Genomic DNA, 144,179 nt, shown 5'->3' with positions numbered 1-144,179 from the left:
AATACAATGTCATCATCTAAAAGTTTGAAATTGAATGTTGGACCAGAGGTTGAATTAATAAAGGCGAAGTAAGGTTTCAAAGACACCTTAGTCAGCTGAAATACCATGTGATACATATACCTCAGAGTTATATTTAGCACACATTTACGGCAAAGGAATTAAATTGTAGACGCGTTTGAGGATTTGAACAAGGGTTCGTTTCTTACCACTCTTTCATTTTTATTTCAAAGGAAACGCTTTCAGTCTCAAAAACACAAACTGTCAGGTGCTTCACATTGAATTGTCTCCCCTTCTGACAGGTCGAATACTACATGTGTGCAGGATGTCAAGAATGACATAACTCCATTTCTATCTCTTAATTTTTCAATGTAACGTTTCCACAAACCGAAGATAATACAATGTCATCATCTAAAAGTTTGAAATTGAATGTTGGACCAGAGGTTGAATTAATAAAGGCGAAGTAAGGTTTGGAAGACACCTTAGTCAGCTGAAATACCATGTGATACATATACCTCAGAGTTATATTTAGCACACATTTACGGCAAAGGAATTAAATTGTGACGCGTTTGAGGATTTGAACAAGGGTTCGTTTCTTACCACTCTTTCATTTTTATTTCAAAGGAAACGCTTTTAGTCTCAAAAACACAAACTGTCAGACTCTTCACATTGAATTGTCTCCCCTTCTGACAGGTCGAATACTACATGTGTGCAGGATGTCAAGAATGACATAACTCCATTTCTATCTCTTAATTTTTCAATGTAACGATTCCACAAACCGAAGATAATACAATGTCATCATCTAAAAGTTTGAAATTGAATGTTGGACCAGAGGTTGAATTAATAAAGGCGAAGTAAGGTTTGAAAGACACCTTAGTCAGCTGAAATACCATGTGATACATATACCTCAGAGTTATATTTATATATAGACGCGTTTGAGGATTTGAACAAGGGTTCGTTTCTTACCACTCTTTCATTTTTATTTCAAAGGAAACGCTTTCAGTCTGAAAAACACAAACTGTCAGGTGCTTCACATTGAATTGTCTCCCCTTCTGACAGGTCGAATACTACATGTGTGCAGGATGTCAAGAATGACATAACTCCATTTCTATCTCTTAATTTTTCAATGTAACGACTCCACAAACCGAAGATAATACAATGTCATCATCTAAAAGTTTGAAATTGAATGTTGGACCAGAGGTTGAATTAATAAAGGCGAAGTAAGGTTTGGAAGACACCAAAGTCAGCTGAAATACCATGTGATACATATACCTCAGAGTTATATTTGGCACACATTTACGGCAAAGGAATTCCAATGTAGACGCGTTTGAGGATTTGAACAAGGGTTCGTTTCTTACCACTCTTTCATTTTTATTTCAAAGGAAACGCTTTCAGTCTGAAAAACACAAACTGTCAGACTCTTCACATTGATTTGTCTCCCCTTCTGACAGGTCGAATACTACATGTGTGCAGGATGTCAAGAATGACATAACTCCATTTCTATCTCTTAATTTTTCAATGTAACGACTCCACAAACCGAAGATAATACAATGTCATCATCTAAAAGTTTGAAATTGAATGTTGGACCAGAGGTTGAATTAATAAAGGCGAAGTAAGGTTTGGAAGACACCAAAGTCAGCTGAAATACCATGTGATACATATACCTCAGAGTTATATTTATATATAGACGCGTTTGAGGATTTGAACAAGGGTTCGTTTCTTACCACTCTTTCATTTTTATTTCAAAGGAAACGCTTTCAGTCTGAAAAACACAAACTGTCAGGTGCTTCACATTGAATTGTCTCCCCTTCTGACAGGTCGAATACTACATGTGCACGATGTCAAGAATGACATAACTCCATTTCTATCTCTTAATTTTTCAATGTAACGTTTCCACAAACCGAAGATAATACAATGTCATCATCTAAAAGTTTGAAATTGAATGTTGGACCAGAGGTTGAATTAATAAAGGCGAAGAAAGGTTTCAAAGACACCTTAGTCAGCTGAAATACCATGTGATACATATACCTCAGAGTTATATTTAGCACACATTTACGGCAAAGGAATTCCAATGTTGATGCGTTTGAGGATTTGAACAAGGGTTCGTTTCTTACCACTCTTTCATTTTTATTTCAAAGGAAACGCTTTCAGTCTGAAAAACACAAACTGTCAGACTCTTCACATTGAATTGTCTCCCCTTCTGACAGGTCGAATACTACATGTGCACGATGTCAAGAATGACATAACTCCATTTCTATCTCTTAATTTTTCAATGTAACGTTTCCACAAACCGAAGATAATACAATGTCATCATCTAAAAGTTTGAAATTGAATGTTGGACCAGAGGTTGAATTAATAAAGGCGAAGAAAGGTTTCAAAGACACCTTAGTCAGCTGAAATACCATGTGATACATATACCTCAGAGTTATATTTAGCACACATTTACGGCAAAGGAATTAAATTGTAGACGCGTTTGAGGATTTGAACAAGGGTTCGTTTCTTACCACTCTTTCATTTTTATTTCAAAGGAAACGCTTTCAGTCTCAAAAACACAAACTATCAGGTGCTTCACATTGAATTGTCTCCCCTTCTGACAGGTCGAATACTACATGTGTGCAGGATGTCAAGAATGACATAACTCCATTTCTATCTCTTAATTTTTCAATGTAACGTTTCCACAAACCGAAGATAATACAATGTCATCATCTAAAAGTTTGAAATTGAATGTTGGACCAGAGGTTGAATTAATAAAGGCGAAGTAAGGTTTCAAAGACACCTTAGTCAGCTGAAATACCATGTGATACATATACCTCAGAGTTATATTTAGCACACATTTACGGCAAAGGAATTAAATTGTAGACGCGTTTGAGGATTTGAACAAGGGTTCGTTTCTTACCACTCTTTCACTTTTATTTCAAAGGAAACGCTTTTAGTCTGAAAAACATAAACTGTCAGGTGCTTCACATTGAATTGTCTCCCCTTCTGACAGGTCGAATACTACATGTGTGCAGGATGTCAAGAATGACATAACTCCATTTCTATCTCTTAATTTTTCAATGTAACGTTTCCACAAACCGAAGATAATACAATGTCATCATCTAAAAGTTTGAAATTGAATGTTGGACCAGAGGTTGAATTAATAAAGGCGAAGTATGGTTTGGAAGACACCTTAGTCAGCTGAAATACCATGTGATACATATACCTCAGAGTTATATTTAGCACACATTTACGGCAAAGGAATTAAATTGTAGACGCGTTTGAGGATTTGAACAAGGGTTCGTTTCTTACCACTCTTTCATTTTTATTTCAAAGGAAACGCTTTTAGTCTGAAAAACACAAACTGTCAGGTGCTTCACATTGAATTGTCTCCCCTTCTGACAGGTCGAATACTACATGTGTGCAGGATGTCAAGAATGACATAACTCCATTTCTATCTCTTAATTTTTCAATGTAACGTTTCCACAAACCGAAGATAATACAATGTCATCATCTAAAAGTTTGAAATTGAATGTTGGACCAGAGGTTGAATTAATAAAGGCGAAGTAAGGTTTCAAAGACACCTTAGTCATCTGAAATACCATGTGATACATATACCTCAGAGTTATATTTGGCACACATTTACGGCAAAGGAATTCCAATGTAGACGCGTTTGAGGATTTGAACAAGGGTTCGTTTCTTACCACTCTTTCATTTTTATTTCAAAGGAAACGCTTTCAGTCTGAAAAACACAAACTGTCAGACTCTTCACATTGAATTGTCTCCCCTTCTGACAGGTCGAATACTACATGTGTGCAGGATGTCAAGAATGACATAACTCCATTTCTATCTCTTAATTTTTCAATGTAACGTTTCCACAAACCGAAGATAATACAATGTCATCATCTAAAAGTTTGAAATTGAATGTTGGACCAGAGGTTGAATTAATAAAGGCGAAGGAAGGTTTCAAAGACACCTTAGTCAGCTGAAATACCATGTGATACATATACCTCAGAGTTATATTTAGCACACATTTACGGCAAAGGAATTAAATTGTAGACGCGTTTGAGGATTTGAACAAGGGTTCGTTTCTTACCACTCTTTCATTTTTATTTCAAAGGAAACGCTTTCAGTCTCAAAAACACAAACTGTCAGGTGCTTCACATTGAATTGTCTCCCCTTCTGACAGGTCGAACACTACATGTGTGCAGGATGTCAAGAATGACATAACTCCATTTCTATCTCTTAATTTTTCAATGTAACGTTTCCACAAACCGAAGATAATACAATGTCATCATCTAAAAGTTTGAAATTGAATGTTGGACCAGAGGTTGAATTAATAAAGGCGAAGTAAGGTTTCAAAGACACCTTAGTCAGCTGAAATACCATGTGATACATATACCTCAGAGTTATCTTTAGCACACATTTACGGCAAAGGAATTAAATTGTAGACGCGTTTGAGGATTTGAACAAGGGTTCGTTTCTTACCACTCTTTCATTTTTATTTCAAAGGAAACGCTTTCAGTCTCAAAAACACAAACTGTCAGGTGCTTCACATTGAATTGTCTCCCCTTCTGACAGGTCGAATACTACATGTGTGCAGGATGTCAAGAATGACATAACTCCATTTCTATCTCTTAATTTTTCAATGTAACGTTTCCACAAACCGAAGATAATACAATGTCATCATCTAAAAGTTTGAAATTGAATGTTGGACCAGAGGTTGAATTAATAAAGGCGAAGTAAGGTTTCAAAGACACCTTAGTCAGCTGAAATACCATGTGATACATATACCTCAGAGTTATATTTAGCACACATTTACGGCAAAGGAATTAAATTGTAGACGCGTTTGAGGATTTGAACAAGGGTTCGTTTCTTACCACTCTTTCATTTTTATTTCAAAGGAAACGCTTTCAGTCTCAAAAACACAAACTGTCAGACTCTTCACATTGAATTGTCTCCCCTTATGACAGGTCGAATACTACATGTGTGCAGGATGTCAAGAATGACATAACTCCATTTCTATCTCTTAATTTTTCAATGTAACGTTTCCACAAACCGAAGATAATACAATGTCATCATCTAAAAGTTTGAAATTGAATGTTGGACCAGAGGTTGAATTAATAAAGGCAAAGTAAGGTTTCAAAGACACCTTAGTCAGCTGAAATACCATGTGATACATATACCTCAGAGTTATATTTAGCACACATTTACGGCAAAGGAATTAAATTGTAGACGCGTTTGAGGATTTGAACAAGGGTTCGTTTCTTACCACTCTTTCATTTTTATTTCAAAGGAAACGCTTTCAGTCTCAAAAACACAAACTGTCAGGTGCTTCACATTGAATTGTCTCCCCTTCTGACAGGTCGAATACTACATGTGTGCAGGATGTCAAGAATGACATAACTCCATTTCTATCTCTTAATTTTTCAATGTAACGTTTCCACAAACCGAAGATAATACAATGTCATCATCTAAAAGTTTGAAATTGAATGTTGGACCAGAGGTTGAATTAATAAAGGCGAAGTAAGGTTTCAAAGACACCTTAGTCAGCTGAAATACCATGTGATACATATACCTCAGAGTTATATTTAGCACACATTTACGGCAAAGGAATTAAATTGTAGACGCGTTTGAGGATTTGAACAAGGGTTCGTTTCTTACCACTCTTTCATTTTTATTTCAAAGGAAACGCTTTTAGTCTGAAAAACACAAACTGTCAGACTCTTCACATTGAATTGTCTCCCCTTCTGACAGGTCGAATACTACATGTGTGCAGGATGTCAAGAATGACATAACTCCATTTCTATCTCTTAATTTTTCAATGTAACGTTTCCACAAACCGAAGATAATACAATGTCATCATCTAAAAGTTTGAAATTGAATGTTGGACCAGAGGTTGAATTAATAAAGGCGAAGTATGGTTTGGAAGACACCTTAGTCATCTGAAATACCATGTGATACATATACCTCAGAGTTATATTTGGCACACATTTACGGCAAAGGAATTAAATTGTAGACGCGTTTGAGGATTTGAACAAGGGTTCGTTTCTTACCACTCTTTCATTTTTATTTCAAAGGAAACGCTTTCAGTCTAAAAACACAAACTGTCAGACTCTTCACATTGAATTGTCTCCCCTTCTGACAGGTCGAATACTACATGTGTGCAGGATGTCAAGAATGACATAACTCCATTTCTATCTCTTAATTTTTCAATGTAACGTTTCCACAAACCGAAGATAATACAATGTCATCATCTAAAAGTTTGAAATTGAATGTTGGACCAGAGGTTGAATTAATAAAGGCGAAGTAAGGTTTCAAAGACACCTTAGTCAGCTGAAATACCATGTGATACATATACCTCAGAGTTATATTTAGCACACATTTACGGCAAAGGAATTAAATTGTAGACGCGTTTGAGGATTTGAACAAGGGTTCGTTTCTTACCACTCTTTCATTTTTATTTCAAAGGAAACGCTTTCAGTCTCAAAAACACAAACTGTCAGGTGCTTCACATTGAATTGTCTCCCCTTCTGACAGGTCGAACACTACATGTGTGCAGGATGTCAAGAATGACATAACTCCATTTCTATCTCTTAATTTTTCAATGTAACGTTTCCACAAACCGAAGATAATACAATGTCATCATCTAAAAGTTTGAAATTGAATGTTGGACCAGAGGTTGAATTAATAAAGGCGAAGTAAGGTTTCAAAGACACCTTAGTCAGCTGAAATACCATGTGATACATATACCTCAGAGTTATATTTAGCACACATTTACGGCAAAGGAATTAAATTGTAGACGCGTTTGAGGATTTGAACAAGGGTTCGTTTCTTACCACTCTTTCATTTTTATTTCAAAGGAAACGCTTTCAGTCTCAAAAACACAAACTGTCAGACTCTTCACATTGAATTGTCTCCCCTTATGACAGGTCGAATACTACATGTGTGCAGGATGTCAAGAATGACATAACTCCATTTCTATCTCTTAATTTTTCAATGTAACGTTTCCACAAACCGAAGATAATACAATGTCATCATCTAAAAGTTTGAAATTGAATGTTGGACCAGAGGTTGAATTAATAAAGGCAAAGTAAGGTTTCAAAGACACCTTAGTCAGCTGAAATACCATGTGATACATATACCTCAGAGTTATATTTAGCACACATTTACGGCAAAGGAATTAAATTGTAGACGCGTTTGAGGATTTGAACAAGGGTTCGTTTCTTACCACTCTTTCATTTTTATTTCAAAGGAAACGCTTTCAGTCTCAAAAACACAAACTGTCAGGTGCTTCACATTGAATTGTCTCCCCTTCTGACAGGTCGAATACTACATGTGTGCAGGATGTCAAGAATGACATAACTCCATTTCTATCTCTTAATTTTTCAATGTAACGTTTCCACAAACCGAAGATAATACAATGTCATCATCTAAAAGTTTGAAATTGAATGTTGGACCAGAGGTTGAATTAATAAAGGCGAAGTAAGGTTTCAAAGACACCTTAGTCAGCTGAAATACCATGTGATACATATACCTCAGAGTTATATTTAGCACACATTTACGGCAAAGGAATTAAATTGTAGACGCGTTTGAGGATTTGAACAAGGGTTCGTTTCTTACCACTCTTTCATTTTTATTTCAAAGGAAACGCTTTTAGTCTGAAAAACACAAACTGTCAGACTCTTCACATTGAATTGTCTCCCCTTCTGACAGGTCGAATACTACATGTGTGCAGGATGTCAAGAATGACATAACTCCATTTCTATCTCTTAATTTTTCAATGTAACGTTTTCACAAACCGAAGATAATACAATGTCATCATCTAAAAGTTTGAAATTGAATGTTGGACCAGAGGTTGAATTAATAAAGGCGAAGTATGGTTTGGAAGACACCTTAGTCATCTGAAATACCATGTGATACATATACCTCAGAGTTATATTTGGCACACATTTACGGCAAAGGAATTAAATTGTAGACGCGTTTGAGGATTTGAACAAGGGTTCGTTTCTTACCACTCTTTCATTTTTATTTCAAAGGAAACGCTTTCAGTCTAAAAACACAAACTGTCAGACTCTTCACATTGAATTGTCTCCCCTTCTGACAGGTCGAATACTACATGTGTGCAGGATGTCAAGAATGACATAACTCCATTTCTATCTCTTAATTTTTCAATGTAACGTTTCCACAAACCGAAGATAATACAATGTCATCATCTAAAAGTTTGAAATTGAATGTTGGACCAGAGGTTGAATTAATAAAGGCGAAGTAAGGTTTCAAAGACACCTTAGTCAGCTGAAATACCATGTGATACATATACCTCAGAGTTATATTTAGCACACATTTACGGCAAAGGAATTAAATTGTAGACGCGTTTGAGGATTTGAACAAGGGTTCGTTTCTTACCACTCTTTCATTTTTATTTCAAAGGAAACGCTTTCAGTCTGAAAAACACAAACTGTCAGACTCTTCACATTGAATTGTCTCCCCTTCTGACAGGTCGAATACTACATGTGTGCAGGATGTCAAGAATGACATAACTCCATTTCTATCTCTTAATTTTTCAATGTAACGTTTCCACAAACCGAAGATAATACAATGTCATCATCTAAAAGTTTGAAATTGAATGTTGGACCAGAGGTTGAATTAATAAAGGCAAAGTAAGGTTTCAAAGACACCTTAGTCAGCTGAAATACCATGTGATACATATACCTCAGAGTTATATTTAGCACACATTTACGGCAAAGGAATTAAATTGTAGACGCGTTTGAGGATTTGAACAAGGGTTCGTTTCTTACCACTCTTTCATTTTTATTTCAAAGGAAACGCTTTTAGTCTCAAAAACACAAACTGTCAGGTGCTTCACATTGAATTGTCTCCCCTTCTGACAGGTCGAATACTACATGTGTGCAGGATGTCAAGAATGACATAACTCCATTTCTATCTCTTAATTTTTCAATGTAACGTTTCCACAAACCGAAGATAATACAATGTCATCATCTAAAAGTTTGAAATTGAATGTTGGACCAGAGGTTGAATTAATAAAGGCGAAGTAAGGTTTCAAAGACACCTTAGTCAGCTGAAATACCATGTGATACATATACCTCAGAGTTATATTTAGCACACATTTACGGCAAAGGAATTAAATTGTAGACGCGTTTGAGGATTTGAACAAGGGTTCGTTTCTTACCACTCTTTCATTTTTATTTCAAAGGAAACGCTTTCAGTCTGAAAAACACAAACTGTCAGACTCTTCACATTGAATTGTCTCCCCTTCTGACAGGTCGAATACTACATGTGTGCAGGATGTCAAGAATGACATAACTCCATTTCTATCTCTTAATTTTTCAATGTAACGTTTCCACAAACCGAAGATAATACAATGTCATCATCTAAAAGTTTGAAATTGAATGTTGGACCAGAGGTTGAATTAATAAAGGCAAAGTAAGGTTTCAAAGACACCTTAGTCAGCTGAAATACCATGTGATACATATACCTCAGAGTTATATTTAGCACACATTTACGGCAAAGGAATTAAATTGTAGACGCGTTTGAGGATTTGAACAAGGGTTCGTTTCTTACCACTCTTTCATTTTTATTTCAAAGGAAACGCTTTCAGTCTCAAAAACACAAACTGTCAGGTGCTTCACATTGAATTGTCTCCCCTTCTGACAGGTCGAATACTACATGTGTGCAGGATGTCAAGAATGACATAACTCCATTTCTATCTCTTAATTTTTCAATGTAACGTTTCCACAAACCGAAGATAATACAATGTCATCATCTAAAAGTTTGAAATTGAATGTTGGACCAGAGGTTGAATTAATAAAGGCGAAGTAAGGTTTCAAAGACACCTTAGTCAGCTGAAATACCATGTGATACATATACCTCAGAGTTATATTTAGCACACATTTACGGCAAAGGAATTAAATTGTAGACGCGTTTGAGGATTTGAACAAGGGTTCGTTTCTTACCACTCTTTCATTTTTATTTCAAAGGAAACGCTTTTAGTCTGAAAAACACAAACTGTCAGACTCTTCACATTGAATTGTCTCCCCTTCTGACAGGTCGAATACTACATGTGTGCAGGATGTCAAGAATGACATAACTCCATTTCTATCTCTTAATTTTTCAATGTAACGTTTCCACAAACCGAAGATAATACAATGTCATCATCTAAAAGTTTGAAATTGAATGTTGGACCAGAGGTTGAATTAATAAAGGCGAAGTAAGGTTTGGAAGACACCTTAGTCATCTGAAATACCATGTGATACATATACCTCAGAGTTATATTTGGCACACATTTACGGCAAAGGAATTAAATTGTAGACGCGTTTGAGGATTTGAACAAGGGTTCGTTTCTTACCACTCTTTCATTTTTATTTCAAAGGAAACGCTTTCAGTCTAAAAACACAAACTGTCAGACTCTTCACATTGAATTGTCTCCCCTTCTGACAGGTCGAATACTACATGTGTGCAGGATGTCAAGAATGACATAACTCCATTTCTATCTCTTAATTTTTCAATGTAACGTTTCCACAAACCGAAGATAATACAATGTCATCATCTAAAAGTTTGAAATTGAATGTTGGACCAGAGGTTGAATTAATAAAGGCAAAGTAAGGTTTCAAAGACACCTTAGTCAGCTGAAATACCATGTGATACATATACCTCAGAGTTATATTTAGCACACATTTACGGCAAAGGAATTAAATTGTAGACGCGTTTGAGGATTTGAACAAGGGTTCGTTTCTTACCACTCTTTCATTTTTATTTCAAAGGAAACGCTTTTAGTCTCAAAAACACAAACTGTCAGGTGCTTCACATTGAATTGTCTCCCCTTCTGACAGGTCGAATACTACATGTGTGCAGGATGTCAAGAATGACATAACTCCATTTCTATCTCTTAATTTTTCAATGTAACGTTTCCACAAACCGAAGATAATACAATGTCATCATCTAAAAGTTTGAAATTGAATGTTGGACCAGAGGTTGAATTAATAAAGGCGAAGTAAGGTTTCAAAGACACCTTAGTCAGCTGAAATACCATGTGATACATATACCTCAGAGTTATATTTAGCACACATTTACGGCAAAGGAATTAAATTGTAGACGCGTTTGAGGATTTGAACAAGGGTTCGTTTCTTACCACTCTTTCATTTTTATTTCAAAGGAAACGCTTTCAGTCTGAAAAACACAAACTGTCAGACTCTTCACATTGAATTGTCTCCCCTTCTGACAGGTCGAATACTACATGTGTGCAGGATGTCAAGAATGACATAACTCCATTTCTATCTCTTAATTTTTCAATGTAACGTTTCCACAAACCGAAGATAATACAATGTCATCATCTAAAAGTTTGAAATTGAATGTTGGACCAGAGGTTGAATTAATAAAGGCGAAGTATGGTTTGGAAGACACCTTAGTCATCTGAAATACCATGTGATACATATACCTCAGAGTTATATTTAGCACACATTTACGGCAAAGGAATTAAATTGTAGACGCGTTTGAGGATTTGAACAAGGGTTCGTTTCTTACCACTCTTTCATTTTTATTTCAAAGGAAACGCTTTCAGTCTGAAAAACACAAACTGTCAGACTCTTCACATTGAATTGTCTCCCCTTCTGACAGGTCGAATACTACATGTGTGCAGGATGTCAAGAATGACATAACTCCATTTCTATCTCTTAATTTTTCAATGTAACGTTTCCACAAACCGAAGATAATACAATGTCATCATCTAAAAGTTTGAAATTGAATGTTGGACCAGAGGTTGAATTAATAAAGGCGAAGTAAGGTTTGGAAGACACCTTAGTCAGCTGAAATACCATGTGATACATATACCTCAGAGTTATATTTAGCACACATTTACGGCAAAGGAATTAAATTGTAGACGCGTTTGAGGATTTGAACAAGGGTTCGTTTCTTACCACTCTTTCATTTTTATTTCAAAGGAAACGCTTTCAGTCTGAAAAACACAAACTGTCAGACTCTTCACATTGAATTGTCTCCCCTTCTGACAGGTCGAATACTACATGTGTGCAGGATGTCAAGAATGACATAACTCCATTTCTATCTCTTAATTTTTCAATGTAACGTTTCCACAAACCGAAGATAATACAATGTCATCATCTAAAAGTTTGAAATTGAATGTTGGACCAGAGGTTGAATTAATAAAGGCGAAGTAAGATTTGGAAGACACCTTAGTCAGCTGAAATACCATGTGATACATATACCTCAAAGTTATATTTAGCACACATTTACGGCAAAGGAATTCCAATGTAGACGCGTTTGAGGATTTGAACAAGGGTTCGTTTCTTACCACTCTTTCATTTTTATTTCAAAGGAAACGCTTTCAGTCTGAAAAACACAAACTGTCAGACTCTTCACATTGAATTGTCTCCCCTTCTGACAGGTCGAATACTACATGTGTGCAGGATGTCAAGAATGACATAACTCCATTTCTATCTCTTAATTTTTCAATGTAACGTTTCCACAAACCGAAGATAATACAATGTCATCATCTAAAAGTTTGAAATTGAATGTTGGACCAGAGGTTGAATTAATAAAGGCGAAGTAAGGTTTCAAAGACACCTTAGTCAGCTGAAATACCATGTGATACATATACCTCAGAGTTATATTTGGCACACATTTACGGCAAAGGAATTAAATTGTAGACGCGTTTGAGGATTTGAACAAGGGTTCGTTTCTTACCACTCTTTCATTTTTATTTCAAAGGAAACGCTTTCAGTCTCAAAAACACAAACTGTCAGACTCTTCACATTGAATTGTCTCCCCTTCTGACAGCTCGAATACTACATGTGTGCAGGATGTCAAGAATGACATAACTCCATTTCTATCTCTTAATTTTTCAATGTAACGTTTCCACAAACCGAAGATAATACAATGTCATCATCTAAAAGTTTGAAATTGAATGTTGGACCAGAGGTTGAATTAATAAAGGCGAAGTAAGGTTTGGAAGACACCTTAGTCAGCTGAAATACCATGTGATACATATACCTCAGAGTTATATTTAGCACACATTTACGGCAAAGGAATTAAATTGTAGACGCGTTTGAGGATTTGAACAAGGGTTCGTTTCTTACCACTCTTTCATTTTTATTTCAAAGGAAACGCTTTCAGTCTGAAAAACACAAACTGTCAGACTCTTCACATTGAATTGTCTCCCCTTCTGACAGGTCAAATACTACATGTGTGCAGGATGTCAAGAATGACATAACTCCATTTCTATCTCTTAATTTTTCAATGTAACGTTTCCACAAACCGAAGATAATACAATGTCATCATCTAAAAGTTTGAAATTGAATGTTGGACCAGAGGTTGAATTAATAAAGGCGAAATAAGGTTTGGAAGACACCTTAGTCAGTTGAAATACCATGTGATACATATACCTCAGAGTTATATTTAGCACACATTTACGGCAAAGGAATTAAATTGTAGACGCGTTTGAGGATTTGAACAAGGGTTCGTTTCTTACCACTCTTTCATTTTTATTTCAAAGGAAACGCTTTCAGTCTGAAAAACACAAACTGTCAGACTCTTCACATTGAATTGTCTCCCCTTCTGACAGGTCGAATACTACATGTGTGCAGGATGTCAAGAATGACATAACTCCATTTCTATCTCTTAATTTTTCAATGTAACGTTTCCACAAACCGAAGATAATACAATGTCATCATCTAAAAGTTTGAAATTGAATGTTGGACCAGAGGTTGAATTAATAAAGGCGAAGTAAGGTTTGGAAGACACCTTAGTCAGCTGAAATACCATGTGATACATATACCTCAGAGTTATATTGATATATAGACGCGTTTGAGGATTTGAACAAGGGTTCGTTTCTTACCACTCTTTCATTTTTATTTCAAAGGAAACGCTTTTAGTCTCTAAAACACAAACTGTCAGGTGCTTCACATTGAATTGTCTCCCCTTCTGACAGGTTGAATACTACATGTGTGCAGGATGTCAAGAATGACATAACTCCATTTCTATCTCTTAATTTTTCAATGTAACGTTTCCACAAACCGAAGATAATACAATGTCATCATCTAAAAGTTTGAAATTGAATGTTGGACCAGAGGTTGAATTAATAAAGGCGAAGTAAGGTTTGGAAGACACCTTAGTCAGCTGAAATACCATGTGATACACATACCTCAGAGTTATATTTAGCACACATTTACGGCAAAGGAATTCCAATGTAGACGCGTTTGAGGATTTGAACAAGGGTTCGTTTCTTACCACTCTTTCATTTTTATTTCAAAGGAAACGCTTTCAGTCTCAAAAACACAAACTGTCAGGTGCTTCACATTGAATTGTCTCCCCTTCTGACAGGTCGAATACTACATGTGTGCAGGATGTCAAGAATGACATAACTCCATTTCTATCTCTTAATTTTTCAATGTAACGTTTCCACAAACCGAAGATAATACAATGTCATCATCTAAAAGTTTGAAATTGAATGTTGGACCAGAGGTTGAATTAATAAAGGCGAAGTAAGCTTTCAAAGACACCTTAGTCAGCTGAAATACCATGTGATACATATACCTCAGAGTTATATTTGGCACACATTTAAGGCAAAGGAATTCCAAAGTAGACGCGTTTGAGGATTTGAACAAGGGTTCGTTTCTTACCACTCTTTCATTTTTATTTCAAAGGAAACGCTTTCAGTCTGAAAAACACAAACTGTCAGACTCTTCACATTGAATTGTCTCCCCTTCTGACAGGTCGAATACTACATGTGTGCAGGATGTCAAGAATGACATAACTCCATTTCTATCTCTTAATTTTTCAATGTAACGTTTCCACAAACCGAAGATAATACAATGTCATCATCTAAAAGTTTGAAATTGAATGTTGGACCAGAGGTTGAATTAATAAAGGCGAAGTAAGGTTTCAAAGACACCTTAGTCAGCTGAAATACCATGTGATACATATACCTCAGAGTTATATTTGGCACACATTTACGGCAAAGGAATTCCAATGTAGACGCGTTTGAGGATTTGAACAAGGGTTCGTTTCTTACCACTCTTTCATTTTTATTTCAAAGGAAACGCTTTTAGTCTCTAAAACACAAACTGTCAGGTGCTTCACATTGAATTGTCTCCCCTTCTGACAGGTCGAATACTACATGTGTGCAGGATGTCAAGAATGACATAACTCCATTTCTATCTCTTAATTTTTCAATGTAACGTTTCCACAAACCGAAGATAATACAATGTCATCATCTAAAAGTTTGAAATTGAATGTTGGACCAGAGGTTGAATTAATAAAGGCGAAGTAAGGTTTGGAAGACACCTTAGTCAGCTGAAATACCATGTGATACATATACCTCAGAGTTATATTTAGCACACATTTACGGCAAAGGAATTAAATTGTGACGCGTTTGAGGATTTGAACAAGGGTTCGTTTCTTACCACTCTTTCATTTTTATTTCAAAGGAAACGCTTTTAGTCTCAAAAACACAAACTGTCAGACTCTTCACATTGAATTGTCTCCCCTTCTGACAGGTCGAATACTACATGTGTGCAGGATGTCAAGAATGACATAACTCCATTTCTATCTCTTAATTTTTCAATGTAACGTTTCCACAAACCGAAGATAATACAATGTCATCATCTAAAAGTTTGAAATTGAATGTTGGACCAGAGGTTGAATTAATAAAGGCGAAGTAAGATTTGGAAGACACCTTAGTCAGCTGAAATACCATGTGATACATATACCTCAAAGTTATATTTAGCACACATTTACGGCAAAGGAATTCCAATGTAGACGCGTTTGAGGATTTGAACAAGGGTTCGTTTCTTACCACTCTTTCATTTTTATTTCAAAGGAAACGCTTTCAGTCTGAAAAACACAAACTGTCAGACTCTTCACATTGAATTGTCTCCCCTTCTGACAGGTCGAATACTACATGTGTGCAGGATGTCAAGAATGACATAACTCCATTTCTATCTCTTAATTTTTCAATGTAACGTTTCCACAAACCGAAGATAATACAATGTCATCATCTAAAAGTTTGAAATTGAATGTTGGACCAGAGGTTGAATTAATAAAGGCGAAGTAAGGTTTCAAAGACACCTTAGTCAGCTGAAATACCATGTGATACATATACCTCAGAGTTATATTTGGCACACATTTACGGCAAAGGAATTAAATTGTAGACGCGTTTGAGGATTTGAACAAGGGTTCGTTTCTTACCACTCTTTCATTTTTATTTCAAAGGAAACGCTTTCAGTCTCAAAAACACAAACTGTCAGACTCTTCACATTGAATTGTCTCCCCTTCTGACAGCTCGAATACTACATGTGTGCAGGATGTCAAGAATGACATAACTCCATTTCTATCTCTTAATTTTTCAATGTAACGTTTCCACAAACCGAAGATAATACAATGTCATCATCTAAAAGTTTGAAATTGAATGTTGGACCAGAGGTTGAATTAATAAAGGCGAAGTAAGGTTTGGAAGACACCTTAGTCAGCTGAAATACCATGTGATACATATACCTCAGAGTTATATTTAGCACACATTTACGGCAAAGGAATTAAATTGTAGACGCGTTTGAGGATTTGAACAAGGGTTCGTTTCTTACCACTCTTTCATTTTTATTTCAAAGGAAACGCTTTCAGTCTGAAAAACACAAACTGTCAGACTCTTCACATTGAATTGTCTCCCCTTCTGACAGGTCAAATACTACATGTGTGCAGGATGTCAAGAATGACATAACTCCATTTCTATCTCTTAATTTTTCAATGTAACGTTTCCACAAACCGAAGATAATACAATGTCATCATCTAAAAGTTTGAAATTGAATGTTGGACCAGAGGTTGAATTAATAAAGGCGAAATAAGGTTTGGAAGACACCTTAGTCAGTTGAAATACCATGTGATACATATACCTCAGAGTTATATTTAGCACACATTTACGGCAAAGGAATTAAATTGTAGACGCGTTTGAGGATTTGAACAAGGGTTCGTTTCTTACCACTCTTTCATTTTTATTTCAAAGGAAACGCTTTCAGTCTGAAAAACACAAACTGTCAGACTCTTCACATTGAATTGTCTCCCCTTCTGACAGGTCGAATACTACATGTGTGCAGGATGTCAAGAATGACATAACTCCATTTCTATCTCTTAATTTTTCAATGTAACGTTTCCACAAACCGAAGATAATACAATGTCATCATCTAAAAGTTTGAAATTGAATGTTGGACCAGAGGTTGAATTAATAAAGGCGAAGTAAGGTTTGGAAGACACCTTAGTCAGCTGAAATACCATGTGATACATATACCTCAGAGTTATATTGATATATAGACGCGTTTGAGGATTTGAACAAGGGTTCGTTTCTTACCACTCTTTCATTTTTATTTCAAAGGAAACGCTTTTAGTCTCTAAAACACAAACTGTCAGGTGCTTCACATTGAATTGTCTCCCCTTCTGACAGGTCGAATACTACATGTGTGCAGGATGTCAAGAATGACATAACTCCATTTCTATCTCTTAATTTTTCAATGTAACGTTTCCACAAACCGAAGATAATACAATGTCATCATCTAAAAGTTTGAAATTGAATGTTGGACCAGAGGTTGAATTAATAAAGGCGAAGTAAGGTTTCAAAGACACCTTAGTCAGCTGAAATACCATGTGATACACATACCTCAGAGTTATATTTAGCACACATTTACGGCAAAGGAATTCCAATGTAGACGCGTTTGAGGATTTGAACAAGGGTTCGTTTCTTACCACTCTTTCATTTTTATTTCAAAGGAAACGCTTTCAGTCTCAAAAACACAAACTGTCAGGTGCTTCACATTGAATTGTCTCCCCTTCTGACAGGTCGAATACTACATGTGTGCAGGATGTCAAGAATGACATAACTCCATTTCTATCTCTTAATTTTTCAATGTAACGTTTCCACAAACCGAAGATAATACAATGTCATCATCTAAAAGTTTGAAATTGAATGTTGGACCAGAGGTTGAATTAATAAAGGCGAAGTAAGCTTTCAAAGACACCTTAGTCAGCTGAAATACCATGTGATACATATACCTCAGAGTTATATTTGGCACACATTTAAGGCAAAGGAATTCCAATGTAGACGCGTTTGAGGATTTGAACAAGGGTTCGTTTCTTACCACTCTTTCATTTTTATTTCAAAGGAAACGCTTTCAGTCTGAAAAACACAAACTGTCAGACTCTTCACATTGAATTGTCTCCCCTTCTGACAGGTCGAATACTACATGTGTGCAGGATGTCAAGAATGACATAACTCCATTTCTATCTCTTAATTTTTCAATGTAACGTTTCCACAAACCGAAGATAATACAATGTCATCATCTAAAAGTTTGAAATTGAATGTTGGACCAGAGGTTGAATTAATAAAGGCGAAGTAAGGTTTCAAAGACACCTTAGTCAGCTGAAATACCATGTGATACATATACCTCAGAGTTATATTTGGCACACATTTACGGCAAAGGAATTCCAATGTAGACGCGTTTGAGGATTTGAACAAGGGTTCGTTTCTTACCACTCTTTCATTTTTATTTCAAAGGAAACGCTTTTAGTCTCAAAAACACAAACTGTCAGACTCTTCACATTGAATTGTCTCCCCTTCTGACAGGTCGAATACTACATGTGTGCAGGATGTCAAGAATGACATAACTCCATTTCTATCTCTTAATTTTTCAATGTAACGTTTCCACAAACCGAAGATAATACAATGTCATCATCTAAAAGTTTGAAATTGAATGTTGGACCAGAGGTTGAATTAATAAAGGCGAAATAAGGTTTGGAAGACACCTTAGTCAGCTGAAATACCATGTGATACATATACCTCAGAGTTATATTTAGCACACATTTGCGGCAAAGGAATTAAATTGTAGACGCGTTTGAGGATTTGAACAAGGGTTCGTTTCTTACCACTCTTTCATTTTTATTTCAAAGGAAACGCTTTCAGTCTGAAAAACACAAACTGTCAGACTCTTCACATTGAATTGTCTCCCCTTCTGACAGGTCGAATACTACATGTGTGCAGGATGTCAAGAATGACATAACTCCATTTCTATCTCTTAATTTTTCAATGTAACGTTTCCACAAACCGAAGATAATACAATGTCATCATCTAAAAGTTTGAAATTGAATGTTGGACCAGAGGTTGAATTAATAAAGGCGAAATAAGGTTTGGAAGACACCTTAGTCAGCTGAAATACCATGTGATACATATACCTCAGAGTTATATTTAGCACACATTTACGGCAAAGGAATTAAATTGTAGACGCGTTTGAGGATTTGAACAAGGGTTCGTTTCTTACCACTCTTTCATTTTTATTTCAAAGGAAACGCTTTCAGTCTGAAAAACACAAACTGTCAGACTCTTCACATTGAATTGTCTCCCCTTCTGACAGGTCGAATACTACATGTGTGCAGGATGTCAAGAATGACATAACTCCATTTCTATCTCTTAATTTTTCAATGTAACGTTTCCACAAACCGAAGATAATACAATGTCATCATCTAAAAGTTTGAAATTGAATGTTGGACCAGAGGTTGAATTAATAAAGGCGAAGTAAGGTTTGGAAGACACCTTAGTCAGCTGAAATACCATGTGATACATATACCTCAGAGTTATATTGATATATAGACGCGTTTGAGGATTTGAACAAGGGTTCGTTTCTTACCACTCTTTCATTTTTATTTCAAAGGAAACGCTTTTAGTCTCTAAAACACAAACTGTCAGGTGCTTCACATTGAATTGTCTCCCCTTCTGACAGGTCGAATACTACATGTGTGCAGGATGTCAAGAATGACATAACTCCATTTCTATCTCTTAATTTTTCAATGTAACGTTTCCACAAACCGAAGATAATACAATGTCATCATCTAAAAGTTTGAAATTGAATGTTGGACCAGAGGTTGAATTAATAAAGGCGAAGTAAGGTTTCAAAGACACCTTAGTCAGCTGAAATACCATGTGATACATATACCTCAGAGTTATATTTAGCACACATTTACGGCAAAGGAATTCCAATGTAGACGCGTTTGAGGATTTGAACAAGGGTTCGTTTCTTACCACTCTTTCATTTTTATTTCAAAGGAAACGCTTTCAGTCTCAAAAACACAAACTGTCAGGTGCTTCACATTGAATTGTCTCCCCTTCTGACAGGTCGAATACTACATGTGTGCAGGATGTCAAGAATGACATAACTCCATTTCTATCTCTTAATTTTTCAATGTAACGTTTCCACAAACCGAAGATAATACAATGTCATCATCTAAAAGTTTGAAATTGAATGTTGGACCAGAGGTTGAATTAATAAAGGCGAAGTAAGGTTTGGAAGACACCTTAGTCAGCTGAAATACCATGTGATACATATACCTCAGAGTTATATTTAGCACACATTTACGGCAAAGGAATTAAATTGTGACGCGTTTGAGGATTTGAACAAGGGTTCGTTTCTTACCACTCTTTCATTTTTATTTCAAAGGAAACGCTTTTAGTCTCAAAAACACAAACTGTCAGACTCTTCACATTGAATTGTCTCCCCTTCTGACAGGTCGAATACTACATGTGTGCAGGATGTCAAGAATGACATAACTCCATTTCTATCTCTTAATTTTTCAATGTAACGTTTCCACAAACCGAAGATAATACAATGTCATCATCTAAAAGTTTGAAATTGAATGTTGGACCAGAGGTTGAATTAATAAAGGCGAAGTAAGGTTTCAAAGACACCTTAGTCAGCTGAAATACCATGTGATACATATACCTCAGAGTTATATTTATATATAGACGCGTTTGAGGATTTGAACAAGGGTTCGTTTCTTACCACTCTTTCATTTTTATTTCAAAGGAAACGCTTTCAGTCTGAAAAACATAAACTGTCAGGTGCTTCACATTGAATTGTCTCCCCTTCTGACAGGTCGAATACTACATGTGTGCAGGATGTCAAGAATGACATAACTCCATTTCTATCTCTTAATTTTTCAATGTAACGTTTCCACAAACCGAAGATAATACAATGTCATCATCTAAAAGTTTGAAATTGAATGTTGGACCAGAGGTTGAATTAATAAAGGCGAAGTAAGGTTTCAAAGACACCTTAGTCAGCTGAAATACCATGTGATACATATACCTCAGAGTTATATTTAGCACACATTTACGGCAAAGGAATTAAATTGTAGACGCGTTTGAGGATTTGAACAAGGGTTCGTTTCTTACCACTCTTTCATTTTTATTTCAAAGGAAACGCTTTTAGTCTGAAAAACACAAACTGTCAGACTCTTCACATTGAATTGTCTCCCCTTCTGACAGGTCGAATACTACATGTGTGCAGGATGTCAAGAATGACATAACTCCATTTCTATCTCTTAATTTTTCAATGTAACGTTTCCACAAACCGAAGATAATACAATGTCATCATCTAAAAGTTTGAAATTGAATGTTGGACCAGAGGTTGAATTAATAAAGGCGAAGTAAGGTTTCAAAGACACCTTAGTCAGCTGAAATACCATGTGATACATATACCTCAGAGTTATATTTAGCACACATTTACGGCAAAGGAATTAAATTGTAGACGCGTTTGAGGATTTGAACAAGGGTTCGTTTCTTACCACTCTTTCATTTTTATTTCAAAGGAAGCGCTTTCAGTCTGAAAAACACAAACTGTCAGGTGCTTCACATTGAATTGTCTCCCCTTCTGACAGGTCGAATACTACATGTGTGCAGGATGTCAAGAATGACATAGCTCCATTTCTATCTCTTAATTTTTCAATGTAACGTTTCCACAAACCGAAGATAATACAATGTCATCATGTAAAAGTTTGAAATTGAATGTTGGACCAGAGGTTGAATTAATAAAGGCGAAGTAAGATTTGGAAGACACCTTAGTCATCTGAAATACCATGTGATACATATACCTCAGAGTTATATTTGGCACACATTTAAGGCAAAGGAATTCCAAAGTAGACGCGTTTGAGGATTTGAACAAGGGTTCGTTTCTTACCACTCTTTCATTTTTGTTTCAAAGGAAACGCTTTCAGTCTGAAAAACACAAACTGTCAGACTCTTCACATTGAATTGTCTCCCCTTCTGACAGGTCGAATACTACATGTGTGCAGGATGTCAAGAATGACATAACTCCATCTCTATCTCTTAATTTTTCAATGTAACGTTTCCACAAACCGAAGATAATACAATGTCATCATCTAAAAGTTTGAAATTGAATGTTGGACCAGAGGTTGAATTAATAAAGGCGAAGTAAGGTTTGGAAGACACCTTAGTCAGCTGAAATACCATGTGATACATATACCTCAGAGTTATATTTGGCACACATTTACGGCAAAGGAATTCCAATGTAGACGCGTTTGAGGATTTGAACAAGGGTTCGTTTCTTACCACTCTTTCATTTTTATTTCAAAGGAAACGCTTTTAGTCTCAAAAACACAAACTGTCAGACTCTTCACATTGAATTGTCTCCCCTTCTGACAGGTCGAATACTACATGTGTGCAGGATGTCAAGAATGACATAACTCCATTTCTATCTCTTAATTTTTCAATGTAACGTTTCCACAAACCGAAGATAATACAATGTCATCATCTAAAAGTTTGAAATTGAATGTTGGACCAGAGGTTGAATTAATAAAGGCGAAATAAGGTTTGGAAGACACCTTAGTCAGCTGAAATACCATGTGATACATATACCTCAGAGTTATATTTAGCACACATTTACGGCAAAGGAATTCCAATGTAGACGCGTTTGAGGATTTGAACAAGGGTTCGTTTCTTACCACTCTTTCATTTTTATTTCAAAGGAAACGCTTTCAGTCTCAAAAACACAAACTGTCAGACTCTTCACATTGAATTGTCTCCCCTTCTGACAGGTCGAATACTACATGTGTGCAGGATGTCAAGAATGACATAACTCCATTTCTATCTCTTAATTTTTCAATGTAACGTTTCCACAAACCGAAGATAATACAATGTCATCATCTAAAAGTTTGAAATTGAATGTTGGACCAGAGGTTGAATTAATAAAGGCGAAGTAAGGTTTGGAAGACACCTTAGTCAGCTGAAATACCATGTGATACATATACCTCAGAGTTATATTTAGCACACATTTACGGCAAAGGAATTAAATTGTAGACGCGTTTGAGGATTTGAACAAGGGTTCGTTTCTTACCACTCTTTCATTTTTATTTCAAAGGAAACGCTTTCAGTCTCAAAAACACAAACTGTCAGACTCTTCACATTGAATTGTCTCCCCTTCTGACAGGTCGAATACTACATGTGTGCAGGATGTCAAGAATGACATAACTCCATTTCTATCTCTTAATTTTTCAATGTAACGTTTCCACAAACCGAAGATAATACAATGTCATCATCTAAAAGTTTGAAATTGAATGTTGGACCAGAGGTTGAATTAATAAAGGCGAAGTAAGGTTTGGAAGACACCTTAGTCAGCTGAAATACCATGTGATACATATACCTCAGAGTTATATTGATATATAGACGCGTTTGAGGATTTGAACAAGGGTTCGTTTCTTACCACTCTTTCATTTTTATTTCAAAGGAAACGCTTTTAGTCTCTAAAACACAAACTGTCAGGTGCTTCACATTGAATTGTCTCCCCTTCTGACAGGTCGAATACTACATGTGTGCAGGATGTCAAGAATGACATAACTCCATTTCTATCTCTTAATTTTTCAATGTAACGTTTCCACAAACCGAAGATAATACAATGTCATCATCTAAAAGTTTGAAATTGAATGTTGGACCAGAGGTTGAATTAATAAAGGCGAAGTAAGGTTTCAAAGACACCTTAGTCAGCTGAAATACCATGTGATACATATACCTCAGAGTTATATTTAGCACACATTTACGGCAAAGGAATTAAATTGTAGACGCGTTTGAGGATTTGAACAAGGGTTCGTTTCTTACCACTCTTTCATTTTTATTTCAAAGGAAACGCTTTCAGTCTCAAAAACACAAACTGTCAGACTCTTCACATTGAATTGTCTCCCCTTCTGACAGGTCGAATACTACATGTGTGCAGGATGTCAAGAATGACATAACTCCATTTCTATCTCTTAATTTTTCAATGTAACGTTTCCACAAACCGAAGATAATACAATGTCATCATCTAAAAGTTTGAAATTGAATGTTGGACCAGAGGTTGAATTAATAAAGTCGAAGTAAGATTTGGAAGACACCTTAGTCAGCTGAAATACAATTTGATGCATTTACCTCAGAGTTATATTTGGCACACATTTACGGCAAAGGAATTCCAATGTAGACGCGTTTGAGGATTAGAACAAGGGTTCGTTTCTTACCACTCTTTCATTTCTAATTCTAAGGAAACCCTTTCAGTCTGAAAAACACAAACTGTCAGGTGCTTCACATTGAATTGTCTCCCGTTCTGACAGGTCGAATACTACATGTGTGCAGGATGTCAAGAATGACATAGCTCCATTTGTATCTCTTAGTTTCTCAATGTAATGTTTCCACAAACCGAAGATAATACATTGTCATCATCTAAACATATAAAAGTTTGAAATTGAATGTTGGACCAGAGGTTGAATTAATAAAGGCGAAGTAAGATTTGGAAGACACCTTAGTCAGCTGAAATACCATGTGATACATATACCTCAGAGTTATATTTAGCACACATTTACGGCAAAGGAATTCCAATGTAGACGCGTTTGAGGATTTGAAGAAGGGTTCGATTCTTACCACTCTTTCATTTCTATTTCAAAGGAAACGCTTTCAGTCTGAAAAACACAAACTGTCAGGTGCTTCACATTGAATTGTCTCCCCTTCTGACAGGTCGAATACTACATGTGTGCAGGATGTCAAGAATGACATAACTCCATTTCTATCTCTTAATTTTTCAATGCAATGTTTCCACAAACCGAAGATAATACAATGTCATCATGTAAAAGTTTGAAATTGAATGTTGGACCAGAGGTTGAATTAATAAAGGCGAAGTAAGATTTGGAAGACACCTTAGTCAGCTGAAATACCATGTGATACATATACCTCAGAGTTATATTTGGCACACATTTACGGCAAAGGAATTAAATTGTAGACGCGTTTGAGGATTTGAACAAGGGTTCGTTTCTTACCACTCTTTCATTTTTATTTCAAAGGAAACGCTTTCAGTCTGAAAAACACAAACTGACAGACTCTTCACATTGAATTGTCTCCCCTCCTGACAGGTCGAATGCTACATGTGTGCAGGATGTCAAGAATGACATAGCTCCATTTGTATCTCTTAGTTTTTGAATGTAATGTTTCCACAAACCGAAGATAATACAATGTCATCATGTAAAAGTTTGAAATTGAATGTTGGACCAGAGGTTGAATTAATAAAGGCGAAGTAAGATTTGGAAGACACCTTAGTCAGCTGAAATACCATGTGATACATATACCTCAGAGTTATATTTAGAACACATTTAAGGCAAAGGAATTAAATTGTAGACGCGTTTGAGGATTTGAACAAGGGTTCGTTTCTTACCACTCTTTCATTTTTATTTCAAAGGAAACGCTTTCAGTCTGAAAAACACAAACTGTCAGACTCTTCACATTGAATTGTCTCCCCTTCTGACAGGTCGAATACTACATGTGTGCAGGATGTCAAGAATGACATAACTCCATTTCTATCTCTTAATTTTTCAATGTAACGTTTCCACAAACCGAAGATAATACAATGTCATCATCTAAAAGTTTGAAATTGAATGTTGGACCAGAGGTTGAATTAATAAAGGCGAAGTAAGGTTTCAAAGACACCTTAGTCAGCTGAAATACCATGTGATACATATACCTCAGAGTTATATTTGGCACACATTTACGGCAAAGGAATTCCAATGTAGACGCGTTTGAGGATTTGAACAAGGGTTCGTTTCTTACCACTCTTTCATTTTTATTTCAAAGGAAACGCTTTTAGTCTCAAAAACACAAACTGTCAGACTCTTCACATTGAATTGTCTCCCCTTCTGACAGGTCGAATACTACATGTGTGCAGGATGTCAAGAATGACATAACTCCATTTCTATCTCTTAATTTTTCAATGTAACGTTTCCACAAACCGAAGATAATACAATGTCATCATCTAAAAGTTTGAAATTGAATGTTGGACCAGAGGTTGAATTAATAAAGGCGAAATAAGGTTTGGAAGACACCTTAGTCAGCTGAAATACCATGTGATACATATACCTCAGAGTTATATTTAGCACACATTTACGGCAAAGGAATTAAATTGTAGACGCGTTTGAGGATTTGAACAAGGGTTCGTTTCTTACCACTCTTTCATTTTTATTTCAAAGGAAACGCTTTCAGTCTGAAAAACACAAACTGTCAGACTCTTCACATTGAATTGTCTCCCCTTCTGACAGGTCGAATACTACATGTGTGCAGGATGTCAAGAATGACATAACTCCATTTCTATCTCTTAATTTTTCAATGTAACGTTTCCACAAACCGAAGATAATACAATGTCATCATCTAAAAGTTTGAAATTGAATGTTGGACCAGAGGTTGAATTAATAAAGGCGAAGTAAGGTTTGGAAGACACCTTAGTCAGCTGAAATACCATGTGATACATATACCTCAGAGTTATATTTATATATAGACGCGTTTGAGGATTTGAACAAGGGTTCGTTTCTTACCACTCTTTCATTTTTATTTCAAAGGAAACGCTTTTAGTCTCTAAAACACAAACTGTCAGGTGCTTCACATTGAATTGTCTCCCCTTCTGACAGGTCGAATACTACATGTGTGCAGGATGTCAAGAATGACATAACTCCATTTCTATCTCTTAATTTTTCAATGTAACGTTTCCACAAACCGAAGATAATACAATGTCATCATCTAAAAGTTTGAAATTGAATGTTGGACCAGAGGTTGAATTAATAAAGGCGAAGTAAGGTTTGGAAGACACCTTAGTCAGCTGAAATACCATGTGATACATATACCTCAGAGTTATATTGATATATAGACGCGTTTGAGGATTTGAACAAGGGTTCGTTTCTTACCACTCTTTCATTTTTATTTCAAAGGAAACGCTTTCAGTCTGAAAAACACAAACTGTCAGACTCTTCACATTGAATTGTCTCCCCTTCTGACAGGTCGAATACTACATGTGTGCAGGATGTCAAGAATGACATAACTCCATTTCTATCTCTTAATTTTTCAATGTAACGTTTCCACAAACCGAAGATAATACAATGTCATCATCTAAAAGTTTGAAATTGAATGTTGGACCAGAGGTTGAATTAATAAAGGCGAAATAAGGTTTGGAAGACACCTTAGTCAGCTGAAATACCATGTGATACATATACCTCAGAGTTATATTTAGCACACATTTACGGCAAAGGAATTAAATTGTAGACGCGTTTGAGGATTTGAACAAGGGTTCGTTTCTTACCACTCTTTCATTTTTATTTCAAAGGAAACGCTTTCAGTCTGAAAAACACAAACTGTCAGACTCTTCACATTGAATTGTCTCCCCTTCTGACAGGTCGAATACTACATGTGTGCAGGATGTCAAGAATGACATAACTCCATTTCTATCTCTTAATTTTTCAATGTAACGTTTCCACAAACCGAAGATAATACAATGTCATCATCTAAAAGTTTGAAATTGAATGTTGGACCAGAGGTTGAATTAATAAAGGCGAAGTAAGGTTTGGAAGACACCTTAGTCAGCTGAAATACCATGTGATACATATACCTCAGAGTTATATTTATATATAGACGCGTTTGAGGATTTGAACAAGGGTTCGTTTCTTACCACTCTTTCATTTTTATTTCAAAGGAAACGCTTTTAGTCTCTAAAACACAAACTGTCAGGTGCTTCACATTGAATTGTCTCCCCTTCTGACAGGTCGAATACTACATGTGTGCAGGATGTCAAGAATGACATAACTCCATTTCTATCTCTTAATTTTTCAATGTAACGTTTCCACAAACCGAAGATAATACAATGTCATCATCTAAAAGTTTGAAATTGAATGTTGGACCAGAGGTTGAATTAATAAAGGCGAAGTAAGGTTTGGAAGACACCTTAGTCAGCTGAAATACCATGTGATACATATACCTCAGAGTTATTTTGATATATAGACGCGTTTGAGGATTTGAACAAGGGTTCGTTTCTTACCACTCTTTCATTTTTATTTCAAAGGAAACGCTTTTAGTCTCTAAAACACAAACTGTCAGGTGCTTCACATTGAATTGTCTCCCCTTCTGACAGGTCGAATACTACATGTGTGCAGGATGTCAAGAATGACATAACTCCATTTCTATCTCTTAATTTTTCAATGTAACGTTTCCACAAACCGAAGATAATACAATGTCATCATCTAAAAGTTTGAAATTGAATGTTGGACCAGAGGTTGAATTAATAAAGGCGAAGTAAGGTTTCAAAGACACCTTAGTCAGCTGAAATACCATGTGATACATATACCTCAGAGTTATATTTAGCACACATTTACGGCAAAGGAATTCCAATGTAGACGCGTTTGAGGATTTGAACAAGGGTTCGTTTCTTACCACTCTTTCATTTTTATTTCAAAGGAAACGCTTTCAGTCTCAAAAACACAAACTGTCAGGTGCTTCACATTGAATTGTCTCCCCTTCTGACAGGTCGAATACTACATGTGTGCAGGATGTCAAGAATGACATAACTCCATTTCTATCTCTTAATTTTTCAATGTAACGTTTCCACAAACCGAAGATAATACAATGTCATCATCTAAAAGTTTGAAATTGAATGTTGGACCAGAGGTTGAATTAATAAAGGCGAAATAAGGTTTGGAAGACACCTTAGTCAGCTGAAATACCATGTGATACATATACCTCAGAGTTATATTTAGCACACATTTACGGCAAAGGAATTAAATTGTAGACGCGTTTGAGGATTTGAACAAGGGTTCGTTTCTTACCACTCTTTCATTTTTATTTCAAAGGAAACGCTTTCAGTCTCAAAAACACAAACTGTCAGACTCTTCACATTGAATTGTCTCCCCTTCTGACAGGTCGAATACTACATGTGTGCAGGATGTCAAGAATGACATAACTCCATTTCTATCTCTTAATTTTTCAATGTAACGTTTCCACAAACCGAAGATAATACAATGTCATCATCTAAAAGTTTGAAATTGAATGTTGGACCAGAGGTTGAATTAATAAAGGCGAAGTAAGGTTTGGAAGACACCTTAGTCAGCTGAAATACCATGTGATACATATACCTCAGAGTTATATTGATATATAGACGCGTTTGAGGATTTGAACAAGGGTTCGTTTCTTACCACTCTTTCATTTTTATTTCAAAGGAAACGCTTTTAGTCTCTAAAACACAAACTGTCAGGTGCTTCACATTGAATTGTCTCCCCTTCTGACAGGTCGAATACTACATGTGTGCAGGATGTCAAGAATGACATAACTCCATTTCTATCTCTTAATTTTTCAATGTAACGTTTCCACAAACCGAAGATAATACAATGTCATCATCTAAAAGTTTGAAATTGAATGTTGGACCAGAGGTTGAATTAATAAAGGCGAAGTAAGGTTTGGAAGACACCTTAGTCAGCTGAAATACCATGTGATACATATACCTCAGAGTTATATTTAGCACACATTTACGGCAAAGGAATTCCAATGTAGACGCGTTTGAGGATTTGAACAAGGGTTCGTTTCTTACCACTCTTTCATTTTTATTTCAAAGGAAACGCTTTCAGTCTCAAAAACACAAACTGTCAGGTGCTTCACATTGAATTGTCTCCCCTTCTGACAGGTCGAATACTACATGTGTGCAGGATGTCAAGAATGACATAACTCCATTTCTATCTCTTAATTTTTCAATGTAACGTTTCCACAAACCGAAGATAATACAATGTCATCATCTAAAAGTTTGAAATTGAATGTTGGACCAGAGGTTGAATTAATAAAGGCGAAGTAAGGTTTCAAAGACACCTTAGTCAGCTGAAATACCATGTGATACATATACCTCAGAGTTATATTTAGCACACATTTACGGCAAAGGAATTAAATTGTAGACGCGTTTGAGGATTTGAACAAGGGTTCGTTTCTTACCACTCTTTCATTTTTATTTCAAAGGAAACGCTTTCAGTCTGAAAAACACAAACTGTCAGACTCTTCACATTGAATTGTCTCCCCTTCTGACAGGTCGAATACTACATGTGTGCAGGATGTCAAGAATGACATAACTCCATTTCTATCTCTTAATTTTTCAATGTAACGTTTCCACAAACCGAAGATAATACAATGTCATCATCTAAAAGTTTGAAATTGAATGTTGGACCAGAGGTTGAATTAATAAAGGCGAAGTAAGGTTTGGAAGACACCTTAGTCAGCTGAAATACCATGTGATACATATACCTCAGAGTTATATTGATATATAGACGCGTTTGAGGATTTGAACAAGGGTTCGTTTCTTACCACTCTTTCATTTTTATTTCAAAGGAAACGCTTTTAGTCTCTAAAACACAAACTGTCAGGTGCTTCACATTGAATTGTCTCCCCTTCTGACAGGTCGAATACTACATGTGTGCAGGATGTCAAGAATGACATAACTCCATTTCTATCTCTTAATTTTTCAATGTAACGTTTCCACAAACCGAAGATAATACAATGTCATCATCTAAAAGTTTGAAATTGAATGTTGGACCAGAGGTTGAATTAATAAAGGCGAAGTAAGGTTTGGAAGACACCTTAGTCAGCTGAAATACCATGTGATACATATACCTCAGAGTTATATTTAGCACACATTTACGGCAAAGGAATTCCAATGTAGACGCGTTTGAGGATTTGAACAAGGGTTCGTTTCTTACCACTCTTTCATTTTTATTTCAAAGGAAACGCTTTCAGTCTCAAAAACACAAACTGTCAGGTGCTTCACATTGAATTGTCTCCCCTTCTGACAGGTCGAATACTACATGTGTGCAGGATGTCAAGAATGACATAACTCCATTTCTATCTCTTAATTTTTCAATGTAACGTTTCCACAAACCGAAGATAATACAATGTCATCATCTAAAAGTTTGAAATTGAATGTTGGACCAGAGGTTGAATTAATAAAGGCGAAGTAAGGTTTCAAAGACACCTTAGTCAGCTGAAATACCATGTGATACATATACCTCAGAGTTATATTTAGCACACATTTACGGCAAAGGAATTAAATTGTAGACGCGTTTGAGGATTTGAACAAGGGTTCGTTTCTTACCACTCTTTCATTTTTATTTCAAAGGAAACGCTTTCAGTCTGAAAAACACAAACTGTCAGACTCTTCACATTGAATTGTCTCCCCTTCTGACAGGTCGAATACTACATGTGTGCAGGATGTCAAGAATGACATAACTCCATTTCTATCTCTTAATTTTTCAATGTAACGTTTCCACAAACCGAAGATAATACAATGTCATCATCTAAAAGTTTGAAATTGAATGTTGGACCAGAGGTTGAATTAATAAAGGCGAAGTAAGGTTTGGAAGACACCTTAGTCAGCTGAAATACCATGTGATACATATACCTCAGAGTTATATTTAGCACACATTTACGGCAAAGGAATTAAATTGTAGACGCGTTTGAGGATTTGAACAAGGGTTCGTTTCTTACCACTCTTTCATTTTTATTTCAAAGGAAACGCTTTCAGTCTGAAAAACACAAACTGTCAGACTCTTCACATTGAATTGTCTCCCCTTCTGACAGGTCGAATACTACATGTGTGCAGGATGTCAAGAATGACATAACTCCATTTCTATCTCTTAATTTTTCAATGTAACGTTTCCACAAACCGAAGATAATACAATGTCATCATCTAAAAGTTTGAAATTGAATGTTGGACCAGAGGTTGAATTAATAAAGGCGAAATAAGGTTTGGAAGACACCTTAGTCAGCTGAAATACCATGTGATACATATACCTCAGAGTTGTATTTAGCACACATTTACGGCAAAGGAATTTAATTGTAGACGCGTTTGAGCATTTGAACAAGGGTTCGTTTCTTACCACTCTTTCATTTTTATTTCAAAGGAAACGCTTTGAGTCTCAAAAACACAAACTGTCAGACTCTTCACATTGAATTGTCTCCCCTTCTGACAGGTCGAATACTACATGTGTGCAGGATGTCAAGAATGACATAACTCCATTTCTATCTCTTAATTTTTCAATGTAACGTTTCCACAAACCGAAGATAATACAATGTCATCATCTAAAAGTTTGAAATTGAATGTTGGACCAGAGGTTGAATTAATAAAGGCGAAGTAAGGTTTGGAAGACACCTTAGTCAGCTGAAATACCATGTGATACATATACCTCAGAGTTATATTGATATATAGACGCGTTTGAGGATTTGAACAAGGGTTCGTTTCTTACCACTCTTTCATTTTTATTTCAAAGGAAACGCTTTCAGTCTGAAAAACACAAACTGTCAGACTCTTCACATTGAATTGTCTCCCCTTCTGACAGGTCGAATACTACATGTGTGCAGGATGTCAAGAATGACATAACTCCATTTCTATCTCTTAATTTTTCAATGTAACGTTTCCACAAACCGAAGATAATACAATGTCATCATCTAAAAGTTTGAAATTGAATGTTGGACCAGAGGTTGAATTAATAAAGGCGAAGTAAGGTTTCAAAGACACCTTAGTCAGCTGAAATACCATGTGATACATATACCTCAGAGTTATATTTGGCACACATTTACGGCAAAGGAATTCCAATGTAGACGCGTTTGAGGATTTGAACAAGGGTTCGTTTCTTACCACTCTTTCATTTTTATTTCAAAGGAAACGCTTTTAGTCTCAAAAACACAAACTGTCAGACTCTTCACATTGAATTGTCTCCCCTTCTGACAGGTCGAATACTACATGTGTGCAGGATGTCAAGAATGACATAACTCCATTTCTATCTCTTAATTTTTCAATGTAACGTTTCCACAAACCGAAGATAATACAATGTCATCATCTAAAAGTTTGAAATTGAATGTTGGACCAGAGGTTGAATTAATAAAGGCGAAATAAGGTTTGGAAGACACCTTAGTCAGCTGAAATACCATGTGATACATATACCTCAGAGTTATATTTAGCACACATTTACGGCAAAGGAATTAAATTGTAGACGCGTTTGAGGATTTGAACAAGGGTTCGTTTCTTACCACTCTTTCATTTTTATTTCAAAGGAAACGCTTTCAGTCTGAAAAACACAAACTGTCAGACTCTTCACATTGAATTGTCTCCCCTTCTGACAGGTCGAATACTACATGTGTGCAGGATGTCAAGAATGACATAACTCCATTTCTATCTCTTAATTTTTCAATGTAACGTTTCCACAAACCGAAGATAATACAATGTCATCATCTAAAAGTTTGAAATTGAATGTTGGACCAGAGGTTGAATTAATAAAGGCGAAATAAGGTTTGGAAGACACCTTAGTCAGCTGAAATACCATGTGATACATATACCTCAGAGTTATATTGATATATAGACGCGTTTGAGGATTTGAACAAGGGTTCGTTTCTTACCACTCTTTCATTTTTATTTCAAAGGAAACGCTTTCAGTCTCAAAAACACAAACTGTCAGGTGCTTCACATTGAATTGTCTCCCCTTCTGACAGGTCGAATACTACATGTGTGCAGGATGTCAAGAATGACATAACTCCATTTCTATCTCTTAATTTTTCAATGTAACGTTTCCACAAACCGAAGATAATACAATGTCATCATCTAAAAGTTTGAAATTGAATGTTGGACCAGAGGTTGAATTAATAAAGGCGAAGTAAGGTTTGGAAGACACCTTAGTCAGCTGAAATACCATGTGATACATATACCTCAGAGTTATATTTAGCACACATTTACGGCAAAGGAATTAAATTGTAGACGCGTTTGAGGATTTGAACAAGGGTTCGTTTCTTACCACTCTTTCATTTTTATTTCAAAGGAAACGCTTTCAGTCTGAAAAACACAAACTGTCAGACTCTTCACATTGAATTGTCTCCCCTTCTGACAGGTCGAATACTACATGTGTGCAGGATGTCAAGAATGACATAACTCCATTTCTATCTCTTAATTTTTCAATGTAACGTTTCCACAAACCGAAGATAATACAATGTCATCATCTAAAAGTTTGAAATTGAATGTTGGACCAGAGGTTGAATTAATAAAGGCGAAGTAAGGTTTGGAAGACACCTTAGTCAGCTGAAATACCATGTGATACATATACCTCAGAGTTATATTTAGCACACATTTACGGCAAAGGAATTAAATTGTAGACGCGTTTGAGGATTTGAACAAGGGTTCGTTTCTTACCACTCTTTCATTTTTATTTCAAAGGAAACGCTTTCAGTCTGAAAAACACAAACTGTCAGACTCTTCACATTGAATTGTCTCCCCTTCTGACAGGTCGAATACTACATGTGTGCAGGATGTCAAGAATGACATAACTCCATTTCTATCTCTTAATTTTTCAATGTAACGTTTCCACAAACCGAAGATAATACAATGTCATCATCTAAAAGTTTGAAATTGAATGTTGGACCAGAGGTTGAATTAATAAAGGCGAAGTAAGGTTTGGAAGACACCTTAGTCAGCTGAAATACCATGTGATACATATACCTCAGAGTTATATTTAGCACACATTTACGGCAAAGGAATTAAATTGTAGACGCGTTTGAGGATTTGAACAAGGGTTCGTTTCTTACCACTCTTTCATTTTTATTTCAAAGGAAACGCTTTCAGTCTGAAAAACACAAACTGTCAGACTCTTCACATTGAATTGTCTCCCCTTCTGACAGGTCGAATACTACATGTGTGCAGGATGTCAAGAATGACATAACTCCATTTCTATCTCTTAATTTTTCAATGTAACGTTTCCACAAACCGAAGATAATACAATGTCATCATCTAAAAGTTTGAAATTGAATGTTGGACCAGAGGTTGAATTAATAAAGGCGAAGTAAGGTTTGGAAGACACCTTAGTCAGCTGAAATACCATGTGATACATATACCTCAGAGTTATATTTAGCACACATTTACGGCAAAGGAATTAAATTGTAGACGCGTTTGAGGATTTGAACAAGGGTTCGTTTCTTACCACTCTTTCATTTTTATTTCAAAGGAAACGCTTTCAGTCTGAAAAACACAAACTGTCAGACTCTTCACATTGAATTGTCTCCCCTTCTGACAGGTCGAATACTACATGTGTGCAGGATGTCAAGAATGACATAACTCCATTTCTATCTCTTAATTTTTCAATGTAACGTTTCCACAAACCGAAGATAATACAATGTCATCATCTAAAAGTTTGAAATTGAATGTTGGACCAGAGGTTGAATTAATAAAGGCGAAATAAGGTTTGGAAGACACCTTAGTCAGCTGAAATACCATGTGATACATATACCTCAGAGTTGTATTTAGCACACATTTACGGCAAAGGAATTTAATTGTAGACGCGTTTGAGCATTTGAACAAGGGTTCGTTTCTTACCACTCTTTCATTTTTATTTCAAAGGAAACGCTTTGAGTCTCAAAAACACAAACTGTCAGACTCTTCACATTGAATTGTCTCCCCTTCTGACAGGTCGAATACTACATGTGTGCAGGATGTCAAGAATGACATAACTCCATTTCTATCTCTTAATTTTTCAATGTAACGTTTCCACAAACCGAAGATAATACAATGTCATCATCTAAAAGTTTGAAATTGAATGTTGGACCAGAGGTTGAATTAATAAAGGCGAAGTAAGGTTTGGAAGACACCTTAGTCAGCTGAAATACCATGTGATACATATACCTCAGAGTTATATTGATATATAGACGCGTTTGAGGATTTGAACAAGGGTTCGTTTCTTACCACTCTTTCATTTTTATTTCAAAGGAAACGCTTTCAGTCTGAAAAACACAAACTGTCAGACTCTTCACATTGAATTGTCTCCCCTTCTGACAGGTCGAATACTACATGTGTGCAGGATGTCAAGAATGACATAACTCCATTTCTATCTCTTAATTTTTCAATGTAACGTTTCCACAAACCGAAGATAATACAATGTCATCATCTAAAAGTTTGAAATTGAATGTTGGACCAGAGGTTGAATTAATAAAGGCGAAGTAAGGTTTCAAAGACACCTTAGTCAGCTGAAATACCATGTGATACATATACCTCAGAGTTATATTTGGCACACATTTACGGCAAAGGAATTCCAATGTAGACGCGTTTGAGGATTTGAACAAGGGTTCGTTTCTTACCACTCTTTCATTTTTATTTCAAAGGAAACGCTTTTAGTCTCAAAAACACAAACTGTCAGACTCTTCACATTGAATTGTCTCCCCTTCTGACAGGTCGAATACTACATGTGTGCAGGATGTCAAGAATGACATAACTCCATTTCTATCTCTTAATTTTTCAATGTAACGTTTCCACAAACCGAAGATAATACAATGTCATCATCTAAAAGTTTGAAATTGAATGTTGGACCAGAGGTTGAATTAATAAAGGCGAAATAAGGTTTGGAAGACACCTTAGTCAGCTGAAATACCATGTGATACATATACCTCAGAGTTATATTTAGCACACATTTACGGCAAAGGAATTAAATTGTAGACGCGTTTGAGGATTTGAACAAGGGTTCGTTTCTTACCACTCTTTCATTTTTATTTCAAAGGAAACGCTTTCAGTCTGAAAAACACAAACTGTCAGACTCTTCACATTGAATTGTCTCCCCTTCTGACAGGTCGAATACTACATGTGTGCAGGATGTCAAGAATGACATAACTCCATTTCTATCTCTTAATTTTTCAATGTAACGTTTCCACAAACCGAAGATAATACAATGTCATCATCTAAAAGTTTGAAATTGAATGTTGGACCAGAGGTTGAATTAATAAAGGCGAAATAAGGTTTGGAAGACACCTTAGTCAGCTGAAATACCATGTGATACATATACCTCAGAGTTATATTGATATATAGACGCGTTTGAGGATTTGAACAAGGGTTCGTTTCTTACCACTCTTTCATTTTTATTTCAAAGGAAACGCTTTCAGTCTCAAAAACACAAACTGTCAGGTGCTTCACATTGAATTGTCTCCCCTTCTGACAGGTCGAATACTACATGTGTGCAGGATGTCAAGAATGACATAACTCCATTTCTATCTCTTAATTTTTCAATGTAACGTTTCCACAAACCGAAGATAATACAATGTCATCATCTAAAAGTTTGAAATTGAATGTTGGACCAGAGGTTGAATTAATAAAGGCGAAGTAAGGTTTGGAAGACACCTTAGTCAGCTGAAATACCATGTGATACATATACCTCAGAGTTATATTTAGCACACATTTACGGCAAAGGAATTAAATTGTAGACGCGTTTGAGGATTTGAACAAGGGTTCGTTTCTTACCACTCTTTCATTTTTATTTCAAAGGAAACGCTTTCAGTCTGAAAAACACAAACTGTCAGACTCTTCACATTGAATTGTCTCCCCTTCTGACAGGTCGAATACTACATGTGTGCAGGATGTCAAGAATGACATAACTCCATTTCTATCTCTTAATTTTTCAATGTAACGTTTCCACAAACCGAAGATAATACAATGTCATCATCTAAAAGTTTGAAATTGAATGTTGGACCAGAGGTTGAATTAATAAAGGCGAAGTAAGGTTTGGAAGACACCTTAGTCAGCTGAAATACCATGTGATACATATACCTCAGAGTTATATTTAGCACACATTTACGGCAAAGGAATTAAATTGTAGACGCGTTTGAGGATTTGAACAAGGGTTCGTTTCTTACCACTCTTTCATTTTTATTTCAAAGGAAACGCTTTCAGTCTGAAAAACACAAACTGTCAGACTCTTCACATTGAATTGTCTCCCCTTCTGACAGGTCGAATACTACATGTGTGCAGGATGTCAAGAATGACATAACTCCATTTCTATCTCTTAATTTTTCAATGTAACGTTTCCACAAACCGAAGATAATACAATGTCATCATCTAAAAGTTTGAAATTGAATGTTGGACCAGAGGTTGAATTAATAAAGGCGAAGTAAGGTTTGGAAGACACCTTAGTCAGCTGAAATACCATGTGATACATATACCTCAGAGTTATATTTAGCACACATTTACGGCAAAGGAATTAAATTGTAGACGCGTTTGAGGATTTGAACAAGGGTTCGTTTCTTACCACTCTTTCATTTTTATTTCAAAGGAAACGCTTTCAGTCTGAAAAACACAAACTGTCAGACTCTTCACATTGAATTGTCTCCCCTTCTGACAGGTCGAATACTACATGTGTGCAGGATGTCAAGAATGACATAACTCCATTTCTATCTCTTAATTTTTCAATGTAACGTTTCCACAAACCGAAGATAATACAATGTCATCATCTAAAAGTTTGAAATTGAATGTTGGACCAGAGGTTGAATTAATAAAGGCGAAGTAAGGTTTCAAAGACACCTTAGTCAGCTGAAATACCATGTGATACATATACCTCAGAGTTATATTTAGCACACATTTACGGCAAAGGAATTAAATTGTAGACGCGTTTGAGGATTTGAACAAGGGTTCGTTTCTTACCACTCTTTCATTTTTATTTCAAAGGAAACGCTTTCAGTCTGAAAAACACAAACTGTCAGACTCTTCACATTGAATTGTCTCCCCTTCTGACAGGTCGAATACTACATGTGTGCAGGATGTCAAGAATGACATAACTCCATTTCTATCTCTTAATTTTTCAATGTAACGTTTCCACAAACCGAAGATAATACAATGTCATCATCTAAAAGTTTGAAATTGAATGTTGGACCAGAGGTTGAATTAATAAAGGCGAAGTAAGGTTTGGAAGACACCTTAGTCAGCTGAAATACCATGTGATACATATACCTCAGAGTTATATTTAGCACACATTTACGGCAAAGGAATTAAATTGTAGACGCGTTTGAGGATTTGAACAAGGGTTCGTTTCTTACCACTCTTTCATTTTTATTTCAAAGGAAACGCTTTCAGTCTGAAAAACACAAACTGTCAGACTCTTCACATTGAATTGTCTCCCCTTCTGACAGGTCGAATACTACATGTGTGCAGGATGTCAAGAATGACATAACTCCATTTCTATCTCTTAATTTTTCAATGTAACGTTTCCACAAACCGAAGATAATACAATGTCATCATCTAAAAGTTTGAAATTGAATGTTGGACCAGAGGTTGAATTAATAAAGGCGAAATAAGGTTTGGAAGACACCTTAGTCAGCTGAAATACCATGTGATACATATACCTCAGAGTTATATTTAGCACACATTTACGGCAAAGGAATTAAATTGTAGACGCGTTTGAGGATTTGAACAAGGGTTCGTTTCTTACCACTCTTTCATTTTTATTTCAAAGGAAACGCTTTCAGTCTGAAAAACACAAACTGTCAGACTCTTCACATTGAATTGTCTCCCCTTCTGACAGGTCGAATACTACATGTGTGCAGGATGTCAAGAATGACATAACTCCATTTCTATCTCTTAATTTTTCAATGTAACGTTTCCACAAACCGAAGATAATACAATGTCATCATCTAAAAGTTTGAAATTGAATGTTGGACCAGAGGTTGAATTAATAAAGGCGAAATAAGGTTTGGAAGACACCTTAGTCAGCTGAAATACCATGTGATACATATACCTCAGAGTTATATTTAGCACACATTTACGGCAAAGGAATTAAATTGTAGACGCGTTTGAGGATTTGAACAAGGGTTCGTTTCTTACCACTCTTTCATTTTTATTTCAAAGGAAACGCTTTCAGTCTCAAAAACACAAACTGTCAGACTCTTCACATTGAATTGTCTCCCCTTCTGACAGGTCGAATACTACATGTGTGCAGGATGTCAAGAATGACATAACTCCATTTCTATCTCTTAATTTTTCAATGTAACGTTTCCACAAACCGAAGATAATACAATGTCATCATCTAAAAGTTTGAAATTGAATGTTGGACCAGAGGTTGAATTAATAAAGGCGAAGTAAGGTTTGGAAGACACCTTAGTCAGCTGAAATACCATGTGATACATATACCTCAGAGTTATATTGATATATAGACGCGTTTGAGGATTTGAACAAGGGTTCGTTTCTTACCACTCTTTCATTTTTATTTCAAAGGAAACGCTTTTAGTCTCTAAAACACAAACTGTCAGGTGCTTCACATTGAATTGTCTCCCCTTCTGACAGGTCGAATACTACATGTGTGCAGGATGTCAAGAATGACATAACTCCATTTCTATCTCTTAATTTTTCAATGTAACGTTTCCACAAACCGAAGATAATACAATGTCATCATCTAAAAGTTTGAAATTGAATGTTGGACCAGAGGTTGAATTAATAAAGGCGAAGTAAGGTTTGGAAGACACCTTAGTCAGCTGAAATACCATGTGATACATATACCTCAGAGTTATATTTAGCACACATTTACGGCAAAGGAATTCCAATGTAGACGCGTTTGAGGATTTGAACAAGGGTTCGTTTCTTACCACTCTTTCATTTTTATTTCAAAGGAAACGCTTTCAGTCTGAAAAACACAAACTGTCAGACTCTTCACATTGAATTGTCTCCCCTTCTGACAGGTCGAATACTACATGTGTGCAGGATGTCAAGAATGACATAACTCCATTTCTATCTCTTAATTTTTCAATGTAACGTTTCCACAAACCGAAGATAATACAATGTCATCATCTAAAAGTTTGAAATTGAATGTTGGACCAGAGGTTGAATTAATAAAGGCGAAGTAAGGTTTGGAAGACACCTTAGTCAGCTGAAATACCATGTGATACATATACCTCACAGTTATATTTAGCACACATTTACGGCAAAGGAATTAAATTGTAGACGCGTTTGAGGATTTGAACAAGGGTTCGTTTCTTACCACTCTTTCATTTTTATTTCAAAGGAAACGCTTTCAGTCTCAAAAACACAAACGGTCAGACTCTTCACATTGAATTGTCTCCCCTTCTGACAGGTCGAATACTACATGTGTGCAGGATGTCAAGAATGACATAACTCCATTTCTATCTCTTAATTTTTCAATGTAACGTTTCCACAAACCGAAGATAATACAATGTCATCATCTAAAAGTTTGAAATTGAATGTTGGACCAGAGGTTGAATTAATAAAGGCGAAGTAAGGTTTGGAAGACACCTTAGTCAGCTGAAATACCATGTGATACATATACCTCAGAGTTATATTGATATATAGACGCGTTTGAGGATTTGAACAAGGGTTCGTTTCTTACCACTCTTTCATTTTTATTTCAAAGGAAACGCTTTTAGTCTCTAAAACACAAACTGTCAGGTGCTTCACATTGAATTGTCTCCCCTTCTGACAGGTCGAATACTACATGTGTGCAGGATGTCAAGAATGACATAACTCCATTTCTATCTCTTAATTTTTCAATGTAACGTTTCCACAAACCGAAGATAATACAATGTCATCATCTAAAAGTTTGAAATTGAATGTTGGACCAGAGGTTGAATTAATAAAGGCGAAGTAAGGTTTCAAAGACACCTTAGTCAGCTGAAATACCATGTGATACATATACCTCAGAGTTATATTTAGCACACATTTACGGCAAAGGAATTCCAATGTAGACGCGTTTGAGGATTTGAACAAGGGTTCGTTTCTTACCACTCTTTCATTTTTATTTCAAAGGAAACGCTTTCAGTCTCAAAAACACAAACTGTCAGGTGCTTCACATTGAATTGTCTCCCCTTCTGACAGGTCGAATACTACATGTGTGCAGGATGTCAAGAATGACATAACTCCATTTCTATCTCTTAATTTTTCAATGTAACGTTTCCACAAACCGAAGATAATACAATGTCATCATCTAAAAGTTTGAAATTGAATGTTGGACCAGAGGTTGAATTAATAAAGGCGAAATAAGGTTTGGAAGACACCTTAGTCAGCTGAAATACCATGTGATACATATACCTCAGAGTTATATTTAGCACACATTTACGGCAAAGGGATTAAATTGTAGACGCGTTTGAGGATTTGAACAAGGGTTCGTTTCTTACCACTCTTTCATTTTTATTTCAAAGGAAACGCTTTCAGTCTCAAAAACACAAACTGTCAGACTCTTCACATTGAATTGTCTCCCCTTCTGACAGGTCGAATACTACATGTGTGCAGGATGTCAAGAATGACATAACTCCATTTCTATCTCTTAATTTTTCAATGTAACGTTTCCACAAACCGAAGATAATACAATGTCATCATCTAAAAGTTTGAAATTGAATGTTGGACCAGAGGTTGAATTAATAAAGGCGAAGAAAGGTTTGGAAGACAACTTAGTCAGCTGAAATACCATGTGATACATATACCTCAGAGTTATATTTAGCACACATTTACGGCAAAGGAATTAAATTGTAGACGCGTTTGAGGATTTGAACAAGGGTTCGTTTCTTACCACTCTTTCATTTTTATTTCAAAGGAAACGCTTTCAGTCTCAAAAACACAAACTGTCAGACTCTTCACATTGAATTGTCTCCCCTTCTGACAGGTCGAATACTACATGTGTGCAGGATGTCAAGAATGACATAACTCCATTTCTATCTCTTAATTTTTCAATGTAACGTTTCCACAAACCGAAGATAATACAATGTCATCATCTAAAAGTTTGAAATTGAATGTTGGACCAGAGGTTGAATTAATAAAGGCGAAGTAAGGTTTGGAAGACACCTTAGTCAGCTGAAATACCATGTGATACATATACCTCAGAGTTATATTGATATATAGACGCGTTTGAGGATTTGAACAAGGGTTCGTTTCTTACCACTCTTTCATTTTTATTTCAAAGGAAACGCTTTCAGTCTGAAAAACACAAACTGTCAGACTCTTCACATTGAATTGTCTCCCCTTCTGACAGGTCGAATACTACATGTGTGCAGGATGTCAAGAATGACATAACTCCATTTCTATCTCATAATTTTTCAATGTAACGTTTCCACAAACCGAAGATAATACAATGTCATCATCTAAAAGTTTGAAATTGAATGTTGGACCAGAGGTTGAATTAATAAAGGCGAAGTAAGGTTTCAAAGACACCTTAGTCAGCTGAAATACCATGTGATACATATACCTCAGAGTTATATTTGGCACACATTTAAGGCAAAGGAATTCCAAAGTAGACGCGTTTGAGGATTTGAACAAGGGTTCGTTTCTTACCACTCTTTCATTTTTATTTCAAAGGAAACGCTTTCAGTCTGAAAAACACAAACTGTCAGACTCTTCACATTGAATTGTCTCCCCTTCTGACAGGTCGAATACTACATGTGTGCAGGATGTCAAGAATGACATAGCTCCATTTCTATCTCTTAATTTTTCAATGTAACGTTTCCACAAACCGAAGATAATACAATGTCATCATCTAAAAGTTTGAAATTGAATGTTGGACCAGAGGTTGAATTAATAAAGGCGAAGTAAGGTTTCAAAGACACCTTAGTCAGCTGAAATACCATGTGATACATATACCTCAGAGTTATATTTGGCACACATTTACGGCAAAGGAATTCCAATGTAGACGCGTTTGAGGATTTGAACAAGGGTTCGTTTCTTACCACTCTTTCATTTTTATTTCAAAGGAAACGCTTTTAGTCTCAAAAACACAAACTGTCAGACTCTTCACATTGAATTGTCTCCCCTTCTGACAGGTCGAATACTACATGTGTGCAGGATGTCAAGAATGACATAACTCCATTTCTATCTCTTAATTTTTCAATGTAACGTTTCCACAAACCGAAGATAATACAATGTCATCATCTAAAAGTTTGAAATTGAATGTTGGACCAGAGGTTGAATTAATAAAGGCGAAATAAGGTTTGGAAGACACCTTAGTCAGCTGAAATACCATGTGATACATATACCTCAGAGTTATATTTAGCACACATTTACGGCAAAGGAATTAAATTGTAGACGCGTTTGAGGATTTGAACAAGGGTTCGTTTCTTACCACTCTTTCATTTTTATTTCAAAGGAAACGCTTTCAGTCTCAAAAACACAAACTGTCAGACTCTTCACATTGAATTGTCTCCCCTTCTGACAGGTCGAATACTACATGTGTGCAGGATGTCAAGAATGACATAACTCCATTTCTATCTCTTAATTTTTCAATGTAACGTTTCCACAAACCGAAGATAATACAATGTCATCATCTATAAGTTTGAAATTGAATGTTGGACCAGAGGTTGAATTAATAAAGGCGAAGTAAGGTTTGGAAGACACCTTAGTCAGCTGAAATACCATGTGATACATATACCTCAGAGTTATATTGATATATAGACGCGTTTGAGGATTTGAACAAGGGTTCGTTTCTTACCACTCTTTCATTTTTATTTCAAAGGAAACGCTTTTAGTCTCTAAAACACAAACTGTCAGGTGCTTCACATTGAATTGCCTCCCCTTCTGACAGGTCGAATACTACATGTGTGCAGGATGTCAAGAATGACATAACTCCATTTCTATCTCTTAATTTTTCAATGTAACGTTTCCACAAACCGAAGATAATACAATGTCATCATCTAAAAGTTTGAAATTGAATGTTGGACCAGAGGTTGAATTAATAAAGGCGAAGTAAGGTTTCAAAGACACCTTAGTCAGCTGAAATACCATGTGATACATATACCTCAGAGTTATATTTAGCACACATTTACGGCAAAGGAATTCCAATGTAGACGCGTTTGAGGATTTGAACAAGGGTTCGTTTCTTACCACTCTTTCATTTTTATTTCAAAGGAAACGCTTTCAGTCTGAAAAACACAAACTGTCAGACTCTTCACATTGAATTGTCTCCCCTTCTGACAGGTCGAATACTACATGTGTGCAGGATGTCAAGAATGACATAACTCCATTTCTATCTCTTAATTTTTCAATGTAACGTTTCCACAAACCGAAGATAATACAATGTCATCATCTAAAAGTTTGAAATTGAATGTTGGACCAGAGGTTGAATTAATAAAGGCGAAATAAGGTTTGGAAGACACCTTAGTCAGCTGAAATACCATGTGATACATATACCTCAGAGTTATATTTAGCACACATTTACGGCAAAGGAATTAAATTGTAGACGCGTTTGAGGATTTGAACAAGGGTTCGTTTCTTACCACTCTTTCATTTTTATTTCAAAGGAAACGCTTTCAGTCTCAAAAACACAAACTGTCAGACTCTTCACATTGAATTGTCTCCCCTTCTGACAGGTCGAATACTACATGTGTGCAGGATGTCAAGAATGACATAACTCCATTTCTATCTCTTAATTTTTCAATGTAACGTTTCCACAAACCGAAGATAATACAATGTCATCATCTATAAGTTTGAAATTGAATGTTGGACCAGAGGTTGAATTAATAAAGGCGAAGTAAGGTTTGGAAGACACCTTAGTCAGCTGAAATACCATGTGATACATATACGTCAGAGTTATATTGATATATAGACGCGTTTGAGGATTTGAACAAGGGTTCGTTTCTTACCACTCTTTCATTTTTATTTCAAAGGAAACGCTTTTAGTCTCTAAAACACAAACTGTCAGGTGCTTCACATTGAATTGTCTCCCCTTCTGACAGGTCGAATACTACATGTGTGCAGGATGTCAAGAATGACATAACTCCATTTCTATCTCTTAATTTTTCAATGTAACGTTTCCACAAACCGAAGATAATACAATGTCATCATCTAAAAGTTTGAAATTGAATGTTGGACCAGAGGTTGAATTAATAAAGGCGAAGTAAGGTTTCAAAGACACCTTAGTCAGCTGAAATACCATGTGATACATATACCTCAGAGTTATATTTAGCACACATTTACGGCAAAGGAATTCCAATGTAGACGCGTTTGAGGATTTGAACAAGGGTTCGTTTCTTACCACTCTTTCATTTTTATTTCAAAGGAAACGCTTTCAGTCTGAAAAACACAAACTGTCAGACTCTTCACATTGAATTGTCTCCCCTTCTGACAGGTCGAATACTACATGTGTGCAGGATGTCAAGAATGACATAACTCCATTTCTATCTCTTAATTTTTCAATGTAACGTTTCCACAAACCGAAGATAATACAATGTCATCATCTAAAAGTTTGAAATTGAATGTTGGACCAGAGGTTGAATTAATAAAGGCGAAATAAGGTTTGGAAGACACCTTAGTCAGCTGAAATACCATGTGATACATATACCTCAGAGTTATATTTAGCACACATTTACGGCAAAGGAATTAAATTGTAGACGCGTTTGAGGATTTGAACAAGGGTTCGTTTCTTACCACTCTTTCATTTTTATTTCAAAGGAAACGCTTTCAGTCTCAAAAACACAAACTGTCAGACTCTTCACATTGAATTGTCTCCCCTTCTGACAGGTCGAATACTACATGTGTGCAGGATGTCAAGAATGACATAACTCCATTTCTATCTCTTAATTTTTCAATCTAACGTTTCCACAAACCGAAGATAATACAATGTCATCATCTAAAAGTTTGAAATTGAATGTTGGACCAGAGGTTGAATTAATAAAGGCGAAGTAAGGTTTGGAAGACACCTTAGTCAGCTGAAATACCATGTGATACATATACCTCAGAGTTATATTGATATATAGACGCGTTTGAGGATTTGAACAAGGGTTCGTTTCTTACCACTCTTTCATTTTTATTTCAAAGGAAACGCTTTCAGTCTCAAAAACACAAACTGTCAGACTCTTCACATTGAATTGTCTCCCCTTCTGACAGGTCGAATACTACATGTGTGCAGGATGTCAAGAATGACATAACTCCATTTCTATCTCTTAATTTTTCAATGTAACGTTTCCACAAACCGAAGATAATACAATGTCATCATCTAAAAGTTTGAAATTGAATGTTGGACCAGAGGTTGAATTAATAAAGGCGAAGTAAGGTTTCAAAGACACCTTAGTCAGCTGAAATACCATGTGATACATATACCTCAGAGTTATATTTAGCACACATTTACGGCAAAGGAATTCCAATGTAGACGCGTTTGAGGATTTGAACAAGGGTTCGTTTCTTACCACTCTTTCATTTTTATTTCAAAGGAAACGCTTTCAGTCTGAAAAACACAAACTGTCAGACTCTTCACATTGAATTGTCTCCCCTTCTGACAGGTCGAATACTACATGTGTGCAGGATGTCAAGAATGACATAACTCCATTTCTATCTCTTAATTTTTCAATGTAACGTTTCCACAAACCGAAGATAATACAATGTCATCATCTAAAAGTTTGAAATTGAATGTTGGACCAGAGGTTGAATTAATAAAGGCGAAATAAGGTTTGGAAGACACCTTAGTCAGCTGAAATACCATGTGATACATATACCTCAGAGTTATATTTAGCACACATTTACGGCAAAGGAATTAAATTGTAGACGCGTTTGAGGATTTGAACAAGGGTTCGTTTCTTACCACTCTTTCATTTTTATTTCAAAGGAAACGCTTTCAGTCTCAAAAACACAAACTGTCAGACTCTTCACATTGAATTGTCTCCCCTTCTGACAGGTCGAATACTACATGTGTGCAGGATGTCAAGAATGACATAACTCCATTTCTATCTCTTAATTTTTCAATGTAACGTTTCCACAAACCGAAGATAATACAATGTCATCATCTAAAAGTTTGAAATTGAATGTTGGACCAGAGGTTGAATTAATAAAGGCGAAGTAAGGTTTGGAAGACACCTTAGTCAGCTGAAATACCATGTGATACATATACCTCAGAGTTATATTGATATATAGACGCGTTTGAGGATTTGAACAAGGGTTCGTTTCTTACCACTCTTTCATTTTTATTTCAAAGGAAACGCTTTTAGTCTCTAAAACACAAACTGTCAGGTGCTTCACATTGAATTGTCTCCCCTTCTGACAGGTCGAATACTACATGTGTGCAGGATGTCAAGAATGACATAACTCCATTTCTATCTCTTAATTTTTCAATGTAACGTTTCCACAAACCGAAGATAATACAATGTCATCATCTAAAAGTTTGAAATTGAATGTTGGACCAGAGGTTGAATTAATAAAGGCGAAGTAAGGTTTCAAAGACACCTTAGTCAGCTGAAATACCATGTGATACATATACCTCAGAGTTATATTTAGCACACATTTACGGCAAAGGAATTCCAATGTAGACGCGTTTGAGGATTTGAACAAGGGTTCGTTTCTTACCACTCTTTCATTTTTATTTCAAAGGAAACGCTTTCAGTCTCAAAAACACAAACTGTCAGGTGCTTCACATTGAATTGTCTCCCCTTCTGACAGGTCGAATACTACATGTGTGCAGGATGTCAAGAATGACATAACTCCATTTCTATCTCTTAATTTTTCAATGTAACGTTTCCACAAACCGAAGATAATACAATGTCATCATCTAAAAGTTTGAAATTGAATGTTGGACCAGAGGTTGAATTAATAAAGGCGAAATAAGGTTTGGAAGACACCTTAGTCAGCTGAAATACCATGTGATACATATACCTCAGAGTTATATTTAGCACACATTTACGGCAAAGGAATTAAATTGTAGACGCGTTTGAGGATTTGAACAAGGGTTCGTTTCTTACCACTCTTTCATTTTTATTTCAAAGGAAACGCTTTCAGTCTCAAAAACACAAACTGTCAGACTCTTCACATTGAATTGTCTCCCCTTCTGACAGGTCGAATACTACATGTGTGCAGGATGTCAAGAATGACATAACTCCATTTCTATCTCTTAATTTTTCAATGTAACGTTTCCACAAACCGAAGATAATACAATGTCATCATCTAAAAGTTTGAAATTGAATGTTGGACCAGAGGTTGAATTAATAAAGGCGAAGTAAGGTTTGGAAGACAACTTAGTCAGCTGAAATACCATGTGATACATATACCTCAGAGTTATATTTAGCACACATTTACGGCAAAGGAATTAAATTGTAGACGCGTTTGAGGATTTGAACAAGGGTTCGTTTCTTACCACTCTTTCATTTTTATTTCAAAGGAAACGCTTTCAGTCTCAAAAACACAAACTGTCAGACTCTTCACATTGAATTGTCTCCCCTTCTGACAGGTCGAATACTACATGTGTGCAGGATGTCAAGAATGACATAACTCCATTTCTATCTCTTAATTTTTCAATGTAACGTTTCCACAAACCGAAGATAATACAATGTCATCATCTAAAAGTTTGAAATTGAATGTTGGACCAGAGGTTGAATTAATAAAGGCGAAGTAAGGTTTGGAAGACACCTTAGTCAGCTGAAATACCATGTGATACATATACCTCAGAGTTATATTGATATATAGACGCGTTTGAGGATTTGAACAAGGGTTCGTTTCTTACCACTCTTTCATTTTTATTTCAAAGGAAACGCTTTCAGTCTGAAAAACACAAACTGTCAGACTCTTCACATTGAATTGTCTCCCCTTCTGACAGGTCGAATACTACATGTGTGCAGGATGTCAAGAATGACATAACTCCATTTCTATCTCATAATTTTTCAATGTAACGTTTCCACAAACCGAAGATAATACAATGTCATCATCTAAAAGTTTGAAATTGAATGTTGGACCAGAGGTTGAATTAATAAAGGCGAAGTAAGGTTTCAAAGACACCTTAGTCAGCTGAAATACCATGTGATACATATACCTCAGAGTTATATTTGGCACACATTTAAGGCAAAGGAATTCCAAAGTAGACGCGTTTGAGGATTTGAACAAGGGTTCGTTTCTTACCACTCTTTCATTTTTATTTCAAAGGAAACGCTTTCAGTCTGAAAAACACAAACTGTCAGACTCTTCACATTGAATTGTCTCCCCTTCTGACAGGTCGAATACTACATGTGTGCAGGATGTCAAGAATGACATAGCTCCATTTCTATCTCTTAATTTTTCAATGTAACGTTTCCACAAACCGAAGATAATACAATGTCATCATCTAAAAGTTTGAAATTGAATGTTGGACCAGAGGTTGAATTAATAAAGGCGAAGTAAGGTTTCAAAGACACCTTAGTCAGCTGAAATACCATGTGATACATATACCTCAGAGTTATATTTGGCACACATTTACGGCAAAGGAATTCCAATGTAGACGCGTTTGAGGATTTGAACAAGGGTTCGTTTCTTACCACTCTTTCATTTTTATTTCAAAGGAAACGCTTTTAGTCTCAAAAACACAAACTGTCAGACTCTTCACATTGAATTGTCTCCCCTTCTGACAGGTCGAATACTACATGTGTGCAGGATGTCAAGAATGACATAACTCCATTTCTATCTCTTAATTTTTCAATGTAACGTTTCCACAAACCGAAGATAATACAATGTCATCATCTAAAAGTTTGAAATTGAATGTTGGACCAGAGGTTGAATTAATAAAGGCGAAATAAGGTTTGGAAGACACCTTAGTCAGCTGAAATACCATGTGATACATATACCTCAGAGTTATATTTAGCACACATTTACGGCAAAGGAATTAAATTGTAGACGCGTTTGAGGATTTGAACAAGGGTTCGTTTCTTACCACTCTTTCATTTTTATTTCAAAGGAAACGCTTTCAGTCTCAAAAACACAAACTGTCAGACTCTTCACATTGAATTGTCTCCCCTTCTGACAGGTCGAATACTACATGTGTGCAGGATGTCAAGAATGACATAACTCCATTTCTATCTCTTAATTTTTCAATGTAACGTTTCCACAAACCGAAGATAATACAATGTCATCATCTATAAGTTTGAAATTGAATGTTGGACCAGAGGTTGAATTAATAAAGGCGAAGTAAGGTTTGGAAGACACCTTAGTCAGCTGAAATACCATGTGATACATATACCTCAGAGTTATATTGATATATAGACGCGTTTGAGGATTTGAACAAGGGTTCGTTTCTTACCACTCTTTCATTTTTATTTCAAAGGAAACGCTTTTAGTCTCTAAAACACAAACTGTCAGGTGCTTCACATTGAATTGTCTCCCCTTCTGACAGGTCGAATACTACATGTGTGCAGGATGTCAAGAATGACATAACTCCATTTCTATCTCTTAATTTTTCAATGTAACGTTTCCACAAACCGAAGATAATACAATGTCATCATCTAAAAGTTTGAAATTGAATGTTGGACCAGAGGTTGAATTAATAAAGGCGAAGTAAGGTTTCAAAGACACCTTAGTCAGCTGAAATACCATGTGATACATATACCTCAGAGTTATATTTAGCACACATTTACGGCAAAGGAATTCCAATGTAGACGCGTTTGAGGATTTGAACAAGGGTTCGTTTCTTACCACTCTTTCATTTTTATTTCAAAGGAAACGCTTTCAGTCTGAAAAACACAAACTGTCAGACTCTTCACATTGAATTGTCTCCCCTTCTGACAGGTCGAATACTACATGTGTGCAGGATGTCAAGAATGACATAACTCCATTTCTATCTCTTAATTTTTCAATGTAACGTTTCCACAAACCGAAGATAATACAATGTCATCATCTAAAAGTTTGAAATTGAATGTTGGACCAGAGGTTGAATTAATAAAGGCGAAATAAGGTTTGGAAGACACCTTAGTCAGCTGAAATACCATGTGATACATATACCTCAGAGTTATATTTAGCACACATTTACGGCAAAGGAATTAAATTGTAGACGCGTTTGAGGATTTGAACAAGGGTTCGTTTCTTACCACTCTTTCATTTTTATTTCAAAGGAAACGCTTTCAGTCTCAAAAACACAAACTGTCAGACTCTTCACATTGAATTGTCTCCCCTTCTGACAGGTCGAATACTACATGTGTGCAGGATGTCAAGAATAACATAACTCCATTTCTATCTCTTAATTTTTCAATGTAACGTTTCCACAAACCGAAGATAATACAATGTCATCATCTATAAGTTTGAAATTGAATGTTGGACCAGAGGTTGAATTAATAAAGGCGAAGTAAGGTTTGGAAGACACCTTAGTCAGCTGAAATACCATGTGATACATATACCTCAGAGTTATATTGATATATAGACGCGTTTGAGGATTTGAACAAGGGTTCGTTTCTTACCACTCTTTCATTTTTATTTCAAAGGAAACGCTTTTAGTCTCTAAAACACAAACTGTCAGGTGCTTCACATTGAATTGTCTCCCCTTCTGACAGGTCGAATACTACATGTGTGCAGGATGTCAAGAATGACATAACTCCATTTCTATCTCTTAATTTTTCAATGTAACGTTTCCACAAACCGAAGATAATACAATGTCATCATCTAAAAGTTTGAAATTGAATGTTGGACCAGAGGTTGAATTAATAAAGGCGAAGTAAGGTTTCAAAGACACCTTAGTCAGCTGAAATACCATGTGATACATATACCTCAGAGTTATATTTAGCACACATTTACGGCAAAGGAATTCCAATGTAGACGCGTTTGAGGATTTGAACAAGGGTTCGTTTCTTACCACTCTTTCATTTTTATTTCAAAGGAAACGCTTTCAGTCTGAAAAACACAAACTGTCAGACTCTTCACATTGAATTGTCTCCCCTTCTGACAGGTCGAATACTACATGTGTGCAGGATGTCAAGAATGACATAACTCCATTTCTATCTCTTAATTTTTCAATGTAACGTTTCCACAAACCGAAGATAATACAATGTCATCATCTAAAAGTTTGAAATTGAATGTTGGACCAGAGGTTGAATTAATAAAGGCGAAATAAGGTTTGGAAGACACCTTAGTCAGCTGAAATACCATGTGATACATATACCTCAGAGTTATATTTAGCACACATTTACGGCAAAGGAATTAAATTGTAGACGCGTTTGAGGATTTGAACAAGGGTTCGTTTCTTACCACTCTTTCATTTTTATTTCAAAGGAAACGCTTTCAGTCTCAAAAACACAAACTGTCAGACTCTTCACATTGAATTGTCTCCCCTTCTGACAGGTCGAATACTACATGTGTGCAGGATGTCAAGAATGACATAACTCCATTTCTATCTCTTAATTTTTCAATCTAACGTTTCCACAAACCGAAGATAATACAATGTCATCATCTAAAAGTTTGAAATTGAATGTTGGACCAGAGGTTGAATTAATAAAGGCGAAGTAAGGTTTGGAAGACACCTTAGTCAGCTGAAATACCATGTGATACATATACCTCAGAGTTATATTGATATATAGACGCGTTTGAGGATTTGAACAAGGGTTCGTTTCTTACCACTCTTTCATTTTTATTTCAAAGGAAACGCTTTCAGTCTCAAAAACACAAACTGTCAGACTCTTCACATTGAATTGTCTCCCCTTCTGACAGGTCGAATACTACATGTGTGCAGGATGTCAAGAATGACATAACTCCATTTCTATCTCTTAATTTTTCAATGTAACGTTTCCACAAACCGAAGATAATACAATGTCATCATCTAAAAGTTTGAAATTGAATGTTGGACCAGAGGTTGAATTAATAAAGGCGAAGTAAGGTTTCAAAGACACCTTAGTCAGCTGAAATACCATGTGATACATATACCTCAGAGTTATATTTAGCACACATTTACGGCAAAGGAATTCCAATGTAGACGCGTTTGAGGATTTGAACAAGGGTTCGTTTCTTACCACTCTTTCATTTTTATTTCAAAGGAAACGCTTTCAGTCTGAAAAACACAAACTGTCAGACTCTTCACATTGAATTGTCTCCCCTTCTGACAGGTCGAATACTACATGTGTGCAGGATGTCAAGAATGACATAACTCCATTTCTATCTCTTAATTTTTCAATGTAACGTTTCCACAAACCGAAGATAATACAATGTCATCATCTAAAAGTTTGAAATTGAATGTTGGACCAGAGGTTGAATTAATAAAGGCGAAATAAGGTTTGGAAGACACCTTAGTCAGCTGAAATACCATGTGATACATATACCTCAGAGTTATATTTAGCACACATTTACGGCAAAGGAATTAAATTGTAGACGCGTTTGAGGATTTGAACAAGGGTTCGTTTCTTACCACTCTTTCATTTTTATTTCAAAGGAAACGCTTTCAGTCTCAAAAACACAAACTGTCAGACTCTTCACATTGAATTGTCTCCCCTTCTGACAGGTCGAATACTACATGTGTGCAGGATGTCAAGAATGACATAACTCCATTTCTATCTCTTAATTTTTCAATCTAACGTTTCCACAAACCGAAGATAATACAATGTCATCATCTAAAAGTTTGAAATTGAATGTTGGACCAGAGGTTGAATTAATAAAGGCGAAGTAAGGTTTGGAAGACACCTTAGTCAGCTGAAATACCATGTGATACATATACCTCAGAGTTATATTGATATATAGACGCGTTTGAGGATTTGAACAAGGGTTCGTTTCTTACCACTCTTTCATTTTTATTTCAAAGGAAACGCTTTCAGTCTCAAAAACACAAACTGTCAGACTCTTCACATTGAATTGTCTCCCCTTCTGACAGGTCGAATACTACATGTGTGCAGGATGTCAAGAATGACATAACTCCATTTCTATCTCTTAATTTTTCAATGTAACGTTTCCACAAACCGAAGATAATACAATGTCATCATCTAAAAGTTTGAAATTGAATGTTGGACCAGAGGTTGAATTAATAAAGGCGAAGTAAGGTTTCAAAGACACCTTAGTCAGCTGAAATACCATGTGATACATATACCTCAGAGTTATATTTAGCACACATTTACGGCAAAGGAATTCCAATGTAGACGCGTTTGAGGATTTGAACAAGGGTTCGTTTCTTACCACTCTTTCATTTTTATTTCAAAGGAAACGCTTTCAGTCTGAAAAACACAAACTGTCAGACTCTTCACATTGAATTGTCTCCCCTTCTGACAGGTCGAATACTACATGTGTGCAGGATGTCAAGAATGACATAACTCCATTTCTATCTCTTAATTTTTCAATGTAACGTTTCCACAAACCGAAGATAATACAATGTCATCATCTAAAAGTTTGAAATTGAATGTTGGACCAGAGGTTGAATTAATAAAGGCGAAATAAGGTTTGGAAGACACCTTAGTCAGCTGAAATACCATGTGATACATATACCTCAGAGTTATATTTAGCACACATTTACGGCAAAGGAATTAAATTGTAGACGCGTTTGAGGATTTGAACAAGGGTTCGTTTCTTACCACTCTTTCATTTTTATTTCAAAGGAAACGCTTTCAGTCTCAAAAACACAAACTGTCAGACTCTTCACATTGAATTGTCTCCCCTTCTGACAGGTCGAATACTACATGTGTGCAGGATGTCAAGAATGACATAACTCCATTTCTATCTCTTAATTTTTCAATCTAACGTTTCCACAAACCGAAGATAATACAATGTCATCATCTAAAAGTTTGAAATTGAATGTTGGACCAGAGGTTGAATTAATAAAGGCGAAGTAAGGTTTGGAAGACACCTTAGTCAGCTGAAATACCATGTGATACATATACCTCAGAGTTATATTGATATATAGACGCGTTTGAGGATTTGAACAAGGGTTCGTTTCTTACCACTCTTTCATTTTTATTTCAAAGGAAACGCTTTCAGTCTCAAAAACACAAACTGTCAGACTCTTCACATTGAATTGTCTCCCCTTCTGACAGGTCGTATACTACATGTGTGCAGGATGTCAAGAATGACATAACTCCATTTCTATCTCTTAATTTTTCAATGTAACGTTTCCACAAACCGAAGATAATACAATGTCATCATCTAAAAGTTTGAAATTGAATGTTGGACCAGAGGTTGAATTAATAAAGGCGAAGTAAGGTTTCAAAGACACCTTAGTCAGCTGAAATACCATGTGATACATATACCTCAGAGTTATATTTGGCACACATTTAAGGCAAAGGAATTCCAAAGTAGACGCGTTTGAGGATTTGAACAAGGGTTCGTTTCTTACCACTCTTTCATTTTTATTTCAAAGGAAACGCTTTCAGTCTGAAAAACACAAACTGTCAGACTCTTCACATTGAATTGTCTCCCCTTCTGACAGGTCGAATACTACATGTGTGCAGGATGTCAAGAATGACATAACTCCATTTCTATCTCTTAATTTTTCAATGTAACGTTTCCACAAACCGAAGATAATACAATGTCATCATCTAAAAGTTTGAAATTGAATGTTGGACCAGAGGTTGAATTAATAAAGGCGAAGTAAGGTTTCAAAGACACCTTAGTCAGCTGAAATACCATGTGATACATATACCTCAGAGCTATATTTAGCACACATTTACGGCAAAGGAATTCCAATGTAGACGCGTTTGAGGATTTGAACAAGGGTTCGTTTCTTACCACTCTTTCATTTTTATTTCAAAGGAAACGCTTTCAGTCTGAAAAACACAAACTGTCAGACTCTTCACATTGAATTGTCTCCCCTTCTGACAGGTCGAATACTACATGTGTGCAGGATGTCAAGAATGACATAACTCCATTTCTATCTCTTAATTTTTCAATGTAACGTTTCCACAAACCGAAGATAATACAATGTCATCATCTAAAAGTTTGAAATTGAATGTTGGACCAGAGGTTGAATTAATAAAGGCGAAATAAGGTTTGGAAGACACCTTAGTCAGCTGAAATACCATGTGATACATATACCTCAGAGTTATATTTAGCACACATTTACGGCAAAGGAATTAAATTGTAGACGCGTTTGAGGATTTGAACAAGGGTTCGTTTCTTACCACTCTTTCATTTTTATTTCAAAGGAAACGCTTTCAGTCTCAAAAACACAAACTGTCAGACTCTTCACATTGAATTGTCTCCCCTTCTGACAGGTCGAATACTACATGTGTGCAGGATGTCAAGAATGACATAACTCCATTTCTATCTCTTAATTTTTCAATCTAACGTTTCCACAAACCGAAGATAATACAATGTCATCATCTAAAAGTTTGAAATTGAATGTTGGACCAGAGGTTGAATTAATAAAGGCGAAGTAAGGTTTGGAAGACACCTTAGTCAGCTGAAATACCATGTGATACATATACCTCAGAGTTATATTGATATATAGACGCGTTTGAGGATTTGAACAAGGGTTCGTTTCTTACCACTCTTTCATTTTTATTTCAAAGGAAACGCTTTCAGTCTCAAAAACACAAACTGTCAGACTCTTCACATTGAATTGTCTCCCCTTCTGACAGGTCGAATACTACATGTGTGCAGGATGTCAAGAATGACATAACTCCATTTCTATCTCTTAATTTTTCAATGTAACGTTTCCACAAACCGAAGATAATACAATGTCATCATCTAAAAGTTTGAAATTGAATGTTGGACCAGAGGTTGAATTAATAAAGGCGAAGTAAGGTTTCAAAGACACCTTAGTCAGCTGAAATACCATGTGATACATATACCTCAGAGTTATATTTAGCACACATTTACGGCAAAGGAATTCCAATGTAGACGCGTTTGAGGATTTGAACAAGGGTTCGTTTCTTACCACTCTTTCATTTTTATTTCAAAGGAAACGCTTTCAGTCTGAAAAACACAAACTGTCAGACTCTTCACATTGAATTGTCTCCCCTTCTGACAGGTCGAATACTACATGTGTGCAGGATGTCAAGAATGACATAACTCCATTTCTATCTCTTAATTTTTCAATGTAACGTTTCCACAAACCGAAGATAATACAATGTCATCATCTAAAAGTTTGAAATTGAATGTTGGACCAGAGGTTGAATTAATAAAGGCGAAATAAGGTTTGGAAGACACCTTAGTCAGCTGAAATACCATGTGATACATATACCTCAGAGTTATATTTAGCACACATTTACGGCAAAGGAATTAAATTGTAGACGCGTTTGAGGATTTGAACAAGGGTTCGTTTCTTACCACTCTTTCATTTTTATTTCAAAGGAAACGCTTTCAGTCTCAAAAACACAAACTGTCAGACTCTTCACATTGAATTGTCTCCCCTTCTGACAGGTCGAATACTACATGTGTGCAGGATGTCAAGAATGACATAACTCCATTTCTATCTCTTAATTTTTCAATCTAACGTTTCCACAAACCGAAGATAATACAATGTCATCATCTAAAAGTTTGAAATTGAATGTTGGACCAGAGGTTGAATTAATAAAGGCGAAGTAAGGTTTGGAAGACACCTTAGTCAGCTGAAATACCATGTGATACATATACCTCAGAGTTATATTGATATATAGACGCGTTTGAGGATTTGAACAAGGGTTCGTTTCTTACCACTCTTTCATTTTTATTTCAAAGGAAACGCTTTCAGTCTCAAAAACACAAACTGTCAGACTCTTCACATTGAATTGTCTCCCCTTCTGACAGGTCGTATACTACATGTGTGCAGGATGTCAAGAATGACATAACTCCATTTCTATCTCTTAATTTTTCAATGTAACGTTTCCACAAACCGAAGATAATACAATGTCATCATCTAAAAGTTTGAAATTGAATGTTGGACCAGAGGTTGAATTAATAAAGGCGAAGTAAGGTTTCAAAGACACCTTAGTCAGCTGAAATACCATGTGATACATATACCTCAGAGTTATATTTGGCACACATTTAAGGCAAAGGAATTCCAAAGTAGACGCGTTTGAGGATTTGAACAAGGGTTCGTTTCTTACCACTCTTTCATTTTTATTTCAAAGGAAACGCTTTCAGTCTGAAAAACACAAACTGTCAGACTCTTCACATTGAATTGTCTCCCCTTCTGACAGGTCGAATACTACATGTGTGCAGGATGTCAAGAATGACATAACTCCATTTCTATCTCTTAATTTTTCAATGTAACGTTTCCACAAACCGAAGATAATACAATGTCATCATCTAAAAGTTTGAAATTGAATGTTGGACCAGAGGTTGAATTAATAAAGGCGAAGTAAGGTTTCAAAGACACCTTAGTCAGCTGAAATACCATGTGATACATATACCTCAGAGCTATATTTAGCACACATTTACGGCAAAGGAATTCCAATGTAGACGCGTTTGAGGATTTGAACAAGGGTTCGTTTCTTACCACTCTTTCATTTTTATTTCAAAGGAAACGCTTTCAGTCTGAAAAACACAAACTGTCAGACTCTTCACATTGAATTGTCTCCCCTTCTGACAGGTCGAATACTACATGTGTGCAGGATGTCAAGAATGACATAACTCCATTTCTATCTCTTAATTTTTCAATGTAACGTTTCCACAAACCGAAGATAATACAATGTCATCATCTAAAAGTTTGAAATTGAATGTTGGACCAGAGGTTGAATTAATAAAGGCGAAGTAAGGTTTCAAAGACACCTTAGTCAGCTGAAATACCATGTGATACATATACCTCAGAGTTATATTTGGCACACATTTAAGGCAAAGGAATTCCAATGTAGACGCGTTTGAGGATTTGAACAAGGGTTCGTTTCTTACCACTCTTTCATTTTTATTTCAAAGGAAACGCTTTCAGTCTGAAAAACACAAACTGTCAGACTCTTCACATTGAATTGTCTCCCCTTCTGACAGGTCGAATACTACATGTGTGCAGGATGTCAAGAATGACATAACTCCATTTCTATCTCTTAATTTTTCAATCTAACGTTTCCACAAACCGAAGATAATACAATGTCATCATCTAAAAGTTTGAAATTGAATGTTGGACCAGAGGTTGAATTAATAAAGGCGAAGTAAGGTTTGGAAGACACCTTAGTCAGCTGAAATACCATGTGATACATATACCTCAGAGTTATATTTAGCACACATTTACGGCAAAGGAATTAAATTGTAGACGCGTTTGAGGATTTGAACAAGGGTTCGTTTCTTACCACTCTTTCATTTTTATTTCAAAGGAAACGCTTTCAGTCTGAAAAACACAAACTGTCAGACTCTTCACATTGAATTGTCTCCCCTTCTGACAGGTCGAATACTACATGTGTGCAGGATGTCAAGAATGACATAACTCCATTTCTATCTCTTAATTTTTCAATGTAACGTTTCCACAAACCGAAGATAATACAATGTCATCATCTAAAAGTTTGAAATTGAATGTTGGACCAGAGGTTGAATTAATAAAGGCGAAGTAAGGTTTCAAAGACACCTTAGTCAGCTGAAATACCATGTGATACATATACCTCAGAGTTATATTTGGCACACATTTACGGCAAAGGAATTCCAATGTAGACGCGTTTGAGGATTTGAACAAGGGTTCGTTTCTTACCACTCTTTCATTTTTATTTCAAAGGAAACGCTTTCAGTCTGAAAAACACAAACTGTCAGACTCTTCACATTGAATTGTCTCCCCTTCTGACAGGTCGAATACTACATGTGTGCAGGATGTCAAGAATGACATAACTCCATTTCTATCTCTTAATTTTTCAATGTAACGTTTCCACAAACCGAAGATAATACAATGTCATCATCTAAAAGTTTGAAATTGAATGTTGGACCAGAGGTTGAATTAATAAAGGCGAAGTAAGGTTTGGAAGACACCTTAGTCAGCTGAAATACCATGTGATACATATACCTCAGAGTTATATTTAGCACACATTTACGGCAAAGGAATTAAATTGTAGACGCGTTTGAGGATTTGAACAAGGGTTCGTTTCTTACCACTCTTTCATTTTTATTTCAAAGGAAACGCTTTCAGTCTGAAAAACACAAACTGTCAGACTCTTCACATTGAATTGTCTCCCCTTCTGACAGGTCGAATACTACATGTGTGCAGGATGTCAAGAATGACATAACTCCATTTCTATCTCTTAATTTTTCAATGTAACGTTTCCACAAACCGAAGATAATACAATGTCATCATCTAAAAGTTTGAAATTGAATGTTGGACCAGAGGTTGAATTAATAAAGGCGAAGTAAGGTTTGGAAGACACCTTAGTCAGCTGAAATACCATGTGATACATATACCTCAGAGTTATATTTAGCACACATTTACGGCAAAGGAATTAAATTGTAGACGCGTTTGAGGATTTGAACAAGGGTTCGTTTCTTACCACTCTTTCATTTTTATTTCAAAGGAAACGCTTTCAGTCTGAAAAACACAAACTGTCAGACTCTTCACATTGAATTGTCTCCCCTTCTGACAGGTCGAATACTACATGTGTGCAGGATGTCAAGAATGACATAACTCCATTTCTATCTCTTAATTTTTCAATGTAACGTTTCCACAAACCGAAGATAATACAATGTCATCATCTAAAAGTTTGAAATTGAATGTTGGACCAGAGGTTGAATTAATAAAGGCGAAGTAAGGTTTCAAAGACACCTTAATCAGCTGAAATACCATGTGATACATATACCTCAGAGTTATATTTGGCACACATTTACGGCAAAGGAATTCCAATGTAGACGCGTTTGAGGATTTGAACAAGGGTTCGTTTCTTACCACTCTTTCATTTGTGTTTCAAAGGAAACGCTTTCAGTCTGAAAAACACAAACTGTCAGACTCTTCACATTGAATTGTCTCCCCTTCTGACAGGTCGAATACTACATGTGTGCAGGATGTCAAGAATGACATAACTCCATTTCTATCTCTTAATTTTTCAATCTAACGTTTCCACAAACCGAAGATAATACAATGTCATCATCTAAAAGTTTGAAATTGAATGTTGGACCAGAGGTTGAATTAATAAAGGCGAAGTAAGGTTTCAAAGACACCTTAGTCAGCTGAAATACCATGTGATACATATACCTCAGAGTTATATTTAGCACACATTTACGGCAAAGGAATTAAATTGTAGACGCGTTTGAGGATTTGAACAAGGGTTCGTTTCTTACCACTCTTTCATTTTTATTTCAAAGGAAACGCTTTCAGTCTGAAAAACACAAACTGTCAGACTCTTCACATTGAATTGTCTCCCCTTCTGACAGGTCGAATACTACATGTGTGCAGGATGTCAAGAATGACATAACTCCATTTCTATCTCTTAATTTTTCAATCTAACGTTTCCACAAACCGAAGATAATACAATGTCATCATCTAAAAGTTTGAAATTGAATGTTGGACCAGAGGTTGAATTAATAAAGGCGAAGTAAGGTTTCCAAGACACCTTAGTCAGCTGAAATACCATGTGATACATATACCTCAGAGTTATATTTAGCACACATTTACGGCAAAGGAATTAAATTGTAGACGCGTTTGAGGATTTGAACAAGGGTTCGTTTCTTACCACTCTTTCATTTTTATTTCAAAGGAAACGCTTTCAGTCTGAAAAACACAAACTGTCAGACTCTTCACATTGAATTGTCTCCCCTTCTGACAGGTCGAATACTACATGTGTGCAGGATGTCAAGAATGACATAACTCCATTTCTATCTCTTAATTTTTCAATGTAACGTTTCCACAAACCGAAGATAATACAATGTCATCATCTAAAAGTTTGAAATTGAATGTTGGACCAGAGGTTGAATTAATAAAGGCGAAGTAAGGTTTCCAAGACACCTTAGTCAGCTGAAATACCATGTGATACATATACCTCAGAGTTATATTTAGCACACATTTACGGCAAAGGAATTAAATTGTAGACGCGTTTGAGGATTTGAACAAGGGTTCGTTTCTTACCACTCTTTCATTTTTATTTCAAAGGAAACGCTTTCAGTCTGAAAAACACAAACTGTCAGACTCTTCACATTGAATTGTCTCCCCTTCTGACAGGTCGAATACTACATGTGTGCAGGATGTCAAGAATGACATAACTCCATTTCTATCTCTTAATTTTTCAATGTAACGTTTCCACAAACCGAAGATAATACAATGTCATCATCTAAAAGTTTGAAATTGAATGTTGGACCAGAGGTTGAATTAATAAAGGCGAAATAAGGTTTGGAAGACACCTTAGTCATCTGAAATACCATGTGATACATATACCTCAGAGTTATATTTAGCACACATTTACGGCAAAGGAATTAAATTGTAGACGCGTTTGAGGATTTGAACAAGGGTTCGTTTCTTACCACTCTTTCATTTTTATTTCAAAGGAAACGCTTTCAGTCTGAAAAACACAAACTGTCAGACTCTTCACATTGAATTGTCTCCCCTTCTGACAGGTCGAATACTACATGTGTGCAGGATGTCAAGAATGACATAACTCCATTTCTATCTCTTAATTTTTCAATGTAACGTTTCCACAAACCGAAGATAATACAATGTCATCATCTAAAAGTTTGAAATTGAATGTTGGACCAGAGGTTGAATTAATAAAGGCGAAATAAGGTTTGGAAGACACCTTAGTCATCTGAAATACCATGTGATACATATACCTCAGAGTTATATTTAGCACACATTTACGGCAAAGGAATTAAATTGTAGACGCGTTTGAGGATTTGAACAAGGGTTCGTTTCTTACCACTCTTTCATTTTTATTTCAAAGGAAACGCTTTCAGTCTCAAAAACACAAACTGTCAGACTCTTCACATTGAATTGTCTCCCCTTCTGACAGGTCGAATACTACATGTGTGCAGGATGTCAAGAATGACATAACTCCATTTCTATCTCTTAATTTTTCAATGTAACGTTTCCACAAACCGAAGATAATACAATGTCATCATCTAAAAGTTTGAAATTGAATGTTGGACCAGAGGTTGAATTAATAAAGGCGAAGTAAGGTTTCCAAGACACCTTAGTCAGCTGAAATACCATGTGATACATATACCTCAGAGTTATATTGATATATAGACGCGTTTGAGGATTTGAACAAGGGTTCGTTTCTTACCACTCTTTCATTTTTCTTTCAAAGGAAACGCTTTTAGTCTCTAAAACACAAACTGTCAGGTGCTTCACATTGAATTGTCTCCCCTTCTGACAGGTCGAATACTACATGTGTGCAGGATGTCAAGAATGACATAACTCCATTTCTATCTCTTAATTTTTCAATGTAACGTTTCCACAAACCGAAGATAATACAATGTCATCATCTAAAAGTTTGAAATTGAATGTTGGACCAGAGGTTGAATTAATAAAGGCGAAGTAAGGTTTCAAAGACACCTTAGTCAGCTGAAATACCATGTGATACATATACCTCAGAGTTATATTTAGCACACATTTACGGCAAAGGAATTCCAATGTAGACGCGTTTGAGGATTTGAACAAGGGTTCGTTTCTTACCACTCTTTCATTTTTATTTCAAAGGAAACGCTTTCAGTCTGAAAAACACAAACTGTCAGACTCTTCACATTGAATTGTCTCCCCTTCTGACAGGTCGAATACTACATGTGTGCAGGATGTCAAGAATGACATAACTCCATTTCTATCTCTTAATTTTTCAATGTAACGTTTCCACAAACCGAAGATAATACAATGTCATCATCTAAAAGTTTGAAATTGAATGTTGGACCAGAGGTTGAATTAATAAAGGCGAAATAAGGTTTGGAAGACACCTTAGTCAGCTGAAATACCATGTGATACATATACCTCAGAGTTATATTTAGCACACATTTACGGCAAAGGAATTAAATTGTAGACGCGTTTGAGGATTTGAACAAGGGTTCGTTTCTTACCACTCTTTCATTTTTATTTCAAAGGAAACGCTTTCAGTCTCAAAAACACAAACTGTCAGACTCTTCACATTGAATTGTCTCCCCTTCTGACAGGTCGAATACTACATGTGTGCAGGATGTCAAGAATGACATAACTCCATTTCTATCTCTTAATTTTTCAATCTAACGTTTCCACAAACCGAACATAATACAATGTCATCATCTAAAAGTTTGAAATTGAATGTTGGACCAGAGGTTGAATTAATAAAGGCGAAGTAAGGTTTGGAAGACACCTTAGTCAGCTGAAATACCATGTGATACATATACCTCAGAGTTATATTGATATATAGACGCGTTTGAGGATTTGAACAAGGGTTCGTTTCTTACCACTCTTTCATTTTTATTTCAAAGGAAACGCTTTCAGTCTCAAAAACACAAACTGTCAGACTCTTCACATTGAATTGTCTCCCCTTCTGACAGGTCGAATACTACATGTGTGCAGGATGTCAAGAATGACATAACTCCATTTCTATCTCTTAATTTTTCAATGTAACGTTTCCACAAACCGAAGATAATACAATGTCATCATCTAAAAGTTTGAAATTGAATGTTGGACCAGAGGTTGAATTAATAAAGGCGAAGTAAGGTTTCAAAGACACCTTAGTCAGCTGAAATACCATGTGATACATATACCTCAGAGTTATATTTGGCACACATTTAAGGCAAAGGAATTCCAAAGTAGACGCGTTTGAGGATTTGAACAAGGGTTCGTTTCTTACCACTCTTTCATTTTTATTTCAAAGGAAACGCTTTCAGTCTGAAAAACACAAACTGTCAGACTCTTCACATTGAATTGTCTCCCCTTCTGACAGGTCGAATACTACATGTGTGCAGGATGTCAAGAATGACATAACTCCATTTCTATCTCTTAATTTTTCAATGTAACGTTTCCACAAACCGAAGATAATACAATGTCATCATCTAAAAGTTTGAAATTGAATGTTGGACCAGAGGTTGAATTAATAAAGGCGAAGTAAGGTTTCAAAGACACCTTAGTCAGCTGAAATACCATGTGATACATATACCTCAGAGCTATATTTGGCACACATTTACGGCAAAGGAATTCCAATGTAGACGCGTTTGAGGATTTGAACAAGGGTTCGTTTCTTACCACTCTTTCATTTTTATTTCAAAGGAAACGCTTTCAGTCTGAAAAACACAAACTGTCAGACTCTTCACATTGAATTGTCTCCCCTTCTGACAGGTCGAATACTACATGTGTGCAGGATGTCAAGAATGACATAACTCCATTTCTATCTCTTAATTTTTCAATGTAACGTTTCCACAAACCGAAGATAATACAATGTCATCATCTAAAAGTTTGAAATTGAATGTTGGACCAGAGGTTGAATTAATAAAGGCGAAGTAAGGTTTCAAAGACACCTTAGTCAGCTGAAATACCATGTGATACATATACCTCAGAGTTATATTTGGCACACATTTAAGGCAAAGGAATTCCAATGTAGACGCGTTTGAGGATTTGAACAAGGGTTCGTTTCTTACCACTCTTTCATTTTTATTTCAAAGGAAACGCTTTCAGTCTGAAAAACACAAACTGTCAGACTCTTCACATTGAATTGTCTCCCCTTCTGACAGGTCGAATACTACATGTGTGCAGGATGTCAAGAATGACATAACTCCATTTCTATCTCTTAATTTTTCAATGTAACGTTTCCACAAACCGAAGATAATACAATGTCATCATCTAAAAGTTTGAAATTGAATGTTGGACCAGAGGTTGAATTAATAAAGGCGAAGTAAGGTTTCAAAGACACCTTAGTCAGCTGAAATACCATGTGATACATATACCTCAGAGTTATATTTAGCACACATTTACGGCAAAGGAATTAAATTGTAGACGCGTTTGAGGATTTGAACAAGGGTTCGTTTCTTACCACTCTTTCATTTTTATTTCAAAGGAAACGCTTTCAGTCTGAAAAACACAAACTGTCAGACTCTTCACATTGAATTGTCTCCCCTTCTGACAGGTCGAATACTACATGTGTGCAGGATGTCAAGAATGACATAACTCCATTTCTATCTCTTAATTTTTCAATGTAACGTTTCCACAAACCGAAGATAATACAATGTCATCATCTAAAAGTTTGAAATTGAATGTTGGACCAGAGGTTGAATTAATAAAGGCGAAGTAAGGTTTCAAAGACACCTTAGTCAGCTGAAATACCATGTGATACATATACCTCAGAGTTATATTTGGCACACATTTACGGCAAAGGAATTCCAATGTAGACGCGTTTGAGGATTTGAACAAGGGTTCGTTTCTTACCACTCTTTCATTTTTATTTCAAAGGAAACGCTTTCAGTCTGAAAAACACAAACTGTCAGACTCTTCACATTGAATTGTCTCCCCTTCTGACAGGTCGAATACTACATGTGTGCAGGATGTCAAGAATGACATAACTCCATTTCTATCTCTTAATTTTTCAATGTAACGTTTCCACAAACCGAAGATAATACAATGTCATCATCTAAAAGTTTGAAATTGAATGTTGGACCAGAGGTTGAATTAATAAAGGCGAAGTAAGGTTTGGAAGACACCTTAGTCAGCTGAAATACCATGTGATACATATACCTCAGAGTTATATTTAGCACACATTTACGGCAAAGGAATTAAATTGTAGACGCGTTTGAGGATTTGAACAAGGGTTCGTTTCTTACCACTCTTTCATTTTTATTTCAAAGGAAACGCTTTCAGTCTGAAAAACACAAACTGTCAGACTCTTCACATTGAATTGTCTCCCCTTCTGACAGGTCGAATACTACATGTGTGCAGGATGTCAAGAATGACATAACTCCATTTCTATCTCTTAATTTTTCAATGTAACGTTTCCACAAACCGAAGATAATACAATGTCATCATCTAAAAGTTTGAAATTGAATGTTGGACCAGAGGTTGAATTAATAAAGGCGAAGTAAGGTTTCAAAGACACCTTAGTCAGCTGAAATACCATGTGATACATATACCTCAGAGTTATATTTGGCACACATTTACGGCAAAGGAATTCCAATGTAGACGCGTTTGAGGATTTGAACAAGGGTTCGTTTCTTACCACTCTTTCATTTTTGTTTCAAAGGAAACGCTTTCAGTCTGAAAAACACAAACTGTCAGACTCTTCACATTGAATTGTCTCCCCTTCTGACAGGTCGAATACTACATGTGTGCAGGATGTCAAGAATGACATAACTCCATTTCTATCTCTTAATTTTTCAATGTAACGTTTCCACAAACCGAAGATAATACAATGTCATCATCTAAAAGTTTGAAATTGAATGTTGGACCAGAGGTTGAATTAATAAAGGCGAAGTAAGGTTTCCAAGACACCTTAGTCAGCTGAAATACCATGTGATACATATACCTCAGAGTTATATTTAGCACACATTTACGGCAAAGGAATTAAATTGTAGACGCGTTTGAGGATTTGAACAAGGGTTCGTTTCTTACCACTCTTTCATTTTTATTTCAAAGGAAACGCTTTCAGTCTGAAAAACACAAACTGTCAGACTCTTCACATTGAATTGTCTCCCCTTCTGACAGGTCGAATACTACATGTGTGCAGGATGTCAAGAATGACATAACTCCATTTCTATCTCTTAATTTTTCAATGTAACGTTTCCACAAACCGAAGATAATACAATGTCATCATCTAAAAGTTTGAAATTGAATGTTGGACCAGAGGTTGAATTAATAAAGGCGAAGTAAGGTTTCCAAGACACCTTAGTCAGCTGAAATACCATGTGATACATATACCTCAGAGTTATATTTAGCACACATTTACGGCAAAGGAATTAAATTGTAGACGCGTTTGAGGATTTGAACAAGGGTTCGTTTCTTACCACTCTTTCATTTTTATTTCAAAGGAAACGCTTTCAGTCTGAAAAACACAAACTGTCAGACTCTTCACATTGAATTGTCTCCCCTTCTGACAGGTCGAATACTACATGTGTGCAGGATGTCAAGAATGACATAACTCCATTTCTATCTCTTAATTTTTCAATGTAACGTTTCCACAAACCGAAGATAATACAATGTCATCATCTAAAAGTTTGAAATTGAATGTTGGACCAGAGGTTGAATTAATAAAGGCGAAGTAAGGTTTGGAAGACACCTTAGTCAGCTGAAATACCATGTGATACATATACCTCAGAGTTATATTTAGCACACATTTACGGCAAAGGAATTAAATTGTAGACGCGTTTGAGGATTTGAACAAGGGTTCGTTTCTTACCACTCTTTCATTTTTATTTCAAAGGAAACGCTTTCAGTCTGAAAAACACAAACTGTCAGACTCTTCACATTGAATTGTCTCCCCTTCTGACAGGTCGAATACTACATGTGTGCAGGATGTCAAGAATGACATAACTCCATTTCTATCTCTTAATTTTTCAATGTAACGTTTCCACAAACCGAAGATAATACAATGTCATCATCTAAAAGTTTGAAATTGAATGTTGGACCAGAGGTTGAATTAATAAAGGCGAAGTAAGGTTTGGAAGACACCTTAGTCAGCTGAAATACCATGTGATACATATACCTCAGAGTTATATTTAGCACACATTTACGGCAAAGGAATTAAATTGTAGACGCGTTTGAGGATTTGAACAAGGGTTCGTTTCTTACCACTCTTTCATTTTTATTTCAAAGGAAACTCTTTCAGTCTCAAAAACACAAACTGTCAGACTCTTCACATTGAATTGTCTCCCCTTCTGACAGGTCGAATACTACATGTGTGCAGGATGTCAAGAATGACATAACTCCATTTCTATCTCTTAATTTTTCAATGTAACGTTTCCACAAACCGAAGATAATACAATGTCATCATCTAAAAGTTTGAAATTGAATGTTGGACCAGAGGTTGAATTAATAAAGGCGAAGTAAGGTTTCCAAGACACCTTAGTCAGCTGAAATACCATGTGATACATATACCTCAGAGTTATATTTAGCACACATTTACGGCAAAGGAATTAAATTGTAGACGCGTTTGAGGATTTGAACAAGGGTTCGTTTCTTACCACTCTTTCATTTTTATTTCAAAGGAAACGCTTTCAGTATCAAAAACACAAACTGTCAGGTGCTTCACATTGAATTGTCTCCCCTTCTGACAGGTCGAATACTACATGTGTGCAGGATGTCAAGAATGACATAACTCCATTTCTATCTCTTAATTTTTCAATGTAACGTTTCCACAAACCGAAGATAATACAATGTCATCATCTAAAAGTTTGAAATTGAATGTTGGACCAGAGGTTGAATTAATAAAGGCGAAGTAAGGTTTCAAAGACACCTTAGTCATCTGAAATACCATGTGATACATATACCTCAGAGTTATATTTGGCACACATTTACGGCAAAGGAATTCCAATGTAGACGCGTTTGAGGATTTGAACAAGGGTTCGTTTCTTACCACTCTTTCATTTTTATTTCAAAGGAAACGCTTTCACTCTGAAAAACACAAACTGTCAGACTCTTCACATTGATTTGTCTCCCCTTCTGACAGGTCGAATACTACATGTGTGCAGGATGTCAAGAATGACATAACTCCATTTCTATCTCTTAATTTTTCAATGTAACGTTTCCACAAACCGAAGATAATACAATGTCATCATCTAAAAGTTTGAAATTGAATGTTGGACCAGAGGTTGAATTAATAAAGGCGAAGTAAGGTTTCAAAGACACCTTAGTCAGCTGAAATACCATGTGATACATATACCTCAGAGTTATATTTAGCACACATTTACGGCAAAGGAATTAAATTGTAGACGCGTTTGAGGATTTGAACAAGGGTTCGTTTCTTACCACTCTTTCATTTTTATTTCAAAGGAAACGCTTTTAGTCTCAAAAACACAAACTGTCAGGTGCTTCACATCGAATTGTCTCCCCTTCTGACAGGTCGAATACTACATGTGTGCAGGATGTCAAGAATGACATAACTCCATTTCTATCTCTTAATTTTTCAATGTAACGTTTCCACAAACCGAAGATAATACAATGTCATCATCTAAAAGTTTGAAATTGAATGTTGGACCAGAGGTTGAATTAATAAAGGCGAAGTAAGGTTTCAAAGACACCTTAGTCATCTGAAATACCATGTGATACATATACCTCAGAGTTATATTTGGCACACATTTACGGCAAAGGAATTCCAATGTAGACGCGTTTGAGGATTTGAACAAGGGTTCGTTTCTTACCACTCTTTCATTTTTATTTCAAAGGAAACGCTTTCAGTCTGAAAAACACAAACTGTCAGACTCTTCACATTGAATTGTCTCCCCTTCTGACAGGTCGAATACTACATGTGTGCAGGATGTCAAGAATGACATAACTCCATTTCTATCTCTTAATTTTTCAATGTAACGTTTCCACAAACCGAAGATAATACAATGTCATCATCTAAAAGTTTGAAATTGAATGTTGGACCAGAGGTTGAATTAATAAAGGCGAAGTAAAGTTTGGAAGACACCTTAGTCAGCTGAAATACCATGTGATACATATACCTCAGAGTTATATTTAGCACACATTTACGGCAAAGGAATTAAATTGTAGACGCGTTTGAGGATTTGAACAAGGGTTCGTTTCTTACCACTCTTTCATTTTTATTTCAAAGGAAACGCTTTCAGTCTGAAAAACACAAACTGTCAGACTCTTCACATTGAATTGTCTCCCCTTCTGACAGGTCGAATACTACATGTGTGCAGGATGTCAAGAATGACATAACTCCATTTCTATCTCTTAATTTTTCAATGTAACGTTTCCACAAACCGAAGATAATACAATGTCATCATCTAAAAGTTTGAAATTGAATGTTGGACCAGAGGTTGAATTAATAAAGGCGAAGTAAGGTTTCCAAGACACCTTAGTCAGCTGAAATACCATGTGATACATATACCTCAGAGTTATATTTAGCACACATTTACGGCAAAGGAATTAAATTGTAGACGCGTTTGAGGATTTGAACAAGGGTTCGTTTCTTACCACTCTTTCATTTTTATTTCAAAGGAAACGCTTTCAGTCTCAAAAACACAAACTGTCAGGTGCTTCACATTGAATTGTCTCCCCTTCTGACAGGTCGAATACTACATGTGTGCAGGATGTCAAGAATGACATAACTCCATTTCTATCTCTTAATTTTTCAATGTAACGTTTCCACAAACCGAAGATAATACAATGTCATCATCTAAAAGTTTGAAATTGAATGTTGGACCAGAGGTTGAATTAATAAAGGCGAAGTAAGGTTTCCAAGACACCTTAGTCAGCTGAAATACCATGTGATACATATACCTCAGAGTTATATTTAGCACACATTTACGGCAAAGGAATTAAATTGTAGACGCGTTTGAGGATTTGAACAAGGGTTCGTTTCTTACCACTCTTTCATTTTTATTTCAAAGGAAACGCTTTCAGTCTCAAAAACACAAACTGTCAGGTGCTTCACATTGAATTGTCTCCCCTTCTGACAGGTCGAATACTACATGTGTGCAGGATGTCAAGAATGACATAACTCCATTTCTATCTCTTAATTTTTCAATGTAACGTTTCCACAAACCGAAGATAATACAATGTCATCATCTAAAAGTTTGAAATTGAATGTTGGACCAGAGGTTGAATTAATAAAGGCGAAGTAAGGTTTCAAAGACACCTTAGTCAGCTGAAATACCATGTGATACATATACCTCAGAGTTATATTTAGCACACATTTACGGCAAAGGAATTAAATTGTAGACGCGTTTGAGGATTTGAACAAGGGTTCGTTTCTTACCACTCTTTCATTTTTATTTCAAAGGAAACGCTTTTAGTCTCAAAAACACAAACTGTCAGGTGCTTCACATTGAATTGTCTCCCCTTCTGACAGGTCGAATACTACATGTGTGCAGGATGTCAAGAATGACATAACTCCATTTCTATCTCTTAATTTTTCAATGTAACGTTTCCACAAACCGAAGATAATACAATGTCATCATCTAAAAGTTTGAAATTGAATGTTGGACCAGAGGTTGAATTAATAAAGGCGAAGTAAGGTTTCAAAGACACCTTAGTCAGCTGAAATACCATGTGATACATATACCTCAGAGTTATATTTGGCACACATTTACGGCAAAGGAATTAAATTGTAGACGCGTTTGAGGATTTGAACAAGGGTTCGTTTCTTACCACTCTTTCATTTTTATTTCAAAGGAAACGCTTTCACTCTCAAAAACACAAACTGTCAGGTGCTTCACATTGAATTGTCTCCCCTTCTGACAGGTCGAATACTACATGTGTGCAGGATGTCAAGAATGACATAACTCCATTTCTATCTCTTAATTTTTCAATGTAACGTTTCCACAAACCGAAGATAATACAATGTCATCATCTAAAAGTTTGAAATTGAATGTTGGACCAGAGGTTGAATTAATAAAGGCGAAGTAAGGTTTCCAAGACACCTTAGTCAGCTGAAATACCATGTGATACATATACCTCAGAGTTATATTTAGCACACATTTACGGCAAAGGAATTAAATTGTAGACGCGTTTGAGGATTTGAACAAGGGTTCGTTTCTTACCACTCTTTCATTTTTATTTCAAAGGAAACGCTTTCAGTCTCAAAAACACAAACTGTCAGGTGCTTCACATTGAATTGTCTCCCCTTCTGACAGGTCGAATACTACATGTGTGCAGGATGTCAAGAATGACATAACTCCATTTCTATCTCTTAATTTTTCAATGTAACGTTTCCACAAACCGAAGATAATACAATGTCATCATCTAAAAGTTTGAAATTGAATGTTGGACCAGAGGTTGAATTAATAAAGGCGAAGTAAGGTTTCAAAGACACCTTAGTCAGCTGAAATACCATGTGATACATATACCTCAGAGTTATATTTAGCACACATTTACGGCAAAGGAATTAAATTGTAGACGCGTTTGAGGATTTGAACAAGGGTTCGTTTCTTACCACTCTTTCATTTTTATTTCAAAGGAAACGCTTTTAGTCTCAAAAACACAAACTGTCAGGTGCTTCACATTGAATTGTCTCCCCTTCTGACAGGTCGAATACTACATGTGTGCAGGATGTCAAGAATGACATAACTCCATTTCTATCTCTTAATTTTTCAATGTAACGTTTCCACAAACCGAAGATAATACAATGTCATCATCTAAAAGTTTGAAATTGAATGTTGGACCAGAGGTTGAATTAATAAAGGCGAAGTAAGGTTTCAAAGACACCTTAGTCAGCTGAAATACCATGTGATACATATACCTCAGAGTTATATTTGGCACACATTTACGGCAAAGGAATTAAATTGTAGACGCGTTTGAGGATTTGAACAAGGGTTCGTTTCTTACCACTCTTTCATTTTTATTTCAAAGGAAACGCTTTCACTCTCAAAAACACAAACTGTCAGGTGCTTCACATTGAATTGTCTCCCCTTCTGACAGGTCGAATACTACATGTGTGCAGGATGTCAAGAATGACATAACTCCATTTCTATCTCTTAATTTTTCAATGTAACGTTTCCACAAACCGAAGATAATACAATGTCATCATCTAAAAGTTTGAAATTGAATGTTGGACCAGAGGTTGAATTAATAAAGGCGAAGTAAGGTTTCAAAGACACCTTAGTCAGCTGAAATACCATGTGATACATATACCTCAGAGTTATATTTAGCACACATTTACGGCAAAGGAATTAAATTGTAGACGCGTTTGAGGATTTGAACAAGGGTTCGTTTCTTACCACTCTTTCATTTTTATTTCAAAGGAAACGCTTTCAGTCTCAAAAACACAAACTGTCAGGTGCTTCACATTGAATTGTCTCCCCTTCTGACAGGTCGAATACTACATGTGTGCAGGATGTCAAGAATGACATAACTCCATTTCTATCTCTTAATTTTTCAATGTAACGTTTCCACAAACCGAAGATAATACAATGTCATCATCTAAAAGTTTGAAATTGAATGTTGGACCAGAGGTTGAATTAATAAAGGCGAAGTAAGGTTTCAAAGACACCTTAGTCAGCTGAAATACCATGTGATACATATACCTCAGAGTTATATTTAGCACACATTTACGGCAAAGGAATTAAATTGTAGACGCGTTTGAGGATTTGAACAAGGGTTCGTTTCTTACCACTCTTTCATTTTTATTTCAAAGGAAACGCTTTCAGTCTCAAAAACACAAACTGTCAGGTGCTTCACATTGAATTGTCTCCCCTTCTGACAGGTCGAATACTACATGTGTGCAGGATGTCAAGAATGACATAACTCCATTTCTATCTCTTAATTTTTCAATGTAACGTTTCCACAAACCGAAGATAATACAATGTCATCATCTAAAAGTTTGAAATTGAATGTTGGACCAGAGGTTGAATTAATAAAGGCGAAGTAAGGTTTCAAAGACACCTTAGTCAGCTGAAATACCATGTGATACATATACCTCAGAGTTATATTTAGCACACATTTACGGCAAAGGAATTAAATTGTAGACGCGTTTGAGGATTTGAACAAGGGTTCGTTTCTTACCACTCTTTCATTTTTATTTCAAAGGAAACGCTTTCACTCTCAAAAACACAAACTGTCAGGTGCTTCACATTGAATTGTCTCCCCTTCTGACAGGTCGAATACTACATGTGTGCAGGATGTCAAGAATGACATAACTCCATTTCTATCTCTTAATTTTTCAATGTAACGTTTCCACAAACCGAAGATAATACAATGTCATCATCTAAAAGTTTGAAATTGAATGTTGGACCAGAGGTTGAATTAATAAAGGCGAAGTAAGGTTTCCAAGACACCTTAGTTAGCTGAAATACCATGTGATACATATACCTCAGAGTTATATTTAGCACACATTTACGGCAAAGGAATTAAATTGTAGACGCGTTTGAGGATTTGAACAAGGGTTCGTTTCTTACCACTCTTTCATTTTTATTTCAAAGGAAACGCTTTTAGTCTGAAAAACACAAACTGTCAGGTGCTTCACATTGAATTGTCTCCCCTTCTGACAGGTCGAATACTACATGTGTGCAGGATGTCAAGAATGACATAACTCCATTTCTATCTCTTAATTTTTCAATGTAACGTTTCCACAAACCGAAGATAATACAATGTCATCATCTAAAAGTTTGAAATTGAATGTTGGACCAGAGGTTGAATTAATAAAGGCGAAGTAAGGTTTCAAAGACACCTTAGTCATCTGAAATACCATGTGATACATATACCTCAGAGTTATATTTGGCACACATTTACGGCAAAGGAATTCCAATGTAGACGCGTTTGAGGATTTGAACAAGGGTTCGTTTCTTACCACTCTTTCATTTTTATTTCAAAGGAAACGCTTTCAGTCTGAAAAACACAAACTGTCAGACTCTTCACATTGAATTGTCTCCCCTTCTGACAGGTCGAATACTACATGTGTGCAGGATGTCAAGAATGACATAACTCCATTTCTATCTCTTAATTTTTCAATGTAACGTTTCCACAAACCGAAGATAATACAATGTCATCATCTAAAAGTTTGAAATTGAATGTTGGACCAGAGGTTGAATTAATAAAGGCGAAGTAAGGTTTGGAAGACACCTTAGTCAGCTGAAATACCATGTGATACATATACCTCAGAGTTATATTTAGCACACATTTACGGCAAAGGAATTAAATTGTAGACGCGTTTGAGGATTTGAACAAGGGTTCGTTTCTTACCACTCTTTCATTTTTATTTCAAAGGAAACGCTTTCAGTCTGAAAAACACAAACTGTCAGACTCTTCACATTGAATTGTCTCCCCTTCTGACAGGTCGAATACTACATGTGTGCAGGATGTCAAGAATGACATAACTCCATTTCTATCTCTTAATTTTTCAATGTAACGTTTCCACAAACCGAAGATAATACAATGTCATCATCTAAAAGTTTGAAATTGAATGTTGGACCAGAGGTTGAATTAATAAAGGCGAAGTAAGGTTTCAAAGACACCTTAGTCAGCTGAAATACCATGTGATACATATACCTCAGAGTTATATTTGGCACACATTTACGGCAAAGGAATTAAATTGTAGACGCGTTTGAGGATTTGAACAAGGGTTCGTTTCTTACCACTCTTTCATTTTTATTTCAAAGGAAACGCTTTCACTCTCAAAAACACAAACTGTCAGGTGCTTCACATTGAATTGTCTCCCCTTCTGACAGGTCGAATACTACATGTGTGCAGGATGTCAAGAATGACATAACTCCATTTCTATCTCTTAATTTTTCAATGTAACGTTTCCACAAACCGAAGATAATACAATGTCATCATCTAAAAGTTTGAAATTGAATGTTGGACCAGAGGTTGAATTAATAAAGGCGAAGTAAGGTTTCAAAGACACCTTAGTCAGCTGAAATACCATGTGATACATATACCTCAGAGTTATATTTAGCACACATTTACGGCAAAGGAATTAAATTGTAGACGCGTTTGAGGATTTGAACAAGGGTTCGTTTCTTACCACTCTTTCATTTTTATTTCAAAGGAAACGCTTTCAGTCTCAAAAACACAAACTGTCAGGTGCTTCACATTGAATTGTCTCCCCTTCTGACAGGTCGAATACTACATGTGTGCAGGATGTCAAGAATGACATAACTCCATTTCTATCTCTTAATTTTTCAATGTAACGTTTCCACAAACCGAAGATAATACAATGTCATCATCTAAAAGTTTGAAATTGAATGTTGGACCAGAGGTTGAATTAATAAAGGCGAAGTAAGGTTTCCAAGACACCTTAGTCAGCTGAAATACCATGTGATACATATACCTCAGAGTTATATTTAGCACACATTTACGGCAAAGGAATTAAATTGTAGACGCGTTTGAGGATTTGAACAAGGGTTCGTTTCTTACCACTCTTTCATTTTTATTTCAAAGGAAACGCTTTCAGTCTGAAAAACACAAACTGTCAGACCCTTCACACTGAATTGTCTCCCCTTCTGACAGGTCGAACACTACATGTGTGCAGGATGTCAAGAATGACATAACTCCATTTCTATCTCTTAATTTTTGAATGTAACGTTTCCACAAACCGAAGATAATACAATGTCATCATCTAAAGGTTTGAAATTGAATGTTGGACCAGAGGATGAATTAATAAAGGCAAAGTAAGGTTTGGAAGACACCTTAGTCAGCTGAAATACCATGTGATACATATACCTCACAGTTATATTTAGCACACATTTACGGCAAAGGAATGAAATTGTAGACGCGTTTGAGGATTTGAACAAGGGTTCGTTTCTTACCACTCTTTCATTTTTATTTCAAAGGAAACGCTTTCACTCTCAAAAACACAAACTGTCAGGTGCTTCACATTGAATTGTCTCCCCTTCTGACAGGTCGAATACTACATGTGTGCAGGATGTCAAGAATGACATAACTCCATTTCTATCTCTTAATTTTTCAATGTAACGTTTCCACAAACCGAAGATAATACAATGTCATCATCTAAAAGTTTGAAATTGAATGTTGGACCAGAGGTTGAATTAATAAAGGCGAAGTAAGGTTTCAAAGACACCTTAGTCATCTGAAATACCATGTGATACATATACCTCAGAGTTATATTTAGCACACATTTACGGCAAAGGAATTAAATTGTAGACGCGTTTGAGGATTTGAACAAGGGTTCGTTTCTTACCACTCTTTCATTTTTATTTCAAAGGAAACGCTTTTAGTCTCTAAAACACAAACTGTCAGGTGCTTCACATTGAATTGTCTCCCCTTCTGACAGGTCGAATCCTACATGTGTGCAGGATGTCAAGAATGACATAACTCCATTTCTATCTCTTAATTTTTCAATGTAACGTTTCCACAAACCGAAGATAATACAATGTCATCATCTAAAAGTTTGAAATTGAATGTTGGACCAGAGGTTGAATTAATAAAGGCGAAGTAAGGTTTCAAAGACACCTTAGTCAGCTGAAATACCATGTGATACATATACCTCAGAGTTATATTTAGCACACATTTACGGCAAAGGAATTAAATTGTAGACGCGTTTGAGGATTTGAACAAGGGTTCGTTTCTTACCACTCTTTCATTTTTATTTCAAAGGAAACGCTTTCACTCTCAAAAACACAAACTGTCAGGTGCTTCACATTGAATTGTCTCCCCTTCTGACAGGTCGAATACTACATGTGTGCAGGATGTCAAGAATGACATAACTCCATTTCTATCTCTTAATTTTTCAATGTAACGTTTCCACAAACCGAAGATAATACAATGTCATCATCTAAAAGTTTGAAATTGAATGTTGGACCAGAGGTTGAATTAATAAAGTCGAAGTAAGGTTTCAAAGACACCTTAGTCAGCTGAAATACCATGTGATACATATACCTCAGAGTTATATTTGGCACACATTTACGGCAAAGGAATTAAATTGTAGACGCGTTTGAGGATTTGAACAAGGGTTCGTTTCTTACCACTCTTTCATTTTTATTTCAAAGGAAACGCTTTCAGTCTCAAAAACACAAACTGTCAGGTGCTTCACATTGAATTGTCTCCCCTTCTGACAGGTCGAATACTACATGTGTGCAGGATGTCAAGAATGACATAACTCCATTTCTATCTCTTAATTTTTCAATGTAACGTTTCCACAAACCGAAGATAATACAATGTCATCATCTAAAAGTTTGAAATTGAATGTTGGACCAGAGGTTGAATTAATAAAGGCGAAGTAAGGTTTCAAAGACACCTTAGTCAGCTGAAATACCATGTGATACATATACCTCAGAGTTATATTTAGCACACATTTACGGCAAAGGAATTAAATTGTAGACGCGTTTGAGGATTTGAACAAGGGTTCGTTTCTTACCACTCTTTCATTTTTATTTCAAAGGAAACGCTTTCAGTCTCAAAAACACAAACTGTCAGGTGCTTCACATTGAATTGTCTCCCCTTCTGACAGGTCGAATACTACATGTGTGCAGGATGTCAAGAATGACATAACTCCATTTCTATCTCTTAATTTTTCAATGTAACGTTTCCACAAACCGAAGATAATACAATGTCATCATCTAAAAGTTTGAAATTGAATGTTGGACCAGAGGTTGAATTAATAAAGGCGAAGTAAGGTTTCAAAGACACCTTAGTCATCTGAAATACCATGTGATACATATACCTCAGAGTTATATTTAGCACACATTTACGGCAAAGGAATTAAATTGTAGACGCGTTTGAGGATTTGAACAAGGGTTCGTTTCTTACCACTCTTTCATTTTTATTTCAAAAGAAACGCTTTTAGTCTCAAAAACACAAACTGTCAGGTGCTTCACATTGAATTGTCTCCCCTTCTGACAGGTCGAATACTACATGTGTGCAGGATGTCAAGAATGACATAACTCCATTTCTATCTCTTAATTTTTCAATGTAACGTTTCCACAAACCGAAGATAATACAATGTCATCATCTAAAAGTTTGAAATTGAATGTTGGACCAGAGGTTGAATTAATAAAGGCGAAGTAAGGTTTCAAAGACACCTTAGTCAGCTGAAATACCATGAGATACATATACCTCAGAGTTATATTTAGCACACATTTACGGCAAAGGAATTAAATTGTAGACGCGTTTGAGGATTTGAACAAGGGTTCGTTTCTTACCACTCTTTCATTTTTATTTCAAAGGAAACGCTTTCAGTCTCAAAAACACAAACTGTCAGGTGCTTCACATTGAATTGTCTCCCCTTCTGACAGGTCGAATACTACATGTGTGCAGGATGTCAAGAATGACATAACTCCATTTCTATCTCTTAATTTTTCAATGTAACGTTTCCACAAACCGAAGATAATACAATGTCATCATCTAAAAGTTTGAAATTGAATGTTGGACCAGAGGTTGAATTAATAAAGGCGAAGTAAGGTTTCCAAGACACCTTAGTCAGCTGAAATACCATGTGATACATATACCTCAGAGTTATATTTAGCACACATTTACGGCAAAGGAATTAAATTGTAGACGCGTTTGAGGATTTGAACAAGGGTTCGTTTCTTACCACTCTTTCATTTTTATTTCAAAGGAAACGCTTTCAGTCTGAAAAACACAAACTGTCAGACTCTTCACATTGAATTGTCTCCCCTTCTGACAGGTCGAATACTACATGTGTGCAGGATGTCAAGAATGACATAACTCCATTTCTATCTCTTAATTTTTCAATGTAACGTTTCCACAAACCGAAGATAATACAATGTCATCATCTAAAAGTTTGAAATTGAATGTTGGACCAGAGGTTGAATTAATAAAGGCGAAGTAAGGTTTCAAAGACACCTTAGTCAGCTGAAATACCATGTGATACATATACCTCAGAGTTATATTTAGCACACATTTACGGCAAAGGAATTAAATTGTAGACGCGTTTGAGGATTTGAACAAGGGTTCGTTTCTTACCACACTTTCATTTTTATTTCAAAGGAAACGCTTTCAGTCTCAAAAACACAAACTGTCAGGTGCTTCACATTGAATTGTCTCCCCTTCTGACAGGTCGAATACTACATGTGTGCAGGATGTCAAGAATGACATAACTCCATTTCTATCTCTTAATTTTTCAATGTAACGTTTCCACAAACCGAAGATAATACAATGTCATCATCTAAAAGTTTGAAATTGAATGTTGGACCAGAGGTTGAATTAATAAAGGCGAAGTAAGCTTTCAAAGACACCTTAGTCAGCTGAAATACCATGTGATACATATACCTCAGAGTTATATTTAGCACACATTTACGGCAAAGGAATTAAATTGTAGACGCGTTTGAGGATTTGAACAAGGGTTCGTTTCTTACCACTCTTTCATTTTTATTTCAAAGGAAACGCTTTCAGTCTCAAAAACACAAACTGTCAGACTCTTCACATTGAATTGTCTCCCCTTCTGACAGGTCGAATACTACATGTGTGCAGGATGTCAAGAATGACATAACTCCATTTCTATCTCTTAATTTTTCAATGTAACGTTTCCACAAACCGAAGATAATACAATGTCATCATCTAAAAGTTTGAAATTGAATGTTGGACCAGAGGTTGAATTAATAAAGGCGAAGTAAGGTTTCAAAGACACCTTAGTCAGCTGAAATACCATGTGATACATATACCTCAGAGTTATATTTAGCACACATTTACGGCAAAGGAATTAAATTGTAGACGCGTTTGAGGATTTGAACAAGGGTTCGTTTCTTACCACTCTTTCATTTTTATTTCAAAGGAAACGCTTTCACTCTCAAAAACACAAACTGTCAGGTGCTTCACATTGAATTGTCTCCCCTTCTGACAGGTCGAATACTACATGTTTGCAGGATGTCAAGAATGACATAACTCCATTTCTATCTCTTAATTTTTCAATGTAACGTTTCCACAAACCGAAGATAATACAATGTCATCATCTAAAAGTTTGAAATTGAATGTTGGACCAGAGGTTGAATTAATAAAGTCGAAGTAAGGTTTCAAAGACACCTTAGTCAGCTGAAATACCATGTGATACATATACCTCAGAGTTATATTTAGCACACATTTACGGCAAAGGAATTAAATTGTAGACGCGTTTGAGGATTTGAACAAGGGTTCGTTTCTTACCACTCTTTCATTTTTATTTCAAAGGAAACGCTTTCAGTCTCAAAAACACAAACTGTCAGGTGCTTCACATTGAATTGTCTCCCCTTCTGACAGGTCGAATACTACATGTGTGCAGGATGTCAAGAATGACATAACTCCATTTCTATCTCTTAATTTTTCAATGTAACGTTTCCACAAACCGAAGATAATACAATGTCATCATCTAAAAGTTTGAAATTGAATGTTGGACCAGAGGTTGAATTAATAAAGGCGAAGTAAGGTTTCAAAGACACCTTAGTCAGCTGAAATACCATGTGATACATATACCTCAGAGTTATATTTAGCACACATTTACGGCAAAGGAATTAAATTGTAGACGCGTTTGAGGATTTGAACAAGGGTTCGTTTCTTACCACTCTTTCATTTTTATTTCAAAGGAAACGCTTTCACTCTCAAAAACACAAACTGTCAGGTGCTTCACATTGAATTGTCTCCCCTTCTGACAGGTCGAATACTACATGTGTGCAGGATGTCAAGAATGACATAACTCCATTTCTATCTCTTAATTTTTCAATGTAACGTTTCCACAAACCGAAGATAATACAATGTCATCATCTAAAAGTTTGAAATTGAATGTTGGACCAGAGGTTGAATTAATAAAGGCGAAGTAAGGTTTCAAAGACACCTTAGTCATCTGAAATACCATGTGATACATATACCTCAGAGTTATATTTAGCACACATTTACGGCAAAGGAATTAAATTGTAGACGCGTTTGAGGATTTGAACAAGGGTTCGTTTCTTACCACTCTTTCATTTTTATTTCAAAAGAAACGCTTTTAGTCTCAAAAACACAAACTGTCAGGTGCTTCACATTGAATTGTCTCCCCTTCTGACAGGTCGAATACTACATGTGTGCAGGATGTCAAGAATGACATAACTCCATTTCTATCTCTTAATTTTTCAATGTAACGTTTCCACAAACCGAAGATAATACAATGTCATCATCTAAAAGTTTGAAATTGAATGTTGGACCAGAGGTTGAATTAATAAAGGCGAAGTAAGGTTTCAAAGACACCTTAGTCAGCTGAAATACCATGTGATACATATACCTCAGAGTTATATTTAGCACACATTTACGGCAAAGGAATTAAATTGTAGACGCGTTTGAGGATTTGAACAAGGGTTCGTTTCTTACCACTCTTTCATTTTTATTTCAAAGGAAACGCTTTCAGTCTCAAAAACACAAACTGTCAGGTGCTTCACATTGAATTGTCTCCCCTTCTGACAGGTCGAATACTACATGTGTGCAGGATGTCAAGAATGACATAACTCCATTTCTATCTCTTAATTTTTCAATGTAACGTTTCCACAAACCGAAGATAATACAATGTCATCATCTAAAAGTTTGAAATTGAATGTTGGACCAGAGGTTGAATTAATAAAGGCGAAGTAAGGTTTCCAAGACACCTTAGTCAGCTGAAATACCATGTGATACATATACCTCAGAGTTATATTTAGCACACATTTACGGCAAAGGAATTAAATTGTAGACGCGTTTGAGGATTTGAACAAGGGTTCGTTTCTTACCACTCTTTCATTTTTATTTCAAAGGAAACGCTTTCAGTCTGAAAAACACAAACTGTCAGACTCTTCACATTGAATTGTCTCCCCTTCTGACAGGTCGAATACTACATGTGTGCAGGATGTCAAGAATGACATAACTCCATTTCTATCTCTTAATTTTTCAATGTAACGTTTCCACAAACCGAAGATAATACAATGTCATCATCTAAAAGTTTGAAATTGAATGTTGGACCAGAGGTTGAATTAATAAAGGCGAAGTAAGGTTTCAAAGACACCTTAGTCAGCTGAAATACCATGTGATACATATACCTCAGAGTTATATTTAGCACACATTTACGGCAAAGGAATTAAATTGTAGACGCGTTTGAGGATTTGAACAAGGGTTCGTTTCTTACCACTCTTTCATTTTTATTTCAAAGGAAACGCTTTCAGTCTCAAAAACACAAACTGTCAGGTGCTTCACATTGAATTGTCTCCCCTTCTGACAGGTCGAATACTACATGTGTGCAGGATGTCAAGAATGACATAACTCCATTTCTATCTCTTAATTTTTCAATGTAACGTTTCCACAAACCGAAGATAATACAATGTCATCATCTAAAAGTTTGAAATTGAATGTTGGACCAGAGGTTGAATTAATAAAGGCGAAGTAAGCTTTCAAAGACACCTTAGTCAGCTGAAATACCATGTGATACATATACCTCAGAGTTATATTTAGCACACATTTACGGCAAAGGAATTAAATTGTAGACGCGTTTGAGGATTTGAACAAGGGTTCGTTTCTTACCACTCTTTCATTTTTATTTCAAAGGAAACGCTTTCAGTCTCAAAAACACAAACTGTCAGACTCTTCACATTGAATTGTCTCCCCTTCTGACAGGTCGAATACTACATGTGTGCAGGATGTCAAGAATGACATAACTCCATTTCTATCTCTTAATTTTTCAATGTAACGTTTCCACAAACCGAAGATAATACAATGTCATCATCTAAAAGTTTGAAATTGAATGTTGGACCAGAGGTTGAATTAATAAAGGCGAAGTAAGGTTTCAAAGACACCTTAGTCAGCTGAAATACCATGTGATACATATACCTCAGAGTTATATTTAGCACACATTTACGGCAAAGGAATTAAATTGTAGACGCGTTTGAGGATTTGAACAAGGGTTCGTTTCTTACCACTCTTTCATTTTTATTTCAAAGGAAACGCTTTCAGTCTCAAAAACACAAACTGTCAGACTCTTCACATTGAATTGTCTCCCCTTCTGACAGGTCGAATACTACATGTGTGCAGGATGTCAAGAATGACATAACTCCATTTCTATCTCTTAATTTTTCAATGTAACGTTTCCACAAACCGAAGATAATACAATGTCATCATCTAAAAGTTTGAAATTGAATGTTGGACCAGAGGTTGAATTAATAAAGGCGAAGTAAGGTTTCCAAGACACCTTAGTCAGCTGAAATACCATGTGATACATATACCTCAGAGTTATATTTAGCACACATTTACGGCAAAGGAATTAAATTGTAGACGCGTTTGAGGATTTGAACAAGGGTTCGTTTCTTACCACTCTTTCATTTTTATTTCAAAGGAAACGCTTTCAGTCTCAAAAACACAAACTGTCAGGTGCTTCACATTGAATTGTCTCCCCTTCTGACAGGTCGAATACTACATGTGTGCAGGATGTCAAGAATGACATAACTCCATTTCTATCTCTTAATTTTTCAATGTAGCGTTTCCACAAACCGAAGATAATACAATGTCATCATCTAAAAGTTTGAAATTGAATGTTGGACCAGAGGTTGAATTAATAAAGGCGAAGTAAGCTTTCAAAGACACCTTAGTCAGCTGAAATACCATGTGATACATATACCTCAGAGTTATATTTAGCACACATTTACGGCAAAGGAATTAAATTGTAGACGCGTTTGAGGATTTGAACAAGGGTTCGTTTCTTACCACTCTTTCATTTTTATTTCAAAGGAAACGCTTTCAGTCTCAAAAACACAAACTGTCAGACTCTTCACATTGAATTGTCTCCCCTTCTGACAGGTCGAATACTACATGTGTGCAGGATGTCAAGAATGACATAACTCCATTTCTATCTCTTAATTTTTCAATGTAACGTTTCCACAAACCGAAGATAATACAATGTCATCATCTAAAAGTTTGAAATTGAATGTTGGACCAGAGGTTGAATTAATAAAGGCAAAGTAAGGTTTCAAAGACACCTTAGTCAGCTGAAATACCATGTGATACATATACCTCAGAGTTATATTTAGCACACATTTACGGCAAAGGAATTAAATTGTAGACGCGTTTGAGGATTTGAACAAGGGTTCGTTTCTTACCACTCTTTCATTTTTATTTCAAAGGAAACGCTTTTAGTCTCAAAAACACAAACTGTCAGGTGCTTCACATTGAATTGTCTCCCCTTCTGACAGGTCGAATACTACATGTGTGCAGGATGTCAAGAATGACATAACTCCATTTCTATCTCTTAATTTTTCAATGTAACGTTTCCACAAACCGAAGATAATACAATGTCATCATCTAAAAGTTTGAAATTGAATGTTGGACCAGAGGTTGAATTAATAAAGGCGAAGTAAGGTTTGGAAGACACCTTAGTCAGCTGAAATACCATGTGATACATATACCTCAGAGTTATATTTAGCACACATTTACGGCAAAGGAATTAAATTGTAGACGCGTTTGAGGATTTGAACAAGGGTTCGTTTCTTACCACTCTTTCATTTTTATTTCAAAGGAAACGCTTTCAGTCTGAAAAACACAAACTGTCAGACTCTTCACATTGAATTGTCTCCCCTTCTGACAGGTCGAATACTACATGTGTGCAGGATGTCAAGAATGACATAACTCCATTTCTATCTCTTAATTTTTCAATGTAACGTTTCCACAAACCGAAGATAATACAATGTCATCATCTAAAAGTTTGAAATTGAATGTTGGACCAGAGGTTGAATTAATAAAGGCGAAGTAAGGTTTCAAAGACACCTTAGTCAGCTGAAATACCATGTGATACATATACCTCAGAGTTATATTTAGCACACATTTACGGCAAAGGAATTAAATTGTAGACGCGTTTGAGGATTTGAACAAGGGTTCGTTTCTTACCACTCTTTCATTTTTATTTCAAAGGAAACGCTTTCAGTCTGAAAAACACAAACTGTCAGACTCTTCACATTGAATTGTCTCCCCTTCTGACAGGTCGAATACTACATGTGTGCAGGATGTCAAGAATGACATAACTCCATTTCTATCTCTTAATTTTTCAATGTAACGTTTCCACAAACCGAAGATAATACAATGTCATCATCTAAAAGTTTGAAATTGAATGTTGGACCAGAGGTTGAATTAATAAAGGCGAAGTAAGCTTTCAAAGACACCTTAGTCAGCTGAAATACCATGTGATACATATACCTCAGAGTTATATTTGGCACACATTTACGGCAAAGGAATTCCAATGTAGACGCGTTTGAGGATTTGAACAAGGGTTCGTTTCTTACCACTCTTTCATTTTTATTTCAAAGGAAACGCTTTCAGTCTGAAAAACACAAACTGTCAGACTCTTCACATTGAATTGTCTCCCCTTCTGACAGGTCGAATACTACATGTGTGCAGGATGTCAAGAATGACATAACTCCATTTCTATCTCTTAATTTTTCAATGTAACGTTTCCACAAACCGAAGATAATACAATGTCATCATCTAAAAGTTTGAAATTGAATGTTGGACCAGAGGTTGAATTAATAAAGGCGAAGTAAGGTTTCAAAGACACCTTAGTCAGCTGAAATACCATGTGATACATATACCTCAGAGTTATATTTAGCACACATTTACGGCAAAGGAATTAAATTGTAGACGCGTTTGAGGATTTGAACAAGGGTTCGTTTCTTACCACTCTTTCATTTTTATTTCAAAGGAAACGCTTTCAGTCTGAAAAACACAAACTGTCAGACTCTTCACATTGAATTGTCTCCCCTTCTGACAGGTCGAATACTACATGTGTGCAGGATGTCAAGAATGACATAACTCCATTTCTATCTCTTAATTTTTCAATGTAACGTTTCCACAAACCGAAGATAATACAATGTCATCATCTAAAAGTTTGAAATTGAATGTTGGACCAGAGGTTGAATTAATAAAGGCAAAGTAAGGTTTCAAAGACACCTTAGTCAGCTGAAATACCATGTGATACATATACCTCAGAGTTATATTTAGCACACATTTACGGCAAAGGAATTAAATTGTAGACGCGTTTGAGGATTTGAACAAGGGGTCGTTTCTTACCACTCTTTCATTTTTATTTCAAAGGAAACGCTTTCACTCTCAAAAACACAAACTGTCAGGTGCTTCACATTGAATTGTCTCCCCTTCTGACAGGTCGAATACTACATGTGTGCAGGATGTCAAGAATGACATAACTCCATTTCTATCTCTTAATTTTTCAATGTAACGTTTCCACAAACCGAAGATAATACAATGTCATCATCTAAAAGTTTGAAATTGAATGTTGGACCAGAGGTTGAATTAATAAAGGCGAAGTAAGGTTTCAAAGACACCTTAGTCAGCTGAAATACCATGTGATACATATACCTCAGAGTTATATTTGGCACACATTTACGGCAAAGGAATTCCAATGTAGACGCGTTTGAGGATTTGAACAAGGGTTCGTTTCTTACCACTCTTTCATTTTTATTTCAAAGGAAACGCTTTCAGTCTGAAAAACACAAACTGTCAGACTCTTCACATTGAATTGTCTCCCCTTCTGACAGGTCGAATACTACATGTGTGCAGGATGTCAAGAATGACATAACTCCATTTCTATCTCTTAATTTTTCAATGTAACGTTTCCACAAACCGAAGATAATACAATGTCATCATCTAAAAGTTTGAAATTGAATGTTGGACCAGAGGTTGAATTAATAAAGGCAAAGTAAGGTTTCAAAGACACCTTAGTCAGCTGAAATACCATGTGATACATATACCTCAGAGTTATATTTAGCACACATTTACGGCAAAGGAATTAAATTGTAGACGCGTTTGAGGATTTGAACAAGGGTTCGTTTCTTACCACTCTTTCATTTTTATTTCAAAGGAAACGCTTTTAGTCTCAAAAACACAAACTGTCAGGTGCTTCACATTGAATTGTCTCCCCTTCTGACAGGTCGAATACTACATGTGTGCAGGATGTCAAGAATGACATAACTCCATTTCTATCTCTTAATTTTTCAATGTAACGTTTCCACAAACCGAAGATAATACAATGTCATCATCTAAAAGTTTGAAATTGAATGTTGGACCAGAGGTTGAATTAATAAAGGCGAAGTAAGGTTTCAAAGACACCTTAGTCAGCTGAAATACCATGTGATACATATACCTCAGAGTTATATTTAGCACACATTTACGGCAAAGGAATTAAATTGTAGACGCGTTTGAGGATTTGAACAAGGGTTCGTTTCTTACCACTCTTTCATTTTTATTTCAAAGGAAACGCTTTCAGTCTGAAAAACACAAACTGTCAGACTCTTCACATTGAATTGTCTCCCCTTCTGACAGGTCGAATACTACATGTGTGCAGGATGTCAAGAATGACATAACTCCATTTCTATCTCTTAATTTTTCAATGTAACGTTTCCACAAACCGAAGATAATACAATGTCATCATCTAAAAGTTTGAAATTGAATGTTGGACCAGAGGTTGAATTAATAAAGGCGAAGTAAGGTTTCAAAGACACCTTAGTCAGCTGAAATACCATGTGATACATATACCTCAGAGTTATATTTGGCACACATTTACGGCAAAGGAATTCCAATGTAGACGCGTTTGAGGATTTGAACAAGGGTTCGTTTCTTACCACTCTTTCATTTTTATTTCAAAGGAAACGCTTTCAGTCTGAAAAACACAAACTGTCAGACTCTTCACATTGAATTGTCTCCCCTTCTGACAGGTCGAATACTACATGTGTGCAGGATGTCAAGAATGACATAACTCCATTTCTATCTCTTAATTTTTCAATGTAACGTTTCCACAAACCGAAGATAATACAATGTCATCATCTAAAAGTTTGAAATTGAATGTTGGACCAGAGGTTGAATTAATAAAGGCGAAGTAAGGTTTCAAAGACACCTTAGTCAGCTGAAATACCATGTGATACATATACCTCAGAGTTATATTTAGCACACATTTACGGCAAAGGAATTAAATTGTAGACGCGTTTGAGGATTTGAACAAGGGTTCGTTTCTTACCACTCTTTCATTTTTATTTCAAAGGAAACGCTTTCAGTCTCAAAAACACAAACTGTCAGACTCTTCACATTGAATTGTCTCCCCTTCTGACAGGTCGAATACTACATGTGTGCAGGATGTCAAGAATGACATAACTCCATTTCTATCTCTTAATTTTTCAATGTAACGTTTCCACAAACCGAAGATAATACAATGTCATCATCTAAAAGTTTGAAATTGAATGTTGGACCAGAGGTTGAATTAATAAAGGCAAAGTAAGGTTTCAAAGACACCTTAGTCAGCTGAAATACCATGTGATACATATACCTCAGAGTTATATTTAGCACACATTTACGGCAAAGGAATTAAATTGTAGACGCGTTTGAGGATTTGAACAAGGGGTCGTTTCTTACCACTCTTTCATTTTTATTTCAAAGGAAACGCTTTCACTCTCAAAAACACAAACTGTCAGGTGCTTCACATTGAATTGTCTCCCCTTCTGACAGGTCGAATACTACATGTGTGCAGGATGTCAAGAATGACATAACTCCATTTCTATCTCTTAATTTTTCAATGTAACGTTTCCACAAACCGAAGATAATACAATGTCATCATCTAAAAGTTTGAAATTGAATGTTGGACCAGAGGTTGAATTAATAAAGGCGAAGTAAGGTTTCAAAGACACCTTAGTCAGCTGAAATACCATGTGATACATATACCTCAGAGTTATATTTAGCACACATTTACGGCAAAGGAATTAAATTGTAGACGCGTTTGAGGATTTGAACAAGGGTTCGTTTCTTACCACTCTTTCATTTTTATTTCAAAGGAAACGCTTTCAGTCTGAAAAACACAAACTGTCAGACTCTTCACATTGAATTGTCTCCCCTTCTGACAGGTCGAATACTACATGTGTGCAGGATGTCAAGAATGACATAACTCCATTTCTATCTCTTAATTTTTCAATGTAACGTTTCCACAAACCGAAGATAATACAATGTCATCATCTAAAAGTTTGAAATTGAATGTTGGACCAGAGGTTGAATTAATAAAGGCGAAGTAAGGTTTCAAAGACACCTTAGTCAGCTGAAATACCATGTGATACATATACCTCAGAGTTATATTTAGCACACATTTACGGCAAAGGAATTAAATTGTAGACGCGTTTGAGGATTTGAACAAGGGTTCGTTTCTTACCACTCTTTCATTTTTATTTCAAAGGAAACGCTTTCAGTCTCAAAAACACAAACTGTCAGACTCTTCACATTGAATTGTCTCCCCTTCTGACAGGTCGAATACTACATGTGTGCAGGATGTCAAGAATGACATAACTCCATTTCTATCTCTTAATTTTTCAATGTAACGTTTCCACAAACCGAAGATAATACAATGTCATCATCTAAAAGTTTGAAATTGAATGTTGGACCAGAGGTTGAATTAATAAAGGCGAAGTAAGGTTTCAAAGACACCTTAGTCAGCTGAAATACCATGTGATACATATACCTCAGAGTTATATTTAGCACACATTTACGGCAAAGGAATTAAATTGTAGACGCGTTTGAGGATTTGAACAAGGGTTCGTTTCTTACCACTCTTTCATTTTTATTTCAAAGGAAACGCTTTCAGTCTGAAAAACACAAACTGTCAGACTCTTCACATTGAATTGTCTCCCCTTCTGACAGGTCGAATACTACATGTGTGCAGGATGTCAAGAATGACATAACTCCATTTCTATCTCTTAATTTTTCAATGTAACGTTTCCACAAACCGAAGATAATACAATGTCATCATCTAAAAGTTTGAAATTGAATGTTGGACCAGAGGTTGAATTAATAAAGGCGAAGTATGGTTTGGAAGACACCTTAGTCATCTGAAATACCATGTGATACATATACCTCAGAGTTATATTTAGCACACATTTACGGCAAAGGAATTCCAATGTAGACGCGTTTGAGGATTTGAACAAGGGTTCGTTTCTTACCACTCTTTCATTTTTATTTCAAAGGAAACGCTTTCAGTCTGAAAAACACAAACTGTCAGACTCTTCACATTGAATTGTCTCCCCTTCTGACAGGTCGAATACTACATGTGTGCAGGATGTCAAGAATGACATAACTCCATTTCTATCTCTTAATTTTTCAATGTAACGTTTCCACAAACCGAAGATAATACAATGTCATCATCTAAAAGTTTGAAATTGAATGTTGGACCAGAGGTTGAATTAATAAAGGCGAAGTAAGGTTTGGAAGACACCTTAGTCAGCTGAAATACCATGTGATACATATACCTCAGAGTTATATTTAGCACACATTTACGGCAAAGGAATTAAATTGTAGACGCGTTTGAGGATTTGAACAAGGGTTCGTTTCTTACCACTCTTTCATTTTTATTTCAAAGGAAACGCTTTCAGTCTCAAAAACACAAACTGTCAGACTCTTCACATTGAATTGTCTCCCCTTCTGACAGGTCGAATACTACATGTGTGCAGGATGTCAAGAATGACATAACTCCATTTCTATCTCATAATTTTTCAATGTAACGTTTCCACAAACCGAAGATAATACAATGTCATCATCTAAAAGTTTGAAATTGAATGTTGGACCAGAGGTTGAATTAATAAAGGCAAAGTAAGGTTTCAAAGACACCTTAGTCATCTGAAATACCATGTGATACATATACCTCAGAGTTATATTTAGCACACATTTACGGCAAAGGAATTAAATTGTAGACGCGTTTGAGGATTTGAACAAGGGTTCGTTTCTTACCACTCTTTCATTTTTATTTCAAAGGAAACGCTTTCAGTCTGAAAAACACAAACTGTCAGACTCTTCACATTGAATTGTCTCCCCTTCTGACAGGTCGAATACTACATGTGTGCAGGATGTCAAGAATGACATAACTCCATTTCTATCTCTTAATTTTTCAATGTAACGTTTCCACAAACCGAAGATAATACAATGTCATCATCTAAAAGTTTGAAATTGAATGTTGGACCAGAGGTTGAATTAATAAAGGCGAAGTAAGGTTTCAAAGACACCTTAGTCAGCTGAAATACCATGTGATACATATACCTCAGAGTTATATTTGGCACACATTTACGGCAAAGGAATTCCAATGTAGACGCGTTTGAGGATTTGAACAAGGGTTCGTTTCTTACCACTCTTTCATTTTTATTTCAAAGGAAACGCTTTCAGTCTGAAAAACACAAACTGTCAGACTCTTCACATTGAATTGTCTCCCCTTCTGACAGGTCGAATACTACATGTGTGCAGGATGTCAAGAATGACATAACTCCATTTCTATCTCTTAATTTTTCAATGTAACGTTTCCACAAACCGAAGATAATACAATGTCATCATCTAAAAGTTTGAAATTGAATGTTGGACCAGAGGTTGAATTAATAAAGGCGAAGTAAGGTTTGGAAGACACCTTAGTCATCTGAAATACCATGTGATACATATACCTCAGAGTTATATTTAGCACACATTTACGGCAAAGGAATTAAATTGTAGACGCGTTTGAGGATTTGAACAAGGGTTCGTTTCTTACCACTCTTTCATTTTTATTTCAAAGGAAACGCTTTCAGTCTCAAAAACACAAACTGTCAGACTCTTCACATTGAATTGTCTCCCCTTCTGACAGGTCGAATACTACATGTGTGCAGGATGTCAAGAATGACATAACTCCATTTCTATCTCTTAATTTTTCAATGTAACGTTTCCACAAACCGAAGATAATACAATGTCATCATCTAAAAGTTTGAAATTGAATGTTGGACCAGAGGTTGAATTAATAAAGGCGAAGTAAGGTTTCAAAGACACCTTAGTCAGCTGAAATACCATGTGATACATATACCTCAGAGTTATATTTAGCACACATTTACGGCAAAGGAATTAAATTGTAGACGCGTTTGAGGATTTGAACAAGGGTTCGTTTCTTACCACTCTTTCATTTTTATTTCAAAGGAAACGCTTTCAGTCTCAAAAACACAAACTGTCAGACTCTTCACATTGAATTGTCTCCCCTTCTGACAGGTCGAATACTACATGTGTGCAGGATGTCAAGAATGACATAACTCCATTTCTATCTCTTAATTTTTCAATGTAACGTTTCCACAAACCGAAGATAATACAATGTCATCATCTAAAAGTTTGAAATTGAATGTTGGACCAGAGGTTGAATTAATAAAGGCGAAGTAAGGTTTCAAAGACACCTTAGTCAGCTGAAATACCATGTGATACATATACCTCAGAGTTATATTTGGCACACATTTACGGCAAAGGAATTCCAATGTAGACGCGTTTGAGGATTTGAACAAGGGTTCGTTTCTTACCACTCTTTCATTTTTATTTCAAAGGAAACGCTTTCAGTCTGAAAAACACAAACTGTCAGACTCTTCACATTGAATTGTCTCCCCTTCTGACAGGTCGAATACTACATGTGTGCAGGATGTCAAGAATGACATAACTCCATTTCTATCTCTTAATTTGTCAATGTAACGTTTCCACAAACCGAAGATAATACAATGTCATCATCTAAAAGTTTGAAATTGAATGTTGGACCAGAGGTTGAATTAATAAAGGCGAAGTAAGGTTTGGAAGACACCTTAGTCAGCTGAAATACCATGTGATACATATACCTCAGAGTTATATTTAGCACACATTTACGGCAAAGGAATTAAATTGTAGACGCGTTTGAGGATTTGAACAAGGGTTCGTTTCTTACCACTCTTTCATTTTTATTTCAAAGGAAACGCTTTCAGTCTCAAAAACACAAACTGTCAGACTCTTCACATTGAATTGTCTCCCCTTCTGACAGGTCGAATACTACATGTGTGCAGGATGTCAAGAATGACATAACTCCATTTCTATCTCTTAATTTTTCAATGTAACGTTTCCACAAACCGAAGATAATACAATGTCATCATCTAAAAGTTTGAAATTGAATGTTGGACCAGAGGTTGAATTAATAAAGGCGAAGTAAGGTTTCAAAGACACCTTAGTCAGCTGAAATACCATGTGATACATATACCTCAGAGTTATATTTAGCACACATTTACGGCAAAGGAATTAAATTGTAGACGCGTTTGAGGATTTGAACAAGAGTTCGTTTCTTACCACTCTTTCATTTTTATTTCAAAGGAAACGCTTTCAGTCTCAAAAACACAAACTGTCAGACTCTTCACATTGAATTGTCTCCCCTTCTGACAGGTCGAATACTACATGTGTGCAGGATGTCAAGAATGACATAACTCCATTTCTATCTCTTAATTTTTCAATGTAACGTTTCCACAAACCGAAGATAATACAATGTCATCATCTAAAAGTTTGAAATTGAATGTTGGACCAGAGGTTGAATTAATAAAGGCAAAGTAAGGTTTCAAAGACACCTTAGTCAGCTGAAATACCATGTGATACATATACCTCAGAGTTATATTTAGCACACATTTACGGCAAAGGAATTAAATTGTAGACGCGTTTGAGGATTTGAACAAGGGGTCGTTTCTTACCACTCTTTCATTTTTATTTCAAAGGAAACGCTTTCACTCTCAAAAACACAAACTGTCAGGTGCTTCACATTGAATTGTCTCCCCTTCTGACAGGTCGAATACTACATGTGTGCAGGATGTCAAGAATGACATAACTCCATTTCTATCTCTTAATTTTTCAATGTAACGTTTCCACAAACCGAAGATAATACAATGTCATCATCTAAAAGTTTGAAATTGAATGTTGGACCAGAGGTTGAATTAATAAAGGCAAAGTAAGGTTTCAAAGACACCTTAGTCAGCTGAAATACCATGTGATACATATACCTCAGAGTTATATTTAGCACACATTTACGGCAAAGGAATTAAATTATAGACGCGTTTGAGGATTTGAACAAGGGGTCGTTTCTTACCACTCTTTCATTTTTATTTCAAAGGAAACGCTTTCACTCTCAAAAACACAAACTGTCAGGTGCTTCACATTGAATTGTCTCCCCTTCTGACAGGTCGAATACTACATGTGTGCAAGATGTCAAGAATGACATAACTCCATTTCTATCTCTTAATTTTTCAATGTAACGTTTCCACAAACCGAAGATAATACAATGTCATCATCTAAAAGTTTGAAATTGAATGTTGGACCAGAGGTTGAATTAATAAAGGCGAAGTAAGGTTTCAAAGACACCTTAGTCAGCTGAAATACCATGTGATACATATACCTCAGAGTTATATTTAGCACACATTTACGGCAAAGGAATTAAATTGTAGACGCGTTTGAGGATTTGAACAAGGGTTCGTTTCTTACCACTCTTTCATTTTTATTTCAAAGGAAACGCTTTCAGTCTGAAAAACACAAACTGTCAGACTCTTCACATTGAATTGTCTCCCCTTCTGACAGGTCGAATACTACATGTGTGCAGGATGTCAAGAATGACATAACTCCATTTCTATCTCTTAATTTTTCAATGTAACGTTTCCACAAACCGAAGATAATACAATGTCATCATCTAAAAGTTTGAAATTGAATGTTGGACCAGAGGTTGAATTAATAATAATAAAGGCAAAGTATGGTTTCAAAGACACCTTAGTCAGCTGAAATACCATGTGATACATATACCTCAGAGTTATATTTAGCACACATTTACGGCAAAGGAATTAAATTGTAGACGCGTTTGAGGATTTGAACAAGGGTTCGTTTCTTACCACTCTTTCATTTTTATTTCAAAGGAAACGCTTTTAGTCTCAAAAACACAAACTGTCAGGTGCTTCACATTGAATTGTCTCCCCTTCTGACAGGTCGAATACTACATGTGTGCAGGATGTCAAGAATGACATAACTCCATTTCTATCTCTTAATTTTTCAATGTAACGTTTCCACAAACCGAAGATAATACAATGTCATCATCTAAAAGTTTGAAATTGAATGTTGGACCAGAGGTTGAATTAATAAAGGCGAAGTAAGGTTTCAAAGACACCTTAGTCAGCTGAAATACCATGTGATACATATACCTCAGAGTTATATTTAGCACACATTTACGGCAAAGGAATTAAATTGTAGACGCGTTTGAGGATTTGAACAAGGGTTCGTTTCTTACCACTCTTTCATTTTTATTTCAAAGGAAACGCTTTCAGTCTGAAAAACACAAACTGTCAGACTCTTCACATTGAATTGTCTCCCCTTCTGACAGGTCGAATACTACATGTGTGCAGGATGTCAAGAATGACATAACTCCATTTCTATCTCTTAATTTTTCAATGTAACGTTTCCACAAACCGAAGATAATACAATGTCATCATCTAAAAGTTTGAAATTGAATGTTGGACCAGAGGTTGAATTAATAAAGGCGAAGTATGGTTTGGAAGACACCTTAGTCATCTGAAATACCATGTGATACATATACCTCAGAGTTATATTTAGCACACATTTACGGCAAAGGAATTAAATTGTAGACGCGTTTGAGGATTTGAACAAGGGTTCGTTTCTTACCACTCTTTCATTTTTATTTCAAAGGAAACGCTTTCAGTCTGAAAAACACAAACTGTCAGACTCTTCACATTGAATTGTCTCCCCTTCTGACAGGTCGAATACTACATGTGTGCAGGATGTCAAGAATGACATAACTCCATTTCTATCTCTTAATTTTTCAATGTAACGTTTCCACAAACCGAAGATAATACAATGTCATCATCTAAAAGTTTGAAATTGAATGTTGGACCAGAGGTTGAATTAATAAAGGCGAAGTAAGGTTTCAAAGACACCTTAGTCAGCTGAAATACCATGTGATACATATACCTCAGAGTTATATTTGGCACACATTTACGGCAAAGGAATTCCAATGTAGACGCGTTTGAGGATTTGAACAAGGGTTCGTTTCTTACCACTCTTTCATTTTTATTTCAAAGGAAACGCTTTCAGTCTGAAAAACACAAACTGTCAGACTCTTCACATTGAATTGTCTCCCCTTCTGACAGGTCGAATACTACATGTGTGCAGGATGTCAAGAATGACATAACTCCATTTCTATCTCTTAATTTTTCAATGTAACGTTTCCACAAACCGAAGATAATACAATGTCATCATCTAAAAGTTTGAAATTGAATGTTGGACCAGAGGTTGAATTAATAAAGGCGAAGTAAGGTTTGGAAGACACCTTAGTCAGCTGAAATACCATGTGATACATATACCTCAGAGTTATATTTAGCACACATTTACGGCAAAGGAATTAAATTGTAGACGCGTTTGAGGATTTGAACAAGGGTTCGTTTCTTACCACTCTTTCATTTTTATTTCAAAGGAAACGCTTTCAGTCTGAAAAACACAAACTGTCAGACTCTTCACATTGAATTGTCTCCCCTTCTGACAGGTCGAATACTACATGTGTGCAGGATGTCAAGAATGACATAACTCCATTTCTATCTCTTAATTTTTCAATGTAACGTTTCCACAAACCGAAGATAATACAATGTCATCATCTAAAAGTTTGAAATTGAATGTTGGACCAGAGGTTGAATTAATAAAGGCGAAGTAAGGTTTCAAAGACACCTTAGTCAGCTGAAATACCATGTGATACATATACCTCAGAGTTATATTTAGCACACATTTACGGCAAAGGAATTAAATTGTAGACGCGTTTGAGGATTTGAACAAGGGGTCGTTTCTTACCACTCTTTCATTTTTATTTCAAAGGAAACGCTTTCAGTCTGAAAAACACAAACTGTCAGGTGCTTCACATTGAATTGTCTCCCCTTCTGACAGGTCGAATACTACATGTGTGCAGGATGTCAAGAATGACATAACTCCATTTCTATCTCTTAATTTTTCAATGTAACGTTTCCACAAACCGAAGATAATACAATGTCATCATCTAAAAGTTTGAAATTGAATGTTGGACCAGAGGTTGAATTAATAAAGGCGAAGTAAGGTTTGGAAGACACCTTAGTCAGCTGAAATACCATGTGATACATATACCTCAGAGTTATATTTAGCACACATTTACGGCAAAGGAATTAAATTGTAGACGCGTTTGAGGATTTGAACAAGGGTTCGTTTCTTACCACTCTTTCATTTTTATTTCAAAGGAAACGCTTTCAGTCTCAAAAACACAAACTGTCAGACTCTTCACATTGAATTGTCTCCCCTTCTGACAGGTCGAATACTACATGTGTGCAGGATGTCAAGAATGACATAACTCCATTTCTATCTCTTAATTTTTCAATGTAACGTTTCCACAAACCGAAGATAATACAATGTCATCATCTAAAAGTTTGAAATTGAATGTTGGACCAGAGGTTGAATTAATAAAGGCGAAGTAAGGTTTCAAAGACACCTTAGTCAGCTGAAATACCATGTGATACATATACCTCAGAGTTATATTTAGCACACATTTACGGCAAAGGAATTAAATTGTAGACGCGTTTGAGGATTTGAACAAGGGTTCGTTTCTTACCACTCTTTCATTTTTATTTCAAAGGAAACGCTTTCAGTCTGAAAAACACAAACTGTCAGACTCTTCACATTGAATTGTCTCCCCTTCTGACAGGTCGAATACTACATGTGTGCAGGATGTCAAGAATGACATAACTCCATTTCTATCTCTTAATTTTTCAATGTAACGTTTCCACAAACCGAAGATAATACAATGTCATCATCTAAAAGTTTGAAATTGAATGTTGGACCAGAGGTTGAATTAATAAAGGCAAAGTAAGGTTTCAAAGACACCTTAGTCAGCTGAAATACCATGTGATACATATACCTCAGAGTTATATTTAGCACACATTTACGGCAAAGGAATTAAATTGTAGACGCGTTTGAGGATTTGAACAAGGGTTCGTTTCTTACCACTCTTTCATTTTTATTTCAAAGGAAACGCTTTCAGTCTGAAAAACACAAACTGTCAGGTGCTTCACATTGAATTGTCTCCCCTTCTGACAGGTCGAATACTACATGTGTGCAGGATGTCAAGAATGACATAACTCCATTTCTATCTCTTAATTTTTCAATGTAACGTTTCCACAAACCGAAGATAATACAATGTCATCATCTAAAAGTTTGAAATTGAATGTTGGACCAGAGGTTGAATTAATAAAGGCGAAGTAAGGTTTCAAAGACACCTTAGTCAGCTGAAATACCATGTGATACATATACCTCAGAGTTATATTTAGCACACATTTACGGCAAAGGAATTAAATTGTAGACGCGTTTGAGGATTTGAACAAGGGTTCGTTTCTTACCACTCTTTCATTTTTATTTCAAAGGAAACGCTTTCAGTCTGAAAAACACAAACTGTCAGACTCTTCACATTGAATTGTCTCCCCTTCTGACAGGTCGAATACTACATGTGTGCAGGATGTCAAGAATGACATAACTCCATTTCTATCTCTTAATTTTTCAATGTAACGTTTCCACAAACCGAAGATAATACAATGTCATCATCTAAAAGTTTGAAATTGAATGTTGGACCAGAGGTTGAATTAATAAAGGCGAAGTAAGGTTTGGAAGACACCTTAGTCAGCTGAAATACCATGTGATACATATACCTCAAAGTTATATTTAGCACACATTTACGGCAAAGGAATTAAATTGTAGACGCATTTTAGGATTTGAACAAGGGTTCGTTTCTTACCACTCTTTCATTTTTATTTCAAAGGAAACGCTTTCAGTCTGAAAAACACAAACTGTCAGACTCTTCACATTGAATTGTCTCCCCTTCTGACAGGTCGAATACTACATGTGTGCAGGATGTCAAGAATGACATAACTCCATTTCTATCTCTTAATTTTTCAATGTAACGTTTCCACAAACCGAAGATAATACAATGTCATCATCTAAAAGTTTGAAATTGAATGTTGGACCAGAGGTTGAATTAATAAAGGCGAAGTATGGTTTGGAAGACACCTTAGTCATCTGAAATACCATGTGATACATATACCTCAGAGTTATATTTAGCACACATTTACGGCAAAGGAATTAAATTGTAGACGCGTTTGAGGATTTGAACAAGGGTTCGTTTCTTACCACTCTTTCATTTTTATTTCAAAGGAAACGCTTTCAGTCTGAAAAACACAAACTGTCAGACTCTTCACATTGAATTGTCTCCCCTTCTGACAGGTCGAATACTACATGTGTGCAGGATGTCAAGAATGACATAACTCCATTTCTATCTCTTAATTTTTCAATGTAACGTTTCCACAAACCGAAGATAATACAATGTCATCATCTAAAAGTTTGAAATTGAATGTTGGACCAGAGGTTGAATTAATAAAGGCGAAGTAAGGTTTCAAAGACACCTTAGTCAGCTGAAATACCATGTGATACATATACCTCAGAGTTATATTTGGCACACATTTACGGCAAAGGAATTCCAATGTAGACGCGTTTGAGGATTTGAACAAGGGTTCGTTTCTTACCACTCTTTCATTTTTATTTCAAAGGAAACGCTTTCAGTCTGAAAAACACAAACTGTCAGACTCTTCACATTGAATTGTCTCCCCTTCTGACAGGTCGAATACTACATGTGTGCAGGATGTCAAGAATGACATAACTCCATTTCTATCTCTTAATTTTTCAATGTAACGTTTCCACAAACCGAAGATAATACAATGTCATCATCTAAAAGTTTGAAATTGAATGTTGGACCAGAGGTTGAATTAATAAAGGCGAAGTAAGGTTTCAAAGACACCTTAGTCAGCTGAAATACCATGTGATACATATACCTCAGAGTTATATTTAGCACACATTTACGGCAAAGGAATTAAATTGTAGACGCGTTTGAGGATTTGAACAAGGGTTCGTTTCTTACCACTCTTTCATTTTTATTTCAAAGGAAACGCTTTCAGTCTGAAAAACACAAACTGTCAGACTCTTCACATTGAATTGTCTCCCCTTCTGACAGGTCGAATACTACATGTGTGCAGGATGTCAAGAATGACATAACTCCATTTCTATCTCTTAATTTTTCAATGTAACGTTTCCACAAACCGAAGATAATACAATGTCATCATCTAAAAGTTTGAAATTGAATGTTGGACCAGAGGTTGAATTAATAAAGGCGAAGTAAGGTTTCAAAGACACCTTAGTCAGCTGAAATACCATGTGATACATATACCTCAGAGTTATATTTAGCACACATTTACGGCAAAGGAATTAAATTGTAGACGCGTTTGAGGATTTGAACAAGGGTTCGTTTCTTACCACTCTTTCATTTTTATTTCAAAGGAAACGCTTTCAGTCTGAAAAACACAAACTGTCAGACTCTTCACATTGAATTGTCTCCCCTTCTGACAGGTCGAATACTACATGTGTGCAGGATGTCAAGAATGACATAACTCCATTTCTATCTCTTAATTTTTCAATGTAACGTTTCCACAAACCGAAGATAATACAATGTCATCATCTAAAAGTTTGAAATTGAATGTTGGACCAGAGGTTGAATTAATAAAGGCGAAGTAAGGTTTGGAAGACACCTTAGTCAGCTGAAATACCATGTGATACATATACCTCAAAGTTATATTTAGCACACATTTACGGCAAAGGAATTAAATTGTAGACGCGTTTGAGGATTTGAACAAGGGTTCGTTTCTTACCACTCTTTCATTTTTATTTCAAAGGAAACGCTTTCAGTCTGAAAAACACAAACTGTCAGACTCTTCACATTGAATTGTCTCCCCTTCTGACAGGTCGAATACTACATGTGTGCAGGATGTCAAGAATGACATAACTCCATTTCTATCTCTTAATTTTTCAATGTAACGTTTCCACAAACCGAAGATAATACAATGTCATCATCTAAAAGTTTGAAATTGAATGTTGGACCAGAGGTTGAATTAATAAAGGCGAAGTATGGTTTGGAAGACACCTTAGTCATCTGAAATACCATGTGATACATATACCTCAGAGTTATATTTAGCACACATTTACGGCAAAGGAATTAAATTGTAGACGCGTTTGAGGATTTGAACAAGGGTTCGTTTCTTACCACTCTTTCATTTTTATTTCAAAGGAAACGCTTTCAGTCTGAAAAACACAAACTGTCAGACTCTTCACATTGAATTGTCTCCCCTTCTGACAGGTCGAATACTACATGTGTGCAGGATGTCAAGAATGACATAACTCCATTTCTATCTCTTAATTTTTCAATGTAACGTTTCCACAAACCGAAGATAATACAATGTCATCATCTAAAAGTTTGAAATTGAATGTTGGACCAGAGGTTGAATTAATAAAGGCGAAGTAAGGTTTCAAAGACACCTTAGTCAGCTGAAATACCATGTGATACATATACCTCAGAGTTATATTTGGCACACATTTACGGCAAAGGAATTCCAATGTAGACGCGTTTGAGGATTTGAACAAGGGTTCGTTTCTTACCACTCTTTCATTTTTATTTCAAAGGAAACGCTTTCAGTCTGAAAAACACAAACTGTCAGACTCTTCACATTGAATTGTCTCCCCTTCTGACAGGTCGAATACTACATGTGTGCAGGATGTCAAGAATGACATAACTCCATTTCTATCTCTTAATTTTTCAATGTAACGTTTCCACAAACCGAAGATAATACAATGTCATCATCTAAAAGTTTGAAATTGAATGTTGGACCAGAGGTTGAATTAATAAAGGCGAAGTAAGGTTTGGAAGACACCTTAGTCAGCTGAAATACCATGTGATACATATACCTCAGAGTTATATTTAGCACACATTTACGGCAAAGGAATTAAATTGTAGACGCGTTTGAGGATTTGAACAAGGGTTCGTTTCTTACCACTCTTTCATTTTTATTTCAAAGGAAACGCTTTCAGTCTGAAAAACACAAACTGTCAGACTCTTCACATTGAATTGTCTCCCCTTCTGACAGGTCGAATACTACATGTGTGCAGGATGTCAAGAATGACATAACTCCATTTCTATCTCTTAATTTTTCAATGTAACGTTTCCACAAACCGAAGATAATACAATGTCATCATCTAAAAGTTTGAAATTGAATGTTGGACCAGAGGTTGAATTAATAAAGGCGAAGTAAGGTTTCAAAGACACCTTAGTCAGCTGAAATACCATGTGATACATATACCTCAGAGTTATATTTAGCACACATTTACGGCAAAGGAATTAAATTGTAGACGCGTTTGAGGATTTGAACAAGGGGTCGTTTCTTACCACTCTTTCATTTTTATTTCAAAGGAAACGCTTTCACTCTCAAAAACACAAACTGTCAGGTGCTTCACATTGAATTGTCTCCCCTTCTGACAGGTCGAATACTACATGTGTGCAGGATGTCAAGAATGACATAACTCCATTTCTATCTCTTAATTTTTCAATGTAACGTTTCCACAAACCGAAGATAATACAATGTCATCATCTAAAAGTTTGAAATTGAATGTTGGACCAGAGGTTGAATTAATAAAGGCGAAGTAAGGTTTGGAAGACACCTTAGTCAGCTGAAATACCATGTGATACATATACCTCAGAGTTATATTTAGCACACATTTACGGCAAAGGAATTAAATTGTAGACGCGTTTGAGGATTTGAACAAGGGTTCGTTTCTTACCACTCTTTCATTTTTATTTCAAAGGAAACGCTTTCAGTCTCAAAAACACAAACTGTCAGACTCTTCACATTGAATTGTCTCCCCTTCTGACAGGTCGAATACTACATGTGTGCAGGATGTCAAGAATGACATAACTCCATTTCTATCTCTTAATTTTTCAATGTAACGTTTCCACAAACCGAAGATAATACAATGTCATCATCTAAAAGTTTGAAATTGAATGTTGGACCAGAGGTTGAATTAATAAAGGCGAAGTAAGGTTTCAAAGACACCTTAGTCAGCTGAAATACCATGTGATACATATACCTCAGAGTTATATTTAGCACACATTTACGGCAAAGGAATTAAATTGTAGACGCGTTTGAGGATTTGAACAAGGGTTCGTTTCTTACCACTCTTTCATTTTTATTTCAAAGGAAACGCTTTCAGTCTGAAAAACACAAACTGTCAGACTCTTCACATTGAATTGTCTCCCCTTCTGACAGGTCGAATACTACATGTGTGCAGGATGTCAAGAATGACATAACTCCATTTCTATCTCTTAATTTTTCAATGTAACGTTTCCACAAACCGAAGATAATACAATGTCATCATCTAAAAGTTTGAAATTGAATGTTGGACCAGAGGTTGAATTAATAAAGGCAAAGTAAGGTTTCAAAGACACCTTAGTCAGCTGAAATACCATGTGATACATATACCTCAGAGTTATATTTAGCACACATTTACGGCAAAGGAATTAAATTGTAGACGCGTTTGAGGATTTGAACAAGGGTTCGTTTCTTACCACTCTTTCATTTTTATTTCAAAGGAAACGCTTTCAGTCTGAAAAACACAAACTGTCAGGTGCTTCACATTGAATTGTCTCCCCTTCTGACAGGTCGAATACTACATGTGTGCAGGATGTCAAGAATGACATAACTCCATTTCTATCTCTTAATTTTTCAATGTAACGTTTCCACAAACCGAAGATAATACAATGTCATCATCTAAAAGTTTGAAATTGAATGTTGGACCAGAGGTTGAATTAATAAAGGCGAAGTAAGGTTTCAAAGACACCTTAGTCAGCTGAAATACCATGTGATACATATACCTCAGAGTTATATTTAGCACACATTTACGGCAAAGGAATTAAATTGTAGACGCGTTTGAGGATTTGAACAAGGGTTCGTTTCTTACCACTCTTTCATTTTTATTTCAAAGGAAACGCTTTCAGTCTGAAAAACACAAACTGTCAGACTCTTCACATTGAATTGTCTCCCCTTCTGACAGGTCGAATACTACATGTGTGCAGGATGTCAAGAATGACATAACTCCATTTCTATCTCTTAATTTTTCAATGTAACGTTTCCACAAACCGAAGATAATACAATGTCATCATCTAAAAGTTTGAAATTGAATGTTGGACCAGAGGTTGAATTAATAAAGGCGAAGTAAGGTTTGGAAGACACCTTAGTCAGCTGAAATACCATGTGATACATATACCTCAAAGTTATATTTAGCACACATTTACGGCAAAGGAATTAAATTGTAGACGCGTTTGAGGATTTGAACAAGGGTTCGTTTCTTACCACTCTTTCATTTTTATTTCAAAGGAAACGCTTTCAGTCTCAAAAACACAAACTGTCAGACTCTTCACATTGAATTGTCTCCCCTTCTGACAGGTCGAATACTACATGTGTGCAGGATGTCAAGAATGACATAACTCCATTTCTATCTCTTAATTTTTCAATGTAACGTTTCCACAAACCGAAGATAATACAATGTCATCATCTAAAAGTTTGAAATTGAATGTTGGACCAGAGGTTGAATTAATAAAGGCGAAGTAAGGTTTCAAAGACACCTTAGTCAGCTGAAATACCATGTGATACATATACCTCAGAGTTATATTTAGCACACATTTACGGCAAAGGAATTAAATTGTAGACGCGTTTGAGGATTTGAACAAGGGGTCGTTTCTTACCACTCTTTCATTTTTATTTCAAAGGAAACGCTTTCACTCTCAAAAACACAAACTGTCAGGTGCTTCACATTGAATTGTCTCCCCTTCTGACAGGTCGAATACTACATGTGTGCAGGATGTCAAGAATGACATAACTCCATTTCTATCTCTTAATTTTTCAATGTAACGTTTCCACAAACCGAAGATAATACAATGTCATCATCTAAAAGTTTGAAATTGAATGTTGGACCAGAGGTTGAATTAATAAAGGCGAAGTAAGGTTTCAAAGACACCTTAGTCAGCTGAAATACCATGTGATACATATACCTCAAAGTTATATTTAGCACACATTTACGGCAAAGGAATTAAATTGTAGACGCGTTTGAGGATTTGAACAAGGGTTCGTTTCTTACCACTCTTTCATTTTTATTTCAAAGGAAACGCTTTCAGTCTCAAAAACACAAACTGTCAGACTCTTCACATTGAATTGTCTCCCCTTCTGACAGGTCGAATACTACATGTGTGCAGGATGTCAAGAATGACATAACTCCATTTCTATCTCTTAATTTTTCAATGTAACGTTTCCACAAACCGAAGATAATACAATGTCATCATCTAAAAGTTTGAAATTGAATGTTGGACCAGAGGTTGAATTAATAAAGGCAAAGTAAGGTTTCAAAGACACCTTAGTCAGCTGAAATACCATGTGATACATATACCTCACAGTTATATTTAGCACACATTTACGGCAAAAGAATTAAATTGTAGACGCGTTTGAGGATTTGAACAAGGGGTCGTTTCTTACCACTCTTTCATTTTTATTTCAAAGGAAACGCTTTTAGTCTCAAAAACACAAACTGTCAGGTGCTTCACATTGAATTGTCTCCCCTTCTGACAGGTCGAATACTACATGTGTGCAGGATGTCAAGAATGACATAACTCCATTTCTATCTCTTAATTTTTCAATGTAACGTTTCCACAAACCGAAGATAATACAATGTCATCATCTAAAAGTTTGAAATTGAATGTTGGACCAGAGGTTGAATTAATAAAGGCGAAGTAAGGTTTGGAAGACACCTTAGTCAGCTGAAATACCATGTGATACATATACCTCAGAGTTATATTTAGCACACATTTACGGCAAAGGAATTAAATTGTAGACGCGTTTGAGGATTTGAACAAGGGTTCGTTTCTTACCACTCTTTCATTTTTATTTCAAAGGAAACGTTTTCAGTCTCAAAAACACAAACTGTCAGACTCTTCACATTGAATTGTCTCCCCTTCTGACAGGTCGAATACTACATGTGTGGAGGATGTCAAGAATGACATAACTCCATTTCTATCTCTTAATTTTTCAATGTAACGTTTCCACAAACCGAAGATAATACAATGTCATCATCTAAAAGTTTGAAATTGAATGTTGGACCAGAGGTTGAATTAATAAAGGCGAAGTAAGGTTTCAAAGACACCTTAGTCAGCTGAAATACCATGTGATACATATACCTCAGAGTTATATTTAGCACACATTTACGGCAAAGGAATTAAATTGTAGACGCGTTTGAGGATTTGAACAAGGGTTCGTTTCTTACCACTCTTTCATTTTTATTTCAAAGGAAACGCTTTCAGTCTGAAAAACACAAACTGTCAGACTCTTCACATTGAATTGTCTCCCCTTCTGACAGGTCGAATACTACATGTGTGCAGGATGTCAAGAATGACATAACTCCATTTCTATCTCTTAATTTTTCAATGTAACGTTTCCACAAACCGAAGATAATACAATGTCATCATCTAAAAGTTTGAAATTGAATGTTGGACCAGAGGTTGAATTAATAAAGGCGAAGTAAGGTTTCAAAGACACCTTAGTCAGCTGAAATACCATGTGATACATATACCTCAGAGTTATATTTAGCACACATTTACGGCAAAGGAATTAAATTGTAGACGCGTTTGAGGATTTGAACAAGGGTTCGTTTCTTACCACTCTTTAATTTTTATTTCAAAGGAAACGCTTTCAGTCTCAAAAACACAAACTGTCAGACTCTTCACATTGAATTGTCTCCCCTTCTGACAGGTCGAATACTACATGTGTGCAGGATGTCAAGAATGACATAACTCCATTTCTATCTCTTAATTTTTCAATGTAACGTTTCCACAAACCGAAGATAATACAATGTCATCATCTAAAAGTTTGAATTTGAATGTTGGACCAGAGGTTGAATTAATAAAGGCAAAGTAAGGTTTCAAAGACACCTTAGTCAGCTGAAATACCATGTGATACATATACCTCACAGTTATATTTGGCACACATTTACGGCAAAGGAATTCCAATGTAGACGCGTTTGAGGATTTGAACAAGGGTTCGTTTCTTACCACTCTTTCATTTTTATTTCAAAGGAAACGCTTTCAGTCTCAAAAACACAAACTGTCAGGCGCTTCACATTGAATTGTCTTCCCTTCTGACAGGTCGAATACTACATGTGTGCAGGATGTCAAGAATGACATAACTCCATTTCTATCTCTTAATTTTTCAATGTAACGTTTCCACAAACCGAAGATAATACAATGTCATCATCTAAAAGTTTGAAATTGAATGTTGGACCAGAGGTTGAATTAATAAAGGCGAAGTAAGGTTTCAAAGACACCTTAGTCAGCTGAAATACCATGTGATACATATACCTCAGAGTTATATTTAGCACACATTTACGGCAAAGGAATTAAATTGTAGACGCGTTTGAGGATTTGAACAAGGGTTCGTTTCTTACCACTCTTTCATTTTTATTTCAAAGGAAACGCTTTCAGTCTGAAAAACACAAACTGTCAGACTCTTCACATTGAATTGTCTCCCCTTCTGACAGGTCGAATACTACATGTGTGCAGGATGTCAAGAATGACATAACTCCATTTCTATCTCTTAATTTTTCAATGTAACGTTTCCACAAACCGAAGATAATACAATGTCATCATCTAAAAGTTTGAAATTGAATGTTGGACCAGAGGTTGAATTAATAAAGGCGAAGTATGGTTTGGAAGACACCTTAGTCATCTGAAATACCATGTGATACATATACCTCAGAGTTATATTTAGCACACATTTACGGCAAAGGAATTAAATTGTAGACGCGTTTGAGGATTTGAACAAGGGTTCGTTTCTTACCACTCTTTCATTTTTATTTCAAAGGAAACGCTTTCAGTCTGAAAAACACAAACTGTCAGACTCTTCACATTGAATTGTCTCCCCTTCTGACAGGTCGAATACTACATGTGTGCAGGATGTCAAGAATGACATAACTCCATTTCTATCTCTTAATTTTTCAATGTAACGTTTCCACAAACCGAAGATAATACAATGTCATCATCTAAAAGTTTGAAATTGAATGTTGGACCAGAGGTTGAATTAATAAAGGCGAAGTAAGGTTTCAAAGACACCTTAGTCAGCTGAAATACCATGTGATACATATACCTCAGAGTTATATTTAGCACACATTTACGGCAAAGGAATTAAATTGTAGACGCGTTTGAGGATTTGAACAAGGGTTCGTTTCTTACCACTCTTTCATTTTTATTTCAAAGGAAACGCTTTCAGTCTGAAAAACACAAACTGTCAGACTCTTCACATTGAATTGTCTCCCCTTCTGACAGGTCGAATACTACATGTGTGCAGGATGTCAAGAATGACATCACTCCATTTCTATCTCTTAATTTTTCAATGTAACGTTTCCACAAACCGAAGATAATACAATGTCATCATCTAAAAGTTTGAAATTGAATGTTGGACCAGAGGTTGAATTAATAAAGGCGAAGTAAGATTTGGAAGACACCTTAGTCATCTGAAATACCATGTGATACATATACCTCAAAGTTATATTTAGCACACATTTACGGGAAAGGAATTCCAATGTAGACGCGTTTGAGGATTTGAACAAGGGTTCGTTTCTTACCACTCTTTCATTTTTATTTCAAAGGAAACGCTTTCAGTCTGAAAAACACAAACTGTCAGACTCTTCACATTGAATTGTCTCCCCTTCTGACAGGTCGAATACTACATGTGTGCAGGATGTCAAGAATGACATAACTCCATTTCTATCTCTTAATTTTTCAATGTAACGTTTCCACAAACCGAAGATAATACAATGTCATCATCTAAAAGTTTGAAATTGAATGTTGGACCAGAGGTTGAATTAATAAAGGCGAAGTAAGGTTTCAAAGACACCTTAGTCAGCTGAAATACCATGTGATACATATACCTCAGAGTTATATTTGGCACACATTTACGGCAAAGGAATTCCAATGTAGATGCGTTTGAGGATTTGAACAAGGGTTCGTTTCTTACCACTCTTTCATTTTTATTTCAAAGGAAACGCTTTCAGTCTGAAAAACACAAACTGTCAGACTCTTCACATTGAATTGTCTCCCCTTCTGACAGGTCGAATACTACATGTGTGCAGGATGTCAAGAATGACATAACTCCATTTCTATCTCTTAATTTTTCAATGTAACGTTTCCACAAACCGAAGATAATACAATGTCATCATCTAAAAGTTTGAAATTGAATGTTGGACCAGAGGTTGAATTAATAAAGGCGAAGTAAGGTTTCAAAGACACCTTAGTCAGTTGAAATACCATGTGATACATATACCTCAGAGTTATATTTAGCACACATTTACGGCAAAGGAATTAAATTGTAGACGCGTTTGAGGATTTGAACAAGGGTTCGTTTCTTACCACTCTTTCATTTTTATTTCAAAGGAAACGCTTTCAGTCTCAAAAACACAAACTGTCAGACTCTTCACATTGAATTGTCTCCCCTTCTGACAGGTCGAATACTACATGTGTGCAGGATGTCAAGAATGACATAACTCCATTTCTATCTCTTAATTTTTCAATGTAACGTTTCCACAAACCGAAGATAATACAATGTCATCATCTAAAAGTTTGAAATTGAATGTTGAACCAGAGGTTGAATTAATAAAGGCGAAGTATGGTTTGGAAGACACCTTAGTCATCTGAAATACCATGTGATACATATACCTCAGAGTTATATTTAGCACACATTTACGGCAAAGGAATTAAATTGTAGACGCGTTTGAGGATTTGAACAAGGGTTCGTTTCTTACCACTCTTTCATTTTTATTTCAAAGGAAACGCTTTCAGTCTCAAAAACACAAACTGTCAGACTCTTCACATTGAATTGTCTCCCCTTCTGACAGGTCGAATACTACATGTGTGCAGGATGTCAAGAATGACATAACTCCATTTCTATCTCTTAATTTTTCAATGTAACGTTTCCACAAACCGAAGATAATACAATGTCATCATCTAAAAGTTTGAAATTGAATGTTGGACCAGAGGTTGAATTAATAAAGGCGAAGTAAGGTTTGGAAGACACCTTAGTCAGCTGAAATACCATGTGATACATATACCTCAGAGTTATATTTAGCACACATTTACGGCAAAGGAATTAAATTGTAGACGCGTTTGAGGATTTGAACAAGGGTTCGTTTCTTACCACTCTTTCATTTTTATTTCAAAGGAAACGCTTTCAGTCTGAAAAACACAAACTGTCAGGCGCTTCACATTGAATTGTCTCCCCTTCTGACAGGTCGAATACTACATGTGTGCAGGATGTCAAGAATGACATAACTCCATTTCTATCTCTTAATTTTTCAATGTAACGTTTCCACAAACCGAAGATAATACAATGTCATCATCTAAAAGTTTGAAATTGAATGTTGGACCAGAGGTTGAATTAATAAAGGCGAAGTAAGGTTTCAAAGACACCTTAGTCAGCTGAAATACCATGTGATACATATACCTCAGAGTTATATTTAGCACACATTTACGGCAAAGGAATTAAATTGTAGACGCGTTTGAGGATTTGAACAAGGGTTCGTTTCTTACCACTCTTTCATTTTTATTTCAAAGGAAACGCTTTCAGTCTGAAAAACACAAACTGTCAGACTCTTCACATTGAATTGTCTCCCCTTCTGACAGGTCGAATACTACATGTGTGCAGGATGTCAAGAATGACATAACTCCATTTCTATCTCTTAATTTTTCAATGTAACGTTTCCACAAACCGAAGATAATACAATGTCATCATCTAAAAGTTTGAAATTGAATGTTGGACCAGAGGTTGAATTAATAAAGGCGAAGTATGGTTTGGAAGACACCTTAGTCATCTGAAATACCATGTGATACATATACCTCAGAGTTATATTTAGCACACATTTACGGCAAAGGAATTAAATTGTAGACGCGTTTGAGGATTTGAACAAGGGGTCGTTTCTTACCACTCTTTCATTTTTATTTCAAAGGAAACGCTTTCAGTCTGAAAAACACAAACTGTCAGACTCTTCACATTGAATTGTCTCCCCTTCTGACAGGTCGAATACTACATGTGTGCAGGATGTCAAGAATGACATAACTCCATTTCTATCTCTTAATTTTTCAATGTAACGTTTCCACAAACCGAAGATAATACAATGTCATCATCTAAAAGTTTGAAATTGAATGTTGGACCAGAGGTTGAATTAATAAAGGCGAAGTAAGGTTTCAAAGACACCTTAGTCAGCTGAAATACCATGTGATACATATACCTCAGAGTTATATTTGGCACACATTTACGGCAAAGGAATTCCAATGTAGACGCGTTTGAGGATTTGAACAAGGGTTCGTTTCTTACCACTCTTTCATTTTTATTTCAAAGGAAACGCTTTCAGTCTGAAAAACACAAACTGTCAGACTCTTCACATTGAATTGTCTCCCCTTCTGACAGGTCGAATACTACATGTGTGCAGGATGTCAAGAATGACATAACTCCATTTCTATCTCTTAATTTTTCAATGTAACGTTTCCACAAACCGAAGATAATACAATGTCATCATCTAAAAGTTTGAAATTGAATGTTGGACCAGAGGTTGAATTAATAAAGGCGAAGTAAGGTTTCAAAGACACCTTAGTCAGCTGAAATACCATGTGATACATATACCTCAGAGTTATATTTAGCACACATTTACGGCAAAGGAATTAAATTGTAGACGCGTTTGAGGATTTGAACAAGGGTTCGTTTCTTACCACTCTTTCATTTTTATTTCAAAGGAAACGCTTTCAGTCTCAAAAACACAAACTGTCAGACTCTTCACATTGAATTGTCTCCCCTTCTGACAGGTCGAATACTACATGTGTGCAGGATGTCAAGAATGACATAACTCCATTTCTATCTCTTAATTTTTCAATGTAACGTTTCCACAAACCGAAGATAATACAATGTCATCATCTAAAAGTTTGAAATTGAATGTTGGACCAGAGGTTGAATTAATAAAGGCGAAGTATGGTTTGGAAGACACCTTAGTCATCTGAAATACCATGTGATACATATACCTCAGAGTTATATTTAGCACACATTTACGGCAAAGGAATTAAATTGTAGACGCGTTTGAGGATTTGAACAAGGGTTCGTTTCTTACCACTCTTTCATTTTTATTTCAAAGGAAACGCTTTCAGTCTGAAAAACACAAACTGTCAGACTCTTCACATTGAATTGTCTCCCCTTCTGACAGGTCGAATACTACATGTGTGCAGGATGTCAAGAATGACATAACTCCATTTCTATCTCTTAATTTTTCAATGTAACGTTTCCACAAACCGAAGATAATACAATGTCATCATCTAAAAGTTTGAAATTGAATGTTGGACCAGAGGTTGAATTAATAAAGGCGAAGTAAGGTTTGGAAGACACCTTAGTCAGCTGAAATACCATGTGATACATATACCTCAGAGTTATATTTAGCACACATTTACGGCAAAGGAATTAAATTGTAGACGCGTTTGAGGATTTGAACAAGGGTTCGTTTCTTACCACTCTTTCATTTTTATTTCAAAGGAAACGCTTTCAGTCTGAAAAACACAAACTGTCAGACTCTTCACATTGAATTGTCTCCCCTTCTGACAGGTCGAATACTACATGTGTGCAGGATGTCAAGAATGACATAACTCCATTTCTATCTCTTAATTTTTCAATGTAACGTTTCCACAAACCGAAGATAATACAATGTCATCATCTAAAAGTTTGAAATTGAATGTTGGACCAGAGGTTGAATTAATAAAGGCGAAGTAAGATTTGGAAGACACCTTAGTCAGCTGAAATACCATGTGATACATATACCTCAAAGTTATATTTAGCACACATTTACGGCAAAGGAATTCCAATGTAGACGCGTTTGAGGATTTGAACAAGGGTTCGTTTCTTACCACTCTTTCATTTTTATTTCAAAGGAAACGCTTTCAGTCTGAAAAACACAAACTGTCAGACTCTTCACATTGAATTGTCTCCCCTTCTGACAGGTCGAATACTACATGTGTGCAGGATGTCAAGAATGACATAACTCCATTTCTATCTCTTAATTTTTCAATGTAACGTTTCCACAAACCGAAGATAATACAATGTCATCATCTAAAAGTTTGAAATTGAATGTTGGACCAGAGGTTGAATTAATAAAGGCGAAGTAAGGTTTCAAAGACACCTTAGTCAGCTGAAATACCATGTGATACATATACCTCAGAGTTATATTTGGCACACATTTACGGCAAAGGAATTCCAATGTAGACGCGTTTGAGGATTTGAACAAGGGTTCGTTTCTTACCACTCTTTCATTTTTATTTCAAAGGAAACGCTTTCAGTCTGAAAAACACAAACTGTCAGACTCTTCACATTGAATTGTCTCCCCTTCTGACAGGTCGAATACTACATGTGTGCAGGATGTCAAGAATGACATAACTCCATTTCTATCTCTTAATTTTTCAATGTAACGTTTCCACAAACCGAAGATAATACAATGTCATCATCTAAAAGTTTGAAATTGAATGTTGGACCAGAGGTTGAATTAATAAAGGCGAAGTAAGGTTTGGAAGACACCTTAGTCATCTGAAATACCATGTGATACATATACCTCAGAGTTATATTTAGCACACATTTACGGCAAAGGAATTAAATTGTAGACGCGTTTGAGGATTTGAACAAGGGTTCGTTTCTTACCACTCTTTCATTTTTATTTCAAAGGAAACGCTTTCAGTCTGAAAAACACAAACTGTCAGACTCTTCACATTGAATTGTCTCCCCTTCTGACAGGTCGAATACTACATGTGTGCAGGATGTCAAGAATGACATAACTCCATTTCTATCTCTTAATTTTTCAATGTAACGTTTCCACAAACCGAAGATAATACAATGTCATCATCTAAAAGTTTGAAATTGAATCTTGGACCAGAGGTTGAATTAATAAAGGCGAAGTAAGGTTTCAAAGACACCTTAGTCAGCTGAAATACCATGTGATACATATACCTCAGAGTTATATTTAGCACACATTTACGGCAAAGGAATTAAATTGTAGACGCGTTTGAGGATTTGAACAAGGGTTCGTTTCTTACCACTCTTTCATTTTTATTTCAAAGGAAACGCTTTCAGTCTCAAAAACACAAACTGTCAGGTGCTTCACATTGAATTGTCTCCCCTTCTGACAGGTCGAATACTACATGTGTGCAGGATGTCAAGAATGACATAACTCCATTTCTATCTCTTAATTTTTCAATGTAACGTTTCCACAAACCGAAGATAATACAATGTCATCATCTAAAAGTTTGAAATTGAATGTTGGACCAGAGGTTGAATTAATAAAGGCGAAGTAAGATTTGGAAGACACCTTAGTCAGCTGAAATACCATGTGATACATATACCTCAAAGTTATATTTAGCACACATTTACGGCAAAGGAATTCCAATGTAGACGCGTTTGAGGATTTGAACAAGGGTTCGTTTCTTACCACTCTTTCATTTTTATTTCAAAGGAAACGCTTTCAGTCTGAAAAACACAAACTGTCAGACTCTTCACATTGAATTGTCTCCCCTTCTGACAGATCGAATACTACATGTGTGCAGGATGTCAAGAATGACATAACTCCATTTCTATCTCTTAATTTTTCAATGTAACGTTTCCACAAACCGAAGATAATACAATGTCATCATCTAAAAGTTTGAAATTGAATGTTGGACCAGAGGTTGAATTAATAAAGGCGAAGTAAGGTTTCAAAGACACCTTAGTCAGCTGAAATACCATGTGATACATATACCTCAGAGTTATATTTAGCACACATTTACGGCAAAGGAATTAAATTGTAGACGCGTTTGAGGATTTGAACAAGGGTTCGTTTCTTACCACTCTTTCATTTTTATTTCAAAGGAAACGCTTTCAGTCTCAAAAACACAAACTGTCAGACTCTTCACATTGAATTGTCTCCCCTTCTGACAGGTCGAATACTACATGTGTGCAGGATGTCAAGAATGACATAACTCCATTTCTATCTCTTAATTTTTCAATGTAACGTTTCCACAAACCGAAGATAATACAATGTCATCATCTAAAAGTTTGAAATTGAATGTTGGACCAGAGGTTGAATTAATAAAGGCAAAGTAAGGTTTCAAAGACACCTTAGTCAGCTGAAATACCATGTGATACATATACCTCACAGTTATATTTGGCACACATTTACGGCAAAGGAATTCCAATGTAGACGCGTTTGAGGATTTGAACAAGGGTTCGTTTCTTACCACTCTTTCATTTTTATTTCAAAGGAAACGCTTTCAGTCTGAAAAACACAAACTGTCAGGCGCTTCACATTGAATTGTCTCCCCTTCTGACAGGTCGAATACTACATGTGTGCAGGATGTCAAGAATGACATAACTCCATTTCTATCTCTTAATTTTTCAATGTAACGTTTCCACAAACCGAAGATAATACAATGTCATCATCTAAAAGTTTGAAATTGAATGTTGGACCAGAGGTTGAATTAATAAAGGCGAAGTAAGGTTTCAAAGACACCTTAGTCAGCTGAAATACCATGTGATACATATACCTCAGAGTTATATTTAGCACACATTTACGGCAAAGGAATTAAATTGTAGACGCGTTTGAGGATTTGAACAAGGGTTCGTTTCTTACCACTCTTTCATTTTTATTTCAAAGGAAACGCTTTCAGTCTGAAAAACACAAACTGTCAGACTCTTCACATTGAATTGTCTCCCCTTCTGACAGGTCGAATACTACATGTGTGCAGGATGTCAAGAATGACATAACTCCATTTCTATCTCTTAATTTTTCAATGTAACGTTTCCACAAACCGAAGATAATACAATGTCATCATCTAAAAGTTTGAAATTGAATGTTGGACCAGAGGTTGAATTAATAAAGGCGAAGTATGGTTTGGAAGACACCTTAGTCATCTGAAATACCATGTGATACATATACCTCAGAGTTATATTTAGCACACATTTACGGCAAAGGAATTAAATTGTAGACGCGTTTGAGGATTTGAACAAGGGTTCGTTTCTTACCACTCTTTCATTTTTATTTCAAAGGAAACGCTTTCAGTCTGAAAAACACAAACTGTCAGACTCTTCACATTGAATTGTCTCCCCTTCTGACAGGTCGAATACTACATGTGTGCAGGATGTCAAGAATGACATAACTCCATTTCTATCTCTTAATTTTTCAATGTAACGTTTCCACAAACCGAAGATAATACAATGTCATCATCTAAAAGTTTGAAATTGAATGTTGGACCAGAGGTTGAATTAATAAAGGCGAAGTAAGGTTTCAAAGACACCTTAGTCAGCTGAAATACCATGTGATACATATACCTCAGAGTTATATTTGGCACACATTTACGGCAAAGGAATTCCAATGTAGATGCGTTTGAGGATTTGAACAAGGGTTCGTTTCTTACCACTCTTTCATTTTTATTTCAAAGGAAACGCTTTCAGTCTGAAAAACACAAACTGTCAGACTCTTCACATTGAATTGTCTCCCCTTCTGACAGGTCGAATACTACATGTGTGCAGGATGTCAAGAATGACATAACTCCATTTCTATCTCTTAATTTTTCAATGTAACGTTTCCACAAACCGAAGATAATACAATGTCATCATCTAAAAGTTTGAAATTGAATGTTGGACCAGAGGTTGAATTAATAAAGGCGAAGTAAGGTTTCAAAGACACCTTAGTCAGTTGAAATACCATGTGATACATATACCTCAGAGTTATATTTAGCACACATTTACGGCAAAGGAATTAAATTGTAGACGCGTTTGAGGATTTGAACAAGGGTTCGTTTCTTACCACTCTTTCATTTTTATTTCAAAGGAAACGCTTTCAGTCTGAAAAACACAAACTGTCAGACTCTTCACATTGAATTGTCTCCCCTTCTGACAGGTCGAATACTACATGTGTGCAGGATGTCAAGAATGACATAACTCCATTTCTATCTCTTAATTTTTCAATGTAACGTTTCCACAAACCGAAGATAATACAATGTCATCATCTAAAAGTTTGAAATTGAATGTTGGACCAGAGGTTGAATTAATAAAGGCGAAGTAAGGTTTGGAAGACACCTTAGTCAGCTGAAATACCATGTGATACATATACCTCAGAGTTATATTTAGCACACATTTACGGCAAAGGAATTAAATTGTAGACGCGTTTGAGGATTTGAACAAGGGTTCGTTTCTTACCACTCTTTCATTTTTATTTCAAAGGAAACGCTTTCAGTCTGAAAAACACAAACTGTCAGACTCTTCACATTGAATTGTCTCCCCTTCTGACAGGTCGAATACTACATGTGTGCAGGATGTCAAGAATGACATAACTCCATTTCTATCTCTTAATTTTTCAATGTAACGTTTCCACAAACCGAAGATAATACAATGTCATCATCTAAAAGTTTGAAATTGAATGTTGGACCAGAGGTTGAATTAATAAAGGCGAAGTAAGATTTGGAAGACACCTTAGTCAGCTGAAATACCATGTGATACATATACCTCAAAGTTATATTTAGCACACATTTACGGCAAAGGAATTCCAATGTAGACGCGTTTGAGGATTTGAACAAGGGTTCGTTTCTTACCACTCTTTCATTTTTATTTCAAAGGAAACGCTTTCAGTCTGAAAAACACAAACTGTCAGACTCTTCACATTGAATTGTCTCCCCTTCTGACAGGTCGAATACTACATGTGTGCAGGATGTCAAGAATGACATAACTCCATTTCTATCTCTTAATTTTTCAATGTAACGTTTCCACAAACCGAAGATAATACAATGTCATCATCTAAAAGTTTGAAATTGAATGTTGGACCAGAGGTTGAATTAATAAAGGCGAAGTAAGGTTTCAAAGACACCTTAGTCAGCTGAAATACCATGTGATACATATACCTCAGAGTTATATTTGGCACACATTTACGGCAAAGGAATTCCAATGTAGACGCGTTTGAGGATTTGAACAAGGGTTCGTTTCTTACCACTCTTTCATTTTTATTTCAAAGGAAACGCTTTCAGTCTGAAAAACACAAACTGTCAGACTCTTCACATTGAATTGTCTCCCCTTCTGACAGGTCGAATACTACATGTGTGCAGGATGTCAAGAATGACATAACTCCATTTCTATCTCTTAATTTTTCAATGTAACGTTTCCACAAACCGAAGATAATACAATGTCATCATCTAAAAGTTTGAAATTGAATGTTGGACCAGAGGTTGAATTAATAAAGGCGAAGTAAGGTTTGGAAGACACCTTAGTCAGCTGAAATACCATGTGATACATATACCTCAGAGTTATATTTAGCACACATTTACGGCAAAGGAATTAAATTGTAGACGCGTTTGAGGATTTGAACAAGGGTTCGTTTCTTACCACTCTTTCATTTTTATTTCAAAGGAAACGCTTTCAGTCTGAAAAACACAAACTGTCAGACTCTTCACATTGAATTGTCTCCCCTTCTGACAGGTCGAATACTACATGTGTGCAGGATGTCAAGAATGACATAACTCCATTTCTATCTCTTAATTTTTCAATGTAACGTTTCCACAAACCGAAGATAATACAATGTCATCATCTAAAAGTTTGAAATTGAATGTTGGACCAGAGGTTGAATTAATAAAGGCGAAGTAAGGTTTCAAAGACACCTTAGTCAGCTGAAATACCATGTGATACATATACCTCAGAGTTATATTTAGCACACATTTACGGCAAAGGAATTAAATTGTAGACGCGTTTGAGGATTTGAACAAGGGTTCGTTTCTTACCACTCTTTCGTTTTTATTTCAAAGGAAACGCTTTCAGTCTCAAAAACACAAACTGTCAGACTCTTCACATTGAATTGTCTCCCCTTCTGACAGGTCGAATACTACATGTGTGCAGGATGTCAAGAATGACATAACTCCATTTCTATCTCTTAATTTTTCAATGTAACGTTTCCACAAACCGAAGATAATACAATGTCATCATCTAAAAGTTTGAAATTGAATGTTGGACCAGAGGTTGAATTAATAAAGGCGAAGTAAGATTTGGAAGACACCTTAGTCAGCTGAAATACCATGTGATACATATACCTCAAAGTTATATTTAGCACACATTTACGGCAAAGGAATTCCAATGTAGACGCGTTTGAGGATTTGAACAAGGGTTCGTTTCTTACCACTCTTTCATTTTTATTTCAAAGGAAACGCTTTCAGTCTGAAAAACACAAACTGTCAGACTCTTCACATTGAATTGTCTCCCCTTCTGACAGGTCGAATACTACATGTGTGCAGGATGTCAAGAATGACATAACTCCATTTCTATCTCTTAATTTTTCAATGTAACGTTTCCACAAACCGAAGATAATACAATGTCATCATCTAAAAGTTTGAAATTGAATGTTGGACCAGAGGTTGAATTAATAAAGGCGAAGTAAGGTTTCAAAGACACCTTAGTCAGCTGAAATACCATGTGATACATATACCTCAGAGTTATATTTGGCACACATTTACGGCAAAGGAATTCCAATGTAGACGCGTTTGAGGATTTGAACAAGGGTTCGTTTCTTACCACTCTTTCATTTTTATTTCAAAGGAAACGCTTTCAGTCTGAAAAACACAAACTGTCAGACTCTTCACATTGAATTGTCTCCCCTTCTGACAGGTCGAATACTACATGTGTGCAGGATGTCAAGAATGACATAACTCCATTTCTATCTCTTAATTTTTCAATGTAACGTTTCCACAAACCGAAGATAATACAATGTCATCATCTAAAAGTTTGAAATTGAATGTTGGACCAGAGGTTGAATTAATAAAGGCGAAGTAAGGTTTGGAAGACACCTTAGTCAGCTGAAATACCATGTGATACATATACCTCAGAGTTATATTTAGCACACATTTACGGCAAAGGAATTAAATTGTAGACGCGTTTGAGGATTTGAACAAGGGTTCGTTTCTTACCACTCTTTCATTTTTATTTCAAAGGAAACGCTTTCAGTCTCAAAAACACAAACTGTCAGACTCTTCACATTGAATTGTCTCCCCTTCTGACAGGTCGAATACTACATGTGTGCAGGATGTCAAGAATGACATAACTCCATTTCTATCTCTTAATTTTTCAATGTAACGTTTCCACAAACCGAAGATAATACAATGTCATCATCTAAAAGTTTGAAATTGAATGTTGGACCAGAGGTTGAATTAATAAAGGCGAAGTAAGGTTTCAAAGACACCTTAGTCAGCTGAAATACCATGTGATACATATACCTCAGAGTTATATTTAGCACACATTTACGGCAAAGGAATTAAATTGTAGACGCGTTTGAGGATTTGAACAAGGGTTCGTTTCTTACCACTCTTTCATTTTTATTTCAAAGGAAACGCTTTCAGTCTGAAAAACACAAACTGTCAGACTCTTCACATTGAATTGTCTCCCCTTCTGACAGGTCGAATACTACATGTGTGCAGGATGTCAAGAATGACATAACTCCATTTCTATCTCTTAATTTTTCAATGTAACGTTTCCACAAACCGAAGATAATACAATGTCATCATCTAAAAGTTTGAAATTGAATGTTGGACCAGAGGTTGAATTAATAAAGGCAAAGTAAGGTTTCAAAGACACCTTAGTCAGCTGAAATACCATGTGATACATATACCTCACAGTTATATTTGGCACACATTTACGGCAAAGGAATTCCAATGTAGACGCGTTTGAGGATTTGAACAAGGGTTCGTTTCTTACCACTCTTTCATTTTTATTTCAAAGGAAACGCTTTCAGTCTCAAAAACACAAACTGTCAGGCGCTTCACATTGAATTGTCTCCCCTTCTGACAGGTCGAATACTACATGTGTGCAGGATGTCAAGAATGACATAACTCCATTTCTATCTCTTAATTTTTCAATGTAACGTTTCCACAAACCGAAGATAATACAATGTCATCATCTAAAAGTTTGAAATTGAATGTTGGACCAGAGGTTGAATTAATAAAGGCGAAGTAAGGTTTCAAAGACACCTTAGTCAGCTGAAATACCATGTGATACATATACCTCAGAGTTATATTTAGCACACATTTACGGCAAAGGAATTAAATTGTAGACGCGTTTGAGGATTTGAACAAGGGTTCGTTTCTTACCACTCTTTCATTTTTATTTCAAAGGAAACGCTTTCAGTCTGAAAAACACAAACTGTCAGACTCTTCACATTGAATTGTCTCCCCTTCTGACAGGTCGAATACTACATGTGTGCAGGATGTCAAGAATGACATAACTCCATTTCTATCTCTTAATTTTTCAATGTAACGTTTCCACAAACCGAAGATAATACAATGTCATCATCTAAAAGTTTGAAATTGAATGTTGGACCAGAGGTTGAATTAATAAAGGCGAAGTATGGTTTGGAAGACACCTTAGTCATCTGAAATACCATGTGATACATATACCTCAGAGTTATATTTAGCACACATTTACGGCAAAGGAATTAAATTGTAGACGCGTTTGAGGATTTGAACAAGGGTTCGTTTCTTACCACTCTTTCATTTTTATTTCAAAGGAAACGCTTTCAGTCTGAAAAACACAAACTGTCAGACTCTTCACATTGAATTGTCTCCCCTTCTGACAGGTCGAATACTACATGTGTGCAGGATGTCAAGAATGACATAACTCCATTTCTATCTCTTAATTTTTCAATGTAACGTTTCCACAAACCGAAGATAATACAATGTCATCATCTAAAAGTTTGAAATTGAATGTTGGACCAGAGGTTGAATTAATAAAGGCGAAGTAAGGTTTCAAAGACACCTTAGTCAGCTGAAATACCATGTGATACATATACCTCAGAGTTATATTTAGCACACATTTACGGCAAAGGAATTAAATTGTAGACGCGTTTGAGGATTTGAACAAGGGTTCGTTTCTTACCACTCTTTCATTTTTATTTCAAAGGAAACGCTTTCAGTCTCAAAAACACAAACTGTCAGACTCTTCACATTGAATTGTCTCCCCTTCTGACAGGTCGAATACTACATGTGTGCAGGATGTCAAGAATGACATAACTCCATTTCTATCTCTTAATTTTTCAATGTAACGTTTCCACAAACCGAAGATAATACAATGTCATCATCTAAAAGTTTGAAATTGAATGTTGGACCAGAGGTTGAATTAATAAAGGCGAAGTAAGATTTGGAAGACACCTTAGTCATCTGAAATACCATGTGATACATATACCTCAAAGTTATATTTAGCACACATTTACGGCAAAGGAATTAAATTGTAGACGCGTTTGAGGATTTGAACAAGGGTTCGTTTCTTACCACTCTTTCATTTTTATTTCAAAGGAAACGCTTTCAGTCTGAAAAACACAAACTGTCAGGCGCTTCACATTGAATTGTCTCCCCTTCTGACAGGTCGAATACTACATGTGTGCAGGATGTCAAGAATGACATAACTCCATTTCTATCTCTTAATTTTTCAATGTAACGTTTCCACAAACCGAAGATAATACAATGTCATCATCTAAAAGTTTGAAATTGAATGTTGGACCAGAGGTTGAATTAATAAAGGCGAAGTATGGTTTGGAAGACACCTTAGTCATCTGAAATACCATGTGATACATATACCTCAGAGTTATATTTAGCACACATTTACGGCAAAGGAATTAAATTGTAGACGCGTTTGAGGATTTGAACAAGGGGTCGTTTCTTACCACTCTTTCATTTTTATTTCAAAGGAAACGCTTTCAGTCTGAAAAACACAAACTGTCAGACTCTTCACATTGAATTGTCTCCCCTTCTGACAGGTCGAATACTACATGTGTGCAGGATGTCAAGAATGACATAACTCCATTTCTATCTCTTAATTTTTCAATGTAACGTTTCCACAAACCGAAGATAATACAATGTCATCATCTAAAAGTTTGAAATTGAATGTTGGACCAGAGGTTGAATTAATAAAGGCGAAGTAAGGTTTCAAAGACACCTTAGTCAGCTGAAATACCATGTGATACATATACCTCAGAGTTATATTTAGCACACATTTACGGCAAAGGAATTAAATTGTAGACGCGTTTGAGGATTTGAACAAGGGTTCGTTTCTTACCACTCTTTCATTTTTATTTCAAAGGAAACGCTTTCAGTCTCAAAAACACAAACTGTCAGACTCTTCACATTGAATTGTCTCCCCTTCTGACAGGTCGAATACTACATGTGTGCAGGATGTCAAGAATGACATAACTCCATTTCTATCTCTTAATTTTTCAATGTAACGTTTCCACAAACCGAAGATAATACAATGTCATCATCTAAAAGTTTGAAATTGAATGTTGGACCAGAGGTTGAATTAATAAAGGCGAAGTAAGATTTGGAAGACACCTTAGTCATCTGAAATACCATGTGATACATATACCTCAAAGTTATATTTAGCACACATTTACGGCAAAGGAATTCCAATGTAGACGCGTTTGAGGATTTGAACAAGGGTTCGTTTCTTACCACTCTTTCATTTTTATTTCAAAGGAAACGCTTTCAGTCTGAAAAACACAAACTGTCAGACTCTTCACATTGAATTGTCTCCCCTTCTGACAGGTCGAATACTACATGTGTGCAGGATGTCAAGAATGACATAACTCCATTTCTATCTCTTAATTTTTCAATGTAACGTTTCCACAAACCGAAGATAATACAATGTCATCATCTAAAAGTTTGAAATTGAATGTTGGACCAGAGGTTGAATTAATAAAGGCGAAGTAAGGTTTCAAAGACACCTTAGTCAGCTGAAATACCATGTGATACATATACCTCAGAGTTATATTTGGCACACATTTACGGCAAAGGAATTCCAATGTAGATGCGTTTGAGGATTTGAACAAGGGTTCGTTTCTTACCACTCTTTCATTTTTATTTCAAAGGAAACGCTTTCAGTCTGAAAAACACAAACTGTCAGACTCTTCACATTGAATTGTCTCCCCTTCTGACAGGTCGAATACTACATGTGTGCAGGATGTCAAGAATGACATAACTCCATTTCTATCTCTTAATTTTTCAATGTAACGTTTCCACAAACCGAAGATAATACAATGTCATCATCTAAAAGTTTGAAATTGAATGTTGGACCAGAGGTTGAATTAATAAAGGCGAAGTAAGGTTTCAAAGACACCTTAGTCAGTTGAAATACCATGTGATACATATACCTCAGAGTTATATTTAGCACACATTTACGGCAAAGGAATTAAATTGTAGACGCGTTTGAGGATTTGAACAAGGGTTCGTTTCTTACCACTCTTTCATTTTTATTTCAAAGGAAACGCTTTCAGTCTCAAAAACACAAACTGTCAGACTCTTCACATTGAATTGTCTCCCCTTCTGACAGGTCGAATACTACATGTGTGCAGGATGTCAAGAATGACATAACTCCATTTCTATCTCTTAATTTTTCAATGTAACGTTTCCACAAACCGAAGATAATACAATGTCATCATCTAAAAGTTTGAAATTGAATGTTGGACCAGAGGTTGAATTAATAAAGGCGAAGTATGGTTTGGAAGACACCTTAGTCATCTGAAATACCATGTGATACATATACCTCAGAGTTATATTTAGCACACATTTACGGCAAAGGAATTAAATTGTAGACGCGTTTGAGGATTTGAACAAGGGTTCGTTTCTTACCACTCTTTCATTTTTATTTCAAAGGAAACGCTTTCAGTCTGAAAAACACAAACTGTCAGACTCTTCACATTGAATTGTCTCCCCTTCTGACAGGTCGAATACTACATGTGTGCAGGATGTCAAGAATGACATAACTCCATTTCTATCTCTTAATTTTTCAATGTAACGTTTCCACAAACCGAAGATAATACAATGTCATCATCTAAAAGTTTGAAATTGAATGTTGGACCAGAGGTTGAATTAATAAAGGCGAAGTAAGGTTTGGAAGACACCTTAGTCAGCTGAAATACCATGTGATACATATACCTCAGAGTTATATTTAGCACACATTTACGGCAAAGGAATTAAATTGTAGACGCGTTTGAGGATTTGAACAAGGGTTCGTTTCTTACCACTCTTTCATTTTTATTTCAAAGGAAACGCTTTCAGTCTGAAAAACACAAACTGTCAGACTCTTCACATTGAATTGTCTCCCCTTCTGACAGGTCGAATACTACATGTGTGCAGGATGTCAAGAATGACATAACTCCATTTCTATCTCTTAATTTTTCAATGTAACGTTTCCACAAACCGAAGATAATACAATGTCATCATCTAAAAGTTTGAAATTGAATGTTGGACCAGAGGTTGAATTAATAAAGGCGAAGTAAGATTTAAAAGACACCTTAGTCAGCTGAAATACCATGTGATACATATACCTCAAAGTTATATTTAGCACACATTTACGGCAAAGGAATTCCAATGTAGACGCGTTTGAGGATTTGAACAAGGGTTCGTTTCTTACCACTCTTTCATTTTTATTTCAAAGGAAACGCTTTCAGTCTGAAAAACACAAACTGTCAGACTCTTCACATTGAATTGTCTCCCCTTCTGACAGGTCGAATACTACATGTGTGCAGGATGTCAAGAATGACATAACTCCATTTCTATCTCTTAATTTTTCAATGTAACGTTTCCACAAACCGAAGATAATACAATGTCATCATCTAAAAGTTTGAAATTGAATGTTGGACCAGAGGTTGAATTAATAAAGGCGAAGTAAGGTTTCAAAGACACCTTAGTCAGCTGAAATACCATGTGATACATATACCTCAGAGTTATATTTGGCACACATTTACGGCAAAGGAATTCCAATGTAGACGCGTTTGAGGATTTGAACAAGGGTTCGTTTCTTACCACTCTTTCATTTTTATTTCAAAGGAAACGCTTTCAGTCTGAAAAACACAAACTGTCAGACTCTTCACATTGAATTGTCTCCCCTTCTGACAGGTCGAATACTACATGTGTGCAGGATGTCAAGAATGACATAACTCCATTTCTATCTCTTAATTTTTCAATGTAACGTTTCCACAAACCGAAGATAATACAATGTCATCATCTAAAAGTTTGAAATTGAATGTTGGACCAGAGGTTGAATTAATAAAGGCGAAGTAAGGTTTCAAAGACACCTTAGTCAGCTGAAATACCATGTGATACATATACCTCAGAGTTATATTTGGCACACATTTAAGGCAAAGGAATTCCAAAGTAGACGCGTTTGAGGATTTGAACAAGGGTTCGTTTCTTACCACTCTTTCATTTTTATTTCAAAGGAAACGCTTTCAGTCTGAAAAACACAAACTGTCAGACTCTTCACATTGAATTGTCTCCCCTTCTGACAGGTCGAATACTACATGTGTGCAGGATGTCAAGAATGACATAACTCCATTTCTATCTCTTAATTTTTCAATGTAACGTTTCCACAAACCGAAGATAATACAATGTCATCATCTAAAAGTTTGAAATTGAATGTTGGACCAGAGGTTGAATTAATAAAGGCGAAGTAAGGTTTCAAAGACACCTTAGTCAGCTGAAATACCATGTGATACATATACCTCAGAGCTATATTTGGCACACATTTACGGCAAAGGAATTCCAATGTAGACGCGTTTGAGGATTTGAACAAGGGTTCGTTTCTTACCACTCTTTCATTTTTATTTCAAAGGAAACGCTTTCAGTCTGAAAAACACAAACTGTCAGACTCTTCACATTGAATTGTCTCCCCTTCTGACAGGTCGAATACTACATGTGTGCAGGATGTCAAGAATGACATAACTCCATTTCTATCTCTTAATTTTTCAATGTAACGTTTCCACAAACCGAAGATAATACAATGTCATCATCTAAAAGTTTGAAATTGAATGTTGGACCAGAGGTTGAATTAATAAAGGCGAAGTATGGTTTGGAAGACACCTTAGTCAGCTGAAATACCATGTGATACATATACCTCAGAGTTATATTTAGCACACATTTACGGCAAAGGAATTCCAATGTAGACGCGTTTGAGGATTTGAACAAGGGTTCGTTTCTTACCACTCTTTCATTTTTATTTCAAAGGAAACGCTTTCAGTCTGAAAAACACAAACTGTCAGACTCTTCACATTGAATTGTCTCCCCTTCTGACAGGTCGAATACTACATGTGTGCAGGATGTCAAGAATGACATAACTCCATTTCTATCTCTTAATTTTTCAATGTAACGTTTCCACAAACCGAAGATAATACAATGTCATCATCTAAAAGTTTGAAATTGAATGTTGGACCAGAGGTTGAATTAATAAAGGCGAAGTAAGGTTTGGAAGACACCTTAGTCAGCTGAAATACCATGTGATACATATACCTCAGAGTTATATTTAGCACACATTTACGGCAAAGGAATTCCAATGTAGACGCGTTTGAGGATTTGAACAAGGGTTCGTTTCTTACCACTCTTTCATTTTTATTTCAAAGGAAACGCTTTCAGTCTGAAAAACACAAACTGTCAGACTCTTCACATTGAATTGTCTCCCCTTCTGACAGGTCGAATACTACATGTGTGCAGGATGTCAAGAATGACATAACTCCATTTCTATCTCTTAATTTTTCAATGTAACGTTTCCACAAACCGAAGATAATACAATGTCATCATCTAAAAGTTTGAAATTGAATGTTGGACCAGAGGTTGAATTAATAAAGGCGAAGTAAGGTTTGGAAGACACCTTAGTCAGCTGAAATACCATGTGATACATATACCTCAGAGTTATATTTAGCACACATTTACGGCAAAGGAATTAAATTGTAGACGCGTTTGAGGATTTGAACAAGGGTTCGTTTCTTACCACTCTTTCATTTTTATTTCAAAGGAAACGCTTTCAGTCTGAAAAACACAAACTGTCAGACTCTTCACATTGAATTGTCTCCCCTTCTGACAGGTCGAATACTACATGTGTGCAGGATGTCAAGAATGACATAACTCCATTTCTATCTCTTAATTTTTCAATGTAACGTTTCCACAAACCGAAGAGAATACAATGTCATCATCTAAAAGTTTGAAATTGAATGTTGGACCAGAGGTTGAATTAATAAAGGCGAAGTAAGATTTGGAAGACACCTTAGTCATCTGAAATACCATGTGATACATATACCTCAAAGTTATATTTAGCACACATTTACGGCAAAGGAATTCCAATGTAGACGCGTTTGAGGATTTGAACAAGGGTTCGTTTCTTACCACTCTTTCATTTTTATTTCAAAGGAAACGCTTTCAGTCTGAAAAACACAAACTGTCAGACTCTTCACATTGAATTGTCTCCCCTTCTGACAGGTCGAATACTACATGTGTGCAGGATGTCAAGAATGACATAACTCCATTTCTATCTCTTAATTTTTCAATGTAACGTTTCCACAAACCGAAGATAATACAATGTCATCATCTAAAAGTTTGAAATTGAATGTTGGACCAGAGGTTGAATTAATAAAGGCGAAGTAAGGTTTCAAAGACACCTTAGTCAGCTGAAATACCATGTGATACATATACCTCAGAGTTATATTTGGCACACATTTACGGCAAAGGAATTCCAATGTAGACGCGTTTGAGGATTTGAACAAGGGTTCGTTTCTTACCACTCTTTCATTTTTATTTCAAAGGAAACGCTTTCAGTCTGAAAAACACAAACTGTCAGACTCTTCACATTGAATTGTCTCCCCTTCTGACAGGTCGAATACTGCATGTGTGCAGGATGTCAAGAATGACATAACTCCATTTCTATCTCTTAATTTTTCAATGTAACGTTTCCACAAACCGAAGATAATACAATGTCATCATCTAAAAGTTTGAAATTGAATGTTGGACCAGAGGTTGAATTAATAAAGGCGAAGTAAGGTTTGGAAGACACCTTAGTCAGCTGAAATACCATGTGATACATATACCTCAGAGTTATATTTAGCACACATTTACGGCAAAGGAATTAAATTGTAGACGCGTTTGAGGATTTGAACAAGGGTTCGTTTCTTACCACTCTTTCATTTTTATTTCAAAGGAAACGCTTTCAGTCTGAAAAACACAAACTGTCAGACTCTTCACATTGAATTGTCTCCCCTTCTGACAGGTCGAATACTACATGTGTGCAGGATGTCAAGAATGACATAACTCCATTTCTATCTCTTAATTTTTCAATGTAACGTTTCCACAAACCGAAGATAATACAATGTCATCATCTAAAAGTTTGAAATTGAATGTTGGACCAGAGGTTGAATTAATAAAGGCGAAGTAAGGTTTGGAAGACACCTTAGTCAGCTGAAATACCATGTGATACATATACCTCAGAGTTATATTTAGCACACATTTACGGCAAAGGAATTAAATTGTAGACGCGTTTGAGGATTTGAACAAGGGTTCGTTTCTTACCACTCTTTCATTTTTATTTCAAAGGAAACGCTTTTAGTCTGAAAAACACAAACTGTCAGGTGCTTCACATTGAATTGTCTCCCCTTCTGACAGGTCGAATACTACATGTGTGAAGGATGTCAAGAATGACATAACTCCATTTCTATCTCTTAATTTTTCAATGTAACGTTTCCACAAACCGAAGATAATACAATGTCATCATCTAAAAGTTTGAAATTGAATGTTGGACCAGAGGTTGAATTAATAAAGGCGAAGTAAGGTTTCAAAGACACCTTAGTCAGCTGAAATACCATGTGATACATATACCTCAGAGTTATATTTGGCACACATTTACGGCAAAGGAATTCCAATGTAGACGCGTTTGAGGATTTGAACAAGGGTTCGTTTCTTACCACTCTTTCATTTTTATTTCAAAGGAAACGCTTTCAGTCTGAAAAACACAAACTGTCAGACTTTTCACATTGAATTGTCTCCCCTTCTGACAGGTCGAATACTACATGTGTGCAGGATGTCAAGAATGACATAACTCCATTTCTATCTCTTAATGTTTCAATGTAACGTTTCCACAAACCGAAGATAATACAATGTCATCATCTAAAAGTTTGAAATTGAATGTTGGACCAGAGGTTGAATTAATAAAGGCGAAGTAAGGTTTGGAAGACACCTTAGTCAGCTGAAAAACCATGTGATACATATACCTCAGAGTTATATTTAGCACACATTTACGGCAAAGGAATTCCAATGTAGACGCGTTTGAGGATTTGAACAAGGGTTCGTTTCTTACCACTCTTTCATTTTTATTTCAAAGGAAACGCTTTCAGTCTGAAAAACACAAACTGTCAGACTCTTCACATTGAATTGTCTCCCCTTCTGACAGGTCGAATACTGCATGTGTGCAGGATGTCAAGAATGACATAACTCCATTTCTATCTCTTAATTTTTCAATGTAACGTTTCCACAAACCGAAGATAATACAATGTCATCATCTAAAAGTTTGAAATTGAATGTTGGACCAGAGGTTGAATTAATAAAGGCGAAGTAAGGTTTGGAAGACACCTTAGTCAGCTGAAATACCATGTGATACATATACCTCAGAGTTATATTTAGCACACATTTACGGCAAAGGAATTAAATTGTAGACGCGTTTGAGGATTTGAACAAGGGTTCGTTTCTTACCACTCTTTCATTTTTATTTCAAAGGAAACGCTTTCAGTCTGAAAAACACAAACTGTCAGACTCTTCACATTGAATTGTCTCCCCTTCTGACAGGTCGAATACTACATGTGTGCAGGATGTCAAGAATGACATAACTCCATTTCTATCTCTTAATTTTTCAATGTAACGTTTCCACAAACCGAAGATAATACAATGTCATCATCTAAAAGTTTGAAATTGAATGTTGGACCAGAGGTTGAATTAATAAAGGCGAAGTAAGGTTTGGAAGACACCTTAGTCAGCTGAAATACCATGTGATACATATACCTCAGAGTTATATTTAGCACACATTTACGGCAAAGGAATTAAATTGTAGACGCGTTTGAGGATTTGAACAAGGGTTCGTTTCTTACCACTCTTTCATTTTTATTTCAAAGGAAACGCTTTTAGTCTGAAAAACACAAACTGTCAGGTGCTTCACATTGAATTGTCTCCCCTTCTGACAGGTCGAATACTACATGTGTGAAGGATGTCAAGAATGACATAACTCCATTTCTATCTCTTAATTTTTCAATGTAACGTTTCCACAAACCGAAGATAATACAATGTCATCATCTAAAAGTTTGAAATTGAATGTTGGACCAGAGGTTGAATTAATAAAGGCGAAGTAAGGTTTCAAAGACACCTTAGTCAGCTGAAATACCATGTGATACATATACCTCAGAGTTATATTTGGCACACATTTACGGCAAAGGAATTCCAATGTAGACGCGTTTGAGGATTTGAACAAGGGTTCGTTTCTTACCACTCTTTCATTTTTATTTCAAAGGAAACGCTTTCAGTCTGAAAAACACAAACTGTCAGACTTTTCACATTGAATTGTCTCCCCTTCTGACAGGTCGAATACTACATGTGTGCAGGATGTCAAGAATGACATAACTCCATTTCTATCTCTTAATGTTTCAATGTAACGTTTCCACAAACCGAAGATAATACAATGTCATCATCTAAAAGTTTGAAATTGAATGTTGGACCAGAGGTTGAATTAATAAAGGCGAAGTAAGGTTTGGAAGACACCTTAGTCAGCTGAAAAACCATGTGATACATATACCTCAGAGTTATATTTAGCACACATTTACGGCAAAGGAATTCCAATGTAGACGCGTTTGAGGATTTGAACAAGGGTTCGTTTCTTACCACTCTTTCATTTTTATTTCAAAGGAAACGCTTTCAGTCTGAAAAACACAAACTGTCAGGTGCTTCACATTGAATTGTCTCCCCTTCTGACAGGTCGAATACTACATGTGTGCAGGATGTCAAGAATGACATAACTCCATTTCTATCTCTTAATTTTTCAATGTAACGTTTCCACAAACCGAAGATAATACAATGTCATCATCTAAAAGTTTGAAATTGAATGTTGGACCAGAGGTTGAATTAATAAAGGCGAAGTAAGGTTTGGAAGACACCTTAGTCAGCTGAAATACCATGTGATACATATACCTCAGAGTTATATTTAGCACACATTTACGGCAAAGGAATTAAATTGTAGACGCGTTTGAGGATTTGAACAAGGGTTCGTTTCTTACCACTCTTTCATTTTTATTTCAAAGGAAACGCTTTCAGTCTGAAAAACACAAACTGTCAGACTCTTCACATTGAATTGTCTCCCCTTCTGACAGGTCGAATACTACATGTGTGCAGGATGTCAAGAATGACATAACTCCATTTCTATCTCTTAATTTTTCAATGTAACGTTTCCACAAACCGAAGATAATACAATGTCATCATCTAAAAGTTTGAAATTGAATGTTGGACCAGAGGTTGAATTAATAAAGGCGAAGTAAGGTTTCAAAGACACCTTAGTCAGCTGAAATACCATGTGATACATATACCTCAGAGTTATATTTGGCACACATTTACGGCAAAGGAATTCCAATGTAGACGCGTTTGAGGATTTGAACAAGGGTTCGTTTCTTACCACTCTTTCATTTTTATTTCAAAGGAAACGCTTTCAGTCTGAAAAACACAAACTGTCAGACTTTTCACATTGAATTGTCTCCCCTTCTGACAGGTCGAATACTACATGTGTGCAGGATGTCAAGAATGACATAACTCCATTTCTATCTCTTAATGTTTCAATGTAACGTTTCCACAAACCGAAGATAATACAATGTCATCATCTAAAAGTTTGAAATTGAATGTTGGACCAGAGGTTGAATTAATAAAGGCGAAGTAAGGTTTGGAAGACACCTTAGTCAGCTGAAAAACCATGTGATACATATACCTCAGAGTTATATTTAGCACACATTTACGGCAAAGGAATTCCAATGTAGACGCGTTTGAGGATTTGAACAAGGGTTCGTTTCTTACCACTCTTTCATTTTTATTTCAAAGGAAACGCTTTCAGTCTGAAAAACACAAACTGTCAGGTGCTTCACATTGAATTGTCTCCCCTTCTGACAGGTCGAATACTACATGTGTGCAGGATGTCAAGAATGACATAACTCCATTTCTATCTCTTAATTTTTCAATGTAACGTTTCCACAAACCGAAGATAATACAATGTCATCATCTAAAAGTTTGAAATTGAATGTTGGACCAGAGGTTGAATTAATAAAGGCGAAGTAAGGTTTGGAAGACACCTTAGTCAGCTGAAATACCATGTGATACATATACCTCAGAGTTATATTTAGCACACATTTACGGCAAAGGAATTAAATTGTAGACGCGTTTGAGGATTTGAACAAGGGTTCGTTTCTTACCACTCTTTCATTTTTATTTCAAAGGAAACGCTTTCAGTCTGAAAAACACAAACTGTCAGACTCTTCACATTGAATTGTCTCCCCTTCTGACAGGTCGAATACTACATGTGTGCAGGATGTCAAGAATGACATAACTCCATTTCTATCTCTTAATTTTTCAATGTAACGTTTCCACAAACCGAAGATAATACAATGTCATCATCTAAAAGTTTGAAATTGAATGTTGGACCAGAGGTTGAATTAATAAAGGCGAAGTAAGGTTTCAAAGACACCTTAGTCAGCTGAAATACCATGTGATACATATACCTCAGAGTTATATTTAGCACACATTTACGGCAAAGGAATTAAATTGTAGACGCGTTTGAGGATTTGAACAAGGGTTCGTTTCTTACCACTCTTTCATTTTTATTTCAAAGGAAACGCTTTTAGTCTGAAAAACACAAACTGTCAGGTGCTTCACATTGAATTGTCTCCCCTTCTGACAGGTCGAATACTACATGTGTGCAGGATGTCAAGAATGACATAACTCCATTTCTATCTCTTAATTTTTCAATGTAACGTTTCCACAAACCGAAGATAATACAATGTCATCATCTAAAAGTTTGAAATTGAATGTTGGACCAGAGGTTGAATTAATAAAGGCGAAGTAAGGTTTCAAAGACACCTTAGTCAGCTGAAATACCATGTGATACATATACCTCAGAGTTATATTTGGCACACATTTACGGCAAAGGAATTCCAATGTAGACGCGTTTGAGGATTTGAACAAGGGTTCGTTTCTTACCACTCTTTCATTTTTATTTCAAAGGAAACGCTTTCAGTTTGAAAAACACAAACTGTCAGTCTTTTCACATTGAATTGTCTCCCCTTCTGACAGGTCGAATACTACATGTGTGCAGGATGTCAAGAATGACATAACTCCATTTCTATCTCTTAATGTTTCAATGTAACGTTTCCACAAACCGAAGATAATACAATGTCATCATCTAAAAGTTTGAAATTGAATGTTGGACCAGAGGTTGAATTAATAAAGGCGAAGTAAGGTTTGGAAGACACCTTAGTCAGCTGAAATACCATGTGATACATATACCTCAGAGTTATATTTAGCACACATTTACGGCAAAGGAATTCCAATGTAGACGCGTTTGAGGATTTGAACAAGGGTTCGTTTCTTACCACTCTTTCATTTTTATTTCAAAGGAAACGCTTTCAGTCTGAAAAACACAAACTGTCAGACTCTTCACATTGAATTGTCTCCCCTTCTGACAGGTCGAATACTACATGTGTGCAGGATGTCAAGAATGACATAACTCCATTTCTATCTCTTAATTTTTCAATGTAACGTTTCCACAAACCGAAGATAATACAATGTCATCATCTAAAAGTTTGAAATTGAATGTTGGACCAGAGGTTGAATTAATAAAGGCGAAGTAAGGTTTCAAAGACACCTTAGTCAGCTGAAATACCATGTGATACATATACCTCAGAGTTATATTTGGCACACATTTACGGCAAAGGAATTCCAATGTAGACGCGTTTGAGGATTTGAACAAGGGTTCGTTTCTTACCACTCTTTCATTTTTATTTCAAAGGAAACGCTTTCAGTCTGAAAAACACAAACTGTCAGACTCTTCACATTGAATTGTCTCCCCTTCTGACAGGTCGAATACTACATGTGTGCAGGATGTCAAGAATGACATAACTCCATTTCTATCTCTTAATTTTTCAATGTAACGTTTCCACAAACCGAAGATAATACAATGTCATCATCTAAAAGTTTGAAATTGAATGTTGGACCAGAGGTTGAATTAATAAAGGCGAAGTAAGGTTTGGAAGACACCTTAGTCAGCTGAAATACCATGTGATACATATACCTCAGAGTTATATTTAGCACACATTTACGGCAAAGGAATTAAATTGTAGACGCGTTTGAGGATTTGAACAAGGGTTCGTTTCTTACCACTCTTTCATTTTTATTTCAAAGGAAACGCTTTTAGTCTCAAAAACACAAACTGTCAGGTGCTTCACATTGAATTGTCTCCCCTTCTGACAGGTCGAATACTACATGTGTGCAGGATGTCAAGAATGACATAACTCCATTTCTATCTCTTAATTTTTCAATGTAACGTTTCCACAAACCGAAGATAATACAATGTCATCATCTAAAAGTTTGAAATTGAATGTTGGACCAGAGGTTGAATTAATAAAGGCGAAGTAAGGTTTGGAAGACACCTTAGTCAGCTGAAATACCATGTGATACATATACCTCAGAGTTATATTTAGCACACATTTACGGCAAAGGAATTAAATTGTAGACGCGTTTGAGGATTTGAACAAGGGTTCGTTTCTTACCACTCTTTCATTTTTATTTCAAAGGAAACGCTTTTAGTCTCAAAAACACAAACTGTCAGGTGCTTCACATTGAATTGTCTCCCCTTCTGACAGGTCGAATACTACATGTGTGCAGGATGTCAAGAATGACATAACTCCATTTCTATCTCTTAATTTTTCAATGTAACGTTTCCACAAACCGAAGATAATACAATGTCATCATCTAAAAGTTTGAAATTGAATGTTGGACCAGAGGTTGAATTAATAAAGGCGAAGTAAGGTTTCAAAGACACCTTAGTCAGCTGAAATACCATGTGATACATATACCTCAGAGTTATATTTAGCACACATTTACGGCAAAGGAATTAAATTGTAGACGCGTTTGAGGATTTGAACAAGGGTTCGTTTCTTACCACTCTTTCATTTTTATTTCAAAGGAAACGCTTTTAGTCTGAAAAACACAAACTGTCAGGTGCTTCACATTGAATTGTCTCCCCTTCTGACAGGTCGAATACTACATGTGTGCAGGATGTCAAGAATGACATAACTCCATTTCTATCTCTTAATTTTTCAATGTAACGTTTCCACAAACCGAAGATAATACAATGTCATCATCTAAAAGTTTGAAATTGAATGTTGGACCAGAGGTTGAATTAATAAAGGCGAAGTAAGGTTTCAAAGACACCTTAGTCAGCTGAAATACCATGTGATACATATACCTCAGAGTTATATTTGGCACACATTTACGGCAAAGGAATTCCAATGTAGACGCGTTTGAGGATTTGAACAAGGGTTCGTTTCTTACCACTCTTTCATTTTTATTTCAAAGGAAACGCTTTCAGTTTGAAAAACACAAACTGTCAGACTTTTCACATTGAATTGTCTCCCCTTCTGACAGGTCGAATACTACATGTGTGCAGGATGTCAAGAATGACATAACTCCATTTCTATCTCTTAATGTTTCAATGTAACGTTTCCACAAACCGAAGATAATACAATGTCATCATCTAAAAGTTTGAAATTGAATGTTGGACCAGAGGTTGAATTAATAAAGGCGAAGTAAGGTTTCAAAGACACCTTAGTCAGCTGAAATACCATGTGATACATATACCTCAGAGTTATATTTAGCACACATTTACGGCAAAGGAATTAAATTGTAGACGCGTTTGAGGATTTGAACAAGGGTTCGTTTCTTACCACTCTTTCATTTTTATTTCAAAGGAAACGCTTTCAGTCTGAAAAACACAAACTGTCAGACTCTTCACATTGAATTGTCTCCCCTTCTGACAGGTCGAATACTACATGTGTGCAGGATGTCAAGAATGACATAACTCCATTTCTATCTCTTAATTTTTCAATGTAACGTTTCCACAAACCGAAGATAATACAATGTCATCATCTAAAAGTTTGAAATTGAATGTTGGACCAGAGGTTGAATTAATAAAGGCGAAGTAAGGTTTCAAAGACACCTTAGTCAGCTGAAATACCATGTGATACATATACCTCAGAGTTATATTTGGCACACATTTACGGCAAAGGAATTCCAATGTAGACGCGTTTGAGGATTTGAACAAGGGTTCGTTTCTTACCACTCTTTCATTTTTATTTCAAAGGAAACGCTTTCAGTCTGAAAAACACAAACTGTCAGACTTTTCACATTGAATTGTCTCCCCTTCTGACAGGTCGAATACTACATGTGTGCAGGATGTCAAGAATGACATAACTCCATTTCTATCTCTTAATGTTTCAATGTAACGTTTCCACAAACCGAAGATAATACAATGTCATCATCTAAAAGTTTGAAATTGAATGTTGGACCAGAGGTTGAATTAATAAAGGCGAAGTAAGGTTTGGAAGACACCTTAGTCAGCTGAAAAACCATGTGATACATATACCTCAGAGTTATATTTAGCACACATTTACGGCAAAGGAATTCCAATGTAGACGCGTTTGAGGATTTGAACAAGGGTTCGTTTCTTACCACTCTTTCATTTTTATTTCAAAGGAAACGCTTTCAGTCTGAAAAACACAAACTGTCAGGTGCTTCACATTGAATTGTCTCCCCTTCTGACAGGTCGAATACTACATGTGTGCAGGATGTCAAGAATGACATAACTCCATTTCTATCTCTTAATTTTTCAATGTAACGTTTCCACAAACCGAAGATAATACAATGTCATCATCTAAAAGTTTGAAATTGAATGTTGGACCAGAGGTTGAATTAATAAAGGCGAAGTAAGGTTTGGAAGACACCTTAGTCAGCTGAAATACCATGTGATACATATACCTCAGAGTTATATTTAGCACACATTTACGGCAAAGGAATTAAATTGTAGACGCGTTTGAGGATTTGAACAAGGGTTCGTTTCTTACCACTCTTTCATTTTTATTTCAAAGGAAACGCTTTCAGTCTGAAAAACACAAACTGTCAGACTCTTCACATTGAATTGTCTCCCCTTCTGACAGGTCGAATACTACATGTGTGCAGGATGTCAAGAATGACATAACTCCATTTCTATCTCTTAATTTTTCAATGTAACGTTTCCACAAACCGAAGATAATACAATGTCATCATCTAAAAGTTTGAAATTGAATGTTGGACCAGAGGTTGAATTAATAAAGGCGAAGTAAGGTTTCAAAGACACCTTAGTCAGCTGAAATACCATGTGATACATATACCTCAGAGTTATATTTAGCACACATTTACGGCAAAGGAATTAAATTGTAGACGCGTTTGAGGATTTGAACAAGGGTTCGTTTCTTACCACTCTTTCATTTTTATTTCAAAGGAAACGCTTTTAGTCTGAAAAACACAAACTGTCAGGTGCTTCACATTGAATTGTCTCCCCTTCTGACAGGTCGAATACTACATGTGTGCAGGATGTCAAGAATGACATAACTCCATTTCTATCTCTTAATTTTTCAATGTAACGTTTCCACAAACCGAAGATAATACAATGTCATCATCTAAAAGTTTGAAATTGAATGTTGGACCAGAGGTTGAATTAATAAAGGCGAAGTAAGGTTTCAAAGACACCTTAGTCAGCTGAAATACCATGTGATACATATACCTCAGAGTTATATTTGGCACACATTTACGGCAAAGGAATTCCAATGTAGACGCGTTTGAGGATTTGAACAAGGGTTCGTTTCTTACCACTCTTTCATTTTTATTTCAAAGGAAACGCTTTCAGTTTGAAAAACACAAACTGTCAGTCTTTTCACATTGAATTGTCTCCCCTTCTGACAGGTCGAATACTACATGTGTGCAGGATGTCAAGAATGACATAACTCCATTTCTATCTCTTAATGTTTCAATGTAACGTTTCCACAAACCGAAGATAATACAATGTCATCATCTAAAAGTTTGAAATTGAATGTTGGACCAGAGGTTGAATTAATAAAGGCGAAGTAAGGTTTGGAAGACACCTTAGTCAGCTGAAATACCATGTGATACATATACCTCAGAGTTATATTTAGCACACATTTACGGCAAAGGAATTCCAATGTAGACGCGTTTGAGGATTTGAACAAGGGTTCGTTTCTTACCACTCTTTCATTTTTATTTCAAAGGAAACGCTTTCAGTCTGAAAAACACAAACTGTCAGACTCTTCACATTGAATTGTCTCCCCTTCTGACAGGTCGAATACTACATGTGTGCAGGATGTCAAGAATGACATAACTCCATTTCTATCTCTTAATTTTTCAATGTAACGTTTCCACAAACCGAAGATAATACAATGTCATCATCTAAAAGTTTGAAATTGAATGTTGGACCAGAGGTTGAATTAATAAAGGCGAAGTAAGGTTTCAAAGACACCTTAGTCAGCTGAAATACCATGTGATACATATACCTCAGAGTTATATTTGGCACACATTTACGGCAAAGGAATTCCAATGTAGACGCGTTTGAGGATTTGAACAAGGGTTCGTTTCTTACCACTCTTTCATTTTTATTTCAAAGGAAACGCTTTCAGTCTGAAAAACACAAACTGTCAGACTCTTCACATTGAATTGTCTCCCCTTCTGACAGGTCGAATACTACATGTGTGCAGGATGTCAAGAATGACATAACTCCATTTCTATCTCTTAATTTTTCAATGTAACGTTTCCACAAACCGAAGATAATACAATGTCATCATCTAAAAGTTTGAAATTGAATGTTGGACCAGAGGTTGAATTAATAAAGGCGAAGTAAGGTTTGGAAGACACCTTAGTCAGCTGAAATACCATGTGATACATATACCTCAGAGTTATATTTAGCACACATTTACGGCAAAGGAATTAAATTGTAGACGCGTTTGAGGATTTGAACAAGGGTTCGTTTCTTACCACTCTTTCATTTTTATTTCAAAGGAAACGCTTTTAGTCTCAAAAACACAAACTGTCAGGTGCTTCACATTGAATTGTCTCCCCTTCTGACAGGTCGAATACTACATGTGTGCAGGATGTCAAGAATGACATAACTCCATTTCTATCTCTTAATTTTTCAATGTAACGTTTCCACAAACCGAAGATAATACAATGTCATCATCTAAAAGTTTGAAATTGAATGTTGGACCAGAGGTTGAATTAATAAAGGCGAAGTAAGGTTTGGAAGACACCTTAGTCAGCTGAAATACCATGTGATACATATACCTCAGAGTTATATTTAGCACACATTTACGGCAAAGGAATTAAATTGTAGACGCGTTTGAGGATTTGAACAAGGGTTCGTTTCTTACCACTCTTTCATTTTTATTTCAAAGGAAACGCTTTTAGTCTCAAAAACACAAACTGTCAGGTGCTTCACATTGAATTGTCTCCCCTTCTGACAGGTCGAATACTACATGTGTGCAGGATGTCAAGAATGACATAACTCCATTTCTATCTCTTAATTTTTCAATGTAACGTTTCCACAAACCGAAGATAATACAATGTCATCATCTAAAAGTTTGAAATTGAATGTTGGACCAGAGGTTGAATTAATAAAGGCGAAGTAAGGTTTCAAAGACACCTTAGTCAGCTGAAATACCATGTGATACATATACCTCAGAGTTATATTTAGCACACATTTACGGCAAAGGAATTAAATTGTAGACGCGTTTGAGGATTTGAACAAGGGTTCGTTTCTTACCACTCTTTCATTTTTATTTCAAAGGAAACGCTTTTAGTCTGAAAAACACAAACTGTCAGGTGCTTCACATTGAATTGTCTCCCCTTCTGACAGGTCGAATACTACATGTGTGCAGGATGTCAAGAATGACATAACTCCATTTCTATCTCTTAATTTTTCAATGTAACGTTTCCACAAACCGAAGATAATACAATGTCATCATCTAAAAGTTTGAAATTGAATGTTGGACCAGAGGTTGAATTAATAAAGGCGAAGTAAGGTTTCAAAGACACCTTAGTCAGCTGAAATACCATGTGATACATATACCTCAGAGTTATATTTGGCACACATTTACGGCAAAGGAATTCCAATGTAGACGCGTTTGAGGATTTGAACAAGGGTTCGTTTCTTACCACTCTTTCATTTTTATTTCAAAGGAAACGCTTTCAGTTTGAAAAACACAAACTGTCAGACTTTTCACATTGAATTGTCTCCCCTTCTGACAGGTCGAATACTACATGTGTGCAGGATGTCAAGAATGACATAACTCCATTTCTATCTCTTAATGTTTCAATGTAACGTTTCCACAAACCGAAGATAATACAATGTCATCATCTAAAAGTTTGAAATTGAATGTTGGACCAGAGGTTGAATTAATAAAGGCGAAGTAAGGTTTGGAAGACACCTTAGTCAGCTGAAATACCATGTGATACATATACCTCAGAGTTATATTTAGCACACATTTACGGCAAAGGAATTCCAATGTAGACGCGTTTGAGGATTTGAACAAGGGTTCGTTTCTTACCACTCTTTCATTTTTATTTCAAAGGAAACGCTTTCAGTCTGAAAAACACAAACTGTCAGACTCTTCACATTGAATTGTCTCCCCTTCTGACAGGTCGAATACTACATGTGTGCAGGATGTCAAGAATGACATAACTCCATTTCTATCTCTTAATTTTTCAATGTAACGTTTCCACAAACCGAAGATAATACAATGTCATCATCTAAAAGTTTGAAATTGAATGTTGGACCAGAGGTTGAATTAATAAAGGCGAAGTAAGGTTTCAAAGACACCTTAGTCAGCTGAAATACCATGTGATACATATACCTCAGAGTTATATTTGGCACACATTTACGGCAAAGGAATTCCAATGTAGACGCGTTTGAGGATTTGAACAAGGGTTCGTTTCTTACCACTCTTTCATTTTTATTTCAAAGGAAACGCTTTCAGTCTGAAAAACACAAACTGTCAGACTCTTCACATTGAATTGTCTCCCCTTCTGACAGGTCGAATACTACATGTGTGCAGGATGTCAAGAATGACATAACTCCATTTCTATCTCTTAATTTTTCAATGTAACGTTTCCACAAACCGAAGATAATACAATGTCATCATCTAAAAGTTTGAAATTGAATGTTGGACCAGAGGTTGAATTAATAAAGGCGAAGTAAGGTTTCAAAGACACCTTAGTCAGCTGAAATACCATGTGATACATATACCTCAGAGTTATATTTGGCACACATTTACGGCAAAGGAATTCCAATGTAGACGCGTTTGAGGATTTGAACAAGGGTTCGTTTCTTACCACTCTTTCATTTTTATTTCAAAGGAAACGCTTTCAGTCTGAAAAACACAAACTGTCAGACTCTTCACATTGAATTGTCTCCCCTTCTGACAGGTCGAATACTACATGTGTGCAGGATGTCAAGAATGACATAACTCCATTTCTATCTCTTAATTTTTCAATGTAACGTTTCCACAAACCGAAGATAATACAATGTCATCATCTA

Source organism: Haliotis asinina, chromosome 11 (assembly GCF_037392515.1).
Source record: "Haliotis asinina isolate JCU_RB_2024 chromosome 11, JCU_Hal_asi_v2, whole genome shotgun sequence".
Taxonomy (NCBI): Eukaryota; Metazoa; Mollusca; class Gastropoda; order Lepetellida; family Haliotidae; genus Haliotis; species Haliotis asinina.
The sequence above is the reverse complement of the archived record's forward strand: the minus strand, read 5'-3'. Positions refer to the sequence as shown.